Source organism: Artemia franciscana, chromosome 13 (assembly GCF_032884065.1).
Source record: "Artemia franciscana chromosome 13, ASM3288406v1, whole genome shotgun sequence".
Lineage (NCBI taxonomy): Eukaryota > Metazoa > Arthropoda > Branchiopoda > Anostraca > Artemiidae > Artemia > Artemia franciscana.
In genome coordinates, this window is record NC_088875.1 from 46,729,818 (window position 1) to 46,873,996 (window position 144,179).

The 144,179-nt window shown below is 34.9% G+C and overlaps 2 protein-coding genes across 6 annotated transcripts in view; both read right to left on the bottom strand.

Annotated features, from left to right (window-relative positions):
- Positions 1–62,497: 62,497 nt before the first annotated feature.
- On the bottom strand, positions 62,498–101,067 carry LOC136035011 (ubiquitin-conjugating enzyme E2 W-like). Of its 5 annotated transcripts, none has more exons than XM_065716589.1 (6): positions 100,990–101,067; positions 96,303–96,397; positions 87,942–88,044; positions 79,239–79,394; positions 73,737–73,812; positions 62,498–63,060 (listed from the first exon to the last, which is right to left on the bottom strand). In XM_065716589.1, exons 2-6 carry the CDS (start codon positions 96,365–96,367, stop codon positions 62,744–62,746), a joined length of 717 nt encoding a protein of 238 aa, XP_065572661.1. In that variant the 5' UTR covers positions 96,368–96,397; positions 100,990–101,067; the 3' UTR covers positions 62,498–62,743. The 5 variants fall into 5 exon arrangements, with proteins under 5 accessions (XP_065572661.1, XP_065572659.1, XP_065572658.1 ...); XM_065716587.1 differs by lacking the exon at positions 100,990–101,067 and adding an exon at positions 99,825–99,903; XM_065716586.1 differs by lacking the exon at positions 100,990–101,067 and adding an exon at positions 99,612–99,674.
- A 13,922-nt stretch (positions 101,068–114,989) lies between these two features.
- Positions 114,990–144,179, bottom strand: part of LOC136035017 (intermembrane lipid transfer protein VPS13C-like) — a 48,180-nt gene continuing 18,990 nt past the window's right edge. Inside the window, exons 5-11 of the mRNA XM_065716600.1 lie at positions 139,319–139,621; positions 132,242–132,359; positions 129,199–129,496; positions 127,308–127,419; positions 121,387–121,494; positions 118,828–118,950; positions 114,990–115,125 (exon numbers count right to left, since the gene is read on the bottom strand). Of these exons, the coding sequence (XP_065572672.1) occupies positions 115,090–115,125; positions 118,828–118,950; positions 121,387–121,494; positions 127,308–127,419; positions 129,199–129,496; positions 132,242–132,359; positions 139,319–139,621 (1,098 nt within the window). The 3' untranslated portion in view covers positions 114,990–115,089. The remainder of the gene's footprint in view (positions 115,126–118,827; positions 118,951–121,386; positions 121,495–127,307; positions 127,420–129,198; positions 129,497–132,241; positions 132,360–139,318; positions 139,622–144,179) is intronic.

The following is a 144,179-nucleotide window of genomic DNA, read 5'->3' on the forward strand; positions in this document are numbered from 1 at the left end:
ATAACCATTCTTTATTACCAAAGATGACAGAAGCCACTGGAAGAAGGCTTTTACGTATAATATGCTTCTATTTTTGGTAGTTGAAGCTATAAAATGTGTGAGTAGTACATTGAACAGTTCGTGATAACGAACTCTCTAAGTAGGGTTGGACAGGAGGCAGTAGTAACCAAAACTCAATCAAATTACTTTCGACAAAAAAAAACATGCAACGAAAGAATTCATTTTTTATGTTACAGCACCAAACCCAGCGTATTGGAGAACTCTTTTACAATTGTTTCAGCCTTGAGTATTCCTTCAGCTCTCAAGCAGTGAACTTAATAGAGGATTATTTTGTTGTGTCAGAATTAAATTTGTTGTGATCACTATTTTTCTTCATCTTTTGTATTAATTTAGTTTACTTTAATATAGTTTATTTAAAAAATTAGTCTCGTTTTTTTATATATATATACCTTTTTCAAACAGCTCGTGGTAACGAACTGTAGTAAGGAGCGACCCGACCCAATAGTAACTGAAACTCTACAAAACTGAATTTTAATACCCATAGTTACATCAAAAGAATCATATTTTAATGCTGGTTTTAAATATATAAGCTCCATCAAGTTTAGCCTTACCAATCAAAAGTTATGAGACTGAAAAAATTTGCCTTATTTAAAAAATAGGGGGAAACACTCCCTAAAAGCCATATAATCTTAACAAAAACCACACCATTAGATTCAGCATATCAGAAAACTCGACTGTAAAAATTTCAAGTTGCTATCTACAAAAATGTGGAATTTTGTATTTTTTGCCAGAAGATAGATCACGGATGCTTGTTCATTTTTTTTTTTTCAAGGGGTGATCATAAAGACCCAGTGGCTCTAGAATGTCGCAAGAGGGCTCGTTCTAACGGGAATTAACATTTCTAGTGCACGTTTTAAGTGACAAAAAGAATTGGAGGGCATCTATTCTGTTCAGGTTAGTCAAAACCTAAAAACTATGTCTTTGGGGATGACTTAATCCCCCAAAGCCTCCGAGGGAGAGGCCACAATTCATAAACTTTGACCATTGTTTTCATATAGTAATGGTTATTATGAAGTGTACAGATGTTTTCAGGAGGACATTATCGCGATGCGTTGGGGTGGTTCGAGGGGAGGGGGCTGCGTGGAAGGATCTTTCCATGGAAGAATTTATCGCAAGGGAAGAGAATTTCCATGAAGGGGGCATGATTTTTCAGTATTATTAAAAAAAAACGATGAGCAAATAAATATTTTTTTTCACCTAGAAGTAATGAGTAGCATTAGAACTCAAAGGAAACATGAAATATTACGTCTATAACGGGGTTCGTCTCCTCCACAATACCTTGCTCTTTACGTTAAAGTATTTTTATTGTTTTAAAAAGTAGAGTTGTGACAGAGTCAAACTTTAGCGTAAAGAGCGAGGCATTGCGGAAGGGACGACCCCTTTCATATACAGAGTAATTTCTTTTCTCTGTAAGTTTTAATGTCACTCTATACTTGCATTACAAATTTATATTTAATTTTTTTTTTTATTAGCACTGAGGACGGCTAAGTCTTTTTCAAAATATTTACTTTTTTTTCTCACTGGCTGAAAATCACCCTTGCATGGTTTCCTAATCAATTATTTTTTTGTTTTTACGGTGTACAACGCACATAACTTCTTTAAGTATCAAACTGTGTTTTCTAGAGTGAAAATGGAACACCAGAACAAGTTAAAATCGGAGATCATGATTTTTTCAAAGGATTGGAATCAGGTAAATTTCCCAAATTCTAAGAACAATTCCACTGTATTATTCAACTGTTCGTGAAAATGAAACAACTTCTTCTTAGTTTAGATTACTTGCTATTACTGAAAAAATGCAGCTATTACTGACCTTAATAACGTTCGAGTTGATCTTGATTCACTCCTAAGCCTGACAAACAGAGAATCAGTCATATTTCATAAGCTTTATAATTTATGAACGCCCCAATCTTAACGCTAAGGTTTGACTCTTTCGCTCAATTTTAATTTATAAAACAGCGAATAACTTTAGCGTAAAGAGCGAGGCGTTGAGGAGGGAACAGCCCCTTTCATACATAGAATAATTTCTGTTCGTTTTAAGTTTTACTGTCGCTCCTTACTTTCAGTAAAAAAAGAAATATTACTTACTTAGACTTAGGTCCTCCCACGCCTGAGGGCGCATAAGGCAGCAACAGTGGTTCGCCACGACGACCTGTCCTGAGCCTTTGACCAAAGCTCCTCCATCGGAGACCTCGCCAGCTTCGCCTCCTTCTCTAACATCCTGCCAACTGTCATTTTGGGTCTCCCTGACTTGCGGAGGCCGGGGGGTATCCAACACCATATGTCATGAGGTAGCCTTCCATCACCTATTCGCACCATGTGCCCCCAATACATCCATCGTCGCTTTCTAACTGTATCAAGGATGGGGGTATGATTTGTTATGGTATAAATCTCATCATTTCTTATTCTCTCAGTCCAATGTATATTCAAAATATATCTTAGGCAGTTATTATCGAATGCCCATAGTCGTTTTCCTAGTTGCGCAGTGATACTCTAAGTTTCACATCCATATGTAAGGACGGAGAGGACATTGCTATTATAAATTCTGAGTTTTAGCTTCTGGGAATATTTACTATTTCTCCAAACATTTCTGAGACAATTGAAGGCAGAGCCAGCCAATGCTATTCGGCACAAAATTTCTCTTTCAGGATTGGCATCTTGCGTAAGAATGCTGCCTAGATATTTGAACTCACTCACTACTTCAATTTCCTCATTGTTGACCAAAAGTCCCTCAGCTAAGTCAGGAATGACTGCATTTGACACTGATTTAGTCTTGTTAGCGTTTATGGAGAGTCCAACAGCATTTGCTACACGCTCAAGCTCATTTATATTGTGTTGTATATCTTCTGAATCGTCAGCGAAGAGTGCAATATCGTCCGCAAAACACCATCATGGAGGGTTCTTAGTGGGTTTAATTGTAGACCCCCACTGAAGCTACATCCACGAAGCACAAAATCTATGACTATGGCAAATAACAGTGGCGATAGAATGCAGCGCTGCCTTACAACCGACTGAACGGTAAACCAGTCCGTTAGGCCACCCTAGGTTTGTACTGCACACTTAATATCGAGGTAAAGCGCTTTAATTATATTTACAATTTTAATCGGGATCCCGTAATGTATTAAGATTTTCCACATGGTCTCGCGGTGTATCGAGCCGAAGGCCTTGAGAAAGTCAATAAATACTACGAGTAATTGAACCTGCCATTCGTTAGATTCTTCGAGCAGGATTCTCAGGCTAAATATTAGGTCACAACACGATCTGTTTTGGCGGAATCCATGTTGTTCATCTCTCAGAACTTTCTCCACTTTACTTTGAATTCTACTGAGAATAATTTGGCACAAAACCTTGCTGCCTACTGATTGTAAAGCGATGCCTCTCCAATTATCACATTTAGTCTTTTGTCCTTTTTTGAAGAGTTTTATAATTACTGCCTTTGACCATTCACTCGGGACTTTTTCATCTTCCCAAATACGTGACAAAAGTTCAAACATGGGCACTGCTAGGGCGCTTCTACCACATTTCAACAGTTCTGGGGGTACACCATTGTTACCGGCTGCCTTTCCGTTTTTCAAAGTCATTAGGGCATCTTTTACTTCACTCAGCAAGAGAGGTCCGGAATATATTCCAAGATCAAACAGTGTTTCTTCAGGGATATTTAAAAAGGTCGTGGGAGGCACCTGATTTAGTACCTCGGTGAAATGTTCCATCCAACGTCGGTTTATGTCATCCGTCTGGGTTAATAAGATGCCTTCTTTGTTTTCAACTTGGGTTGAAGAAGCCTTCGAAATACCCGCAAGCTCCTTCGTTATAGCGTACACAGTACGACTATCTCCTCGCCTGGCGGCTACTTCAGCCTGATCAGCCATAGTTTCGAGGAACACCCTCTTATCATTCCTTGTCCGTGTAAAATTTAATTTCTGAACGTTTTGAATTAATACAGGTTTGATTTGGCTCTCCGCAAATGAATAATTAAAACAAAATTTGCGTATTAATTTTTTTTTGCTAAATGGCTTTGTCTTAATTTTGGTCAGACGATTTTGAGAAAAAGTGTGGGGACGAGGCCTAGTTGCCCTCCAATTTTTCGGTTGCTTAAAAAGGCAACTAGAATTTATAACGAACGTTTTTATCAGTAAAAAAAATATAGGTCGCTTATGATTTAAATTATGCAACACACTTCAATATTCGTATATTCTTATATATATATATATATATATATATATATATATATATATATATATATATATATATATATATATATATATATATATATATATATATATATATATATATATATATATATATATATATATATATATATATATATATATATGAGGGGGTTCACCCCCTTTAATATCTCGCTCTTTACACTATTTAATTTTTCTAGTATTTTTTAAAAATAATGCTGGAAAATCCTGCACCCCCTTCATGGAATTTCTCTTCTCCTATGACAAATTACGCCGAGGGAAAATCTTCCAACAAAGCCCCCTCCCCTCAACCCCTCCCAACCAAGAAATCCCTCTGAATAGGTCTTTGTTTTTCGACTATGCTGAACAAAATGGCTATCTAAAAATTTTGATTCAATGACTTTACGAAAAAATGAACGCGGGAGGGGGCCTAGGTGACCACCAAATTTTTGGTCACTTAAAAAGAGCACTAGAAATTTCCGTTAGAATGAGCCCTCTCGCGACATTCTAGGGCCACTTGGTCGATAAAATCACCCCTGAAAAAAAAAAGCATGCACCCATGATCTGTCTTCTGGCGAAAAATACTAAGTTCCACATTTTTGTAATAGGACCTTGAAACTTCTTCAGTAGAGTTCTCTGATACGCTGAATGTGATAATGTGAATTTCGTTAAAATCCTATGACTTTTAGGGGGCGTTTCCCCCTATTTTCCAAAACAAGATAAATTTTTTTAAGCTCGTAATTTTTGATGAGTGGAACAAAATTTGATGAAACATATATATTTAAAATCAGCATAAAATCCAATTCTTCATGTATCTATTAGTATCAGAATTCCGTTTATAACAGTTTCGTTTAGCCTACTATTGAGCCGGATCACTCCTTACTACAGTTCGTTGACCCGAACTGTTTTATCATCATAAGACATAAAACATTTGATTTTTTTCTTTCGAATCTCAGGTTTTTTCTAGGAGCTGCTAACATTAAGATTACTTTAACTGAACTGGAAATTTATAGTGATTTTGCAATTCCAATTTTATTACAGAGGTACTTCCGATTGCAGTTCTAGGATATTTCAATACTTTATTCACAAGCCGGAACTTGGCATTATACGGAAAGTTTCTAAAATAAATAATCAAATATATATAACAAAATATATATTATAATTAAACAAAAGTATTCCTTAAATCACTCAAATTGCTTATGAAAGAGAGAAAAGTGATCATAAATACACACAACAAAGAAGTTTTTTTCGGGGGGTGGAAGGGGGTTGGGGGTGTAAGATGTTGCAAGAGAGTTTTGTCAAGGAAAGCACTGACTGGATAAAGAGAATCTGGCAACTATACGAGAAACAGTACAGAATGAAATGTACGAGATGGATACTGTCATCTATATTTTGCGATTGCAAAAACACATATCATTATACAGAGAAGTCCATAATAGATACCTCAGAATGGCGGTCAGATGTCTTAAGGGGTAACAAAAGGATTTGATATCAAAAACAGTTTTAGGACAGGGTCTGGTTGGTTTCCAACCACTCTCGGGTTACAAAAAAAAATGACTAGAACTTTTGTTTTCCAATCCAAAAGAGCATTCTCCAAAGTTGTTACTGCCATGAGGGAGAGGTTGCGGATGAGTAATGGGCAGCTCCCTTCTATACGGAACAAATCTTGCGAATTTTGGGGTTTAATGTCCCTCCTCACTTTCATAATAAGGGTAGAGGCCAGAAAAATTCCAAGAAATCAAGTGGAATTAAATATCAATTTCTACCTCCAAACCCTCCCCCCCTCCAACTTGGAACTAATTGTGTAGTCACTTGAATACTCAATGAGATATAAGACGTTTTGGCATTAAAATATACTCTTTGAGGTATCTATCCTATCCCTAACATCAGAAAAGAGCAAGGGATGGGGATGACTGCCCTAAACACTTTTGAATCTTAAAAACGGCACTGGAACTTTCAATTGTCAATTGAATGAGCCCTCTCCAAACTTTACACGACATTCCTTCTCATAAAAACCTCATATCTTAACAACGAGCAGCTTGTATAGCATGCAGCCCTTACCCAAAGGCATGGTTATTTGGCTTTTGGACTATTTTGAACAAAATGACGATCTCGAAATTTGATCCTATGAATTTTAGGAAAAAACGGTTTGGGTGATGGCTTGTTGCCCTCTAATCACTTTTGCCTCTTAAAAGAGGAACTAGAAATTTTGATTTTCAATTGAATAAGCCCCTTCCGAACGACCACCTCTTCCAACAAAATGTCTCTGGGAAAAAAAAATAATAATACATTGAACCCCTATGCCTCTTTACTATGGGATGCAAAATACGTTAGGCACACTTATCTGCATATTATAAAGTAAGAATTGTTTTCTAACTACAAACTGTCCAATAATTTTACCACCACTCCACCCCACCCCTATGACACAAATAAACAACCCGAAATATATATTTTACATCTAATCTGTCACTTGTCTCTGTCTTGTCGCTAAGTAGGAAGAAACTAACGAAGAGTTTTTATACAGCGTTAACTTGAATGAGCGGCGCATAATACACAAGTAAAAAAATATATTTATAAGGTTCTTAACAGTATCTTTCATAGGCCATAAAATCACTAAGTATATAACAAAACTCTAAAATACGGGATTTTGATAATAAAAATACTCAAAAGAATTTGTGGGGAAATTTTTGGGGGAAGGCTAAAGTGACGTATCAAATAAAACCTATAATGTCTAACATTTTCCAAAAATTTCTATTTATTTGACATGGGACAACATTGCATGAATTTGAAATCTTTCAAGGCTTTACACTTAAAAATTCACGTTCTAAATGAATTCTTAAGTTGGGAAAGGTGATCTGACATTTGTCTTTAACTAGAGGTCAGATGAAGAAATATATTAGAAATTATAGGACTAAAATGACCCTTACCAGTATCCTCTGTGTGGAAAGGAGGAAGATCTTATCCATTTTATGGGTACACGTAAGAAGTCAGTGGATTGGAAAGAGAGGGGGGGTTAGTTCATATTTTGGAGTTGATTTTTTTGAGAACACTTTGGAAGATAAAATTTTTGATGATTTTAAAAGATCGGGTAAATTCGTTAGGGTGGGCACCGGTATATAGATTATCTGTTCAATAAATTCTGACCCGTTTAAGGTTAATGAAGTAGTGAATTGTTAGTATTATTTGTTATTATTGTTATCATTGTAATTATTTTGTGTGCAAGAATTATGTGTTATTCTATTGTCTTATTATGTTATTATATGTCAATAACCTAACATTTTTTTTAAGGTTAAATTCATTTTTGTGAAAATTCATTTCCAGCCCCCCTGATAGTCCCCCATATATTGCCTAAGATTGTATAGGCAACAAAACTAAAAATCAAACTAACAAGCAGCAGAAATTCTTTCTTTATAGTATGGGCGGAAGCATATTTATATTAACCATAATATCATATTTCCTTCTATTATTATTCAAATTTTTAGTTGATTTAAAAAATTATTTTTATTCTTTATTCAGTATAACATCGCTCAGCTTAAACTGGATATCTCGGGTCTACATTAGAGTGTTCGTATCTTTTAGAAGGGGGGGGGGGTAATATTGGAATATTGTTCGCATGAACCCCACAAAACGATTCCCCTGTCCAGATGTTTAGATAGCTTTCATTTCAAAACGAATTTAACTTTTCAACGAACAATTCCACTGTATCATTCAACTTTTCGTGAAATTGAAACAACTTCTTGTTATTTTAGATTACTTGCTATTACTGAAAAAAAATGCACCTATTACTGACCCAAATGCCGCTCGAATTGATCTTGATTCGCTCCTAAACCTGACAAACAGAGAATCAGTCATATTTCATAAGCTTTATAATTTGTGATCGCCCCATTCTTTATAGTCCAGGACTTTTAGGGTTTGACCCGGACAAAATTGCAATATAAACGAAAATGGTACCAAAATGATCAGAAAAAAATTCTGTACAACATACTAAAAGTCCCCATAAATCCGAGTGGGGCGAGTACCCGAAAAACAGGGGAAAAGGGGGAAATGCGGGGGAAAATGGGAAAAATGCCGAACATGCCCAGAAAATAGTTTAAAGTGAGTTTTCAGGGGTTTTCACATACGCTGATTACGAAATTGACATCTAAAATTCAGTATAGAAAAAGAGTACTACGGAAAACGGGGGAACAGGGGAAAGAGGGGAGAAAAGAGAAGAATACAGGGTAGGGGTAGAAAGCGGTTTGAAAGATATTTTCTGGGGTATTCCTATCTGGTGATTATGAAATTGAGAAATAAAATGATATAAAAAAATCGATTAACATAAAACGGGGAAATGGGGGGGGGGGGAGGGGAAAAGGGAAATATACAGGGTAGGGGTAGAAAGCATGTGGAAATGTGTTTTCTGGGGTTTTTCTATCTGCTGATCACGAAACTGACCCCTAAAATGAAGGAAAGAAAACGAGAACCATGAAAACCGAACAAAACTGGAGGAAACAACGGAAAAGGGGAAGGGAGGCCTGACTCCTGAGCCAGCTGCTAATGGCTAATAAGTAGGCCTATGGACGAAATAACTCGCTTAAGTATCAAACTTGTACTTTCTTGAATCACAGACATTTCTTACAACCATTTGAATTACTAAACATAAAGAAAACAACCGCTTGGCAGTTATATATAAAATGGCTATTATATGTAAAATTTGCACTTTCGAAGGCAGTATAGTTGACTTGAAAAACACAGCATTGATATCACTAGTCGAGCTCCTCGTCTTCGACAATCTCGTTGTCCCTGTTCAAACAGTTGATACCCTGACATTCTCCGCACGCAAACGTACACGCTAATCCATTTTTCTTGCAGCTGCATCGCGAGTTCTCGCAGCCTGTCTTACAGTTGCATCTCACGACACTCAAAAGAGTCTGAGGTGCGGGCAACAAATGGGTCATCACAGGTGAGTATTTATGGTCTCTGAGGACCCATCCCCAGTCAGCCGGGTCGAGGTCAGCTGGTTCCCCTTTCCAACGGGATACCTGGAGGCGCACTCGCTGGGAGTGGAATGAAGCTGCAGCTTCGGTTGGCGGAAGCCTTTCAGGCTTAACAAACGCCGTAGTATTAGACGAAGAAACTTTTTCCAAGAAAATTCGATGTCGCAGCTTAGTGAGATCTTCGTTTGGTCGTGCTTTATACAAGCTGAGGAGAAGATATTCACCCGCTTTCACAATTTCATCTTTGGACGATGATTCATCCAGAAACACTTTGCATTTTTTTCTGAACACTTCGCTCTTCTTCAAAAGAGGTAGCACAGCTTGCTTTCCAAGTCCGAAAACTCGTGAGGTCGTGTCACATCCCAAGAGTGCGTGCCCTACCAGAAGCAGTCTGGATACTTCTCCCATTTTTTTTTTGCACTTCGTTGAGGCACCAGAACCGTGTTATCGCTTCTTTTGCGTTCGTTGACGATTCGAAGTAAAGTGTTTTTGCATTAGGCGGGAGGTGATACAAGAGTAAAATCAGAAGGTCAGTGTCGTTGCCAAGAACTATTGTTTCAGAGTTTTCTGCTTTCGTTACGGCAGTCTTCACGATTAGATAGTCAGCATCGTCCTTCGCATGGACGACTTCAAATCCTTTGGCTCTGAGTTTTTCCCCGATGTAGCTTATAATTCGCTGTTTGTTCTGAGAGTTGCTCAAAAACTCTTCCTTCTTTTTCTGGAGCTTCATCCCTAAACTGAAATCGATCACTTGATGCTGGCTTCCCTTACACCGTCGGTTGTGCGTAGCATCTTTCGTGGTTGGACCAGCGCTGTATCCATCGAAGACAACAGTAGGGGAGGTACAGCGTCGAGTAACGAAACTAACATAGCTGTCACAGGTTGAATCATAAGTATCACCAATCTTCCAAGGTACTTGCTAAAGCAGCCAACCTCCATCAACTACAGAGACACGATCTGACACTGGCAGGTGGTGAATCGAGTCCGTGTTCGCTTCTCTCCATATTGCTTTCGCTAGTGCAGGTTTGTCTGGCTGACGCATTATGCCAGGATTCTCAAACAAAGCGGGCGGATAACTGCACAGTTCGTAACGTAGAGTTTCTGCCATGTCATTTTCAGATGTATGGGCAGCAGTCGAAAGACGTTGAAAAAGCAGTGCAGGATCGATATGCAAAATCTCGCCATCTATCCTAATGTTCCCATCGGATGCCAGTGTAACGACTTTGTCTTTCTTCCTGAATGAAAAACTTTCGACGGATTGGCCATCCATGCGCTGGAGAATCAGCTCACCTACAGCTTTAGCATCCTCTGCATTGACGCCTTTATGGGCAATCAGCCCGGAACCTATACTTCTAAGCTCTGTGGAACTAGTGAAAGGAGAGTTCTCTAGAAGGAATTCAAGAAACTTCAGTAGATCCTTAGTATCTCTCTGTATTCGTGCTGCGGTTGCAGTAACGTGCTGTTCACTAGAACTGTACTCTAGACCCGTCAGTTTCTGCATTAGATCATTCACTGAAGCAAGTACTGGCATAGACATTGTCCATATGTTTCTCTGAAGCTCAGTCATCCCTTTTCCTCTTGTCAGCCCTCCATCTGTTTTTAAGCTCCTCATCAGGACTGTCTCGATGACGAGGTCTGGAGCCAATCCAGCCCAAAAACGATCACTTCGTCGGGCAATAAACTTGCCGCTTGCAAACTGTTCGAAGAGCTGTGGATTCGATGCTTCAAGTTCCTGCATCATCTGAAGAAAAAGACGAACTGACTTGGCATAAAGATTATGCCCCACAGCTGCGAGGTATGGGAGCATATCAGAAAGAGAGGATAAGTAGAGATCCCAGTCTCCAGTCCTTTCTGCTTTCAGAAACTTCCGAAAGATCGAAACCATCTCGGAATACTGCATGAATAGTTTCGCAGTTCTGCTGGATTTCAGAGACGATTTTAAGGCTTCGAGGCGTAGCGAAATCGCCTGAAGGGCTTCGTGGTTAGCCGCTTCTTCCACAGAAATCTTTCCATCCACCAAATCGTCATACACGCTGGAGACTCGTACAAGATCTTCGTGGTCGGAAGGTCTCTCGCCATACGGAATCGAATATGCCAGGCACAAAAGTGAAATATTCAGTGATGCGTCGACTAGCTCGTGAGCTCTTACTGCTCTTGCAACCGCTTTGCCGCTGAAAATGTGTTTCACTGTATTCTCCCCGTACACAAGTTCTAACATCTCTTTCAGGCCCGACCCTTTCATTATATAGCCTATGGCCCCTAAGAAGCTCATTCGTGTATGGAACCCTCCAAGCATTGTTACAATTTTCTTCAGGGGACTTGCTGGAGGCTCGTCATGAACAATCTTTGTCGCTTTCCAGAAGAGGGGCTGGTCAAACGTGACAACGAGAGTTACACCGAGTCTTCGCGCTTGGTCACTGATGAATATGAGTGTGGAGTAAATACACGACGGATCAGTAGGTTTGTAGTCTATCATAGGTAAAAACAAAACTGAGGATCGTCCGTCATGTTCTCCGACGTGCACTGCCTGCATAAGGCCACTCCAACAAGGTCTTTGGCTTCTAAAAAGCCAGCTGCTGTGCCAAAGGAGGTCCAAGTTACTTTCAGAGGTTGCATAGCCCTGGAGGGTTTTATACACCATGCCAGCGCCCTCTTTGTTCCTTCGATTGTAGAAGTGGAAGGTCATGCCTGCGATGTCTTTTAGGGTTTCTGCATTAATTTCCATTCGAGGAATACTGGGCATTGTCGTTTTCGTTTTGGGACTCACTATTGCAATAATCCCCATTCCGTGAAATGTGCCTTTACCGTCAATCGTGCAGACATCATGGTCTACGTTATCTGCTGCAAACTGCAAGAAACTGCCAGCGCTAAGCGTGAAAAGACCAGTCCCGTGACTTGCAGCTGCGTTTCGTTCAAATCTGAGTACTTCTTTATAGGATGAACAGAAGCCCAGCTTATGGACGTTGTCTATTAGAAACCGTGATCCGAAGTGGTGGTGGAGCTGAACTGCTACAAACACCTGAAGAGGTGCGAGGACTGTTCGAGGTAAACAGGTTTGTACTATTGCTTGACCAAGAGCTGCCACTGCAATATTCTCGTTTTCCCCTGGTATTAATTCGCAAAGAAGAAGACGCAAGGACTTGGGAAGGTAGCTTAAGCACGTTTCGACATTGTCAAGAGACTTGAAACTTGGATACTCTTCTGAAAAAGGAGGTAGGCTTTTAGCTCCATTTTTGATTATTCTAGCGACCGTTTTTATCATGTTCATGATCTCTACGTCCTCAGATTGGTCCTTAGGAAGCGTGCGATGCTCGTTCATAATGAAATGAGCCGTCTCTCTGAATGTCACAATGCTAGCTTTCCCAGGCAAATCCGTGATAAGCACACGATCCCCGTAGCTTTCAAGCAAAAGACGTTGGATGTGCTTCACACTGTAAGCTTCACCGACTCCAAGGAAAGAATTCATCTTTTCTGCGACATCAGTAAGAGTAAAGTGTTGGTCTTCTATACTTTTAAAGTGCTCTAGAGACTTTTCAAAAGCTTCTCGCTTCTTTGTTTCGGCTGGTCTTCCCACCTTGGCAGAATCGTTTTCTTTCTCCTCTTTGTACCGTTTTGGCATACTTTTGTTTGTCTTAAAGCTCACATAGCATGATTTATGGTAAACTGCATCTGCAGCATGGAGGTCAGAAAGCATGCAATTCATCCTTCCGAGAAAAGTCGTCGCCCAATTGTCTTTGCCTCTACTTTCGCATGCCCGCAACACTGAGTGTCTAAGTTCTGTCGTGGCTGCTTTCACGCACTCGCCGTTGGCCCCCTTTCTTATCGACTTCTCGAACCCCACTTCATAGTTGCAAAAAATGCAACAGACCTGCACGTTAAAGAAATCTTGAGATCTCATTTTTCTCGGAGTCTCGTTAGGGATAGGTTCTTCACTTGTCCGTTTCAAGGAATAAATGGTACTTTGGCGGCAATAATCTTTTCGGCATGCATTATGAACAATCTGACCTGGTTCTGCAGCAATCTGGTCGCCTCTGTCTTTGCTTGCTGTGCTCACCGATAGTGCTCCTTTCGCAGTCAGAACAACGGATGTGTCATCATCGCTTGATATGTCCTGCTGACAAAGAATGCAGAGTCTGTTGGAGCCACTCATCTTGCACTGAAAGAGAAGAGCAGCTTAGTTTCGGTAAAAATAAAACAGATACCTTGAATCTCACCTCTCCATGACATGAAAATTTTCTACTTCTGATACAGCAGCAGGGTTTCCAAAGAGCTTTATCTTTCATCAGCACCATTCGCACGGCGAACGTAACTCTCTAAATGAATTCTGAACCTTCCAAATGGCGCGCCATCTCGAAAGACCGTCTCTGAAAACAAGCTGAAAAACTAGATGTCGCTCTTGCTTAATCTTGACAAAACGCAACTAATAACCATTAATTCGGGCACCCAGGGAAAATAATGAATTAAACTTGGCTTAGTACTGAAAGAAGAGTTGCCGATACGCAAAATTATGCTTGACTTAAAAATAAATCTCGTCGTACCTTGATTTATCCTGCTACCATGTCACATGTGTAAGCATCCACGCAGACTGGGGACTATTGGATCCGCTAGATGTCATTCCGTCAGGATAGGTTTTGTCGTCGGCACTGGAACTCCGCGGTGACTAGTCTACCTTGCTTCTCTTACTGGATATCGAATTAGAACAGGATTATGTTGACGAACCCACGCGCTTGTCGATAACGGCGAGGAATACGGAATAATGTAATTTCAGTATTTTTCCGTATTTCTTTCTCGAATTTTTTTTTTGCTTTTTCCGAACCTATGGGGTAGCCGAACCTCTATAGATCTCCTGTATTTGTTCTCGAACTTTGTTTTAGATGTCAATTTTATAATCAGCAGATAGAAAAACCCTAGAAAACACATTTCCACATGCTTTCTACCCCTACCCTGTATATTTTCCTTTTTCCCCTCCCTCCCCCCCATTTCCCCGTTTTATGTTAATCGATTTTTGTATATCATTTTATATCTCAATTTCATAATCACCAGATAGGAATACCCCAGAAAATATCTTCCAAACCGCTTTCTACCCCTACCCTGTATTCTTCTCTTTTCTCCCCTCTTTCCCCTGTTCCCCCGTTTTCCGTAGTACTCTTTTTCTATACTGAATTTTAGATGTCAATTTTGTAATCAGCGTATGTGAAAACCCCAGAAAACTCACTTTAAACTATTTTCTGGGCATGTTCGGCATTTTTCCCATTTTCCCCCGCATTTCCCCCTTTTCCCCTGTTTTTCGGGTACTCGCCCCACTCGGATTTATGGGGACTTTTAGTATGTTGTACAGAATTTTTTTCTGATCATTTTGGTACCATTTTTGTTTATATTGCAATTTTGTCCGGGTTCGATCCTTTTTTGAGCTAAAAGTCCTGGACTATTATGCTAAGGTTTGACTCTTTCGCTCAATATTAATTTATAAAACAGTAAACAACTTTAGCGTAAAGAGCGGGGCGTTGAGGAGGGAACAGCCTCTTTCATACACGGAGTAATTTAAGTTCGTTTTAAGTTTTAATGTCGCTCCTTACTTTCAGTAAAAAAAAAAAAATTAAAATTTAATTTCTGAACGTTTTGAATTAATGCATGTTTGATTTGGCTCTCTGCAAATGAATAATTAAAACAAAATTTGCGTATTAATTTTCTTTTCTGAATGGCTTTGTCTTAGTTTTTTTCAGACGATTTTGAGAGAAAAGAGTGGGGACGAGACCTAGTTGCCCTCCAATTTTTTGGTCACTTAAAAAAGGCAACTAGAATGTTTTATTTTTAACGAACATTTTTATCAGTAAAAAATCTAGGTCGCTTATGATTTAAATTACGTAACGACTTTCTATATTCGTATATTTTTATTATATATATGAGGGGGTTCGCCCCCACCCCCAGTTAATATCTCGCTCTTTACACTAAAGCTTTAATTTTGTCCCAAAGGCTGTAGAATAAAAAGTTGAAATTACTATAAAAAACCTTTGGCGTAAAGCTCCACCTTTACAACATCTAAAAATACAAAGCATTAAATGAACTCAGGGCTTGAGGATTTTTCTTATATTGATTTATTTCATCATATACCTATTAAAAATCTAGTGTATACTAGCCGAAGTAGCTCAGTTGGTAGAGCACCGACAACAGAAGCTAACGGTTTCGACTGTTGGTGGGAGGGGGTCCAGGTTTGAATCCTGGCTTCGGCAATATTTTTTAATTGTGATTACTTTTTTCTTTTGTATATTGTATAAAAAAACTTTCTGAGAGAAAAAGACAAACACATATCATTGTTAAAAAAAATGACCTGAAACCCCCTAAAAAGAGTACTGCCAAATATTGTTGTGGAATTATTTTTTTTTGGTTCTTTTCTGTTTACAAATATAGCATTTAAGACTATGTTTTACAGTTTTGGTTCTAATTAGTACAACTCACTCTTTAGCTACCTTTTATTATGGCAAAATATTTAGCATGTAAAAAATAAACAAGTATATATATATAGATACATATATATATATATATATATAAATATATATATATATACTAGCTGTTGGGGTGGCGCTTCACGCGACCCCAACACCTAGTTGGTGGGGGCCCTTCGTGCCCCCCCAAGCCCCCCCGCGCGCGTAAGTCGTCACGCGCCATATTAGTTTCGCGCCATTGTAGTTGTGTCCCCATCGTCATTTATATATCCCCCTGTGCCCCCCGGCGTCCCCGTTGTAGTTGTGTCCCTGTGTCCCACCTGTGAATAAAGATATATATATATATATATATATATATATATATATATATATATATATATATATATATATATATATATATATATATATATATATATTTTTAACTACGTAAACCTTGCGAATATACAAGATTCTTGGCTGTCCCATTGTCTGTATATATAAATAGATTGTCAGGTTTACCGACTCTTGAACATGCAACATATAATTGTCCATGGGAAAAACAATCCGTATTCAGATCTATACCTCATTATTCTAATGATTGCCCTTGAGCTATGTTGATGGTGATTGCTAACCAAACATTCACTGTGTCCCCATCGTCATTCATATATCCCCCTGTGCCCCCTGGCGCCCCCGTTGTAGTTGTGTCCCAGTCGTCATTTATAGTCGACAAACATGACGTCAGTGAACACACACGTCGCAGTCGTCATTTGTGTCCCGCTCTCCCAGTCTGTAATTTCTCTTTGAGTGTCCCGGTCGTCATTTATATTCCCTGTGTCCCGGTCTGTAAATACATTCGTTTTTGAATTGGTATATGATGAAATAATTTTTTTGTTTTTTTCCAATATATTCTCTAAGGCCAACCTGACTTTCATACATAGTGATGATAGAAGGTAATAAGCTTACCTAAGCTATGGATGTCAGGTGATTGATTTTTCTTCTAACGATAATTTCGACAGGACCTGTGCCTGTCATCATCAGGTTAATTCAAATTTCTTGCCAGAAAGTAAAATCACTAAATAAATAAAACTAAATACACTGAACAACACTAATGATGTGCCGAACCTGGAGTTATTGTTGTGCCATGACCCGAATTTTGGTAGAGGCGTTGATGGCTGCTGTCCTAGTGGATCTTAAAGAGGTTGGGCCTTTAGGAAAGAGGTTGAGTTTTTTGTGAGTTTTCAATTTATGGGTGATTGGTTCCCAAATTTCGCTAATATGAAACTCACCATTGTCTTTATTGATGGCTGGTTTATTTTTTTAGCAATTTCCAAAGCTTCTTTGATTTTCTGCTTTAAGAGTTGTGTCACAATAGCAATATGTTGGGCTTGATTAAACTTAATGGAGTGGGAAGGGTTTTCAAAGATATGATGGGCCAATGCAGAGAAATTATCTTCCTCCTTTAGCTTTGTCTTTTTAAGGCAGGCATCAATGGAATCAGCATGTTCTTTTAATCGGTGATGTAGAGGTCTCATGGTACGACCTATATAGGTATCACCACAACTGCAAGGAATCTCATATACCCCTGGTGGATCTAAAGTGATCTTATCCTTGCCTTTGTTCAAGAAGGAGGAAATAGTCCTTCCGGAGGGAAAAAACACCTTAAAGCCAAGTTTAGTGAGTTTGGAGCTTAAAACGTCAGTAATGCCCTTGATATAAGGTAATGACAAGAAGGGTTTATCATCTTCAATCTTAGGAGCGAAATTCTTGGTAATTCCACTCATCTTTCTCCTGAAAATAACCTTGTCAATGACTTTTTGGGGGTATCCGTTACCTATCAGAACATCTCTTATATAATCAAGTTCAGCCTTCAGCTCAAAATCAGAGGAGCACACCAGAAATGCTCTATCAACCAATGAATAGACTACAGAATTTTTAACTATAGGGTGGTTATAGGAGTCATATCTCAGATATCTATCACTATGAGTTGGCTTTCTATACACACTCTAGTCCAACCTAGTTTCTCGTTTTGTAATGAGGACATCTAAGAAGGGTAAATTGCGATTATTTTCAAGTTAAGTGGTGAACCACCTCTTTCCTAAAGGCCCAACCTCTTTAAGATCCACTAGGACAGCAGCCATCAACGCCTCTACCAAAATTTGGGCCATGGCACAACAATAACTCCAGGTTCGGCACATCATTAGTGTTGTTCAGTGTATTTAGTTTTATTTATTTAGTGATTTTGCTTTCTGGCAAGAAATTTGAATTAACCTGATGATGACAGGCACAGGTCCAGTCGAAATTATCGTTAGAAGAAAAATCAATCACCTGACATCCATAGCTTAGGTAAGCTTATTACCTTCTATCATCATTATGTATGAAAGTCAGGTTGGCCTTAGAGAATATATTACAAATACCTATGGAGGGTATGTGGCCAAACAAGTCAAAGATCTATCTCACCTCTTTAAGATCCACTAGGACAGCAGCAATCAACGCCTCTACCAAAATTTGGGCTTCTGGCAAGAAATTTGAATTAACCTGATGATGACAGGCACAGGTCCTGTCAAAATTATCATTAGAAGAAAAATCAATCACCTGACATCCATAGCTTAGGTAAGCTTATTACCTTCTATCATCATTATGGTCCTGGTTTTGCTAGTTTGGGAACTTCCTGATAAGGTAGGACAATAAAAGTTGGCAGGCATATCAGGGACCAGACCAGATTAAATTAGAAATAGCCTAGTTTCTTCCCCAATTTTACCATCTGTAGGGATTAGAGAGATGGTTAATTTAGGAAAAATGAGGTATTTTTAACTTATAAATTAACCCTGTGTTTTAAATTTTAACTTACAGGACCCTGTGTCAGATCTGGTGACATTGGGGGAGTTGGAGACATTGATCTGGTGACATTGGGGGAGTTTCCGAGAAATAAACACGTTGACCATTCTGTAAATGTACCGCTAAGTGAACAACAGCTGGACTACGTTCATGTATCGGAAATGAAAGAATTCGCCAAACAGCTTCATTACTGCTTATGTATATTCCAGCCTGATATTGTACGATTTCGTCGATATCTTTGATTTCGGGCTGCAAGCCAAAAACTGCCATGTCACTGCCTTTGTTGACGTGTTTACATATGTATTTGATTGCCTTTACGGAGTTACAGTATTCAACGTTTATGTGTGCATTAAATGTTTTTGATAATAATGGGGAATATGGAACAACCCACTGGTTATCTACTTCGATGGTGGTACCGTTACGCTTCTTTATTATTGCTGTTTTACCGCTATCTTCAGTAGATCTTCTTCTATATTTTGGGTAACCATCATTGCCAGTAATTGTGTTGGATACTAAAAGTCGAGGATATTGCTTTGTGCACCTTCCTTTGGCCATGCATGGTGAATTTTCGTTCAGTACCGCAAGGTCCATGTATCATATTTTTTAAAATAATATCATGTAACCCCTTATCGACATTTTCATCAGGTATTTCAGCGGAAATCACATCATCAATTTCGTTCAAAGAAACTTTTTTTATGTAGCCATATTAGTATATGTGCGTGTGGCAAACCTCGTTTTTGCCATTCCACTGAGTACATCCAGCATCGCACTGACCCAAACACTTCAAGTTTTACTATGTGGTTTATCAGTGATTTCAACTTTTGCCGGAAGACACGGGCCGTAATGTCATGTCTATGAACCGCTGATTGTCCTTGAAGTAAAAGCTGCAGTATCTCGTCCCATATGACGCATATGAAGGGGACTGCCAGCATATGACGAAGGTAAAATTGTTAATCTTCCAACGTTTGTGGTATTACCGTCATTTATAACTGCATCTAGCAAATGAATGTATTGTTCAGAGCGGAGCTTGGTCTGATTCAGGCGGATATATAGCAAACGTTCTGATTCAATTTTAGCATACATATCAACGACAAATTGGTGAAACAATTCACGGCATTTTCAAATATAATTTTCTTCATCCTGCCGAATCATTAGTCTATAGGAATAATAATGCATTGCACTACGTTTCTTATTTATATCTTTGTTAGTGGCTGGATACATCAATTTAATATTAAAGTGATAGCCGTCGGCTCCATCCCAAAAAATGATAGGATATTGTAGGGCATCGTAGCATCGATGAGTTTCAGCAATTCTTAACAACTGAGCATTTCGCTTATGAAGAATAATATCTCGAGGTAAAAACTGATCACCGACCATAACGATTGCTACTTCGTCGATAGTTGGAGCATTGTATCTACGCACATATTGGCCAGGAGGCGTTTTGTCAGCGGATATCACAATTTTATGCGTATCAGTAGGCATCAAATCGATGGCTGTTTTGAACAGACGCACTAAATTATTATTTTCGTGGAAAAGATGTTGCAATTTGGAAACGATTGTCCTTTCAACGTTGGGAGAAATTTCGCAACTTGCATTCAATTCAGAATTTCTATCAGTGATGAAGTACAATTGTAAAATTTATGATTCTCGCCTGAGAATGGTAGAAAGGACCCTGCTCTATGATAAATTTGTCCTTTTACTTTGAAAGTAGACATAAATTGATCTGGATTTTCGATTTGGGCTCCAAACGACGTCATTTAGAAACATGAGTTATATTTTCTGATTCGTGACAAAAAACGCTTAGATTCTGACGTAGTTCCAGTAAGGGAAGTCTCCAATGGCTCTGGTGGTGCAGCCAATAGAGGAAGTTTAACTTTTCCTGAGGTGCAACACATTCCCATTGTTTCACCATTGAATTTCAAGGCCTTGCAATAGGGACAAATTTTAGACATAGTCCCGATTTGAACACATCTACTCAAGCTATATTCATCGACTGGGCTGTACCTGAATGCCAGGCGATAACTTTCAGGTTGCTCTGATTCCTCGGCACGCTTTCTTTTCTTACTTTCTCTATCAGCAGCAAGCCTGATTTCTTGCTGTTCTTGGGATTCCTCTGCACGCCTTCTTTTTTCACTTTCTCTTTTAGCAGCAAGTCTGGTTTCATGGTGCTCTGGTAGTTCCTCGGCACGCCTTCTTTTTTCACTTTCTCTTTTAGCAGTAAGTCTGCTTTCGCGTTGCACTGGTAGTTCCTCGGCACGCTTTCTGTTCTTTCTTTCTCTATCAGCCTCAAGCCTGTTTCCTTTCAAAAACATGACGTCAGTCAACACACAAACATGACGTCACCCGACAGACAAACACACAGACAACTTATTTTTATATATATAGACTAGCTGTTGGGGTGGCGCTTCGCGCCACCCCAACACCTAGTTGGTGGGGCGCTTCGCGCCCCCCAAGCCCCCCACGCGCGTAAGTCGTTACGCGCCATATTAGTTACGCGCCATTGTAGTTGTGTCCCTGTGTCCCGCCTGTGAATATAGATAGATTTATATATGTGTTTCAAACTACGTAAAAATTGCGAATATACAACATTCTTGGCTTTCCCACTACTGGGAGCTTTCCGTTGCCAATTGCCAGCAATTGATCTAAAAATGTTTGACCAGAGTCATCGTTTTGCAATCGGACACGCATATCTGTAGTTAATTTTAATATTTTTACGTGTGCCCATAAATTAGAATTTTTCAGGCAAGCATTCATTTCGTCTGCAGGAGTTAAACTACGTAAAAATTGCGAATATACAACATTCTTGGCTTTCCCATTGTCTGTGCATATACAAAGCCTTTTGTACTAATAATGACGTCATATGCAAACGCTCTTTTTACAAACAAACAAACATGCATACACACAACTCGTTTTTATATAGATAGATAGATAGATAGATACAATACAAATAAACTGCGTAAAACTTGCAAATATACAACATTCTTCGCTGTCCAATATGTCACTGCCTTTGTTGACGTATTTACATATGTATTTGATTGCCTTTACGGAGTTACAGTATTCAACGTTTATGTGTGCATTAAATGTTTTTGATAATAATGGGGAATATGGAACAACCCACTGGTTATCTACTTCGATGGTGGTACCGTTACGCTTCCTTATTATTGCTGTTTTACCGCCATCTTCAGTAGATCTTCTTCTATATAATGGGTAACCATCATTGCCAGTAATTGTGTTGGATACTAAAAGTCGAGGATATTGCTTTGTGTACCTTCCTTTGGCCATGCATGGTGAATTTTCGTTCAGTGTACCGCATGGTCCATGTATCATATTTTTTACAATAATATCATGTAACCCCTTATCGACATTTTTATCAGGTATTTCAGCGGAATTTTCTTCATCCTGCCGAATCATTAGTCTATAGGAATAATAACGCATTGCACTGCATTTCTTATTCATTTCTTTGTTAGTGGCTGGATTCATCAATTTAATATTAAAGTGATAGCCGTCGGCTCCATCCCAAAAAATGATAGGATATTGTAGGGCATCGTAGCATCGATGAGTTTCAGCAATTCTTAACAACTGAGCGTTTCGCTTATGAAGAATAATATCTCGAAGTAAAAACTGATCACCGACCATAACGATTGCCACTTTGTCGATAGTTGGAGCATTGTATCTACGCACATGTTGGTCAGGAGGCGTTTTGTCAGCGGACATAACAATTTTATGCGTATCAGTAGGCATCAAATCGATGGCTGTTTTGAACAGACGCACTAAATTATTATTTTCGTGGAAAAGATGTTGCAATTGGGAAACGATTGTCCTTTCAACGTTGGGAGAAATTTCGCAACGTGCATTCAATTCAGAATTTCTATCACTGATGAAGTACAATTGTAAAAATTTATGATTCTCGCCTGAGAATGGTAGAAGGGACCCTGCATTATGATAAATTTGCCCTTTTACTTTGAAAGTAGACATAAATTGATCTGGATTTTCGATTTGGGCTCCAAACGACGTCATTTGGAAACATGAGTTGTATTTTCTGATTTGTGACAAAAAACGCTTAGATTCTGACGTAGTTCCAGTAAGGAAAGTCTTCAATGGCTCTGGTGGTGCAGCCAATAGATTAAGTTTAACTTTTCCTGAGGCGCAACACATTCCCATTGTTTCACCATTGAATTTCAAGGCCTTGCAATAGGGACAAATTTTAGACATTGTCCCGATTTGAACACATCTACTCAAGCTATAATCATCGAATGGAATGTACCTGAATGCCAGGCAATAACTTTCAGGTTGCTCTGATTCCTCGGCACGCTTTCTTTTCTTACTTTCTCTATCAGCAACAAGCCTGATTTCTTGCTGTTCTTGTGATTCCTCGGCACGCTTTCTTTTCTTACTTTCTCTATCAGCAGCAAGCCTGATTTATTGCTGTTTTTGTGATTCCTCGGCACGCCTTCTTTTTTCACTTTCTCTTTTAGCAGTAAGTCTGCTTTCGCGTTGCTCTGGTAGTTCCTCGGCACGCTTTCTGTTCTTTCTTTCTCTATCAGCCTCAAGCCTGTTTCCTTGCTGTTCTTTTGATTCCTCGGCATGCTTTCTTTTCTGACTTTCTCTATCAGCAGCAAGTTTTTTGGCATAGACTCTTTGAGCATCTTCATCGGCTTTTGCCATTGTAAGTTCATCAGTCATTTTAAACATAAACATTAATAGATTTCTACGTGAACATATATGTCTTAAATATCTTTAATGACGTCACCGTCATAGCAAAAATGACGACAACTAACTTCATGACGTCAGTCAACACAGAAACATGACGTCACCTGACAGACACACAGACAGACAACTTATTTTTATATATATAGATAGATAATATGAGGGGGTTCGCCCCCTTTAATATCTCACTCTTTACAATATTTAATTTTTCTAGTATTTTTTAAAAATAATGCTGAAAAATCCTGCACCCCCTTCATGGAATTTCTATTCTCCTATGACAAATTCCTCCGATGGAAAATCCTCCCACAAAGCCCCCTCTCCTCAACCCCTCCCAACCAAGAAATCCCTCTGAATAGGTCTTTGTTTTTCGACTATGCTGAACAAAATGGCTATCTCAAAATTTTGATTTAATGACTTTACGAAAATGAGCGCGGAAGGGGGCCTAGGTAACCACCAATTTTTTGGTCACATAAAAAGAGCACTAGAACTTTTAATTTCCGTTAGAATGAGCCCTCTCGTGACATTCTAGGGCCACTTGGTCGATAAAATCACCCCTGAAAAAAAAACAACAAAAAAACATGCACCAGTGATCGGTCTTCTGGCGAAAAATACTAAGTTCCACATTTTTGTAATAGGACCTTGAAACTTCCACAGTAGATTTCTCTGATAGACTGAATGTGATAATGTGATTTTCGTTAAAATCCTATGACTTTTAGGGGGGTTTCCCCCTATTTTCAAAAACAAGGTAAATTTTTTTAAGCTCGTAACTTTTGATGAGTGGAACAAAATTTGATGAAACTTATATATTTAAAATCAGCATAAAATCCAATTCTTCTGATGTATCTATTAGTATCAGAATTCCGTTTTTTACAGTTTCGTTTACTATTGAGCCGGATCGCTCCTTACTTCACAGTTCATTACCTCGAACTGTTTTATCATCATAAGATTTAAAAAATTTGATTTTTTTCTTTCGAATCTCAGGTTTTTCTAGGAGCTGCTAACATTAAGATTGCTTTAACTGAATTGGAAAATTATAGTGGTTTTGCAATTCCAATTTTCTATTAGTTTATTTCCTATCTATTATTATCTATCTATCTATTATCAATTCCTATCTATTAGTATCAGAATTCCGTTTTTACAGTTTCGTTTACTATTGAGCCGGATCGCTCCGTCCGAAATAGCCGCAACATTGCTGCCTGGTGGAAGAACTGCACATTCCGCTTTGAAATTGCCTCTGAATTTGCATTCTACAGAAACTCCCACGTGCAATATTTCCAAATCATCTGGGATGGGTAAAGTATTGCAGCAATGCAAACTTATTATTTGGGATGAGTGCACAATAGCACACAAAAAATCGCTGGAGGCTCTGGATCAATGCTTGAAAGATTTGCGAGGGAAGTCGAAACCTTTTGGCAGCAAATTAATATTGCTTGCGGGAGATTTCAGGCAAACATCTATATATATAAAAATAAGTTGTTTGTCTGTCCGTTGACTGACGTCATGTTTGTGTGTCGACTGACGTCATGTTTGTCGACTGACGTCATTATAAGGATTGAGCTGTATGTCGTCATGAAGTTGTTTGTCGTCTGACGTCATGTTTGTCGACTAACGAAACTACAGACCGGGACACCGGGACACAAATGACGTGTTATGTCTGTTATAACGTAATAGAGGCAACAATCTTGACAGGGCCTTTTGAGGGTGAGGCTTTTCTTATTCCACGCATTCTCATGATTCCGATGGATCTGCCTTTTCAACCTAAAAGATTGCAATTCCCAATTGGATTAGCATATTTAGTTTTCAGTCCAGAACCACTAAAGCTATTATGTAAATATCAAAAATATTTATGTTGTCTGAGCAATAATTTTTAGTTTTTATTTCAAAATAGAAAATTACCTGACAATTTTAGAATTATATCTATCTATCTATATATATAAAAATAAGTTGTCTGTCTGTGGATCAGGTGACGTCATGTTTCTGTGTCGACTGGCGTCATGAAGTTAGTTGTCGTCATTTTTGCTATGACGGTGACGTCATTAAAGATATTTAAGACATATATGTTCACGTAGAAATCTATTAATGTTTAAGTTTAAAATGACTGATGAACTTACAATGGCAAAAGCCGATGAAGATGCTCAAAGAGTCTATGCCAAAAAACTTGCTGCTGATAGAGAAAGTCAGAAAAGAAAGCGTGCCGAGGAATCAAAAGAACAGCAAGGAAACAGGCTTGAGGCTAAAGAACGCAAAACCGCGCAGTTAGATGAAGATCCACCTGGACAGCGAGAGTCAAAACATATCAAAACTGAAAATGATAGCGATGATGATTGGGTTTGGGATCTTGACTTGGATAAGGTCATCAATGCCTACCAGATTTTAGTTAAAAAAACAAAGGTTCGGCGATATGTATTTCATAGTGAAGCTGAAAAATAAAGAAGAAAAAGAAAACTGAAAAAAGAAAAAATGTAAAAAACTAAAAAATACTAAAAAGAAAAAACACTCAAAGAGAAATTACAGACCGGGACACAAATGACGACCGGGACAGAGGGAATATAAATAACGAACGGGACACTCAAGGAGAAATTACAGACTGGGATACCGGGACACAAATGACGACCGGGACACAGGCAATATAAATGACGACCAGGACACAGGTATTTAAGAATATCGTTCAAAGACAAATTTTTAATTGTAAGAAGACCGTTGAAAGAGAAATTTCTAATTGTAAAATGACTGAAGAACCTACAATGGCAACACCCGAGGAAGCTGCTCAAAACGAATGTATTCACGCCGAAGTAGCTGAGTTGGTAAAGCGTTATGAATCAGGTTCTAGGTCCGAGAGGCTCCAGGTTTGAACCTTGGCTTTAGCATTAATACAAAAGAAGAAAAAAACTAAAAAAGGTAAAAACTACAAAAAAACTTAAATGAAAATATATATATATATATATTTATATATATCATCTTTTCCACAAAAATAATAATTTAGTGCTTCTGCTTAAAAACAGCAATCAAATTGATGCCTCCTGATACGTAACTATCAACAAAGTGGCAATCGTTGTGGTCGGTGATCAGTTCTTACCTCGAGATAATATTCTTTATAGGCGAAACAATCAGTTGACAAGAATTGCTTAAACTCATCGATGCTACGATGCCCTACAATATCCTGACGAATATAAATGACGCCCGGGACACTCAAATAGAAATCACAGACTGGGACACCGGGACACAAATGACGACGGGGACACAGGGAATATAAATGACGACCCGGACACAGGGACACAACTACAACGGGGACGCCGGGGGGCACGGGGGGATATATAAATGACGACGGCAACAAAGGAAATGGTTGATTAGCAATCACCATCAACAAAGCTCAAGGGCAATCAATAGAATCATGAGGTATAGATCTGAATACGGATTGTTTTCCCATGGACCATTATGCGTTGCATGTTCAAGAGTCGGTAAACCTGACAATCTATTTATATGCACAGATGATGGGACAGCAAAGAATGTTGTATATTCGCAAGTTTTACGCAGTTAAAAACATATATATATATATATATATATATATATATATATATATATATATATATATATATATATATATATATATATATACTAGCTGTTGGGGTGGCGCTTCGCGCCACCCCAACACCTAGTTGGTGGGGGCGCTTCGCGCCCCCCCCAAGCCCCCCCGCGCGCGTAAGTCGTTACGCGCCATAATAGTTACGCGCCATTGTAGTTGTGTCCCTATGTCCCACCTGTGAATATAGATATATATATATATATATGGTTTTAACTACGTAAAACTTGCGAATATACAACATTCTTTGCTGTCCCATTGTCTTTGCATATAAATAGATTGTCAGGTTATCCCCCTGTTTCCCCCGGTGTCCCCGTTGTAGTTGTGTCCCTGTGTCCCGGTCGTCATTTATATTCCCTGTGTCCCGCGTCCCGGTCATCATTTGTATCCCGGTGTCCCGGTCTGTATATACATTCGTTTTTTAGTTTTGTTTTTCTCCTTTATTTTTTTCCTTTTTTTTTCTTTTTTAGCTTATTTAGATTTTTAGATTTTTTAGTTTTTTTTATTAGTTTTTAGTTTTTATTTCTTTTTAGTTTTTTTGTCCCGGTCGTCATTTATATCCCCCTGTTTCCCCCGGTGTCCCCGTTGTAGTTGTGTCCCTGTGTCCCGGTCGTTATTTATATTCCCTGTGTCCCGGTCGTCATTTGTATCCCGGTGTACCGGTCTGTATATACATTCGTTTTTTAGTTTTGTTTTTCTCCTTTATTTTTTTCCTTTTTTTTTCTTTTTTAGTTTATTTAGATTTTTAGATTTTTTAGTTTTTTTATTAGTTTTTAGTTTTTTTTTCTTTTTAGTTTTTTTGTAGTTTTTACCTTCTTTTTAGTTTTGTTAATTTTTTTTTTTACTTGTGTCCTGGTCGTCATTTATACTCCCTGTGTCCCGGTGCTTTGTTGATTGCTAATCGAACATTCCTTTTGTCCTGGTCTATATATATAAAAATAAGTTGTCTGTCTGTGGATGTGTGGATGGATGTGTGGATGGATGTGTCAGGTGACGTCACCTGAAAAAACTGGATTAGGTGACGTCAAAACTGAAAAAACTAAAAAAAGGCAAAAACTACAAAAAAAACTAAAAACTAATAAAAAAAATAAAAAAGCTAAAAAACTAAAAAAACTATAAAGGTAAAAACCAATAAAAAACTAAAAAAAAAACTGAAAAAACTAAAAAAAGGCAAAAACTACAAAAAAAAACTAAAAACTAATAAAAAAAGTAAAAAAGCTAAAAAACTAAAAAAACTAAAAAAACTAAAAAAGGTAAAAAACTAAAAAAAATAAAAAATAAAAAAAAACTAAAAAAAAGGAAAAAACTGAAAAATAAGCTAAAATAAAGGTAAAAACCAATAAAAAACTAAAAAAAAAAAGGAAAAAACTAATAAATGACGACACTCAAAGAGAAAGCGACCAGGACAAAAAACTAAAAAAAAAGGCAAAAACTACAAAAAAACTAAAAACTAATAAAAAAAATAAAAAAGCTAAAAAACTAAAAAAACTAAAAAAAGGTAAAAAACTAAAAAAACTAAAAACTAAAAAAAACTAAAAAAGGTAAAAACTAAAAGAACTAAAAAAGAAAAAAATAAATGACGACACTCAAAGAGAAAGCGACCAGGACAAAAGGAATGTTCGATTAGCAATCAACAAAGCACCGGGACACAGGGAGTATAAATGACGACCAGGACACAAGTAAAAAAAAAAATTAACAAAACTAAAAAGAAGGTAAAAACTACAAAAAAACTAAAAAGAAAAAAAAACTAAAAACTAATAAAAAAACTAAAAAATCTAAAAATCTAAATAAACTAAAAAAGAAAAAAAAGGAAAAAAATAAAGGAGAAAAACAAAACTAAAAAACGAATGTATATACAGACCGGTACACCGGGATACAAATGACGACCGGGACACAGGGAATATAAATAACGACCGGGACACAGGGACACAACTACAACGGGGACACCGGGGGAAACAGGGGGATATAAATGACGACCGGGACAAAAAAACTAAAAAGAAATAAAAACTAAAAACTAATAAAAAAAACTAAAAAATCTAAAAATCTAAATAAGCTAAAAAAGAAAAAAAAAGGAAAAAAATAAAGGAGAAAAACAAAACTAAAAAACGAATGTATATACAGACCGGGACACCGGGATACAAATGATGACCGGGACCCGGGACACAGGGAATATAAATGACGACCGGGACACAGGGACACAACTACAACGGGGACACCGGGGGAAACAGGGGGATAACCTGACAATCTATTTATATGCAAAGACAATGGGACAGCAAAGAATGTTGTATATTCGCAAGTTTTACGTAGTTAAAACCATATATATATATATATATCTATATTCACAGGTGGGACATAGGGACACAACTACAATGGCGCGTAACTATTATGGCGCGTAACGACTTACGCGCGCGGGGGGGCTTGGGGGGGGCGCTGTTGTAGTTGTGTCCCTGTGTCCCGGTCGTTATTTATATTCCCTGTGTCCCGGTCGTCATTTGTATCCCGGTGTACCGGTCTGTATATACATTCGTTTTTTAGTTTTGTTTTTCTCCTTTATTTTTTTCCTTTTTTTTTCTTTTTTAGTTTATTTAGATTTTTAGATTTTTTAGTTTTTTTATTAGTTTTTAGTTTTTTTTTCTTTTTAGTTTTTTTGTAGTTTTTACCTTCTTTTTAGTTTTGTTAATTTTTTTTTTTACTTGTGTCCTGGTCGTCATTTATACTCCCTGTGTCCCGGTGCTTTGTTGATTGCTAATCGAACATTCCTTTTGTCCTGGTCGCTTTCTCTTTGAGTGTCGTCATTTATTTTTTTCTTTTTTAGTTCTTTTAGTTTTTACCTTTTTTAGTTTTTTTTTAGTTTTTAGTTTTTTTAGTTTTTTACCTTTTTTTAGTTTTTTTAGTTTTTTAGCTTTTTTATTTTTTTTATTAGTTTTTAGTTTTTTTGTAGTTTTTGCCTTTTTTTTTAGTTTTTTGTCCTGGTCGCTTTCTCTTTGAGTGTCGTCATTTATTAGTTTTTTCCTTTTTTTTTTTAGTTTTTTATTGGTTTTTACCTTTATTTTAGCTTATTTTTCAGTTTTTTCCTTTTTTTTAGTTTTTTTTTATTTTTTATTTTTTTTAGTTTTTTACCTTTTTTTAGTTTTTTTAGTTTTTTTAGTTTTTTAGCTTTTTTACTTTTTTTATTAGTTTTTAGTTTTTTTTTGTAGTTTTTGCCTTTTTTTAGTTTTTTCAGTTTTTTTTTTTAGTTTTTTATTGGTTTTTACCTTTATAGTTTTTTTAGTTTTTTAGCTTTTTTATTTTTTTTATTAGTTTTTAGTTTTTTTTGTAGTTTTTGCCTTTTTTTAGTTTTTTCAGTTTTGACGTCACCTAATCCAGTTTTTTCAGGTGACGTCACCTGACACATCCATCCACACATCCATCCATCCATCCATCCACAGACAACTTATTTTTATATAGATAGATATATATAAAAATAAGTTGTCTGTGGATGGATGTGTGGATGGATGTGTGGATGGATGTGTCAGGTGACGTCACCTGAAAAAACTGGATTAGGTGACGTCAAAACTGAAAAAACTAAAAAAAGGCAAAAACTACAAAAAAAACTAAAAACTAATAAAAAAAATAAAAAAGCTAAAAAACTAAAAAAACTAAAAAAAGGTAAAAAACTAAAAAAACTAAAAACTAAAAAAAAACTAAAAAAGGTAAAAACTAAAAGAACTAAAAAAGAAAAAAATAAATGACGACACTCAAAGAGAAAGCGACCAGGACAAAAGGAATGTTCGATTAGCAATCAACAAAGCACCGGGACACAGGGAGTATAAATGAACGACCAGGACACAAGTAAAAAAAAAAATTAACAAAACTAAAAAGAAGGTAAAAACTACAAAAAAACTAAAAAGAAAAAAAAACTAAAAACTAATAAAAAAACTAAAAAATCTAAAAATCTAAATAAACTAAAAAAGAAAAAAAAAGGAAAAAAATAAAGGAGAAAAACAAAACTAAAAAACGAATGTATATACAGACCGGTACACCGGGATACAAATGACGACCGGGACACAGGGAATATAAATAACGACCGGGACACAGGGACACAACTACAACGGGGACACCGGGGGAAACAGGGGGATATAAATGACGACCGGGACAAAAAAACTAAAAAGAAATAAAAACTAAAAACTAATAAAAAAAACTAAAAAATCTAAAAATCTAAATAAGCTAAAAAAGAAAAAAAAAGGAAAAAAATAAAGGAGAAAAACAAAACTAAAAAACGAATGTATATACAGACCGGGACACCGGGATACAAATGATGACCGGGACCCGGGACACAGGGAATATAAATGACGACCGGGACACAGGAACACAACTACAACGGGGACACCGGGGGAAACAGGGGGATAACCTGACAATCTATTTATATGCAAAGACAATGGGACAGCAAAGAATGTTGTATATTCGCAAGTTTTACGTAGTTAAAACCATATATATATATATATATATCTATATTCACAGGTGGGACATAGGGACACAACTACAATGGCGCGTAACTATTATGGCGCGTAACGACTTACGCGCGCGGGGGGGCTTGGGGGGGGCGCGAAGCGCCCCCACCAACTAGGTGTTGGGGTGGCGCGAAGCGCCACCCCAACAGCTAGTAGATATATATATATACTAGCTGTTGGGGTGGCGCTTCGCGCCACCCCAACACCTAGTTGGTGGGGGCGCTTCGCGCCCCCCCCAAGCCCCCCCGCGCGCGTAAGTCGTTACGCGCCATAATAGTTACGCGCCATTGTAGTTGTGTCCCTATGTCCCACCTGTGAATATAGATAGATATATATATATATATGGTTTTAACTACGTAAAACTTGCGAATATACAACATTCTTTGCTGTCCCATTGTCTTTGTAGATTTTTTAGTTTTTTTATTAGTTTTTAGTTTTTTTTTCTTTTTAGTTTTTTTGTCCCGGTCGTCATTTATATCCCCCTGTTTCCCCCGGTGTCCCCGTTGTAGTTGTGTCCCTGTGTCCCGGTCGTCATTTATATTCCCTCTGTCCCGGTCGTCATTTGTATCCCGGTGTACCGGTCTGTATATACATTCGTTTTTTAGTTTTGTTTTTCTCCTTTATTTTTTTCCTTTTTTTTTCTTTTTTAGTTTATTTAGATTTTTAGATTTTTTAGTTTTTTTATTAGTATTTAGTTTTTTTTTCTTTTTAGTTTTTTTGTAGTTTTTACCTTCTTTTTAGTTTTGTTAATTTTTTTTTTTACTTATGTCCTGGTCGTCATTTATACTCCCTATGTCCCGGTGCTTTGTTGATTGCTAATCGAACATTCCTTTTGTCCTGGTCGCTTTCTCTTTGAGTGTCGTCATTTATTTTTTTCTTTTTTAGTTCTTTTAGTTTTTACCTTTTTTAGTTTTTTTTAGTTTTTTAGATGAAAATTTTTTTTAGTTTTTTCCTTTTTTTCTTTTTAGTTTTTTATTGGTTTTTACCTTTATGTTAGCTTATTTTTCAGTTTTTTCCTTTTTTTATTAGTTTTTAGTTTTTTTGTAGTTTTTGCCTTTTTTTAGTTTTTTCAGTTTTTTTTTAGTTTTTTATTGGTTTTTACCTTTATTTTAGCTTATTTTTCAGTTTTTTCCTTTTTTTTTATTTTTTTTTAGTTTTTAGTTTTTTTAGTTTTTTACCTTTTTTTAGTTTTTTTAGTTTTTTTAGTTTTTTAGCTTTTTTATTTTTTTTATTAGTTTTTAGTTTTTTTTGTAGTTTTTGCCTTTTTTTAGTTTTTTTAGTTTTTTAGCTTTTTTATTAGTTTTTAGTTTTTTTTGTAGTTTTTGCCTTTTTTTAGTTTGACAACTTATTTTTATATATATAGATAGTTTTTTTTTTTTACTTATGTCCTGGTCGTCATTTATACTCCCTGTGTCCCGGTGCTTTGTTGATTGCTAATCGAACATTCCTTTTGTCCTGGTCGCTTTCTCTTTGAGTGTCGTCATTTATTAGTTTTTTCCTTTTTTTCTTTTTAGTTTTTTATTGGTTTTTACCTTTATTTTAGCTTATTTTTCAGTTTTTTCCTTTTTTTTAGTTTTTTTTTATTTTTTATTTTTTTTAGTTTTTTACCTTTTTTTAGTTTTTTTAGTTTTTTTAGTTTTTTAGCTTTTTTACTTTTTTTATTAGTTTTTAGTTTTTTTTTGTAGTTTTTGCCTTTTTTTAGTTTTTTCAGTTTTTTTTTAGTTTTTTATTGGTTTTTACCTTTATAGTTTTTTTAGTTTTTTAGCTTTTTTATTTTTTTTATTAGTTTTTAGTTTTTTTTGTAGTTTTTGCCTTTTTTTAGTTTTTTCAGTTTTGACGTCACCTGATCCAGTTTTTTCAGGTGACGTCACCTGACACATCCATCCACACATCCACAGACAGACAGACAACTTATTTTTATATATATAGATATGGTTTTAACTACGTAAAACTTGCGAATATACAACATTCTTTGCTGTCCCATTGTCTTTGCATATGGTCGTCATTTATATCCCCCTGTTTCCCCCGGTGTCCCCGTTGTAGTTGTGTCCCTGTGTCCCGGTCGTCATTTATATTCCCTGTGTCCCGGTCGTCATTTGTATCCCGGTGTACCGGTCTGTATATACATTCCTTTTTTAGTTTTGTTTTTCTCCTTTATTTTTTTCCTTTTTTTTTCTTTTTTAGTTTATTTAGATTTTTAGATTTTTTAGTTTTTTTATTAGTTTTTAGTTTTTTTTTCTTTTTAGTTTTTTTGTAGTTTTTAACTTCTTTTTAGTTTTGTTAATTTTTTTTTTTACTTATGTCCTGGTCGTCATTCATACTCCCTGTGTCCCGGTGCTTCCCGGTGCTTTGTTGATTGCTAATCGAACATTCCTTTTGTCCTGGTCGCTTTCTCTTTGAGTTTCGTCATTTATTTTTTTCTTTTTTAGTTCTTTTAGTTTTTACCTTTTTTAGTTTTTTTTAGTTTTTTAGATGAAAATTTTTTTTAGTTTTTTCCTTTTTTTCTTTTTAGTTTTTTATTGGTTTTTACCTTTATTTTAGCTTATTTTTCAGTTTTTTCCTTTTTTTTAGTTTTTTTTTATTTTTTATTTTTTTTAGTTTTTTACCTTTTTTTAGTTTTTTTAGTTTTTTTAGTTTTTTAGCTTTTTTACTTTTTTTATTAGTTTTTAGTTTTTTTTTGTAGTTTTTGCCTTTTTTTAGTTTTTTCAGTTTTTTTTTTTAGTTTTTTAGTTTTTTTTTGTAGTTTTTGCCTTTTTTTAGTTTTTTTAGTTTTTTAGCTTTTTTATTTTTTTTATTAGTTTTTAGTTTTTTTTGTAGTTTTTGCCTTTTTTAGTTTTTTCAGTTTTGACGTCACCTGATCCAGTTTTTTCAGGTGACGTCACCTGACACATCCATCCACACATCCATCCATCCATCCATCCACAGACAACTTATTTTTATATATATAGATATATCTATATATATAAAAATAAGTTGTCTGTCTGTGGATGTGTGGATGGATGTGTGGATGGATGTGTCAGGTGACGTCACCTGAAAAAACTGGATTAGGTGACGTCAAAACTGAAAAAACTAAAAAAAGGCAAAAACTACAAAAAAAACTAAAAACTAATAAAAAAAATAAAAAAGCTAAAAAACTAAAAAAACTATAAAGGTAAAAACCAATAAAAAACTAAAAAAAAACTGAAAAAACTAAAAAAAGGCAAAAACTACAAAAAAAATACAGACCGGGACACCGGGATACAAATGATGACCGGGACCCGGGACACAGGGAATATAAATGACGACCGGGACACAGGGACACAACTACAACGGGGACACCGGGGGAAACAGGGGGATAACCTGACAATCTATTTATATGCAAAGACAATGGGACAGCAAAGAATGTTGTATATTCGCAAGTTTTACGTAGTTAAAACCATATATATATATATATATCTATATTCACAGGTGGGACATAGGGACACAACTACAATGGCGCGTAACTATTATGGCGCGTAATGACTTACGCGCGCGGGGGGGCTTGGGGGGGGGCGCGAAGCGCCCCCACCAACTAGGTGTTGGGGTGGCGCGAAGCGCCACCCCAACAGCTAGTATATATATATATATATTCACAGGTGGGACATAGGGACAGAACTACAATGGCGCGTAACTAATATGGCGCATAACGACTTACGCGCGCGGGGGGGCTTGGGGGGGCGCGAAGCGCCCCCACCAACTAGGTGTTGGGGTGGCGCGAAGCGCCACCCCAACAGCTAGTTACCTATAATACCTAGAACAACTCCTGCAGACGAAATGAATGCTTGCCTGAAAAATTCTATTTTATGGGCACACGTAAAAACATTAAAATTAACTACAAATATGCGTGTCCGATTGCAAAACGATGACTCTGGTCAAACATTTTCAGATCAATCGCTGGCAATTGGAAACGGAAAGCTCCCAGTAGACTCAATTTCAGGACGTATACAACTACCTGGTGATTTCTGTAATTTAGTGACGTCCAAAAATGAATTGATTGAAAAAGTATTTCCGAATATTCTAAACAATTATAAAAATAATAAATGGCTAAGTAAAAGAGCGATTCTTGCACCCAAAAATATAGACGTCCAGGAAATCAACAATATTGTTTTGACCAAGATTCGAGACCAGGCAGTCCTTCACAAGTCAGTCGACACAGTTTTGGAACCAAATGAAGCGGTTAATTATCCATCTGAATTTTTAAATTCCGTGGATCTTTCAGGGTTTCCACCACACGTGCTACAACTAAAAATAGGCGTACCAATAATACTTTTAATAATACTTTTAAGAAATATCAACCCACCAAAGCTTTGCAATGGCACGCGACTTGCCGTAAAAAAAAAACAATGGAAAACCTAATAGAGGCCACAATCTTGACAGGGCCTTTAGAGGGTGAGGCTGTTCTTATTCCTCGCATTCCCATGATTCCAACGGATCTGCCTATTTCAATTTAAAATATTGCAATTCCCAATTCGATTAGCATTTGCAATCACCATTAACAAAGCTCAAGGTCAATCATTAGAAAAATGTGGTATAGATCTTAATACTGATTGTTTTTCCCATGGACAATTGTGTGTTGGGGTGGCGCGAAGCGCCACCCCAACAGCTAGTATATATATATATATATATATATATATATATATATATTTATATATATATATATATATATATATATATATATATATATATATATATATATATATATATATATATATATATATATATATATATATATATATATATATATATATACTAGCTGTTGGGGTGGCGCTTCACGTGACCCCAACATCTAGTTGGTGGGGGCCCTTCGCGCGCAACCCCCCCCCCCCCCCAAAGCCCCCTGCGCGCGTAAGTCGTTACGCGCCATATTAGTTACGCGCCATTGTAGTTGTGTCCCTGTGTCCCACCTGTGAATATAGATAGATATATATTTTTTTAACTACGTAAACCTTGCGAATATACAACATTCTTGGCTGTCCCATTGTCTGTGCATATAAATAGATTGTCAGGTTTACCGACTGTTGAACATGCAACATATAATTGTCAATTGGAAAAACAATCCGTATTCAGATCTATACCTCAATATTCTAATGATTCCCCTTGAGCTTTGTTGATGGTGATTGCTAATCAAACATTCCCTGTGTCCCCATCGTCATTTATATATCCCCCTGTGCCCCCCAGCGTCCCCAGTTGTAGTTGTGTCCCTATTTCCCAGTCGTCATTTATAGTCGACAAACATGACGTCAGTCGACACACAAACATGACATCAGTCAACACACACGTCGCAGTCGTCATTTGTGTCCCGGTGTCCCAGTTTGTAATTTCTCTTTGAGTGTCCCGGTCGTCATTTATATTCCCCGTGTCCCGGTCTGTAAATACATTCGTTTTTGAATTGGTATATGATGAAGTAAATTTTTTGTTTTTTTTCCTTTTTTTCTTTATTTTTTTTTAGTTTTTACCTTTTTTTTTGCTTTTTAGTTTTTTTTTTCTTTTTAGTTTTTTTGCTGTTTTTACCCTTTCTTAGTTTTTTTTAATTTTTTTCTTTTTTAGTTTTTAGTATTTTACCTTTTTTTAGTTTTTTTTTTAGTTTTTTAGCTTTTTTAGTTTTTTTAGTCGTTTTTACCTGTTTTTTAGTTTTTTTCTTTTTTAGTTTTTTCTTCTTTTGTATTAATATTAAAGCCAAGGTTCAAACCTGGAACCTCTCGGACCTAGAACCTGGAACATAACGCTTTACCAACTCAGCTACTTCGGCTTGAATACATTTAACTATTTTATTTTTTTTTATTTTTTTTTTTATTTTTTTAGTTTTCTTTTTCTCCTCTATTTGTCATTTTTTTTCCTTTTTTTTTTTTTCTTTTTCAGTTTTTAGTTTTTTTTAGTTTTTTTATTAGTTTTTAGTTTTTTTCTTTTTAGTTTTTTTGTAGTTTTTACCTTTTTTTAGTTAATTTTTAGTTTTTTACTTTTTTAGTTTTTAGTTTTTTACCCTTTTTTAGTTTTTTTAATATTTTCTTTTTAGTTTTTTTTGTAGCTTTTATCTTTTTTAGTTTTTTTTCTTCTTTTGTATTAATGCTAAAGCCAAGGTTCGAACCTGGAACCTCTCGGACCTAGAACCTGGAACATAACGCTTTACCAACTGAGCTACTGTATTTGTATTTGTATCGGATTAACGACGCTTCTTGACTACTAAGGTCCCTGCGTCGGCCTTGTAGTGCATTCCTGCAGCATGGTTCGATCTCTGGGTCTCGTATTACCACGCTAAGGTCAAACCCACTGTGCCAACACAGGTAGTTATATAACTGAGCTACTTCGGCTTGAATACATTCGTTTTTGAATTGGTATGTGATGAAATAATTCAGACGTCATATGCGGACAGTGGCGTCACTCGACAGACACACAGACAACTTATTTTTATATATATACTAGCTGTTGGGGTGGCGCTTCGCGCCACCCCAACACCTAGTTGGTGGGGGCGCTTCGCGCCCCCCCCAAGCCCCCCCGCGCGCGTAAGTCGTTACGCGCCATAATAGTTACGCGCCATTGTAGTTGTGTCCCTATGTCCCACCTGTGAATATAGATATATATATATATATATATATATATATATATATATATATATATATATATATATATATATATATATATATATATATACTAGCTGTTGGGGTGGCGCTTCGCGCCACCCCAACACACATATATATATATATATATATATATATATATATATATATATATATATATATATATATATATATATATATATATATATATATATATATATATATATATATATATATATATATATATATATGGTTTTAACTACGTAAAACTTGCGAATATACAACATTCTTTGCTGTCCCATTGTCTTTGCATATAAATAAATTGTCAGGTTTACCGACTCTTGAACATGCAACATATAATGGTCCATGGGAAAACAATCTGTATTCAGATCTATACCTCATGATTCTAATGATTGCCCTTGAGCTTTGTTGATGGTGATTGCTAATCGACCATTCCCTGTCCCGGTGTCCCGGTCGTCATTTATATCCCCCTGTTTCCCCCGGTGTCCCCGTTGTAGTTGTGTCCCTGTGTCCCGGTCGTCATTTATATTCCCTGTGTCCCGGTCGTCATTTGTATCCCGGTGTCCCGGTCTGTATATACATTCGTTTTTTAGTTTTGTTTTTCTCCTTTATTTTTTTCCTTTTTTTTCTTTTTTAGTTTATTTAGATTTTTAGATTTTTTAGTTTTTTATTAGTTTTAATTTTTTTTTCTTTTTAGTTTTTTTGTAGTTTTTACCTTCTTTTTAGTTTTGTTAGTTTTTTTTTTTTACTTATGTCCTGGTCGTCATTTATACTCCCTGTGTCCCGGTGCTTTGTTGATTGCTAATCGAACATTCCTTTTGTCCTGGTCGCTTTCTCTTTGAGTGTCGTCATTTATTTTTTTCTTTTTTAGTTCTTTTAGTTTTTACCTTTTTTAGTTTTTTTTAGTTTTTTAGATGAAATTTTTTTTTAGTTTTTTCCTTTTTTTCTTTTTAGTTTTTATTGGTTTTTACCTTTATTTTAGCTTATTTTTCAGTTTTTTCCTTTTTTTTATTTTTTTTTATTTTTTATTTTTTTTAGTTTTTTACCTTTTTTTAGTTTTTTTAGTTTTTTTAGTTTTTTAGCTTTTTTACTTTTTTTATTAGTTTTTAGTTTTTTTTGTAGTTTTTGCCTTTTTTTAGTTTTTTCAGTTTTTTTTTTTAGTTTTTTATTGGTTTTTACCTTTATTTTAGCTTATTTTTCAGTTTTTTCCTTTTTTTAGTTTTTTTTAGTTTTAGTTTTTTTAGTTTTTTACCTTTTTTTAGTTTTTTTAGTTTTTTAGCTTTTTTATTTTTTTTATTAGTTTTTAGTTTTTTTTGTAGTTTTTGCCTTTTTTAGTTTTTTAGCTTTTTTATTAGTTTTTAGTTTTTTTTTGTAGTTTTGCCTTTTTTTAGTTTTTTTCTTTTTAGTTTTTTTGTAGTTTTTACCTTCTTTTTAGTTTTGTTAGTTTTTTTTTTTACTTATGTCCTGGTCGTCATTTATACTCCCTGTGTCCCGGTGCTTTGTTGATTGCTAATCGAACATTCCTTTTGTCCTGGTCGCTTTCTCTTTGAGTGTCGTCATTTATTTTTTTATTTTTTAGTTCTTTATTTTTTTAGTTTTTTACCTTTTTTTAGTTTTTTTAGTTTTTTTAGTTTTTTAGCTTTTTTATTTTTTTTTATTAGTTTTTAGTTTTTTTTGTAGTTTTTGCCTTTTTTTTAGTTTTTTTAGTTTTTTAGCTTTTTTATTAGTTTTTAGTTTTTTTTGTAGTTTTTGCCTTTTTTTAGTTTTTTTCTTTTTAGTTTTTTTGTAGTTTTTACCTTCTTTTTAGTTTTGTTAGTTTTTTTTTTACTTATGTCCTGGTCGTCATTTATACTCCCTGTGTCCCGGTGCTTTGTTGATTGCTAATCGAACATTCCTTTTGTCCTGGTCGCTTTCTCTTTGAGTGTCGTCATTTATTTTTTTCTTTTTTAGTTCTTTTAGTTTTTACCTTTTTTAGTTTTTTTTAGTTTTTTAGATGAAAATTTTTTTTAGTTTTTTCCTTTTTTTCTTTTTAGTTTTTTATTGGTTTTTACCTTTATTTTAGCTTATTTTTCAGTTTTTTCCTTTTTTTTAGTTTTTTTTTATTTTTTATTTTTTTTAGTTTTTTACCTTTTTTTAGTTTTTTTAGTTTTTTTTAGTTTTTTAGCTTTTTTACTTTTTTTATTAGTTTTTAGTTTTTTTTGTAGTTTTTGCCTTTTTTAGTTTTTCAGTTTTTTTTTTAGTTTTTTATTGGTTTTTACCTTTATTTTAGCTTATTTTTCAGTTTTTTCCTTTTTTTAGTTTTTTTTAGTTTTTAGTTTTTTTAGTTTTTTACCTTTTTTTAGTTTTTTTAGTTTTTTAGCTTTTTTATTTTTTTTATTAGTTTTTAGTTTTTTTTGTAGTTTTTGCCTTTTTTTAGTTTTTTTAGTTTTTTAGCTTTTTTATTAGTTTTTAGTTTTTTTTGTAGTTTTTGCCTTTTTTTAGTTTTTTAGCTTTTTTATTTTTTTTATTAGTTTTTAGTTTTTTTTGTAGTTTTTGCCTTTTTTTAGTTTTTTTCAGTTTTGACGTCACCTGATCCAGTTTTTTCAGGTGACGTCACCTGATCCACGATCCACAGATCCACAGACAACTTATTTTTATATATATAGATAGATATATATGAGGGGGTTCGCCCCCCCCCGTTAATATCTCACTCTTTACACTAAAGCTTTAATTTTGTCCCAATTCTTTGAGAATGACCCCTGAATCACAAAGGCTGTAGAATAAAAAGTTGAAATTACTATAAAAAACTTTTGGCGTAAAGCTCCACCTTTACAACATCTAAAAATACAAAGCATTAAATGAACTCAGGGCTTGAGGATTTTTCTTATATCGATTTATTTCATCATATACCTATTAAAAATCTAGTCTATACAAGCCGAAGTAGCTCAGTTGGTAGAGCACCGACAATAGAAGCTAACGGTTTCGACTGTTGGTGGGAGGGGGTCCAGGTTCGAATCCTGGCTTCGGTAATATTTTCAATATGTTTTTAATATCTAATTGTGATTACTTTTTTCTTTTGTATATTGTATAAAAAACTTTCTGGGAGAAAAAGACAAACACATATCATTGTTGAAAAAATGACCTGAAATCCCCTAAAAAGAGTACTACCAAATATTGTTGTGGAATTTTTTTTTGGTTCTTTTCTGTTTACAAATATAGCATTAAAGACTATGTTTTACAGTTTTGGTTCTAATTAGTACAACTCACTCTTTAGCTACCTTTTATTATGGCAAAATATTTAGCATGTAAAAAATAAACAAGTTTATATATCTATATATATAAAAATAAGTTGTCTGTCCGTTACGCCAGATTATATTTTATCTATATATAAAAATGAAACTAAACTGAAACTAAAAATGTAGAAACTGAGAATTGCATAAGTATTTCTGTATATTTTGACAATAGATTAAATTAATTCGAAAATCTTATAACAGATATTTATAATGTTGGGGTTTATTATAAATTGTTGAGTGTTAGCATGCTTGGCACGTAAAATTTTTTCTAACAGTCAATGTTAGAATGAACACTGACGAATTGAAAAAAATTGAAAAAGATAGAATGTTACCAAATCCTACAACAGAAGAAACAGCCGAGGAAGCTGCTCAGAGAGTTAATGCCAAAAGGCTTGTGGCTAAAGAACGCAAAACCGCGCAATTAGAAGAAGATCAACCTGGACAGCGAGAGTCAAAACGTATCAAAACTGAAAATGATAGCGATGATGATTGGGTTTGGGATTACGCCAGATTATATCTTAAATATATATAAAAATGAAACTAAACTGAAAAGCAAACTGAAACTAAAAATGTAGAAACTGGGAATTGCATAAATATTTCTATATATTTTGACAATAGATTAAAGTAATTCGAAAACCTTATAACAGATATTTATAATTTTGAGTTTTATTATAAATTGTCGAGTGTTTGCATGCTTGGCACGTAAAATTTTTTTCTAACATCAATGTTAGAATGAACACTGAAAAATTGAAAAACATTGAAAAAGATAGAATGTTACCAAAAAGCAAAACCAGGCTTGCGGTTCAAAGAGAAAGGGCCAGATTAAGAATGTGCAATTTACGTCAACGAAGGCGTGTCGAGGAACTACCAGAGCAACGCGAAACCAGACTTGCTTCTGAAAGAGAAAGTAAAAAAAGAAGGCGTGCCGAGGAATCAAAAGAACAGCAGGGAAACAGGCTTGAGGCTGATAGAGAAAGTAAGAAAAGAAAGCGTGCCGAGGAATCAGAGCAATCTGAAAGTTATCGCCTGGCATTCAGGTACAACCCAGTCGATGATTATAGCTTGAGTAGATGTGTTCAAATCGGGACAATGTCTAAAATTTGTCCCTATTGCAAGGCCTTGAAATTCAATGGTGAAACAATGGGAATGTGTTGCGCCTCAGGAAAAGTTAAACTTCCTCTATTGGCTGCACCACCAGAGCCATTGAAGACTTTCCTTACTGGAACTACGTCAGAATCTAAGCGTTTTTTGTCAAAAATCAGACAATACAACTCATGTTTCCAAATGACGTCGTTTGGAGCCCAAATCGAAAATCCAGATCAATTTATGTCTACTTTCAAAGTAAAAGGGCAAATTTATCATAAAGCAGGGTCCCTTCTACCATTCTCAGCCGAGAATCATAAATTTTTACAATTGTACTTCATCAGTGATAGAAATTCTGAATTGAATGCACGTTGCGAAATTTCTCCCAACGTTGAAAGGACAATCGTTTCCCAATTGCAACATCTTTTCCACGAAAATAATAAGTTAGTGCGTCTGTTCAAAACAGCCATCGATTTGATGCCTACTGATACTCATAAAATTGTTATTTCCGCTGACAAAACGCCTCCTGGCCAACATGTGCGTAGATACAATGCTCCGACTATCGACGAAGTGGCAATCGTTATGGTCGGTGATCAGTTTTTACCTCGAGATATTATTCTACATAAGCGAAACGCTCAGTTGTTAAGAATTGCTGAAACTCATCGATGCTACGATGCCCTACAATATCCTATCATTTTTTGGGATGGAGCCGACGGCTATCACTTTAATATTAAATTGATGAATCCAGCCACTAACAAAGAAATGAATAAGAAATGCAGTGCAATGCATTATTATTCCTATAGACTAATGATTCGGCAGGATGAAGAAAATTATATTTTAAAATGCCGTGAATTGTTTCACCAATTTGTCGTGGATATGTATGCTAAAATTGAATCAGAACGTTTGCTATATATCCGCCTGAATCAGACCAAGCTCCGCTCTGAACAATACATTCATTTGCGAGATGCAGTTATAAATGACGGTAATACCACAAACGTTGGAAGATTAACAATTTTACCTTCGTCATATGTTGGCAGTCCCCGTCATATGCATGAATATGCTCAAGATGCTATTGCGTATGTTCGTCTCTATGGTCGTCCAGATTTATTTATTACATTTACATGTAATCAATCTTGGGACGAGATACTGCAGCTTTTACTTCAAGGACAATCGGCGGTTCATAGGCATGACATTACGGCACGTGTCTTCCGGCAAAAGTTGAAATCACTGATAAACTACCTTGTAAAACATGAAGTGTTTGGGTCAGTGCGATGCTGGATGTACTCAGTGGAATGGCAAAAACGAGGTTTGCCACACGCACATATACTAATCTGGCTACATAAAAAAATTACTTCAAACGAAATTGATGATGTGATTTCCGCTGAAATACCTGATAAAAATGTCGATAAGGGGTTACATGATATTATTGTAAAAAATATGATACATGGACCTTGCGGTGCACTGAACGAAAATTCACCATGCATGGCCAAAGGAAGGTGCACAAAGCAATATCCTCGACTTTTAGTATCCAAAACAATTACTGGCAATGATGGTTACCCACAATATAGAAGAAGATCTACTGAAGATGGCGGTAAAACAGCAATAATAAAGAAGCGTAATGGTACCACCATCGAAGTAGATAACCAGTGGGTTGTTCCATATTCCCCTTTATTATCAAAAACATTTAATGCACACATAAACGTTGAATACTGTAATTCCGTAAAGGCAATCAAATACATATGTAAATACGTCAACAAAGGCAGTGACATGGCAGTTTTTGGCTTGCAGTCCGAAATCAAAGATTTCGATGAAATCGTAGAATATCAGGCTGGAAGATACATAAGCAGTAATGAAGCTGTTTGGCGAATTCTTTCATTTCCGATACATGAACGTAGTCCAGCTGTTGTTCACTTAGCGGTATATTTACAGAATGGTCAACGTGTTTATTTCACGGAAACCAACGTGCAACAAAGAATGACGACCGGGACACAGGGAATATAAATGACGACCGGGACACAGGGACACAACTACAACGGGGACACCGGGGGAAACAGGGGGATATAAATGACGACCGGGACACCGGGACAGGGAATGGTCGATTAGCAATCACCATCAACAAAGCTCAAGGGCTTTGTTGATAAACAGTCGTTATTTATAGTCGACGAACATGACGTCAGTCGACACACAAACATGACGTCAGTCAACACACACGTCGCAGTCGTCATTTGTGTCCCGGTGTCCCAGTCTGTAATTTCTCTTTGAGTGTCCCGGTCGTCATTTATATTCCCTTTGTCCCGGTCTGTATATACATTCGTTTTTGAATTGGTATATGATGAAATAATTTTTTTTTCCTTTTTTTGTTTTTATTTTTTTTTGTTTTTGGTTTTTACCTTTTTTTTGCTTTTAGTTTTTTTTAGTTTTTAGTATTTTACCTTTTTTTTAGTTTTTTAGTTTTTTTAGTTTTTTTTTAGTAGTTTTTACCTGTTTTTTAGTTTTTTTCTTTTTCAGTTTTTAGTTTTTTTTATTAGTTTTTAGTTTTTTTTTCTTTTTAGTTTTTTTGCTGTTTTTACCCTTTTTTTTAGTTTTTTCAATTTTTTTCTTTTTTAGTTTTTAGTATTTTACCTTTTTTTTAGTTTTTTTCTAGTATTTAGCTTTTTTAGTTTTTTTAGTAGTTTTTACCTGTTTTTTAGCTTTTTTTTCTTTTTTAGTTTTTTTCTTCTTTTGTATTAATATTAAAGCCAAGGTTCAAACCTGGAACCTCTCGGACCTAGAACCTGGAACATAACGCTTTACCGACTCAGCTACTTCGGCTTGAATAAATTTACTTATTTTATTTTTTTTATTTTTTTTTTATTTTTTTTAGTTTTTTTTTCTCCTTTTTGTCAGTTTTTTTCCTTTTTTTAGTTTTTTTTTCTTTTTCAGTTTTAAGTTTTTTTTAGTTTTTTATTAGTTTTTAGTTTTTTTCTCTTTATTTTTTTTGTAGTTTTAACCTTTTTTTAGTTTATTTTTAGTTTTTTTACTTTTTTAGTTTTTAGTTTTTTCCTTTTTTAGTTTTTTTAATATTTTCTTTTTAGTTTTTTTCTTTTTTAGTTTTTTTTTTCTTTTGTATTAATGCTATAGCCAAGGTTCGAACCTGGAACCTCTCGGACCTAGAACCTGGAACATAACGCTTTACCAACTGAGCTACTGTATTTGTATTTGTATCGGATTAACGACGCTTCTTGACAGCTAAGGTCCCTGCGTCGGCCTTGTAGTGCATTCCCGCAGCATGGTTCATCTCTGGGTCTCGTATTACCACGCTAAGGTCAAACCCACTGTGCCAACACAGGTAGTTATATAACTGAGCTACTTCGGCTTGAATACATTCGTTTTTGAATTGGTATGTGATGAAATAATTCTATAAATCTATCTATATTCACAGGTGGGACACAGGGACACAACTACAATGGCGCGTAACTAATATGGCACTTAACGACTTACGCGCGCGGGGGGGCTTGGGGGGTTGCGAAGCGCCCCACCAACTAGGTGTTGGGGTGGCGCGAAAAATTGCGAATATACAACGGCGCGTAACATTAGTTACGCGCCATTGTAGTTGTGTCCCTGTGTCCCACCTGTGAATATAGATAGATTTATAGATGTGTTTCAAACTACGTAAAAATTGCGAATATACAACATTCTTGGCTTTCTCTTTGTCTGTGCATATACAAAGCCGTATGTACTAATAATGACGTCATATGCAAACGCTCTTTTTACAAACAAACAAACATGCATACACACAACTCGCTTTTATATAGATAGATAGATAGATACAATACAAATTAACTGCGTAAAACTTGCGAATATACAACATTCTTCGCTGTCCAATTGTCGCTGCATATAAATAGATTGTCAGGTTTACCGACCCTTGAACATGCAACGTACAACTGTCCATGAGAAAAACAATCAGTATTAAGATCTATACCACATTTTTCTAATGATTGACCTTGAGCTTTGTTAATGGTAATTGCAAATGCTAATCGAATTGGGAATTGCAATCTTTTAAATTGAAAAGGCAGATCCGTTGGAATCATGGGAATGCGAGGAATAAGAACAGCCTCACCCTCAAAAGGCCCTGTCGCATCCAAAAAGAAAATTTCTCCAACGTTGTTATCGACACAATGCATTTTCGTATCATAAATGTCTTTTTGTTCCGACGTTAACTTGGAAATGTTATTTTGTAAATACGACAATAGATCACTCGTACTGTAACTTTGTTCACGATCCAATTCTACACATGTCGAAACAGCAGCGATACTGTTAGGTGAAGGCATTCCCAAATCCTGAAGAGGTTTGTTTGTCATACGTACGCCCAAATCTTCTATAATAACTAAAGTGTAGTTATAAATTTCTGATGTAAAATCAAAAGTCATATCTGACGTCTCTAACTGTTTTCGATGGAGTATATCTTCGGACATTTTTGACTTATATTTTTCCCATAACTCTGTAGGAGCTGATGGAGAGCAAGTTGTTAAAATGATGCCAAACAATGCACGAATTTAGCAGCAAGTCTGCTTTCGCGTTGCTCTGGTAGTTCCTCGGCACGCTTTCTGTTCTTTCTTTCTCTATCAGCCTCAAGCCTGTTTCCTTGCTGTTCTTTTGATTCCTCGGCACGCTTTCTTTTCTGACTTTCTCTATCAGCAGCAAGTTTTTTGGCATAGACTCTTTGAGCATCTTCCTCGGCTGTTGCCATTTTAAGTTCAGTCATTTTAAAGTTAAACATTAATAGATTTCTACGTGAACGCATGTCTTATATATCTTTAATGACGTCACCGTCATAACAAAAATGACGACAACTAACTTCATGACGTCAATCAACACACAAACATGACGTCACCTGACAGACACATCCACAGACAACTTATTTTTATATATATAGATATATATGAGGGGGTTTGCCGCCCCTTAATATCTCACTCTTTACACTATTTAATTTTTCTAGTATTTTTAAAAAATAATGCTGGAAAATCCTGCACCCCCTTCATGGAATTTCTCTTCGCCTATGAAAAATTCCTCCGAAGGAAAATCCTCCCACAAAGCACCCTCCCCTCAACCCCTCCCAACCAAGAAATCCCTCTGAATAGGTCTTTGTTTATCGACTATGCTGAACAAAATGGCTATCTCAAAATTTTGATTTAATGACTTTACGAAAAAATGAGCGCGAGAGGGGGCCTAGGTGACCACCAGTTTTTTGGTCTCTTAAAAAAACACTAGAACTTTTAATTTCCGTTAGAATGAGCCCTCTCGTGACATTCTAGGGGCATTTGGTCGATAAAATCACTCCTGAAAAAAAAAAAATGCACCCGTGATCGGTCTTCTGGCGAAAAATACTAAGTTCCACATTTTTGTAATAGGACCTTGAAACTTCTACAGTAGAGTTCTCTGATAGGCTGAATGTGATAATGTGATTTTCATTAAAATCCTATGACTTTTAGGGGATGTTTCTCCCTATTTTCAAAAACAAGGTAAATTTTTTTAGGCTCGTAACTTTTGATGAGTGGAACAAAGTTTGATGAAACTTATATATTTAAAATCAGCATAAAATCCAATTCTTCTGATGTATCTATTAGTATCAGAATTCCGTTTTTTACAGTTTCGTTTACTATTGAGCCGGATCGCTCCTTACTTCACAGTTCATTACCTCGAACTGTTTTATCATCATAAGACTTAAAAAATTTGATTTTTTTCTTTCGAATCTCAGGTTTTTCTAGGAGCTGCTAACATTAAGATTGCTTTAACTGAATTGGAAAATTATAGTGGTTTTGCAATTCCAATTTTATTACAGAGGTACTTCCGATTGCAGTTCTAGGATATTTCAATACTTTATTCACAAGCCGGAACTTGGCATTATACGGAAAGTTTCTAAAATAAATAATCAAATATATATAACAAAATACATATTATAATCAAACAAAGGTATTCCTTTAATCACTCAAATTGCTTATGAAAGAGAGAAAAGTGATCATAAATACACACAACAAAGAAGTTTTTTTCGGGGGGTGGGAGGGGGTTGGGGGTGTAAGATGTTGCAAGAGAATTTTGTCAAGGAAAGCACTGACTGGATAAAGAGAATCTGGCAACTATACGAGAAACAGTACAGAATGAAATGTACGAGATGGATACTGTCATCTATATTTTTCGATTGCAAAAACACATATCATTATACAGAGAAGTCCATAATAGATACCTCAGAATGGCAGTCAGATGTCTTAAGGGGTAACAAAAGGATTTGATATCAAAAATGGTTTTAGGACAGGGTCTGGTTGGTTTCCAACCACTCTCGGGTTACAAAAAAAATGACTAGAACTCTTTTTTTCCAATCCAAAAGAGCATTCTCCAAAGTTTTTACGGCCATGAGGGAGAGGTTGCGGATGAGTAATGGGCAGCTCCCTTCTATACGGAACAAATCTTGCTAATTTTGGGGTTTAATGTTCCTCCTCACTTTCATAATAAGGGTAGAGACCAGAAATATTCCAAGAAATCAAGTGGAATTAAATATCAATTTCTACCTCCAAACCCTCCCCCCTCCAACTTGGAACTAATTGTGTAGTCACTTGAATACTCAATGAGATATAAGACGTTTTGGCATTAAAATGTACTCTTTGAGGTGTCTATCCTATCTCTAACATCAGAAAAGAGCAAGGGAGGGGGGTGACTGCCTTAAACACTTTTGAATCTTAAAAACGGCACTGGAACTTTCAATTGTCAATTAAATGAGCCCTCTCCAAACTTTACACAACATCCCTTCCCATAAAAACCTCATATCTTAACAACGAGCAGCTTGTATAGCATACAGTCCTTACCCAAAGGCATGGTTATTTGGCTTTTGGACTATTTTGAACAAAATGACGATCTCGAAATTTGATCCTATGAATTTTTGGAAAAAACGGTTTGGGTGATGGCTTGTTGCCCTCTAATCACTTTTGTCTCTTAAAAGAGGAACTAGAAATTTTGATTTTCAATTGAATAAACCCCTTCCGAACGACCACCTCTTCCAACAAAATGTCTCTGGGAAAAAAAATAATAATACATTGAACCCCTATGCCTCTTTACTATGGGCAACGCTACAGCATTCCCTCTGGCTTAAACAGGTGAGTATAGCTTTCCATTTCCCTTCTAATGAATATCCCAATTATCCTGAGAGAAAATAAGGGAGAATTTTTTGGGGGATACCTGGATCCCGAAGATATTGAGCCAAGTTCATAAGTATAAAAACATCAAATGAGCCACAAGGTAGTCCCAACGACTTGAAAATTTCTCAATGTTTGCATAGTTACACGACTTAATTTCTTCTGAAAACAAATAAAATGGCAACAGTTAGTTTAGATAAAAAAAATATTGTCTAATCCTGGGAAATAGACAGAACAGCCATGGTTATATTTCAAAAAGGTGTTAAATTCGATTCCAGAAAGAGGACTCCTACGACTGATTAGTTAAAAAGAAAAAGTTTTCCTGGTTTAAGCAAAGAGTGAAGATGAAATTCGAACAAAGCTATTCTTTAGCAGTTTATAAAACGCAAATCTGCAATATTGGTTCAAAATAAACTAACTTGCCTGAATCCGTAGAATTTGTTAGACTGAAAATAGAGAGTCAACGACACGAAACACAATCAGGAGCAAATAACAAAATCCTTAATTACCACATAGAAAATAAAAAACTAAGCTATTCGTTTAGTATACGTTACTCACTCAAATGCTTCATTTTTTCGGAATCTGTTTGTTCGACCCTCAATCCTAATAAATATTACATAATATGGTGAAAATATATTGCTTTAGAAACAAATTCGAGCTACATATTTGCACATTACGAAGGTGGGGATGGGGTAAATTATAGCGGGCCTGCATACAAAATACGTTAGACACACTTGTCTGCATATTATGAAGTAAGAATTGTTTTCTAACTACAAACTGTCCAATAATTTTACCACCACTCCACCCCACCCCTATTGCACAAATATACAACCCGAAATATATATTTTCCATCTATTCTGTCACTTGTCTCTGTCTTGTCGCTAAGCAGAAAGAAACTAACGAAGAGTTTTTATTCAGCGTTAACTTGAATGAGTGGCGTATAATACACAAGTAAAAAACATATTTATAAGGTTCTTAACAGTATCTTTCATTGGCCATAAAATCACTATGTATATAACAAAATTCTAAAAACGGGATTTTGATAACAAAAATACTCAAAAGAATTTGTGGGGAAATTTTTGTGGGAAAGCTAAAGTGACGTATTAAGTAGAACCTATAATGTCTAACAGTTTCCAAAAATTTCTATTTATTTGACACGGGACAACATTGCATGAATTTTAGATCTTTCAAGGAAATTCACGTTCTAAATGAATTCTTTAGTTGAGAAAGGTGATCTGACATTTGTCTTGAACTAGAGGTCAGATGAGGAAATATATTGGAAATTATAGGACTAAAATGACCCTTATCAGTACCCTCTGTGTGGAAAGGAGGAAGATCTTATCCATTTTATGGGTACACGTAAGAAGTCGGTGGATTGGAAACGGAGGGGGGGGGGGTGAATTCATATTTTGGAGTTGATTGTTTTGAGAACACTTTGGAAGGTAAAATTTTTGATGATTTTAAAAGATCGGGTAAAGTCGATAGGGTTGGCACCGGTATAAAGATTATCTGTTCAATAAATTCTGACCCGTTTAAGGTTAATGAAGTAGTGAATCGTTAGTATTATTTGTTATTATTGTAATTATTTTGTGTGCAAGAATTATGTGTTATTTTATTGTCTTATTATGGTATTATATGTCAATAACCTAACATTTTTTCTTTAAGGTTAAATTCATGTTTGTGAAAATTCATTTCCAGCCCCCCATATATTGCCTAAGATTGTATAAGCAACCAAACTAAAAATCAAACTAACAAGCAGCAGAAATTCTTTCTTTATAGTATTGGCGGAAGCATATTTATATTAACCATAATATCATATTTCCTTCTATTATTATTCAAATTTGTAGTTGATTTAAAAAATTATTTTTATTCTTTATTCAGAACAACATCGCTCAGTTTAAACTGGAATTCTCGGGTCTACATTAGGGTGTTCGTATCTTTTAGAGGGGGGGAGGAATACTGGAATATTGTTCGAATGAACCCCACAAAACGATTCCCCTGTCCAAATATTGAAATAGCTTTCATTTCGAAACGAATTGACCTTTTCAACGAACAATTCTAAGTACAATTCACATTCAACTTTTCGTGAAATTGAAACAACTTCTTGTTATTTTAGATTACTTGCTATTACTGAAAAAAATGCACCTATTACTGACCCAAATGCCGTTCGAATTGATCTTGATTCGCTCCTATGCCTGACAAACAGAGAATTAGTCATATTTCATAAGCTTTATAATTTGTGAACGCCCCACTCTTTACGCTAAGGTTTGACTCTTTCGCTCAATTTTAATTATAAAACAGTAAATAACCTTAGCGTAAAGAGCGGGGCGTTGAGGAGGGAACAGCCCCTTTCATACACGGAGTAATTTAAGTTCGTTTAAAGTTCTAATGTTGCTTCTTACTTTCAGTAAAAAATAAATAAATTAAAATTTGATTTCGGAACGTTTTGAATTGATGTATGTTTGATTTGGCTCTCCACAAATGAATAATTAAAACGAAATTTTCGTATTAATTTTCTTTTCTAAATGGCTTTGTCTTAGTTTTGTTCAGACGATTTTGAGAAAAAGGGTGGGGACGAGACCTAGTTGCCCTCCAATTTTTCGGTTACTTAAAAAAGGCAACTAGAATTTTTTCTTTTTAACGAACATTTTTATCAGTAAAAAATACAGGTCGCTTATGATTTAAATTACGTAACGAACTTCTATATTCGTATATTTTTATTATATATATGAGAGGGTTCGCCCCCCCCCCCGTTAATATATCGCTCTTTACTCTAAAGCTTTAATTTTGTCCCAATTCTTTAAAAATGACCCCTGAATCACAAAGGCGGTAGAATAAAAAGTTGAAATTACTATAAAAAACCTTTGGCGTAGAGCTCCACCTTTTCAACTTCTAAAAATACAAACATTAAATGAACTCAGGGCTTGAGGATTTTTCTTATATTAATTTATTTCATCATATACCTATTCAAAAACTACCATATACAAGCCAAAGTAGCTCAGTTGGTAGAGCACGGACAAATAGATTGCAACGGTTTCGACTATCGGTTGTAGGGGGTTCCAGGTTCGAATCCGTGCTTCGGCAATATTTCTTAAATGTGATTAACTTTCTGAGAGAAAAAAAGTCCTTTTGTTACCCCTTCAGACATCAGACCGCCATTCTGAGGTATCCATTTTGGACTTCTCTGTGTAATGATATGTGTTTTATGTTGATATAAAACATTATAATCATATGTGTTGATATGTAATGATACATGATATGTGTTTTGGTTGAATATGTAATAACTACCCTCTTATTTCAGAAGAATGTTTTTTTTTTGTAACATTGAAGAACATATTCACTTGTTTATTTTTTACATGCTAAATATTTTGCCATGACAAAAGGTAGCTAAAGAGTGAGTTGTACTAATTAGAACCAAAACTGTAAAAGATAGTCTTAAATGCTATATTTGTAAACAGAAAAGAACCAAAAAAATAAATTCACAACGATATTTGGCAGCAGTTCTGTCACTTACTTGAAGAACTTTTACTTGAAGTACTACTTAAGTAAAATTCTCCATTACTTGTACTTGTACTTAAGTAAAAACTCTAGGGTGTACTTATTACTTGATATTTAAGTAAGATTACGAAATGCTTATTACTTAAGATACTTTTAATGTACTTGTTTTTCAAATACTTTTCAAATACTTTTGTGTGCGTGTGCTTTGGCAATGTACAAAAAAACATTGCGTAATAGAGACATCTATTATCAAAAATCGTAACAAGTTGCTGAGAACACATGGTCGTGAATAAACCGAATTCCCGATAGCATGTTTGAAGAAGAAGCAGGACCTTTCATGTCATAACCGTCTTTAATCTCAAACTAACTGAAAAGTCAGCATGGCCAAACAACTTCCATTTATACTCCAAGGGAGGTACTTTACTGTGAAGGGGGAAATTGACCAAGAGGGGTCTGTGAATGCATCCTGCAAGTTTTGCCCCAACAAAACTATAAAGGGACACATACATGCAACGACCAACTTCCACAGGCATTTGAAGGTAAATAACTCCTATTTGCTGCCTATTTGTATTTATGTCATGTGTCTTTTTTCTTTAGTGTCATAGTTAGCCTTATTCCATCGATTAATGGGCCACTCCATCACTCCAGGGACTGATGGCCCATTGGTAAATGTCAACTTTCGTTCCAAGTGCTCTAAAGTGTGTATTACTGCATATAGCAAGATTCTCATTTTGTTTCTTTGTCATTATTACAGAAGCGCATCCGTTTTTTTGCTTTCTAAAATCCCCCTCCAACGAAACTAAAAATACGTAAAGTAGGCTTGCGGTAAATTTATGGCAGTTCATATAGGGTAAGATGACCAGTATTGGGACACTTAAATCACTCTGCCAATTCTGGGACAGAATCTTTGGTTGGATTGCAACATGTCCAATACTGGGACAAAAGACAACAGGTTTTTTGGAAGCAACCCAGAAAAATGTATACATTGGGTGTCCAAGATTAATTCTTTTGTCCAAGTAATGGACATGTTGTAATCCAATCAAAGCTTCTGTCCCAGAATAGGCAGAGTGATCAAAGTGTCCCAGTACCAGTTGTCTTACCCTATTTGACTTACCAATAAAGTGAACATACCACTCTATGCCTTTTTTATGCTCTTTACGAATATAATAATTGCTTCTACCATACATTCAAACAGAAGCACTTTTTGAGCTCTTAAAAATGACAAATTTTCAAAAAATATATGAAACTTCATGTAAATGACTTACCAATAAAATGAACATACCACTCGATGCCTTTTTTTCTGGCACTTGGTATTAACCAAGTGACATATAGCAATTGCAGAGTTGGTCTGTCTGTCTGTCGGTCCTGGTTTTGCTACTTTAGGCACTTCCAGGTAAGCTAGGACAATGAAATTTGGCAGGCGTATCAGGGACCGGACCAGATTAAATTAGAAATAGTATTTTTCCGGTATTGACCATCTGGGGGGGGAGTAGGGGGCCTGTTAATTCAGAAAAAGTAGAAAAATAGAGGTATTTTTAACTTACGAACGGTTGATCAAATCTTAATGAAAGTTGATGTTTGGAAGGATATCATGTCTCGGAGCTGTTGTTTTAAATCCCGACCGGATCTGGTGACATTGGAAGGGGGGGGGTTGGGAGGGGGAATCTAAAATCTTGGAAAACACTTAGAGTGGAGGGATTGGGATGAAAATTCGTGGGAAAAATAAGCACAAGTCCTAGATACATGATTGACATAACCAGAACGGATCCGCTCTTTTTGGGGTAGTTGGGGGGGGGGGGGGGGGTAATTCTGAAAAATTAGAAAAAATGAGGTATTTTTAACTTACAAACGGGTGATCAGATATCAATGAAATTTGATATTTAGAATGATGTTTTGTCTCAGAGCTCTAATTTTAAATCAAGACCGGATTTGGTGATATTGGGGGGAGTTTGGGGTGGGGGAACCTAAAATCATGGACAACGCTTAGATTGAAGATATCAGGATGAAACTTGGCGATAAAAATAAGCAGAAGTTTTAGATACGTGATTTACATAATTGGAATGGATCCGCTCTATTGGGGGGTGGGTTAATTCTGAAAAATTAAAAAATGATATATTTTTAGCTTACGAAGGAGTGATCGGATCTTCATGAAACTTCATACTTAGAAGAACGTCGTAACTTAGATGTCTTATCTTAAATCTCAACCTGATCCAGCGTCATAGGGATGGGGCAGTTGGGGGGGGGGGGCAGAAATCTTAGAGAATACTTAAAGCCGAGAGATCCGGAGGAAACTGGATGGGAAGAATAAAATCCTGTCTAAGATACGTGACTGACATAACCGGACCAGATCTGCTCTCTTTGGTGGAATTTTTTTTTTTTTTGGGGGGGGGGGGTAATTTTGAAAATTGAGGTATATATAACTTACGAAAGGGTGACCAGATCTTAATGAAATTTGATATTTAGAAGGATCTTAAGCTTTAAAGCTCAAATTTCAAATTCCGCCCAGATTCTGTGACATTGGGGGGAGTTGGAGGGGGAAACAGGAATTATTGGAAAACATGAAAATTGGGGTATTTTTATCTTACGAAAAGGTGATCGAATAGGTGATTTCGAAGGAATTCATGTCTCAGAGCTCTTATTTCAAATCCGAACAGATCTTTTTACATTGGGGGGAGTTGGAGGGGGAAATCTTGGAAAACACTTGGAGTGGAGGAATCGGGATGAAGCTTGGTGGTTAGAATAAGCAAATGTCCTTGATATGCGATTGACGTAACCATACCAGATTTGCTCTCTTTGGGGGAGTTGGGGGGGAGGGGTTCAGTGATTTGGCGAGTTTGGTGCTTCTGGACGTGCTAGGACGATGAAAATTGGTAGGCGTGTCAGGGAGCTGCACAAATTGACTTGATAAGGTCTTTTTGCCATATTCGACTATCTGGGGGGCTAAAGGGAGAGGAAAAATTAGAAAAAATTAGGTATTTATAACTTATGAGTGGGTAATCGGATCTTAATGAATTTGATATTTAGAAGTACACCGTGACCCAGAGCTCTTATTTTAAATCCTGACCGGCATTAAGCCTCTTATTTTCCTTTTAAATCAATCTATTGATTCTTAGAATTTTGCTGGAGCTCATACTATATGAGCTCTTGGCTCTTAGCTCTTCTCGCCTCGTCACAAGTGCCATATGAGCTATTAGCTCCTTTTATGAGTAAAAACTTATCAAATTGCACCTACAGTTTATGCAGATTTCCTGAAGATTCAGACTGAAAATATTGGATTCAGACAGATGGTATTTGTGTCATAAAACATTTTTTTCACACTCTTCTTCATGATACAGTGTCTATTTAAAAGTTATATAATATTTTTTTTTTATTATTATTTCACAGTTCACTGGTCGTCAGTGAGCTAAAATCCCTTGTTTTGTGCTAAATGTTTCCTAAATACTGTAGTCCATTAGTTTAATTTTTGTCATCTTGTCAACTTTTGGATGGTAGAAAAAATCCATCAAGAAAGGTTTTTGGGATCCGTCTGTCCGTCCGTCCGTCTGGGCAATTGATTATAGCGAAATCAAGAGAACCGCCAGTTGGATTTGGATTAAAATTGAACTATAGGTGCCCAAGACCATAAGACACGTTAAGTTTGAAGATGAAGACCCTAGCTCAAATAGGAGAAGGGGGAGAGGGCTTTAAGTGGTAAAAAAGTTATTTTTCGTTTAACTCAGTTTAACTTGCGAATGAAGTAATGGATCTCAATGAAAGATAAGCCAAAGATGCCAAATACCATAAGACACATGATACTTGGAGATGAAGACCCTAGCTCAATTAGGGTGACGGGTAGGGGGCTTTAAGTGCTAAAAAAAGTTGAGTTTTTCATTTAATTCAATGCAACTTGCGAATGGAATGATGGATATCAATGAAAATTGAACCAAAGATGCCCAAAACCATAAGACGCATCAAGTTTTGAGATGATAACCCTAGCGCAAATAAAACGAGGGTGAGTGGTTTTTAAGTTCTGAAAAATTGAGGTTTTTGTTTAATTTAGTATAACTTGCAAACGGAGCAACGGATCCAAATGAAAGCTAGACCAAAGATGCCTAAGATTAGGAATTATACCGAATTTTGATATCACAAACCCTATTTCAAACAGGGCGAGGGCGGCGGTCTCAAGTTTTAAGAAAGTTGACTTTGCCTTCAATTTAGTAGGGCCTATATAACTTATGGATGGAGTGACGAATCTGAAATCAGATTCGTCTGAATACTTGAATTTGCAGGAATGAATTTGACACAATACCACCGCATTGGATCCCGCTAGAATTCACCAGACCTGTTGTTCTTGCTCTATAGAATCATTTGTTTTCAGGCAGGTCATCCCACCGCATACACTGAGTTTATAGCTACAAATTCAAGAAAATCAGGGAAGCGAAAACAAAGTGAAATTCGGGAAAATGTATCAGATGAAACTGAAAATGAAACTGTAAAAGGGGAATTCTTTGGAAAGAAGCTAAGATGCACGAAAGAACAAGCTAACCAGTTGATCATGGACTATGTTGTGACGGATATGCGACCATTAAGCACTGTGAATAGTGAAGCTTTCAAAAGCATGATTTTAGGCCTCAATCCGTATGTTGGCCCAATAATGTCTAGAGAGACGCTAGCAAAAAAGATCGACCAATCGCTGTTCGATACAAAGAAAAGAATTACTGAGATTTTGGAGAAAACCGATTACGTCACAATGACTTGCGATATCTGGTCTAGCAGCAACCGGAGTTTCATGGGTGTTACTGCTCATGTCTTAGATGGTAACAATCATTTTTTGCCAATGATTCTTGCTGTTAGAAGATTTACAGGTTCACATACGTTTGACAGAATAACTGAAATGATCTTCAGCATTTTTCGAGAGTACGGTTTGGACACCAATTTAGAAAAAGTGAGAGCTATTGTGACGGACAATGCATCAAATTTTGTAAAAGCATTCAAACAAAATGCAAAGCTTACCATTGAGCCACAGATTGAAGAAGGTGACTCGGATACAGACATTGATTTTCAATAGGGAGAGCCAGATAATATCGAGACAACTGATTTGCACGAAATTTTTAATACTTATGGACGTGCTGGTTTAGTGTCACCATCCGTCAACATAAGTGAATCTGCTACCACAACTTTTTCCCTTGTATGTGAAGATAGTGGCAGTGTGAATCACGCTTTAGCTTCTGACAATAAACCAGGAACGGAAACTATGAGTGACAACAGTGACCATGTTCATAAGTTTCCAGGTGAAGGGTCTGAGTACGAGCTGGAAATGCATTTGCCACAGCATTTCCGTTGTTGCAGCCACACGCTGAATCTGTTGGCAACAACTGATGCAAAGCACGTCTTAGAAAAAGACCTTAACTTCAGGAGAGCACTGTTAAACGTTAGAGCAAAGTGTCAGTCAGTGTGGAATTCATTAAGCAACGGCTCAAAGAATAACGATCTTGTCATGGATGTTTTTAAGAAAAAGTTGATTCGCCCTAATGCTACAAGATGGAACTCTGAATATGATGAACTGAAAAGAATTCTTGAATGCCAACAAGCTGGAAAGCTGACCACAGTTTGCGACGTACTAAAGAAACCAAGATTTATACAAAATGAGATAGACTTTCTAATCGAATATGTCTCTGTACTGCAACCTATAGCAATAGCCCTTGACATGCTCCAGGTAGAAGACAAAGCTTTCTTCGGGATAATTTTTCCTACTGTTCGGTCACTGGAAAGAAAGCTGCAAAAGCTCCAGCTATCTGTCAAGTATACAAAGGCACTGGTTGGGACCCTGTTAGAAGGACTTAAGCAAAGGTTTCCATTCCTCTGTGGACCTCCATCTCTTTATGCTGACTACCACCTGGCCACCAGTTCTCATCCCTATTTCAAAGATAAATTTCTAAGAGATGAAGACAAGGAGACTATTGTGAGAATGCTTGTGAACGAGGCAAAGGCATTAGGAAGTAAACAGAGTACCAGCAAAGACATAGTTGGATTTTAGTTACTGAGATCTCCACAGAATTTCTTTGAAATGTCTGACGAAGAGGAAGCCACCATTCAGTCGGATGAAATGAAAACAACAAGAGTTGAAGTCTTGCGTTATCTAAGTGACTCTAGACAGGATGTGTCAGTTTTGAGACACTATCCTATGGTGGAGTTGGTTTTTCGGAAGTTCAACTGCATACCACCTACATCAGCGCCAGTGGAGCGTCTTTTTTCGAAGGGGGGCGTGATTCTCTGTCCAAAGCGTAGCTCTGTCCAAAGCGAAGGTTCGAAAGCCTGGTTCTTCTCAAAGCTAATAGGAGCCTTAAAATGTGAATGTTATGTGCCAACTTTTTATTCCTTCTGCATTAAAAATTTTTCAGTGTTAAAGATTTCTCAGTTGACAGAGGGGCTATTGTGGTATTGGCCTCTTACGTTCGTTTATACAAATAGGTGGGGTTAAACGTGAAGAAGAGCTCCTGATTCGCTCGGCTCAAGTATTAACCACGGGGCTGTGTGTAGTTTCTGAAAAACATATAAATGTACTAAAGAAATACTTGCATGCCGGCTTTCAATAAAGACCTGGCACTACTAGAAAACAGGGGATTACCTGGGATGTGTCAATAAAATTAGACTGTCTTAGTCAGAAAAGATTCAGTCAGTAGATTCCCAATTTCTAGAATAAGGCTTATTATCTTGCATACAGTTTCCCCCTAATCTGGAAAATCAGAAGCAAAAAATATCCCTTTTTCAGCATTGAAAAGCCATAGTGAAGCTGTAAGATTTTTTAGTCTGGGTGTCATAATTTCATGATTTTTAATTCTACCCATGGCTTGCCCAAAGCCTAGAAATAATCCTTTTCCAAAATGAACCATACTGAAGCCAACCTTCAACCGAATATTCCATCCCCAGAGAAAGACTACTTTTTTATTCTTTTTTTCTTGGGAGATTTTCGATTTAATTTCATGGTTTTTGCCACTTCGTGGTGTGAAAACTACTCCTAGAAATAGATAAGTTGCAACTTCTGCAGTTTGACCAACCGTATGGAATGCGTCTGAATCAGCGGGCTTGCTGCAGGCCAGTGATTTACCAATATACGTTTGTAGAGAGTTTTACTGACCATCTGAATTGACTACGCAGCGTGCGGCTTGCTTGATTGAAAACCCGACATGTAGGAAGTAGATGCCATACATTTTCATTGCGCGTCTGAAATGTAACTTGAAAACTTGAGGCAGTTTCCTTGCAAAGGCGCCTAGGGTGATAAATGTCACCGAAATAGTAGTAGTAGTAGGCAGGTTCAATAGCAAAACTTGACAGCTACCGATGATTTGCGTTTCTTTAAAACATATTCAAAATTAAGCTACACTTGTAAATATAAATCAAACTATAAACATTGACTCTTATTGTACATATCGACGAAAACCGGGACGAAAGAATTATCATATCAGTTTCTTCTTGCTTTTACGGGAGCTAACTTATTTGCTTTCTCGTTCTTGATGGTAGAGGTTGATCAAGTAGAATATCACGGTTCTAAGATTTAGAAAGCAAGAACTTTCCAAAACTCATTATCAGTGTTTCATACCGATTTTAGAGTGACGACAGTCCAAGCACTTTCAGAACCTTTTCGTAGGGGATGTCACGGCGGCCCAAGATGATCGATACCACTCACTTCTGAACCAATTTAAGCTCCTGACAAAGATACACTGTTCTAAGCGCTTAGGGCGCCCAAACAGGGCAAGTATATTCCAGAATGGGGCGGACGTACTTTATGTATGCATACTTGATACTCTCTGTGTTCGCACTGAACCTAAGCATACCGTTTAAAGTCAGTAGACTAGCATTTGCACTTTTAATCACGTTTTCGATATGTGCAGCAAAGCTGAAGTCATATGAATCAAGACTTCATTTTCGTACTGTTCTTTTCTTTCAGCACGCTGACAGCCAGTGACCTTCAGCTAGCTGCCGAAAGTGTGAATTTTTGCTGTTCTTTTTTATTGAGCTTTGATTTTTCTAATTAAAAAAGTCTGCAACTGATTCAATTGACTCCTTACTTTTAAATTTGTGTTTTTTTTTGCTAAGGTTTTTGCTTATTGAAGAATGGACTACGTTATTACCTTTTATCTGTTTTAAAGCCAATCCTAAGTTTGTTTTTCTATTTTCTCGATTTTTCAACCACTCCCAAACGTTTCAAAATAACCCTGTATTTCTTCAAACGCGCCAGATTTGACTGAACACTAATCACCAGAAGTTTTTTTTGGCTGCACTTAATTGTTTTGAAAGTCTTTTGCATTTCAAGCCGTTGTGTTGAAAATCAGTTCAGATTATTTTTGGACTTTGTTGGGTGTGTTGCCAAACGAAGAAAATGGTTAAAAACGATAAAATTGAAAGTCTGGTTCTTGATTAAGATTTTCAGGAGAGGGATAGCGGGAGGTGACATGTTATAGTCAAGGGAAAGGGCTAAGAAGCCTTCAGAATGGCTTTAACAAAAAGGTAGCATGGGCTTGATGGGCTTGATATATATAAATATATATATATATATATATATATATATATATATATATATATATATATATATATATATATATATATATATATATATATATATATATATATATATATATATATATATATAGCTATGACAAAATACATAGAGTAAGTACTTGAAGTACTACTTAAGCAAAATTTTGGCATGTACTAGATGCTTGATACTTAAGTAAGAATTGGGAGAGTACTTACTTGATACTTAAGTAAAAAACAATGAGTACTTAATACTTGATACTTAAGTAAAAATTTGGAGTACTTGTTGCAGCACTGTTTGGCAGTACTCTTTTTAGGGGGTTTCAGGTCATTTTTTAACCATGAATATGTGTTTGTCTTTTTCTCTCAGAAAGTTTTTTATACAAAATACAAAAGAAAAAAGTAATCACAATTAAAAAATATTGCCAAAGTCAGCATTCGAACCTGAAACCTCCTACGACCAACTGTCGGAACCGTTGGAAGTAATTATCGGCGCTCTACCGACTGACCTACTTCCGGTTGTATATACGAGTTTTTAAATAGGTATATGATGGAATAAATTAATATAAGAAAAATTCTCAAGTACTGAGTTCATTTAATGTTTTGTATTTTTAAATGTTGTAAAGGTGGAGCTCTACGCCAAAGGTTTTTTATAGTAATTTCAACTTTTCATTCTACAGCCTTTGTGATTCAGGGGTCATTCTTAAAGAATTGGGACAAAATTAAAGCTTTACGGGGGGGGGCGAGCCCCCTCATATCTATATATATATATATATAGATTAATAAGTTGTTTGTGTACTGACGTCATGTTTGTCGAGTCGACTGACGTCATGTTTGTCGACTGACGTCACTATAAGGATTGAGCATTATGCCGTCATGAAGTTGTTTGTCGACTGACGTCATGATTGTCGACTGACGAAATTACAAACCGGGACACCGGGACACAAATGACGACCGGGAGACAGGGAATATAAATCACGACCGGGGCAGTCAAAGAGAAATTACAGACTGGGACACCGGGACACAAATAACGACTGGGACACAGGGAATATAAATGACGACCGGAACACAGGGACACAACTACAACAGGGAAGCGGGGGGGGGGGGGCACAGGGGGATATATAAATGACGACCGGGACACAGGGAATGTTCGATTAGCAATCACCATCAACAAAGCTCAAGGGCAATCATTAGAATAATGAGGTATAGATCTGAATAAGGATTGTTTTTCCCATGGACAATTATATGTTGCATGTTCATGAGTCGGTAAACCTGACAATCTATTTATATGCACAGACAATGGGACAGCGAAGAATGTTGTATATTCGCAAGTTTTACGTATTAAAAACATATCTATCTATATTCAATTTAAGACCAATTTAAGACTTCTTAAATTGGCTTGACCTTTTTGCAACGTAACAAGTTGTGACATAATATCTGTATGAATTTCACTAAACTGATCTTGGGGAATCTCTTTTTTCAATACTTCTTTAACCCGTTTAACTTCATGAGAATCAGTCAAAGGATCGTGAACCAGATCTGGTTGTTCTGCAGTTGAAGAACTTGTTCTATCATTAACTGACATATCAGGAAGATTGAGATGGAACTTAGAATATTCTTCTCTGTCCAGTGTGTCTTCAGCCACAGATGTCATATATTCGTAGTCGCCATAATCTGTTTCTGTAAGAGGGATATCATCCAAATCTTTCAGGGAAAACTTTCTTTTTGAATGGTCTGCACCTTTGACTGTGTAATATGGCGCGAAAAAAGCTAAAAAGAAAAAAAAGCTGCAAAACTAAAAAAGAAACTATATCTATATATATAAAAATGAGTTGTTTGTCTGTGTACTGGCGTCATGTTTGTGTGTCGACTGACGTCATTATAAGGATTGGGCTGTATGTCGTCATGAAGTTGTTTGTCGACTGACGTCATGTTTGTCGACTGATGAAATTACAGACCGGGACACCGAGACACAAATGACGACCAGGACACAAATGACGACCGGGACACTCCAAGAGAAATTACAGACTAGGACACCGGGACACAAATAACGACCGGGACACAGGAAATATAAATGACGACCGGGACACAGGGACACAACTACAACGGGGACGCCAGGGGGCACAGGGGGATATATAAATGACAACGGGGACACAGGGAATGTTCGATTAGCAATCACCATTTATAGATCTGAATACAGATTGTTTTTCCCATGGACAATTATATATTGCACGTTTTCAAGAGTCGGTAAACCCGACAATCTATTTATATGCACAGACAATGGGACAGCGAAGAATTTTGTATATTCGCAAGTTTTACTTAGTTAAAACATATGTATATATATATATATATTCTATATTCACAGGTGGGACACAGGGACACGACTACAATGGCGCGTAGCGACTTATGCGCGCGGGGAGGGGGGCTTGGGGGGGGGGCGCGAAGCGCCCCCACCAACTAGGTGTTGGGGGACACAGGGAATATAAGTGACGACCGGGACAGTAAAAGAGAAATTACAGACTGGGACACCGGGACACAGGGAATATAAATGGCGACTGGGACACAGGGACAAAACTACAACGGGGACACCGGGGGCACAGGGGGAATATATAAATGACGACGGGGACACGGGGAATTTTCGATTAGCAACCACCATCAACAAAGCTCATGGGCAATCATTAGAATAATGAGGCATAGATCTGAATACGGATTGTTTTTCTCATGGACAATTATATGTTGCATGTTCAAGAGTCGGTAAACCTGACAATCTATTTATACGCACAGACAATGGGACAGTGAAGAATGTTGTATATTTGCAAGTTTTACGTAGTTAAAAACATATATACATATCTATCTATATTCACAGGTGGGACACAGGGACCATAAATACACACAACATGTCTAAAATTTGTCCCTATTGCAAAAGGATTGAGCATTATGACGTCATGTATGTATTTTGAATTTTTGTATATGAGGTCATTATAGGAATCAAACAGGCTTGCGGCTCAAAGAGATAATGCCAAACAAGAGCAGCGTAAAAACAGGGCTGCGGCTAAAAGAGAAAGTAACAAAAGAAAGCGTATCGAGGAATCACAAGAGCAACGTGAAAACAGGCTTGCAGCTCAGAGAGGTGAGATAATGCCAAAAAAAAGCGTACCGAGGAATCACAAGAACAATGTGAAAACAGGCTTGCGGCTCAAAGAGAAATTACCAAAAACATCGTGCCGAGGAAAAAATTGTTTAAAATGTAAAAAACTGGTAATTGCACAAATATTTCAATATATTTTGACAATGGATTAAAGTAATTCGAAAACCTTAAAGCAGAAACCCAAAATTTTGAGGTTTATTAGAGATTGTTGAGTTTTAGAATGAATTTACGTCAATGTATTAATATATTTATATATAATGTCAATCTATACTTGCAGTTAAAATTTTTTTTTTTTTTTTACTAGCACTGAGGACGGCTTAGTCTTTTCAAAATATTTGTTTTTTTTTCTCACTGGCTGAAAATCACCCTTGTATGGTTTCCTAATCAATTATTTTTTTGTATTTATTTTTTTTTACGGTGTACAACGCACAGAACTTCTTTAAGTATCAAACTGTGTTTTCTAGAGTAGGTGAAAATGGTACACCAGAACAGGTTGAAATCGGAAATCACGATTTTTTCAAAGGATTGGAATCAGGTAAATTTCCCAAATTCTAAGAACAATTCCACTGTATCATTCAACTGTTCGTGAAAATGAAACAACTTCTTCTTGATTTAGATTACTTGCTATTACTGAAAAAAATGCAGCTATTACTGACCCAAATGCCGTTCGAATTGATCTTGATTCACTCCTAAGCCTGACAAACAGAGAATCAGTCATATTTCATAAGCTTTATAATTTGTGAACGCCCCACTCTTTACGCTAAGGTTTGACTCTTTCACTCAAATATAATGTATAAAACAGTAAATAACTTTAGCGTAAAAAGCGGGGCTTTGAAGAGGGAACAGCCCCTTTCATACACGGATTAATTTCTGTTCGTTTTAAGTTTTAACGTCGCTACTTACTTTCAATAAAAAAAAAAAATATTTTTTTAAAATTTACCAATAGGGATTTGTTACAACTTTTGATTACCGTACAAATGACAAAACCCGACATTATACTAGATATTCACAGCGACTTCTCCAAACTCTGAAACCAGGACGACAAGCCAGTTGCTCCGCTTTCCATATGGATCTCCTCAGATATCTTTTTATCTTTCTTGATCTTAATCTATAAAGGTACAGGAATTGTAAAAACACACAAGTAACTGCTTTGGCTAATTGCCAGAAAACCATCGCAAGCCCTCGACATTTCAATATCACTTGTTTGTTGCTCTTCTTTAATGTTTGTTCGACTTTAGCTTCCTGTAGACTTCAACTTTGCTGGCTTTAACTTCAGAAGGGCAGTTATCAACAGCTAAGTCTTTTTGGGAGGGGGCGGCGCTATAAATCTTCAATGAAGGGTTTTAGAATATGCTAATTTTAGTGGAATTTCCATGGGACATTATTTTCAAGGGGTTACAAGCTTTTTTTCGAAATTCTAAACGCAAATTTCGAAAATAGAAATTATAGTTGAGTTAAAAGTGGATAACAATCATCATTCCTGGATTTCTTTTAGTTGAGTGTTTTTAGCATTAATTTTTCTTTTAATTTTCAGTTACTATGGATTGAAGATCCTTCTTTAGTAGGTTGCACCTGCTGCTACAATAATCATATAAGAATTAGAGACAAACATCAATGGCTGCTTTGGCAAAATTATTAATGCAATAAAAGCAAGCTGAGTAATTATATCGAGGCTCCTGCACTACATATTTAAAACAACAAAAACCTAAAAGTCTCAAAAAAGACAAATTTTTCGGTCAATCATTATCATGAAGACTTGGACGGCAAATACCATTATACAGGGTTTTTTTGGAAGTCCTGCAGGCTTTAGGATACTAAAAATCGCTTACCTTACCTTAGACCATAGATCCTCCAGAGCCAGCGGTGGCGCATATTGCGTCTACGAAACCTCATCAGACATCTCGGAGCTGAGCTGTAGCCGTAAGGTCCTCCAACTGGGGTTGAAGAGACATCGCCGCATTACTCAGGTCTCGGTCGTACTGTCGTCGTAATATTACCTTTAAATTTCGCTAAGATTTTTACTTTTCATATCTTTTCTTGTAAATTTCATTTGGGTATAACAGTTAAACTGAGCTAAAAAGTTGATGATGAAGTATATTATGACGTTCTTCCGACTGCATGCGATCTAAACTTACGAACGTTTAGTGGAGATTAGCATGAAAACTAAATACAAAACGTCATCTTTAAAAAGTGAATCGTAATAGTTAAGTATTTTTCTGTACATGAATGATCTATGTTTCTTTACAAGTTGGTTCCTATTGGAATTCAAAAAACAGCCTAGATTCGATTTAGGTTCTGACATTAGTAAATTTTTATATCCAATTTTTTCATTTATAAGTTCATTTAAAAGTATACCATTTTCTACGTTTTTTTTAAGAACTGTTGCAGGCTTTAGGATACCAAAGTTCACTAACACACTAAAACACTTCTTGGCTAAAGAATCGACATGGCTTATTCAAGCCAAGAGGAACTTAGGGACTTGAGAGCTATTTTAGGGACTTGTATGAACCTTCGCCAGTTTTAGGGACTTTAGGGATCCAGTGGAAGCCCTGTTATATTTATACTATTCAAAGTATTATAGAAAAACAAGCCCTTATGTTTAGAGCCGCAAAACAAATCCTGACATTAAGAAGGGATTTGGAACTTCAATTTGGAAAATTGATATTTGATATTGATATTTGGAAATATCAGATATACCATTATAGTCGTAAATAAGAGAAGCCAAATCAATTGAGTCTACCTAAAAGATTCTTCGTTGACAATGGTACTGGAATAATCAGTAAGAAATATCAAAACTAAACTAAAAAACTTTATACAAAGATTTTAATAATGAACTTTATAAACATACACTTTTTTCTACTAAAATAAAATACAGGACGCTTGGGACAGATATTGCTAGCATGTGTAAGAATTGTTACATTTGAATGTATAGGAAACAATGTAAATTAATAGGATAAAAATAAAATTTCCAAATTTATAGAAATTTGTTTCTATACATTTAATTTCCACTGAAATGCACAGTAACTTTAGGAAGGCTAACTAAGTCTTTTCAGCTTTAATACTGTTATATGCATTATAATATAGCGGTTTTAGGGGGGGGGGTTAATTCACAAGAAACAATGCTATTATTAACAACTTACCACAGCACTAAGCCGTGGTCCTTGGTGCTGACCAACCAATGAGCTATTCTAAGCATGAAACCAAAAAGCAACTTGTGATTTAAGAGTCTACGATATGCAGTTATAAGTTTATGTTACAACATTCAAATCCTTTGGCTCCCCTTTTAAGGTTTTTTTTTCGTTCTAGTATTTTTTAGCGTCCAATCACTTACAAAAACCCTCAATTTTTTCCTTTTATATATACATTTTCTAGGAACAAGTAAAGATACTATATGAAGACAATATTATTATGTATAGGTGCATTTATATATATATATATATATATATATATATATATATATATATATATATATATATATATATATATATATATATATATATATATATATATATATACAATATTTAAACTAAAGCATACCAATCTGCAACAATCTTACACATTAAAAAAGATAAAATTATTAAAAGTCACGTTAAAAGTCTTTAACTTTGTTCCTGTTATAAAGACGCTTTCCAAAAGCAAGAAATGATACAACATATAAATAACAACTTATTTTGGGCATAAAACTGATTAGAAACATCTAGGATCAAACATACCAAATATATTAAATACACACACACACACACACATATATATATATATATATATATATATATATATATATATATATATATATATATATATACTAGCTGTTGGGGTGGCGCTTCGCGCCACCCCAACACCTAGTTGGTGGGGGCGCTTCGCGCCCCCCCCAAGCCCCCCCGCGCGCGTAAGTCGTTACGCGCCATAATAGTTACGCGCCATTGTAGTTGTGTCCCTATGTCCCACCTGTGAATATAGATATATATATATATATATGGTTTTAACTACGTAAAACTTGCGAATATACAACATTCTTTGCTGTCCCATTGTCTTTGCATATAAATAGATTGTCAGGTTATCCCCCTGTTTCCCCCGGTGTCCCCGTTGTAGTTGTGTCCCTGTGTCCCGGTCGTCATTTATATTCCCTGTGTCCCGGGTCCCGGTCATCATTTGTATCCCGGTGTCCCGGTCTGTATATACATTCGTTTTTTAGTTTTGTTTTTCTCCTTTATTTTTTTCCTTTTTTTTTCTTTTTTAGCTTATTTAGATTTTTAGATTTTTTAGTTTTTTTTATTAGTTTTTAGTTTTTATTTCTTTTTAGTTTTTTTGTCCCGGTCGTCATTTATATCCCCCTGTTTCCCCCGGTGTCCCCGTTGTAGTTGTGTCCCTGTGTCCCGGTCGTTATTTATATTCCCTGTGTCCCGGTCGTCATTTGTATCCCGGTGTACCGGTCTGTATATACATTCGTTTTTTAGTTTTGTTTTTCTCCTTTATTTTTTTCCTTTTTTTTTCTTTTTTAGTTTATTTAGATTTTTAGATTTTTTAGTTTTTTTATTAGTTTTTAGTTTTTTTTTCTTTTTAGTTTTTTTGTAGTTTTTACCTTCTTTTTAGTTTTGTTAATTTTTTTTTTTACTTGTGTCCTGGTCGTCATTTATACTCCCTGTGTCCCGGTGCTTTGTTGATTGCTAATCGAACATTCCTTTTGTCCTGGTCGCTTTCTCTTTGAGTGTCGTCATTTATTTTTTTCTTTTTTAGTTCTTTTAGTTTTTACCTTTTTTAGTTTTTTTTTAGTTTTTAGTTTTTTTAGTTTTTTACCTTTTTTTAGTTTTTTTAGTTTTTTAGCTTTTTTATTTTTTTTATTAGTTTTTAGTTTTTTTGTAGTTTTTGCCTTTTTTTTTAGTTTTTTGTCCTGGTCGCTTTCTCTTTGAGTGTCGTCATTTATTAGTTTTTTCCTTTTTTTTTTAGTTTTTTATTGGTTTTTACCTTTATTTTAGCTTATTTTTCAGTTTTTTCCTTTTTTTTAGTTTTTTTTTATTTTTTATTTTTTTTAGTTTTTTTCCTTTTTTTAGTTTTTTTAGTTTTTTTAGTTTTTTAGCTTTTTTACTTTTTTTATTAGTTTTTAGTTTTTTTTTGTAGTTTTTGCCTTTTTTTAGTTTTTTCAGTTTTTTTTTTAGTTTTTTATTGGTTTTTACCTTTATAGTTTTTTTAGTTTTTTAGCTTTTTTATTTTTTTTATTAGTTTTTAGTTTTTTTTGTAGTTTTTGCCTTTTTTTAGTTTTTTCAGTTTTGACGTCACCTAATCCAGTTTTTTCAGGTGACGTCACCTGACACATCCATCCACACATCCATCCACACATCCACAGACAGACAACTTATTTTTATATATATAGATATATATATATATATATATATATATATATATATATATATATATATATATAGTTTATATACCATATATAAACTTAAGCATACCAAACCGCCGCAATCTTTCAGGTTAAAAAAGTACAGTCACATCAAAACTTGCTATGCTTATTTCATCTTGTATTCTATTTTTTTATAGTCCATTATAAAATTTATTTTTAAATGTACTGACATTAATATTTTTAACTGTGGGTAACAAAGAAAACTTCGAAACAAAGGTTACAAAGAGAAAGGTTCTCTAGCAAAGTAAAACCCCAAACTTAACCATACAATTTTAAATTGGATTCTTGCAATTCTTATTAAGCAGAGGAGAGGTGCATCTCAAGAAATATACTTTAAGTGATGTGTTTTTACAAGCCCTTGGACACAGGGGAGAGGGAGTTTCCCCGAGACTAGTTTAAAAGCTTTCTTTAAGACAGAATTATGTGACGGGAAACGAGCACAACAAGAATAAGGCAGCTTTGTGTAGGCTACTTTATATTGAAAGTTCTATTATACCATTTAACAACAAAAACCCATATTTTTTCACAAGGAACAACGACAGAGCTGCAAAAAAAAAGCTAAATTTTTTCTTAAGGAACAGTGGCAGAGCTGCACAAAAAACCTAAATTTTTTCTTTAGGAACAGTGGCAGGGCTGCACAAAAAACCTAAATTTTTCACGAGGAACAGCGGCAGAGCTGCACAAAAAAGCTAATTTTTTTCTTAAAGAACAGCGGCAGAGCTGCAAAAAAAACCTAAATTTTCTCTTAAGGAACAGTGGCAGGGCTGCACAAAAAAACTAAATTTTTCACGAGGAACAGCGGCAGAGCTGCACAAAAAACCTAAATTTTTTCTTAAAGAACAGCGGCAGAGCTGCACAAAAAACCTAAATTTTTTCTCAAGGAACAGCCACAGAGCTGCAAAAAATTTTACCTTAAAACCACTAAAAGTAATCAACTGTAAAAGAGTCAAAATAAATGAAAGTTTTCTATGAAAGTTCCGAAACCGTTAGTCAGTTTGTATCAACAGTACAAAATTTGATGACATTATCTCATTGTTGTCGTTTGAGCCTGAACAATATTTTTGACTCCTTGTGCGAATGTTTGCTTATGCTTGCTTGCGAATATCGTCTGAGTTCAGTTACAACTAAATAAACGGTATATGGGATATCAACTAAATAAATAATATTTACATGGAATGCTTCATTTCATTCACTCTGGAAAACTTCAAGTAGAGTTGGGCTACTCTTCTGCAAGCAATATTACACACAAGTAACACCAAATTGAAAATATTTACATCAATAGTATTTAGAAACTGATTCAAACACATTCCTTTCTTTACATAGCGTCATCTAAAAAAAAGTGATATATGTAAATACATTTATAAATAAAATGAATGAACCCAGAGCCGCATTGGTAAAATTAATTCAGTTCATTAGTTAATAATAAAAGAATCCATACAAGTTTCACATACAAGTATCAATACATTCTTGTAAACACCAGCATGCCATCATCTAGTGGTTTTAGTTTTATACAAGGTAGAAAGATATTTTCCAAAAATAAAAATAAAACACAATCTTGGGTCATAATTGTGCCGAGGCAGCAATTCCAAAGAATATGTGATTCAGGTGCTAAAGCGTCTTTATAATCGAATTTACTGGTTCGAAAATAATTTACTTTCGGAATATACGTTGAATCTTTTCTGGTGAAATTCGCTCGAATAGTAACTAGCCACGTCAAGTCACTGATAATGCAGTGGTACCAAGTAAAGAAAAATCAAAGCAAGCTGAAATTTAGATCATTCGGGTTTCAATTAAAAGACTCTTTGGTTTTGAAACCTTTTTAGATTGACTATAGAACCGTCAGGGCTATAACAGATAGTTATGGCAAGATGCCAAAACGCACTGTTCAACTGCCCTTAAATTTTTCAGGTTTTTGGCCGTAAAATTTGGTTTTGTACAAAACGAATTATCCAAAAATAAACAATAGCGAAATTAAGAATTTTAAATATCGTTTTTTAAGTTTTCTTTTTTGCGAACGTTAGCTTTTGGGAAGATTTTTGAAAACCAATTTTATTTTCGAGAAAATTCTGAAAAATTTGGTATGGTTGCACTAATGTAGCAAATATATTAAAAAACATTGAAATTTTTCCAGCTTCACTATAATGGCCCTTCTTTCAAGTAGATTCTAATTTTTGCGTTTTTGACAAATTTCAGTTATTAGGGAGATTGATTTTAATTTATCGGGTAATACTCTGTTTTATAATTCAAGAGTTAATCATACTAAGACTTTTCAGACACTTCCTTGTTAATCCTAAGTCCTACTTCCTGTTTAAACACCTCAAACTCTATATTTAATTTAAATTAAATAAAAAAAGAAATTTTTTCAATTGAAAGTATGGATCACCATTGAAACTTTAAAAAACAGAAACTATTACGTATATGAAGGGGGTTGCCGCCTCCTGAATACCCCGCTCTTTACGCTAAAGTTTTTTCGTACTTTTAAAAAAGCTTCTTATTATTGAAATTAAACAGCCGTTGAGTTTCAAGAATCATTCCTGAAGAAGTGGGACAATATTCAAAAATAAGCGTAAAGAGATAGGTATTGAGGAGGGGGAAATCCCCATGATATACGTAATAGCTTCTGTTCTTTTTAAGTTTCAATGCTTTGTTTTTTTGTTTAATGCTCTGTTTTAAGTTTATGTTTGTTTTAAGTTTTAATGTAACACGCATCCATGATCTTTCGTCCGGCAAAAAATAGGAAATTCCATATTTTTTCAGATAAGGATGAAGCCTCGGAAATAATGTTCTCTGATACCCTGAATCTGACGGTGGGATTTACATTAACATTCTTCTACTTTTAGGAGATATTTTTCACCCTTTTTTGGAGAATCAGGCAATTTTCTCAAATTTTCAAAGGCTTGTAACCTTTGATATGTAACACTAAACTTAATGAAACTTATATATTTGGAATCAGGATAATAAGCAAATTCTTTTGATATATCTATTGGTATCAAAATTTAATTTTTGGAGTTTCGGTTACTATTGAGCCGTGTTGCTCCATATTTTTGAAAAAGGAAAAAATATTTTGTTGTTCCAGATAAGGAAACGTAATATTTTTTTTATGTTTGGTAGATTATGGCTAATTCAGAGAAGGTTTTATCCATACTTTTCGGTTCTTCAATTAAAAACACGTTTCATTTCATTTATTCATTTCTATTTGAAAATATTATTTTTTAATATTATTTTTGCTAGCGTAAATTTGTGGACTTAGCTTTTGGTTTGCTACTGATTTTTTTTTTTTTTTTTTTTTTTTTTTTGAAGTTTGATAAATTATTCTACCACTGCAAAATAAATCTAGTTTAGAAGTATGAAAGTCAATTTAAAAAAAAATGTAACTCAGTTATTCTTTAAGAAAGGCGGGATCAAAAAGAAAAACAAATTTTCTTGATAGTCTGAATAAAAAGTACCCAAATAATCTGGAACAATCCGAATTGTGAGAAGGGGGGCAGGTTCAAAGGTGCTTCCTCTCCGCGTGTCCCTACTCCTAACTGAAAATGTAACTGATCATAAATAGGAAAAAAACTGAATACAAGTAATAATAGAATAGAAACTGAATAAAACTTTGAATAGAAACTGAAAAAATAGGGAAAAAACTGAATACAAGTAATAATAGAATAGAAACTGAATAAAACTTTGAATAGAAACTGAAAAAATAGGGAAAAAACTGAATACAAGTAATAATAGAATAGAAACTGAATAAAACTTTGAATAGAAACTGAAAAAATAGGAAAAAAACTGAACACAAGTAATAATAGAATAGAAACTTACCATGATAAACCCATCCTGTTTTACTAGGCTCTTTTGGGGCAGTAGCCACATATAGACTATCACCAGGAGGTAGTGCCTAGAAGCAAATCACTTTCATCAATTAATTCAAAGCTGTAATAAACCTTTCTTTAATTCTTTTGTAATTAATCTTTTATCCTTTTTAGCCCTTAGCTAATATATTAAGGTTACAAAACAAGACGCCTTTAATTACGTCAATAGGTATTACACGATTGTCGCCATCCTTCTTTGAACTCGCCTAGCAGCCTAGTTATTAGCCTAGTGAAATAATGAATTCTTAGAAATTGGAGGCTAAGCAATTAGGAGACAAACAATTTTCATTTAATAGATTGATTGATACATTAATATAACATAACTTATAACAAATGCACGACTATAAACGAAGTTTCTTTTTGTTATAAACCACCAAAAGCATTGTTATATTGATATGTCAATTTTTTGGTGGTTTTCAATTGACACCATCACATTTTGTCATGAATTTATGGTTTCCATCAAACAGTTCGTGGTAACGAACTGTAGTAAGGAGCGACCCGGCTCAATAGTAACCAAAACTCTAAAAAATTGAATTTTGATATCAATAGCTACATCAAAAGAATCGCATTTTAATGCTGATTTTAAATATATAAGTTTCATCAAGTTTAGTCTTACCCATCAAAAGTTACGAGCCTGAGAAAATTTGTCCTATTAAGGAAAATAGGGGGGAACACCCCCTAAAAGTCGTAGGATCTTAGCGAAAATGACACCATAAGATTCAGCGTATCAGAGAACCCTATTGTAGAAGTTTCAAGCTCCTATCTACAAAAATGTGGAATTTTGTATTTTTTGCCAGAAGACAAATCACGGGTGCGTGTTTATTTGTTTGTTTGTTTTTTTTTTGTTTGTTTTTTTTTTTTTTTTTTTTCCCCAGGGGTCATCGTATCGACCAAGTGGTCCTAGAAAGTCGCAAGAGGGCTCATTCTAACGGAAATGAAAAGTTCTAGTGCCCTTTTTAAGTGACCCAAAAAATTGGAGGGCATCTAGGCCCCCTCCCACGCTCATTTTTTTCCCAAAGTCAACAGATCAAAATTTTGAGATAGCAATTTTGTTCAGCATAGTCGAAAATCATAATAACTATGTCTTTGGGGATGACTTACTCCCCCACAATCCCTGGGGGAGGGGCTGCAAGTTACAAACTTTGACCAGTGTTTACATATAGTAATGGTTATTGGGAAGTGTACAGACGTTTTCAGGGGGATTTTATTTTGTTTGGGGGTGGGGCTGAGGAGAGGGGGCTATGTTGGAGGATTTTTCCTTGGAGGAATCTGTCAAGGGGGAACAGAAATTCAATGAAAAGGGCGCAGGATTCTCTAGCATTACTATAAGAAAACAATGAAAAATAAACATGAAAACGTTTTTTCAAATGAAAGGAAGAGAGATTATTACGCATATGAGGGGTTCTAAAAATACTTTAGCATAAAGAGCGAGGTATTTAGGAGGAGATAAATACCTCGCTCTTCATGCTAAAGTATTTTTAGTAATTTCAACTATTTATTCTACGGCCTTTCTGATTCAGGGGTCATTCTTAAAGAATTGGGACAAAACTTACGATTTAGTGTAAAGAACGAGGTATTAACGAGGGTACAAACCCCCTCATATACATAATAATAATTAAAGAATATAAAAGTTTGTTACGTAAGTTAATTCTAAAGTTACGTATATTTTTTGCTAATAAAAAAAAATCGTTAAAATTAAAATTAATAGTTGCCTTTTTCTGTAACCGAAAAATTGCATGGCAACTAGGCCTCCTTCCCCATCCCATATTTCTCAAAATCGTATGATCAAAACTAAGAGAAAGCCATTTAGCCAAAAAAGGAATTAATATGCAAATTTCATTTGAATAGTTTACGTGTGGAGAGTCAAAATCAAACATGCATTAATTCAAAAACGTTCAGAAATTACATAAAAAAAAACTAGTTTTTTTAACTGAAAGTAAGGAGCGACATTAAAACTTAAAACGAACAGAAATTACTCCGTATATGAAATAGATTGTTCCCTCCGCAATCCCTCGCTCTTTACGCTAAAGTTCGACTCTTTGCCACAATTCTGCTTTTTAAAACAATTAAAAGCTTTAGCGTAAAGAGCGAGGGATTGCGGAGGGAACAATCTATTTCATATACGGAGTAATTTCTGTTCGTTTTAAGTTTTAATGTCGCTCCTTACTTTCAGTTAAAAAAACTAGTTTTTTTTTTATGTAATATTAAGTAAAGCTGTACATATCCAAGCTTATACATACATTTGTTTGTTGTTTTTTATTGGAAGGGGGTAATGGGTACAACAGGCATTTTTTTATAAATTATCAAAAGCATTGTTATAGAGATATAGCAATCTTCAAGGTGGCTTTCCAATAACCCGATGGCGTTTTTTCCACTGCTTTGGCTGCTATCATAGACCTGCGTAAAGACATACGTTTTTCTGTGGTGGAAGGGGGGGGGGGGTAAGTGATAGGTACACCATAAGGAAATTTTTTTTTACATCAGGTACTAGACACAACCGATTATTCAGCTTAAACGGCAACTATCAGGCAACTTCTTGTAAGGAGATTCTAGAGAAATTGATGTATATACATATTTATTATATGTATATATATATATATATATATATATATATATATATATATATATATATATATATATATATATATATATATATATATATATATATATATATATATATATATATATATATATATCATATTTACCGAAATTTATTTATTTACATTTAATTATAGATATTTATTCATTTTGATTTCTTTTACCAAAATTTTACCATATATCACTAAACGTTACCCAGTATTTACTAATATTAATCAAACAATTCGTGGTAACGAATTGTAGTAAGGAGTGATCCGGCTCAATAGTAACCGAAACTCTAAAAAATGGAATTTTGATACCAATAGTTACATCAAAAGAATCGCGGTTTGATGCTGATTTTAAATATATAAGTTTCATCAAGATCAGTTATACCCATCGAAAGTTACGAGCCTGAGAAAAATTTGCCTCATTTTAGAAAATTGGGGGAAACACCCCCTAAAAGTCATACGATCTTAACGAAAATCACACCATCAGATTCAGCGTATCAGCGAACCTTATTGCAGAAATTTCAAGCTCCTACCTACAAAAATGTGGAATTTCGCTTTTTTTTGCCAGAAGACAGATCACGGATGCGTGTTTATTTGTTTTTCTGTTTTTTGTTGTTTTTTATTCCCAGGGGTGATCGTATCGACTTAGTGGTCCTAGAATGTCACGAGAAGGCTCATTCTAACGGAAATGAAAAGTTCTAGTGCCCTTTTTAAGTGACCAAAAAAATTGCAGGGCACCTAGGCCCCCTCCCACACTCATTTTTTCCCAAAAGTCACCGGATCAAAATTGTGATATAGCCATTTTATTCACCATAGTCGAAAAACCTAATAGCTACGTCTTTAGGGACGACTTAATCCCCCGCAGTCCCCGTGGGAGGGGCTGCAAGTTACAAACTTTGACCTGTGTTTACATATAGTAATGGTTACTGGGAAGTGTACAGACGTTTTCGTTTTCAGGTGGTTGATTTTTTTGGTTTAGGGGGGAGAGTTGAGGGGTGGGGGGTACGCGGGAAGATATTTCCATGGAGGAACTTTTCATGGGGGAAGAGAATTTCAATAAAGGGGGCGCGGGATTTTCTAGTATTATTTGAAAAAAAACAATGAAAAAATAAATATGAAAAGTTTTTTTCTACTGAAAGTAAGGAGCAGCATTAAAACTTAAAACGAAAAAAATTTATTACGCACATGAGGGGTTTACCTCCTCGTAATACCTCACTCTTTATGCTAAATTTATTTTTAGTAATTTGAACTATTTATTCTACGGCCTTTGTGATTCAGAGTGTGATTTAAGTTCTAAAGCTTAAAGCTCAAAATCACTATAGCTTAAATGGGATATTTAAACTTTAGTGTAAAGAGCGAGGTATCGACGAGGGTTGAACCCCCTCATATACGCAATAAAAACATACAAATATAGAAGCTCTTCACGTAAGTTAATTCGTAAGTTACGTATAATTTTTACCAATGAAAACATTTGTAAAAAATTAAAAGTTCTACTTGCCTTTTTAAGTAATCAAAAAATTGGAGGGGGACTTTGGCCTCCTCCTTCACTCCTTTTTTCTCTAAGTCTTCCGATAATTGCAATTAATTAAAATGCAAATTTTATTTTAATTATTTATGTGCGGAGAGCCAAGATCAAAACATGCATTAATTCAAAAACGTCCAGAAATTAAATAGAAAAAAACAAGTTTTTTTAAATGAAAGTAAGGAGCAACATTAAAACTTAAAACGAACAGAAATTACTCCGTATATGAAAGGGGCTTTTCCTCCTCAACGCCCCGCTCTTTACGCTAAAGTTTCTTACTGTTTTAAAAGGTAGAGTTAAGAGAAAGAGTCAAACTTTGGCGTAAAGAGCGGGGCATTGAGGAGGAAAAGCCCCTCTCATATACGGAGTAATTTCTGTTCGTTTTAAGTTTTAATGTTGCTCCTTACTTTCATTTAAAAAAACTTGTTCTTTTCTATTTAATTATTTTTAAAATACTGATCAACCTTAGAAATCACGTAATGCAATTATCACTTAAAAAGCAATTAGACAAAGCAGATCCTAAAACAAAGAGGTCAACAAGAATCCACCTCACTCAAAAACTCTTTGCTAGGATGATGAGCTAAAAACCAAGAAAAATCATTGAAACAAACTTTTTCTAATGACATGGTAGAGTAAGGCATCAAATGGAATTAATAGTATCACATTTTTAGCAATCAAAATCGTTTTATATGTCCTGTCTGAAAATTTGAGTTTAATGAAATTAAGGATCTTTCCGAAAAGTGTTTTTATGGTTTTACTATTATTTTTATTTGTTTGAAAATATTGCTATGGTAAAATTCATTAAAAATGTAATATTAAAAAGTAATGATTGGTAAAATAGGAAGCCAGTTTATTCCCTGATTCAAAAAAAGCAGATAAAAAACAGAATAATCCAAAGGAACAGATGCGACCTGGAATAACTGGAATAAATAATATTGTATCACTAAAAAGAAACTATGTGTAAATAGAAAGTATATTCATTGACTTTTTTTTTTTCAATAAAGAAGTAGAAATTCCGGATATTTCACTGGAATTGCACGAAAAGTATTAAGAAGGCTTTTCAGCACGAAAGATATTTGGGCTTTGAAGGCTTTTTTTTCGGAGGGGGGGGGGGTAGAATTTACACCTAAAACTTTCGCAAGAGTGTAGGCTACTCAGCAGCTCCTTGGCGATCCAATCAACAGTCTAGTTGTGCATACACGACAGATTTATACTTGTATTTATTTTAACAAAGATTAATGCAGGAAACATATTGCCTGATTCACTATTTAATCCTTGCAACCTGAGACAGACTAAAAAATAATTTATCGCATAAATGCAATTTTACTACTGAAATTGGAATTACCTTTTCCTTGCAACTGCTAAGCATAGATAAAATACTAATACAAACAGATTCAACGGAATATGACGGCGTCCACTCGTCATTCAAGATGGATAAGCAAATGTGACCGTTGCTGTAGACGTGTGGATGAATTGGCAGGTACGGAGGAACGAAAACAACCTGAAAATAAAATAAGAATCCAAATGTGAAATCCCTTTTGAATATAAATTCCTGATTTGAGTTGACGAAGTAGAATTTTAATTTGGTTAACATAAGCTTTTAAATATTGGCCAGACCAAAACTAAACCTTAAAAAAGGTCCAACCAGAAAGGCTGCATCTCTGCTTTTCTGCAAGCGTCCTTTGCTGCTAAATAGTCAAACTTTTTTAATTTGTAAGCAAACCTGACCTGAACGCAGAAACAAACGAGAACAATTGACGAAACTTGGCCGTCACCGAGACGGTTGTTGCTGTAGTGCAGTTTTCGGATAAGTTTCCATACTTTTCTTTTGGCAATTACCAATGATATTGTATAATTCTTAATAAATTCACTCTTATACTTAGCTTGAAATTTATGTCACAATTGTCATACTCATGTGACCAATCAAAATTATGTTTTGGAGCAGCACCAGATTTTTTATTTCGTTGTCGCCATCAGTAGTTTCGACTCGGTAACGATAAGAAACGGAAATTACAGAATCTTGTCCGGCACAAGTATTGCAAAATGGATAGTCATTTGAGAAATATTGTCGCTGAAACCACATCCTCTGACTCTATTTAATTCGTAATTTATTTAATTCTATTTATTTCGTATATTAAACAGACTAGTACTATATCAGATTCTAAGTTCTTAGCACCCTTGCGCCCTGAATTCGGTCACAAGAAGTTAAACTTCATTTCAGTAAATGGATTTCGTGGCATCAGATAGGGAATTTTTTTCTTTCTTACTGGATCAGAATTGCAACATCCGTTTATTCAGCCATAAAATTAAGACTTAAAATAGACCAGTCCTTTCTATTTATGCAAAGATAAAAACTAAAACCTAAATAACTTTCAAAATGTAGAATCTGACTTGAATTAGTCAAGTAGACTTTAACTCAGTCAACGTCACTTTTTAACTATCCAATAGACCAAATCCGAAACTAACAACAGATCCTGACAAAAATCGGCTTTGTAAGATACTGCGCCGCCATTTGGAATGATCTTTCGAGAGATATTGTACCTGAAAACTATCAGTTGATACAACTTGCAGAAAATTCAACAGACACCACTGTAGAGGGAAACCCTGGGTAAATAGTAGACTAGTGTTATATCAGGCCCTGAGCTCTTAGCACACTGAATTTTGTGATAAAAAGTCTACATTTCTGAAACTGGATCCCATGGTACACGATAGAAAAAAGATCGTTATTCCAGGATCAGAATCGCAACATTTGTTTTTCCAGCCGAAAAATTACTTTTAAAATAAACAAAACCTTTCTGCTTGATGAAAATCTAAAACTCACATTCTTCTTTAGACAGGTATTTTTTTTTCTCTTGAGAAATTTTCTAAGGAAACTTCAGAAAATTTAGTTTTCCAGCACATGTATCAGCCAAAATACATGCATTGACGCAATAATAGCATTACTGCTTGATAGAATTTACAGTCTGTTTTGGTTGTATTGACTAAATGGTACTTTAACCTAAATAAGTCTGTTACTGTCTTGATCAAGATTGATTTCTTTTACTTACTTGAAACTCAACATCCGTATGAAACCAAGAGAAGTGTTAACAAATTTGTAAACCCCAGTTTGAAGGTCTTTATTAGGATATGTGCTCTTAGCAGTTGGGAATATAAAATCAAAAGTACCCTTGAAGTTCAACCAGACCTACTAGAAAAACCCCAGCACGTTTATAGACATTTTTAATATTTTACTTCAACAAAAAATAGTAAATATACTTTTAAAGCTTAAAATTCTGTGACATCCTTCGGTGGACATCAAGAATCTTTTTAACGTTTTTCTATTTTTGAGTATCGTGCAATTTTTGGTATAACGAGAGATTTAAGTCTGTTCTATGACTAGGCTAGAGTCTTTTCTTCGATGTATACGTCTTGGGTTCATACTGATTTTTAAGGATTAGAACAAAAATCGCCAGTCAGGAGATGAGATTGTAGAAGCATGCCTGTCGCCAGGCCTTCTTCCAATAGAGTTTGGAAATCTTTGAAGAAAATAACACGGCATTGCCCAGCCCTGAATTGTAAAGAGTAATCTTAGTAGTCAGTATAACTGCAGAAGAGTAAAGAAGTAGTTTTAAAACTGTGGTAAGGGAGCTAGAATTCATTGTTTGCGAACCTAAAATTACCTTTCTCAAATATTTGGATTTTACAAATGCACATGCTTGATGTCACTGTTGCCAGTTTCCAGCTTATAAAGAAGAGGAAATTATGTACGGGCATGCTTAAACCCAAATTGAGGAGCTCTTTCAGGAAGATGAACCTGGTTTAAATTTTATTTGTGCTTTTAATTTTCATACAGAGCCATGGTTGAGGAAGAGGGAGCCATCCACCTCGTATAAACAATTATTTTTGCTCGTTTTAAGTTTTAGTGTTGGTCCTTATTTTCAGTTGAAACAAATTGTTTTTATCCAATATAATTTGTATAATAACACTTGCTACGCACAACGATAAGAGGAAACGTAGTAAAACGAGGAGATTTACGACCAGTGAACGCAAATCACCTCCTTTCACTACTTTTTCGCATTTCTTTTTTTTTACCAACATTGAGGCATATCATTTTCACATTTAATCAAAAATAGTCTTTAGAGTAGTGGATAACCAGATTTCTACTAATTAATACTAACTCACTGCAACACAGCATCAAATCATCTGAGGCCACTACAACTATGCATGTTTCTTCTCAGCCCAATCTGTTCAAAGCTTCACTTTTTATCTCCTCATATAAAGGACTGATTCCATGAAATTCTTTCAGGTTGACGTTCTACCCCATTCAGGAACGATCAGCTTTTGGTCTGGCCCTAGAGGGCAGGCCAAAAAACACTCTTTGGCAATCTATCATCCTTCACCCATAAGACAAGGCCTAGTCATCTTACCTTCCTTTCACTATAGCCCTAGAAAATTGGATCAATCCTTTTGTACAGCCTACTGTTTGACATGTGGTAAATTAAAGGAGCATCCAAAAGTATTCTAAGCCAATTCCTTTCTAAAACATTTGACTTAAACCATCTTCATCCAATTCTACTCGAGAACATTTAACAGACCTTCCTCAGACTTTTGAAGCACCCACGTTGCAGAGCCATGCTTATTACCCTAGCTTCCAGGTTACTCAGAGCCACTTATTACCCTGGCTTCCAATATTCTAGTCTTAGTTTGGCAATTCATTTTAGGTCAACTACCTCTTGCTCCAGACTATTCTCAAATACGAAAAACACCCTTCTTCTATGCTATTCTATTTAATAAATCTTCACTGCGTCTGCCATCTTTACGAATAATACTACCAAGGTAAGTGAAACAACTGACTAGATCGATTTTCTCGATCTATCTCGTTGGTGGGGGCGCCTCGCCCCCCCAAGCCCCCCAGCTCGCGTATGTCGTTACGCGCCATATTAGTTACGCGCCATTGTAGTTGTGTTCCACCTGTGAATATAGATATATATATATATATATATATATATATATATATATATATATATATATATATATATATATATATATGTTTTTAACTACGTAAAACTTGCAAATATACAACATTCTTCGCTGTCCCATTGTCTGTGCATATAAATAGATTGTCAGGTTTACCCACTCTTGAACATGAAACATATAATTGTCCATGGGAAAAACAATCCGTATTCAGATCTATACCTCATTATTCTGATGATTATCCTTGAGCTTTATTGATGATGATTGCTAATCGAACATTCCCTGTGTCCCGGTCGTCATTTATATATCCCTCCTGTGTCCCCGTTGTAGTTGTGTCCCTGTGTCCCGGTCATCATTTATATTCCCTGTGTCCCGGTCGTTATTTGTGTCCTGGTGTCCCATTCTGTAATTTCTCTTTGAGTGTCCCGGTCGTCATTTATATTCCCTGTGTACCGGTGTCCCGGTCGTCATTTGTGTCCCGGTGTCCCGGTCTGTAAATTCGTCAGTCGACAAACATGACGTCAGTCGACAAACAACTTCATGACGGAATAATGCTCAATCCTTATAATGACGTCAGTCGACACACAAACATGACGTCAGTCAACAGACAAACAAACAACTTATTTTTATATATAGAGATATTATTTTATTCAAAAAGACAATTTCTTTGTTTTTCTTTAGCTTGCCATAGTTGTTTATAAATAAACTATAATCTTGTCTCTTCTTACCAATAATACCGATATGTTAAATATAAAAAAGGGTCATATCCACAGGATTTTCGGTGATTCTTGGTGGGGTGCCAATATCACTTGTAATTAAAAAGAATTCTACATGTTATATTTCAAGGTTTAAGGAAGTATGTCAGATATTTTCAAAAGTAAATGTGTCAGAACAGTTTAAAGTATTCGCCTCAGCTACTGATTGCCTGCCAGCAGTTTCAATCCCACTCCAAATGTTAGTCTGAAAACAAATTTATGGAATTCCGAAAATTATTCCGAAATCTCTAAAGATTGGCGTCGGATCGAATTTAAAAGAACATTATCGGAGTTATCATGACCGAAAAATGTATGCAAAAGAAAAAACTTGGTCTCTCGACTTGAACAACATGCACCTGTGGCACTAGTGTGAACAAGTTACATAACTTGTAGCACTAGTGTGTTTTCTTTTTGTCTCTTTTTATTCTCTGCTGCTAGCTGGGCACCGGATCATCATAGAGAGTTGTTTATGGGTTCATTTTAAATCAAATTGCAACATCTGCTCGCTTTTTGAATTAACAAATGCAATATTTAATATAAAATTTAACTGATATTTTTTACGCCTTTGACTCTACTGAACACAGCTTGAACATCAAAATGTATTTCTTACAAAAATTCAAATCCATAGAACTTTTAAGACTAACTGAAAATATTCTTAGCTTATATTAATCAAGTAATTGTGATAGTTGTGATACATAATAGTTGTGATGCACACCAACAATTTTGATACATAAAACCAGGAATTTCAGCTAACTGAGACTGGAAGTACAATAGGCAAATAATTAATTGCAACAGGTTTTAATAACTGCTTTTGAACCCCAGTCAATATTTAGAATTGGCAATGGAAAGCCACAGGTTAAAAAAATTGATTCCAATAGGCTTATTGAATGCGTAGGTTATCTTATATAAATTCAGTAAATTCAAAAATGCTTCCTTACTCAGATAAATGTAGTTTAACATATAAAGATATATGTGCTCAAATGCATCCTGTCTATTCCACTAATTTCCATTTTAGCTGATGTTTTGAAAAATAAACTAATAGCACTTAAACGCAAAAGACAAACTCAGTAAATTGAAACAGAGGGGAACGGAGTATTCCTCCTCTTTGCAGCACTCTCATTGTAAAAGTTTTGTTAAATAAAATACTCTTTTCTTTGTTTTTTAACGTGCCTTTTTTAATATAAGTTTTTTTTTGTTTTTTATTGTTTTTATTTTAATGTGTATTATTTCAATATAATAGTTAAATCATTTGCAACTACAATTCAACGATAATTCCCAACATCACAAATCTCCGCTAATTTCAATTTTTTAAAAATAAGCTAATAGTATTAAAACACAAAAGACAAATTCAGTAAACTAAAACAGAGGAGAATGGATTATTCCTCCTCTTTGCAGCACTCTCATCGTAAAAGTTTTGTTAAATAAAATACGTTTTTCTTTGTTTTTTATCATGCCTTTTTCTATATAAGTTTTTTTTGTTGTATTGTTGTTTTTTTTAATGTGTTCAATATAATAGTTAAATAATTTCACAACTACAATTCCACGATAATTTCCAACATCACAAATCTCCGCTAATTTCAATTTTTTTAAATAAGCTAATAGCATTTAAACACAAAAGACAAATTCAGTAAACTAAAACAGAGGGGAATGGATTGTTCCTCCTCTTTGCAGCACTCTTATCGTAAAATTTTTGTTAAATAAAATACGTTTTCCCTTGTTTTTCATCGCGCCTTTTTCAATATAAGTTTTTTTTGTTGCATTATTTTAATGTTTTCAATATGATAGTTCAATAATTTCACAACTACAATTCCACGATAATTCCCAACATCACAGATTTCCATTTTTTAAAAATGGAATTTCCGTTTTTTATCGTGCCTTTTTCAATATACGTTTTTCTGTTGTTATTGTTTTTATTTTAATGTGTATTGTTTCAATATAATAGTTAAATAATTTCACAACTACAATTCCACGACAATTCCCAACATCACAAATCCCCACTAATTACTATTTTTGAAAAACAAACCAATAGCATTTAAACACAAAAGACAAATTCAGTAAAGTAAAACAGAGGAGATCGGATTATTCCTCCTCTTTGCAGCACTCTCATTGCAAAATTTTTTTTTAAATAAAACACGTTTTTCTTTGATTTTTATCATGCCTTTTTCTATATACTTTTTGTTGTTGTATTGTTTTTATTTTAATGTGTTCAATATAATAGTTAAATGATTTCACAACTACAATTCCACGATCATTCCCAACATCACAAATCCCCACTAATTTCTATCTTTGAAAAACAAACTATATTTCTCCTCTTTGCAGCACTCTCATTGTAAAAGTTTTGTTAAATAAAATACGTTTTTCTTTGTTTTTTATCATGCCTTTTTCTATATAAGTTTTTTTGTTGTATTGTTTTTATTTTAATGTGTTCAATATAATAGTTAAATAATTTCACAACTACAATTCCACGATAATTCCCAACATCACAAATCTCCACTAATTTCTATTTTTGAAAAACAAACTAATAGCATATAAACGCAAAAGAAAAATTCAGTAAAGTAAAACAGAGGGGAACGGATTATTCCTCCTCTTTGCAGCACTCTCATTGTAAAAGTTTTGTTAAATAAAATACGTTTTTCTTTGTTTTTTATCATGCCTTTTTCTATATAAGTTTTTGTTGTTGTATTGTTTTTATTTTAATGTATTCAATATAATAGTTAAATGATTTCACAACTACAATTCCACGATAATTCCCAACATCACAAATCCCCACTAATTTCTATTTTTGAAAAACAAACTAATAGCATTTAAACGCTAAAGACAAATTCAGTAACGTAAAACAGAGGGGAACGGATTATTCCTCCTCTTTGCAGCACTCACATTGTAAAAGTTTTGTTAAATAAAATACGTTTTTCTTTGTTTTTTATCATGCCTTTTTCTATATAAGTTTTTTTGTTGTATTGTTTTTATTTTAATGTGTTCCATATAATAGTTAAATAATTTCACAACTACAGTTCCACGATAATTCCCAACATCACAAATCCCCACTAATTTCTATTTTTGAAAAACAAACTAATAGCATTTAAACACAAAATACAAATTCAGTAAAGTAAAACAGAGGAGAACGGATTATTCCTCCTCTTTGCAGCACTCTCATCGCAAAAGTTTTGTTAAATAAAATACGTTTTTCTTTGTTTTTTTATCATGCCTTTTTCTATATAAGTTTTGTTGTTGTATTGTTTTTATTTTAATGTGTATTGTTTCAATATAATAGTTAAATAATTTCACAACTACAATTCCACGATAATTCCCAACATCACAAATCTCCACTAATTTCAATTTTTAAAAAATAAACTAATAGCAATTAAACAAAAAAGACAAATTCATTAAATTAAAACAGAGGGGAACGGATTATTCCTCCTCTTTGCAGCACTCTCATTGTAAAAGTTTTGTTAAATAAAATACGTTTTTCTTTGTTTTTTTTATCATGCCTTTTTCTATATAAGTTTTGTTGTTGTATTGTTTTTATTTTAATGTGTTCAATATAATAGTTAAATAATTTCACAACTACAATTCCACGATAATTCCCAACATCACAAATCCCCACTAATTTCTATTTTTGAAAAACAAACTAATAGCATTTAAACGCAAAAGACAAATACAGTAAAGTAAAACAGAGGGGAATGGATTATTCCTCCTCTTTGCAGCACTCTCATCCTTTGTTTCTTATTGTGCCTTTTTCAATATAAGTTTTTTTGTTTTTATTTTAATGTGTATTGTTTCAATATAATAGTTAAATAATTTCACAACTACAATTCCAAGATAATTCCCAACATCACAAATCTCCACTAATTTCAATTTTTAAAAAATAAACTAATAGCAATTAAACAAAAAAGACAAATTCAGTAAATTAAAACAGAGGGGAACGGATTATTCCTCCTCTTTGCAGCACTCTCATTGTAAAAGTTTTGTTAAATAAAATACGTTTTTCTTTGGTTTTTATCGTGCCTTTTTCAATACAAGCTTTTTTTTTTGTTTTATTGTTTTTATTTTAATGTGTATTGTTTCAATATAATAGTTAAACAATTTCACAACTACAATTCCACGATAATTCCCAACTTCACAAAAATTTAATTGCTTCTTCTAAAAATCAGTGTCGGCTTCAGAAACAAATAATAAAATTTGGAAACATCTATTGTGTCTTCCTTGAATAACATTAGCTGAATATCTCTGCTTAATTCATTACTTAAGACACACTAATAACAGCCTTTTTACAATCCTGAAATAAAGCTACAGGACATCTCTTTCAAGAGATTTCAAATCGGACCAAAACGTATACTTACAATTGGAGCCTCAAATGGATATTTCTTGCTAAACTTAAATCTTAATAAGAATCGCTCATTCTCATATATGGTGCTAGGTGCCCCAACAATAAAGAATTCCCACCTGGAAGTAGAAAAAACAAGAATTATTTTTTTAAATATTCATCAAACCTTTCTTTATGCCATTAGTTCGTGTCAGTAATGCCTAGCCAATCACAGGAGGTAATACAATGGGTAATTGAAGCCAGTATCTCCCGAGAGAACTTGTTACAGTGAAAATCAGTTGGTTTTCAATAACCACAAGATGCTATACCCTGTTTTAGCTTATGGCTGAGATTGGGGCGAAATGTTTTTTTTTCTAGTTTATGCTGTCTGAGAGACTCCTTGGGTAGTTGTGTCTTCAAATACAAACTTTAAGAATTGTGCTATTGATTTGTGTAGATTGGCCACGACTGTTCATTTCCCACCTGATAATCCCAGGATAACCCTGATAATCCTGGTATCCCAGGATAAATAAAAAGAAGATAAAATCAAAGCTGCATGAAGCTTTCCGATGCTTGAAAATTAAAGGATGCTTCCAAGGGAGACAGAAGCCAAAATATAAAAAAGATGCACGGGGGCTAGTCAAAAAACCATCCGCAAAGTCAACATAACTCTTCTCCCATTCTTATTACTGACTTCTGTCCTCATTTATTTTATTGTTATGTTGTTGTGGTTTTCCCATGAAAATTTCAACCCTTTGTCCCAAATTCTTTAAAGTACCAATAGCAGTAAAAATGAAATCAGATTCTTCTGATTAAGTGTAAACTTGTACAATCATACACAATTAATGAAAAAGACATCCATATGCAGTTATAGTATTTAGTTGGCGTCAAGTTTGAAAATAAGGAACCTATTGGAAAATCAGCAGAAAATGAGCAAAACAACATATCATCATTGAGCTCTAAAAAGTCAAGCCTTCCTGATTGCTGTAGCAAGAGACAAACACTACCATTAATTGGCAGTAAACTGGGTAAAAGCCAGGTCGAGAACTGGGCAAAAAGTGATTGGATGAGTAAAATAATGAAAAAATATTGGCTAGCCCTAGCATCTTGTTATCAAATACAAATGGAGAAGTATATTATTGAATAACTAAATGTGTAAGCTATGCATTAACACGTTTATTATTAAAATTACATAAAAAAACAAGTTTTTTTAACTGAAAGTAAGGAGCGACATTAACACTTAAAACGAACAGAAATTACTCCGTGTATGAAAGGGGCTGTTCCTTCCCCAACGCACCGCTCTTTACGCTAAAGTTTGACTTTTTCTCTCAATTCCACTTTATAAAACGGTAAATAACTTTAGCGTAAAGAGCGGGACGTTGAGGAAGGAACAGCCCCTTTCATACATGGAGTAATTTCTGTTTAACTTTTAACGTCGCTCCTTACTTTCAGTTAAAAAAAACTTTTTTTCTGAACGTTTTTCAATTAATGCATGTTTGATTTTGGCTCTCCGCAAATGAATAATTAAAACGAAATTTGCGTATTAAGTTTTTTTTGCTAAATGGCTTTCTCTTAGTTTTGATCAGACGATTTTGAAAAAAAGGGTGGGGGAGGAGGCGTAGTTGCCCTTCAATTTTTCGGTTAGTTAAAAGCCAACTAGAATTTTTAATTTTTAACGAACGTTTTTTTTAGCAAAAAATATATGTAATTTACAAATTAACTTACGTAACGAACTTCTATATCTGTATATTTTTAATATGTATATGAGGGGGTTTGCCCCCTCGTTAATACCTCGCTCTTTACATTAAAGCTTTAATTTTGCCCTTGACACCTGAACCATGAAGGCTGTAGAATAAGTAGTTGAAATTACTAAAAATACTTTAGCGTAAAGAGCGAGGTATTGAGAAAGATATGAACTATTATTAACTATTATATATTATGATTATTATATGCGTAATAATCTCTGTTCGTTTAAGTTTTAATGCTGGTCCTTACCTTCAGTGGAAACAACTTTTTCATATTTATTTTTTCATTATTTTTTTTTAATAATGCTAGAAAATCTTGCGCCCTCTTAATGGAATTTCTCTTCTCCCATGACAAATTCCTCCAAGGTAATATCCTCCCACGTAGCCCACTCCCCTCAACCCCACCACAACCAAAAAACCCCCCTGAAAAGGTCTGTACACTTCCAAATAACCATTAATGTGTGTAAACGCTGATCAAAGTTTGTAACTTGCAGCCCCTCCCCTGGGGACTATGGGGGAGTAAGTCAGCCCCAAAGACATTGTTATTATATTTTTCGACTATGGTGAACGAAATGGCTATCTCAAAATTTTGATTCGTTGACTTTGGGAAAAATGAGCAAGGGAGGGGGCCTAGGTGCCCTCCAATTTTTTGGTCACTTAATAAGGGCACTAGAACTTTTAATTTCCGTTAAAATGAGCCCTCTCGCGACATTCTAGGACCCCTTGGTCGATATGATCACCCCTTTGAAAAAAAAAACAAACAAGCAAATAAACACGCACCCGTGATAGGTCTTCTGGCAAAAAATACTAAGTTCCACATTTTTGTAGATTAGAGCTTGAAACTTCTACAATAAGGTTCTCTGATACACTGAATGCGATGGTGTGATTTTCGTTAAGATCGTATGAGTTTTATGGGTTGTTTTCTCCTATTTTCCAAAACAAGGCAAATTTTCTCAGACCCGTAACTTTTGATGAGTAAGACTAAATTTGATGGAACTTATATATTTAAAACAGCATAAAAATCCGATTCTTTTGATGCATCCATTAGTATCAAAATTCTATTTTTTAGAGTTTTGGTTACTATTGAGCCGGGTCGCTCCTTACTACAGTTCGTTACCATGAACTGTTTGATTATTCGCCATTTTTAATTATGAGCTAAAGACTTACTTACAAGAAAAATATTTTGAAAAGACTATTAGGCCTATATTTGTCCCTTTAGCATTTCAGTTTCGTTCTTGTGTCAATTGAATCCATATTTTCTTCAGATTCCAAAAGTATTACTTTTGTTATTTAATTTGTATTAAGTCAAATACAAATACTAAATATATTGTTGCTCTTCAAAGAACAAGAAAAGAGACCAAGAGATACCACATTTAACTGTAACAAAACCACTTATTTTGCAACATTATCCTATCTGTTTGGCTTGATACATAAAAAGCGTAAAAGCCAAAAGAATCGCGAAAAATTCTTGTTGTCAGTTTCAAGTAGACCTAACACGGAGCCATATGGGAAATATTTTTATATTTCAATGTCCTTGGCACTTTAATTTGTCCTTCTCATATTGCAGATAAATCACGCCCGCACCGTTAGAATTTTGCACGAATGGTGCAAAATTCACAACGAGCGATGATCCAGTTTTTGTGGTCAGAGGCTGCTTCGGGAACCACCATTCATCAGGTGTCTTGCCTAAGCCTGGTGTCAACGAATGCATAAATAAAAATATAAATAGCCGACTGAATGATACGCATAAGGAAAAAGCCGGAAAAGCATCTAGGGCAACAAATCATGAAAACACTGAACGCACACGTGACAGTTTTGCTAGACAGACGAGTGACTATTGATGGAGTGGTACATCATCAACAAATTAGTCTTGATTCTCCATGTGAAATCACGCACAACAGACTTGGATTTCATCAAGTCTGTGCATGTGGGTCCCAAAACAACTCACTGTGTTGTGTAAACAAACACGCTTTGAGACTTGCCAAACGCCTTTGGTTCGCTGTGCTAACGCAAGTGACGGCTTCTGAGACAGAATCATCACTGGTGGCAGAACCTGGATCCACCATTAAGAGTCAAAAAGTAAATAGCGGAGTTTATGGCCCCAGATACACCTTCCAATGATAAAAACCGGATCACCGGTTGTTGTTTCTCATTGATGCAAACTCCTAATGGAACTCCCATTATCTCTCTGCAATATCAGAAAGACAAGTTAAGGAATTAGGGTTGAAATCAAACAGTTCATGGTTATGAACCGTAGTAAGGAGCAACCCGGCTAAATAGTAAACGAAACTCTAAAAAACGGAATTTTGATACTAAGAGATGCATTAAAAGAATCGGATTTTAATGCTGATTAAATATACTAGTTTCACCAAATTTAGTCATACTCATCAAAAGTTACGAGCCTGAGAAAATTTGCCTTATTTTGAAAAATAGGAGGAAACGTCCCCTAAAAGTCATAGAATCTTAACGAAAATTATACACCATCGCATTCAGCGTATCAGAGAAATCAATTGTAAAAGTTTCAAGCTCCTATCTACAAAAATGTGGAACTTCATATTTTTTGCCAGAAGACCGATCACAGGTGCGTGTTTATTTGTTGTTTTTTTTCAGAGGTCATCGTATTGACCAAGTGCTCCTAGAATGTCGAAAAAGTGTTCCTAGAATGTCGCAAGATGGCTCATTCTGATGGAAATCAAAAATTCTAGTGCCCTTTTTAAGTGACCAAAAAAATTAGAGGGCACCTAGGCCCCCTCCCATGCTCATGTTTTCCCAAGATCAACTGATCGAAATTTTGAGATAGCCATTTTGCTCAGCATAGTTGAAAAACATAATAACTATGTCTTCGGGGATGACTTACTCCTTCAGAGTTCCCGGGGGAGGGGCTGTAAGTTACAAACTTTGACCTGTGTTTACATAGTAATAATTATTGGGAAGTTCATAGACGTTTTCAGAGGGATTTCTTTGGTTGGGGGGATTGAGGGGAGGGGGCAACGAGGGAGGATCTTTCCTCGGAGGAATTTGTTATGGGGGAAGAGAAATTGAATAAGGAGGCTCAGGATTTTCTAGCATTATTATTAAAAAACAATGAAAAAATAAATATGAAAAAGTTTTTTCAACTAAAAGTAAAGAGCAGCATTAAAACTTAAAATGAACAGAGATTATTACGCATATGAGGGGTTCTTCTCCTCCTAAATACCTCGCTCTTTACGCTGAAGTATTTTTAGTAATTTCAACTAATTTTTCTACGGCCTTTCTGGTTCAGGGGTCGTTCTTAAAGAATTGGGACAAAATTTAAGCTTTAGTGTAAAGAGTGTATTAACGAGGGGATAAACCCCCTCATATACATAATAAAATTATACGAATATAGAAGTTCGTTACGCAAGTTAATTCTTAAGTTACAAACATGTATTAATTTAATAACGCTCAGAAATTAAATAAAAAAAAAAAAAAAATCAAAACGTAAAACAAACAGAAATTACTCCGTGTATAAAAGGGGCTGTTCCCTTCTCAACGCCCCGCTCTTTACGCTAAAGTTTTTCACTGTTTAATAAAGTAGAATTGATAGAAAGAGTCAAACTTTAGCGTAAAGAGAGGGGCGTTGAGAAGGGAACAACCCCTTTTATACACAGAGTAATTTCTGTTCGTTTTAAGTTTTAATGTTGCTCCTTACTTTCAGTTAAAAAAAATATTTTTTTTATTTAATTTTCCAGCAGGGCCACAACAATAAAATAAATAAAAACAAAGGTCAATAGAAAACAATGTAAGAAGATTTATGTCAACGTTGAAGATAATTTTTATTTGGCTTCGTAATTTTGAACCAAAATTTATCTGAGAGTGTAATCCTTTAATAAAAGCGCAAGGAGGAGAACATCCTCCCTACCCCTCCTCCTTCCATTTGTACTGGTATTTATTCATTTTATTTGTGTATGTGAGAATATGTGTAAAATCAAACAGTTCATGGTAACAAACTGCAGTAAGGAGCGACCCGGTTCAATAGTAAACGAAACTCTAAAAAACGGAATTTTGATACTAAAAGATAGATCAAAAGAATCAGATTTATATGCTGATTTTAAATTTACAATTTTTATCAAATTTAATCTTACTCATCAAAAGTTACGAGCCTGAGAAAATTTGCCTTAATTTGAAAAATAGGGGAAAACACCCCCTAAGAGTCGTATAATCCTAACAAAAATCACAACATCGCATTCAGCGTATCAGAAAACCCTAATGAAAAAGTTTCAAGCTCCTATCTACAAAAATGTGGAACTTCGTATTTTTTTGCCAGAAGACCAATCATGGGTGCATGTTTATTTGTTTTTTTCCCCCAGGGGTCATCGTATCGACCAAGTGGTCCTAGAATGTCGCAAAAGGGCTCATTCTAACGGAAATGAAAAGTTCTAGTGCCCTTTTTAAGTGACCATAAAAACTGGAGGGCACCTAGGCCCCCTCCCACGCTCATTTATTCCCAAAGTCAATGGATCAAAATTTTGAAATAGCCATTTTGTTTAAAATAGTCGAAAAACATGATAACTATGTCTTTGGAGATGACTTACTCCCCCACAGTCCCCAGGGGAGGAGCTGCAAGTTACAAACTTTGACCAATGTTTACATACAGTGATGGTTATTGGAAATGTACAAACGTTTTCAGGGAGATTGTTTGGGTTGGGGGGGGGGTTGAGGGGAGGTTGCTATGTGAGAGGATCTTCCCTTGGAGGAATATGCTATGGAGAAAGAAAAACTCAATGAAGGGGGCGCAGGATTTTCTAGCATTATTATAAAAAAAAAAACTATGAAAATATAAATATGAAAAGTTTTTTAACTAATAGTAAGGAGCAGTATTAAAACTTAAAACAAACAGAGATTATTACGCATATAAGGGGTTCTTCTCCTTCTAAATACCTTGCTCTTTACGCTAAAGTATTTTTAGTAATTTCAACTATTTATTCTATGGCCTTTCTGATTCAGGGGTCATTCTTAAAGAATTGAGACAAAATTTAAGCTTTAGTGTAAAGATCGAGGTATTAACGAGGGGACAAACCCCCTCATATACATAATAAAAATATAAAAATATAGAAGTTCGTTATGTAAGTTAATTCTTAAGTTATGTATATTTTTTACTAATAAAAACGTTCGTTAAAATTAAAAGTTCTAGTTGTCTTTTTAAGTAACCGAAAAATTGGAGGGCAACTAGGCCTCCCCCTCCACCCCTTTTTTCTCAGAATCGTCTGATCAAGACTAAGAGAAAGCCATTTATCCCAAAAAAAGAATAAATATGCAAATTTCATTTTAATAATTGATGTGTGGAGAGCCAAAATCAAACTTGCATTAATCCAAAAACTTTCAGAAATTAAATTAAAAAAAACTAGCTTTTTTAACTGAAAATAAGGAGCGACATTAAAACTTAAAACCAACAGAAATTACTCCGTGTATGAAAGGGGTGTTCCCTTCTCAATGCCCAGAAATTACTCTGTGTAAGGAAGGGGATGTTCCCTTCTCAACGCTCCACTCTTTACGCTAAAGTTTTTTACTGTTTAATGAAGTAGAATTGAGAGAAAGAGTCAATCTTTAGCGTAAAGAGTGGAGCGTTGAGGAGGGAACAGCCCCTTTCATACGCGGAGTAATTTCTGGGTGTTGAGAAGGGAACATCCCCTTTCATACACGAAGTAATTTCTGTTGGTTTTAAGTTTTAATGTTGCTCCTTACTTTCAGTTAAAAAAGCTAGTTCTTTTTTATTTAATAATGTAAAAAGAATGGATCAATAAATAAAAAACAAAGAATCACACTGGTACTATTTATTGATTGAAGCTAGTCAGATTATTAATTTTTTTTTTTAATATAGTTTTTTCTACAAAAAGTAATGAGCAGCATTAAAACTTAAAACAAAAAAAAATATTCTGTTTAGTAGGGGGGCTGCCTCATCCTCAAAGTTGTTTAAATATGAATCTTTTTCAAATTTATTTACTCTTTTGTTTCAGGGGTCTTTCGTAAAAGATTGAGACAAAATTTCAAACTTTTGCTTAAAGAGCAACAGAAACATGTATCAGCAGAACAATATATCAGCTAAAGCTCATATACAAAATGTAAGAAAAAACGAGAAATCACACAAACACTGCACAAAAAAAAAAAAAAAAAAAAACTTACATAAACAAATCCAACACTGTACTTCAATGAAAATTGTGCTATTTGGAACATCATAATAAAATAATTATTAATTCGAAAAATGCCAAACAAACTTTTTCCTCTTTAAAACTGAGTAGCTGTTAACTTTTTCATTAGAATAGCTGACTTCAGCAATGAAAATATTAAAAACATCAGAAAGATCATTTGTATTCAAAGATAGGATGGTCATTTGTATTAATAAATAAATATACCAAAGTCATACACATACCCATGTAGGAAGTCAAGTGGGACAGCAACCTCTATTCCTGGAGAGATAAAAACCAATATAGAGTGAAAAATAGTGTATGCTTCAAAATAGATAGCATATTTCTTTCAAATTATGCTTCCGTTTGCCCTTTCCTCCTGCAATCTTTTTTGCTACAAAAGCAAATTTACTGTCGGAAAATTATTCACATAAAACTATGATGTTTTTTTCCAACAACTTACACAAAACAAAACGTGCTTGAAAATAACAATATAAGATCTAAGCTTACTCAAATATATTCTCTGCAATTTTATCTGCATCAATTTCAATCCAAGGACGCTGAGGACATGACATAAGTCTATCCAAATCCTTCAATATTCTTTTCTAAAAATAAAACGTTATTGTGTAATTAAACAGTACAATGTTACCATTTGATATGCAGTACAACAAATACCAGTATATTTAATTTGCCAATATATGCTTATTAGCAAATTAAAACATTGGGAAAAAACGAGGATGAGTTCCTTTATGACCCCCCCCCCATTTTTTTTACTTGTATTATTTTTTTACAAAATTAAGAATATTTTTTAATTGGAAATGTAGTTCATATTATATTTGGAAGGAGAATTGAACAATAAAATCATATATTTCATATTATCCCTCTAATTTCTATGTTACATAATAATTTTGGTCTACCTACAACAACAAAGTCTCTTTGTTTTTCTGTTGTTTTTTTTTTCAAATTTGTTTTAAGAGCCAGTTGTTGATGCAAAATGGGTAATAAAGAACCATGCAAAATAATGAATTATTCTTGTCTTACTTTTGTTATTTAGATTCTGTGTGACACCAGAATTTTATCAAAAGTCTTGTTTTGTTTGGTGAAATTGGCCTTATGAACCAGCTTTTTTTAAAAATAAGTACAAAAAATAACAAAAGCCAATAAAATCATCAAATTTTTTTATATACCCTAGGGCTATATACAGGCATTATATGATCAGGGGGGAGGGGTACAATTGCAGATAGTTTTGAGTAAAGAATTGAGTGATAGATTTTTTGGCTATGTGGTTCCTATAGTATATTAAAACATTATCCACCTATTAGAGGAAGGAAGGTGGACAGCCGGGGTTTAATTGCAACAGCAGCAATTACCATTCCTAAAAAGAGAACAAAATTCTAGTATTCTTTTTTTGTTTGATGACTTCTGTGTTACACTGAAAATTTATCAAATACCTTGTATATTGAATTCTTTTGTTTATTTGGTTTACTATTTTAACAACAGACCATGTGGAAAAAAAGTGAGAAATGTAAATAATTTATCAAAAACTAATTGAGTTATTGTTTTTTTTTTTTTTTTAGTTACTTTTTTTTATTAGTTGTCATTAAGAGTTCTGACTTTTCTAAGATTATGAAAAAGCAGAACTGAAGCACATGAAACTCAAGTTTAGAACTTAGAATGTGTTTTTGTTCCAAGATGGTAAAGAAAGGGACAATGGTACCTGTAGTAACTTTATAATAATTGTGTGGATCCTAGAAAACAAGTAAATTGTAAGTATGGAAACAAAAATCTGTTGTGTATATGGTCCCATTGTTAGTTCTCAGTTTCATTTGAATAGAGCCCATCTTGCAAGAATTTACAAGGGTGTTGTCCTGCCAGATATTCTGTATTTAGTACCATTTTACCCTATATTTAGCGTATCTGACCATCTTAGGATGAAATGTATTTTCTTCAAATTTGCTAAGTTTCTGTTGCAAGTTCCTCCGTGGACCCACAACTCTTGTTTGATGAAAAAATATAGCTTGTCTAAACTGTGTGCTAAGTTAGCTGAGCTGAATGTACACATGTGCAATAAGCAAAGCAGCCATGAATGGCAGAATGTTGTTTTTTTATGTGGAATTATTTTTGTTTGTATTTTAGAATGTAATTACAATATGTTGTTTCTTTCTTCTTGATTTCCTTTTTTTCAATGTACTCCATCACTTCATTATTTTGTATGATGGGTTATAAATCAATACATACATACAGTACATACATTACTGGAAAAAGTTAATTAGTGATAATTTTTCTGCAAAGAGACAATTAACTTATTGGTATGAAGCATCAACTTTGCTATGAGCAGTTCTACTCTCAACCAACAACTATTAGAACATCACATAATTGAACAGTCCTAAAAAGTAAAAAATTCTCATAGATAGGGGATATCATGCTTAACACATCTTTATCAACTCTCTTATCTAGGAAGGGACTGATAATGTCATAAGTTTTGATGATTCTAGTTTAGCTACTTTTCACTATCTTGGAAAGAGGTTAAGGTTAGGAAAATGAAACTTTCAGTAATGAATCCAGTGTCAAAAACATACTCTGGGATGGTATTGCAAAGCTACTATATTAACCCTCTTCTGATTTCTATGTCTTAGAAATTTGCCTGCTTTACTTGATCTAATAAAATTTTGACAAAACAGCATTTTACCTTAATTTTTAGTTATTAATTTCTTTTCCTCTGGTTTTAGTTCTGAAAATAAAATTTCTTCTATTTGGGTAGAGTTTTATACCATACCAATGGTTTTTTTTCTAAATTTAGGAAATGTATTTGTAGATTTTTTAATCCTCATAAATTAGGATTAAGCAAGGTTGTGAGGCTGAAATCAATTTTCTTGTGCTTCATATAAGCAGAAGATTTATTTTGCAAGGTTTCACTTTCAATAACACAAAGATTTTCAAGATCATCAAAGGTTGCTGCCCTCTATAGGGAGAAGGAGTGGAGATAGGTACTTCAAAATACCTTCTTAGGACTTACTTTAGTGTGCAGACCCATCCCTGAAAGTTTCTTTTTCATATCCTAACCTCTTTCAAAGACAGTGAAAAGTAGCTAAACTAGAACTTCAACTATGTTTTTCCTAGATTCGTGGCTAGGCTAAAAGACCAAGCGATTCAACATTAGTGGTGCTGGCACAAGTGCTTTAACTAGGCTAGTTTATTTTCTAATAGAAGCAATAAAGAGTTTTGGTGATAAATATTATTTAAAGATAAATTTACTACTTGAATATATTACAACTTGGATTCAGATAAAAGCTACCTGTTTATTACCTTTGTGAAACTGGAGGGATCTTAATTACAAGTTTGCCCACTAGCCTAGGCTATTGGTATTTTGGGGATGGATTGGAACATTTTGTTTTAGGTGTGAAACTGCAAGGATTTTGAAAATCTAATGGGAGGTATTGAATTTGAAAAGAACATTGCAAATGCATCAAGTGATGTATTCACTTTCTTCCAAGCTGAATTATATCAATGTGAAGTCTATAAATTTACTATTTGGGCATCATGAAAAATTAAAAAAAAATATGAAAAAAATGTAAGCCAAAACTAATTAAAACATTGTTAGGTAGCACCAATAGGCTATATAAACACATAAAAGATTTCCAATTTATATAGGACAAATTATTTTATTGAGCTCTGAAGAATAACAGCCAGACAATCAATTGCACTATGTGTCAATAGATAATTTTGAACATGGTTAAAAAATTGTAGATTCTTATTGAAGGCAAAAATAAACAATTTTATAGTAAACTTATTGAACACAAGGACAGTGCATATCAATGCCTTAGAAAATTCCATGCTGGAAATATTTTGAAATCTACGCCCATTTCGCGCTATCTATTTATTATTCAAAGTAGCTTTATATATATACATATATATGTATAACGAAAAGAGAAATCATCAATGCAACAGCACAAACACATTAAAAAAAAAAAAAAAATAGAGATAGAAGGAGAAAGGGAAAACTGTTTTCATAAATTAGTGATTAATACAGACCAGCACTTGAATGAGGCCTTAAACCTACTCATCCATGCAACCACATAGGTCAAACAGCATAGCCATACACAATTAACCAAAAGAATAAACCATGGACAGGCAGTCATGTCATCAATAAGTATAAGTCGTCATTTATCAAACAATAGAAACAATAAAGACAAATAATTCAGAGGCAACAACCCAACACAAGGGCTAATCAGGAGAATACACTTGCCTATAGGGTTTCGGCACTTAAAATTCTCAATATATATATATATATATATATATATATATATATATATATATATATATATATATATATATATATATATATATATATATATATATATATATATATATATATATATATATATATATATATATATATATATATATAACAAAATAATTATATAATAAAATAATATTATTATAAAAAAATAATAAAATACAAAATAAATATATATATATATATATATATATAAGCTAAATTACACATTTCTCTCAGGCAACAAAATTAACCCACAACTTGAAAATTTAGACTGGTGCGCTGCAAGATCGGAAATTTTTAATTGGTGGATTTAATAATAATTCTTTTTAGGATTTATATTTCATTTTCCTGCATTTTGATTTCGAGTAATAAAATGGCCAAACTCTAGTAGTCTAAATTTTTCTTTTAGTACGCCAATGCAGTTTCTATAATACCAAAATTTTTGGTATTTTTGGAAAGGATTCAATATGCCTTTTCACTGTATCAGTGTCTTCTGTATTTGTTTTATTACAGGAAATCTTAATTACATTTCATTGATGCCTGCCTGCACCAGTTATCTTACTATCCCTCTGAAAAAAGTATTTTCGTTGGTCAGAAATATTGTGAATTAACGGATAAATGTTTTTACAAGTTCTTCTTGTAAAGTCATTTCCTGTTAAATAGTATCTTCCGGAAACTATTCTTCGAGTTTCAATCTCTGTTATTCTGCTTCTTTCATACTTCACAGTTTTCAGGTAATATATTTTCTTCTGTTGCATATTGAGTTCAGTATATAACTGGACCTTTTTTTTTATCTTGAATGATGAACTCTGAATACTGTCCGTCTTTTACTTCCTTCTTTAAACCAAAATAGCGAGAAATCCCCTATATTTCAAAACCTCAGTTTACAAAAGTCAAGATTGAACGTCAATTACTAACCTCAAAGAGCGAGAACAACTGTGATCGTCAACAAATGCTACCCTTTTCTTGACGTATTCTTTTTATTATCCATGTTCATGTTCCAATATTTTTTTCTTCTTCTTTCCCCATGACTGTGATGGAGGCTACACAGTTACGACAGAATATTTCAGGCTAATCCTCCGGTCAGTTATGACAATTTTCGCTTTCGCAAAAAGGGCATGCACTTACGATAAAGTTGATGTCAACTGGGAGGTATTTTACAACAAAACAAATTGCAACGCTTTAAAGTTCTTTAAAAATAACGCTGATAGGGTCTCTAATTCAATTTGACCAGTGGTGTCAGTTAAGACACATTTGCTTTCACAAGGCGAGGTCTAATTTTCAACTACCTGTGATTGCCACCACCATTCTTATTAGATATATGGTAGCTGTTTTATCTGCTCGCAAATTGCAATGCTTTTTGTATATTCTTTATTTATAACACCTTTTCCACAAAGGATGTTTTTCAAAGAAAAGTAAAGAGCTACATTAAGCCAAAGATGAGCAGAAATAAAGTAAAAAAATGTTTCTAGTTTAAAACTACGATACTTACTTACTTGTACTTGTTTCAGGATACAAGCTCTTCAGCTCTCCCTGGCGCTATGATCTGGCAGACGGTTGAGTGCCAAGCCGCTCGGTCGTGTGTGTGTGGTGCACATATTTCAAGCCACTGCTTGTCCCATCTTCGGCCGTGTCGTCGGAAACCACCAATCGGCTCTAGGTCCGCCTTGAGTGTGTTAAGCCAGGTCCTGACTTGTCCACCTCGCTTCTTCTTCCAGTGTGCGAGGGGTTTGCAGTATAGCGCCTTTTTAGTGAGGGTGTCATCTGACCTCCGACAAACATGGCCAAACCAAGTTAGGCGGCGTTTTTTTTATTAGGGCTTCAATGTCATGCTTCTGGTGGCATCGTCTACGAATTTCGACGTTGCTAATTCTGTCTCGGAGGGAGACACCGAGGATTTGTCTCAGGCAGGAGTGGTCGAATACTTTGAGAGCATGAACATCCACTGCTTTCAGGGGCCATGTCTCGCATCCGTAAAGGAGTACGGAGCGGACGGTTGCTTCAAAGATCTGGATTTTTGTTTTTAGTAGGACGTCTCTTTGTCTCCACAGGTTCTTCCTAAATTGAGCAAAGACTATCGATGCTGATGATATTCTGCTCTGGACTTCCGTACTGCAGCCGCCGGAAATGTCGATGAGGGATCCCAGGTACTTGAACTGGTCAACGACCTCTAAACGGGAGTTGTCGATAGAGATGCCCCTTGTGAGTACATCCTCAGAATTTGTCAGAATTTTGGTTTTATCCTTACTGATCTTCAGCCCAACCAAATCTGCAGTAGCAGCAACATTACACAGCATGGCTTGCGCATGATCTATATCGTTTTCTAGCAAGGCAATGTCATCCGCGTAGTCAAGGTCTTTGATGGAGAAGTCAGGGCTTACTTCAACGCCTCTGGCAGATTGCATGGCGCGCTTTATGATCCAATCGATAACAAAGTTGAAGAGGATGGGGGACAGGATGCAGCCCTGTCTCACCCCGAAATCGATGTCGAAGAGGGAGGACAGCTCTCCATCAGCTTGTATACAGGCACGAACGTGTTGGTAGTATGCCTGAATAAGGCGTATCAGCTTATCAGGGACGCCGTCCTCTTGCATCGCAGCCCATATGCCATCTCTAACGATCGAGTCAAAGGCCGTTATAAAATCTATGAAGACGGCTATAGTAATCTGATTGTGTTTCATGCGGTGTTCGAGAATTTGCCGGAGTGTAAAGAGCTGATCAATGCAGCCCATTCCTGGCCGAAAGCCCGCCTGGTTTGGGCGTGTGGTCGTGTTTCTGATTGAGCTGAAGCGGTTGAGTAAAATCATGGCAAATATTTTGGCAGCGATGCTTATGAGCGATATCCCCCGGTAATTCTTGCATTCAGCTTTATCCCCTTTTTTATACAGGGGGATGATAATTGAAACTTTCCAATCGTCTGGGAGAACCTCCTGTACCCAAATTTTCTTGAGCAGTTTTTCTAGGTTCTGTGCAAGAAGCCTGGGGCTTGCCTTGTAGATTTCTGCTGGTATGGCGTCAATTCCCGGCGCTTTATGATTCTTCAGCTTCTTTATTGCTGCCAGGATTTCCTCTTCGTCAGGGGGCTCTATTTTGACTCCTGCGTATTGGTTAATGAGCGTTGATGAAGGAGGTGGGGGAGGTTGGATCACTTGAAGATTTGGAGCAGGTGATGAAGGGTCGACTTGGGGATTTAGGAGTTTCTGGAAATGGCGCTTCCAACGGTCAACGACTTCGTCACGACTCGTTAGGATGTTACCGTGTTCGTCTCTTACAGAGGCCGAGTTCTTCGACCTCTTCCCAGTGGACTCTTTAAGCAGCTGATACAGTTTCCTAGTATCAGACAGGCTAGCTGCTTTTTGCATCTCCACCGCCATATTCTCCCAGTACTTCCTTCTGTCTTTTCTGCCCGACTGGTGACATAGCTTGCGTAGCTGTTTGAATTCAGCTGAGTGGCGTGATGGTAACAGACTTTTCTTCGTTGCAAGTCGGATGGTCTCTTCGGACATCCACCGTCTTCGCTTTCGCTTCACTCTTCCAAGAGTTTCGAGAGCTACCTCCTGTAGTGTATTTCGGAACTTCTGCCAATCTTCGTTAACCGACGAGCCACTCGAGTTCCCGTCCTCAGGAGACTCATTTGAGTGTTCATGCTCGAGGGCGGTGAAACGATTTGAAAGTTGAACACGGAATTGTTCTACTACTGTCGGGTCCTTAAGACGGGCAACGTCAAATCTTTTTGGGGGTTCCTTCCGTTTACGAGCCACTAGCCTGATCTTCACAGACATTTTGACCAAGGTATGATCCGACCCGCCCTTGAAACCTGTGTCAGGTCCTCTGTAGGCTCTGCAGTTCTGGATCGAGCTTCTCCAACGTGACGACACGAGTAGGTAGTCCAGCTGGGAAGATGTCCTTCCATCTCTGGATCTCCAGGTTATGACGTGTGAGGGCTTGTGTCTGAAAAGGGTGTTTGCTATTACGAGGTTGTTTGCTTGGGCGAATTGGACCAATCTGGTTCCTCGTTCGCATCTTTCGCCGTACCCGTGAATTCCAAGGCTCCTGTCGCCGTTTGCCTGTCTGCTGCCGACGTGTGCGTTGAGGTCGCCACCGATAATGAGGAGGTCACGTTTGGGGGTCTTTTTTACAGCTTCGTTGAGTTCGGCGTAAAACGTATCTATTGCTTGTTCAGAGCTGACCCTTGTGGGTGCGTAGACCGCAAACACTGTAACATTAAACAGTTTGCTTCGGAATCTAGCTTTTGCAAGGCGAGATGATACGGGCTCCCATTCTATTAGAGCTTTTTGTGCTTGGATGTTAAGGAGAAATCCAACCCCTGCACTGCCACTACCATCTTTGGGTCCTGAGTTATAAAAGAAGAAAGAGTTCTCTGAATCTGGTGTTGCTATCTCATGGTTTTCTAGTGTGTCATTTATTCTTGTCTCTGATACACAGAGGATGTCGAGGCCTAGGCGATGTATTTCACCAGCTATGAAAGTCTGGGTCGTCAAACATTTCATCGAACAGACGTTCCAGCACCCTATTGCAAGGGATTGTCTTCGTTTCAACAGGTGTCCAGCTCGCCAATTTTTCGAAGGAGACGCCGGTAGATCATCCAACGCATCGCTTGTCGGGAATGCCGTAGCTTGTTTTAACACTCTTTGATCTGCTTTTTTCATAACGTTTCGTGGGAATATTATTGACCGACAGGTCCCCAGTCCGTCGGCGCCTCCACACTTTAGCCATTCTTTCGCTAGGCATGTAGCTACGGAATGTTGCCACCGCTTCACCACTTTGAGGTAGTGTGGTCGACTTCCCAAGGATACACTAGAGACGGAGATACAGCTTCGGCGACCCAAACCGCACCATAGCCGTGCTAAGAGAGGGCCTCGGCTGTCATCTTGATTCCCATCTAGGTAACCCCAGGCAGAACTACGATACATCACCATCAATAAATAAATGGAACTCAAAACCAAAAGAAACTACAATAAATAACCAAGTCAAACTCAAAACAATCTTTATTTTGAGCTATGCCTTTTTATTTCTCGTAATATGCTTTACGAGCCGGTTTTTTTTTTACATACAACTAGCGCCCCTGTCGCCCAACCTTGTGGCAGTGTGGATATATGTCTGGGCCACATATCGTCAAGCAGAGCACTGATCCACTATACTACCACAGGTTTTATTCGAACTATATATTACTCATTTATAATAGATTCTGACGTTATCAATGGTTCCTGCAAAAGATTCTGTGTAGATGCTTGAAGCCCTTGATGAACTAGACAACATTGGTTGGATCTACTTTTTAATAACCCACCATTGTTGTTAGATGTGGGGTGGCTATTTTATCTGCTCACCAGTTGTAATACTTTTTATTAATTTTTATAATTCACATATTTGCACATCAGTGTAATTTATTTATTTTAAAATTAGTATAATTCCTTAAAATTTTTTAAATATTTTATTTCTACATATTATTAATTAATCTGGTGTCTATTGGTATTAATTGATAGGTGACAAATTTATAATTTTAGCAAACTAAACCTTGGGATATAGCACAGATTTGGTTCCTACATTGAGAGAAGATATCAATCGATTTGAAAAGGAAGTCTTTAACTTGTGAGGTGTTTAACTCTGAGGTTACTGATTGAAGCAGAAAGAGTAATTTCAAGATAAGAATAATAACTTAGTTTTACTGCTGATGACGAACATTGTATATGTGTTCGAAATATCCAGTTAAATAATTTTATATCTATTCACTGTCAATAAAGGTATCATCCCTATTTTGAACTGTTTTACTTTCCCTTCATTAGAAAATACAAATTTGTTGGGATTAGACGGAAAGATAATTAACTTGCCGAATTTTGTAGAGGTCAACCCCGTCCTGGAAAAAAAAGAAGGTCAAAGTTAATTTTTTTTATTCGACTCCAGAAAATTTCTATTTGTAGCTTAACAAAAAAGCAAAATATTTAGATGGCTCAAAATTGTGTGTTACTAATTAATTAAAAAATGAATTTTCTGAAAAGTTATTATTTAAAAAAAAAGTAGAGCCACATTAAAACCTTAAAACAGAAAATAAATCGTATGATAATGCTAATCGTAAAAGCAAAAAACAAACAGAAATCAATATGTAAGTAAAACCTAAAATGAATACAAATTAAAATGAATAACCATATCAAACAGTTCGTGGTTAAGAACGTCAGCAGTGAGCGACTCTGCCTAATGAGACTCTGCTCTGTCGAATTGAATCTAAAAACAAAGGAGCATACATAAAATAATGGGCTTTTGATGGTCATCCCAAATATATAAAACTTATCAATTTTAAAGTTACCCATCAAGAGCTAAGACCCTGTGAAAAATTACCAGATTTTCGAAAAAGGGGAAAAAATCCTCAAAAGGACAAGTGATTTTGGTAATATTTACACGATCAAATTCAGCTTGTTAGCGGACAATCATCGCAGAGGTTTTCAGCCTTTACTACAAGATGTGGAATTTTGATTTTTTTCGAGGAGGACGATAACGGACACGTTCTTATTTGTTTGTTTCTTTTTCCTAAGTGGGATAATGTCGAACTGACAGTCCTTGAAAATTAGGAGGAGGCTTGTTCGAACAGAAATAAAAAGCTCTCCTGCTCCTGGCAACTAAAGTTGCCAAAACGATTGTGACACAGTAAGGTTGCGTTTTTGCCATTTGTTTTGCACAAAACTACAATTTTTCCCCAAAGAAGGCCGAGCTGCGGTCGACTGAAAATTACAAGATAGCCTACTGATATAAAACCATATAAAATTGCACATTCAACTTCTTGGTCTCTAGACAGCAATACTAGGGGGTGGTGCACTTATTCCTGAAACGTCACGTGCTCCATTACAAAATAAACGGTTAATTTTAAAGCTTTTTTTCGATACCTTGTTTCACTATATGTTAGTTGGCATTGTGTGCAGTGGAGTATTATAGTGCATTAGTTATTATGGTGGAAGACAGGTGAGTCAATTTTTTAGATCGGGGGAGTGTGCCTGAAGCCTCATGGAGTGCATTTTTATGCCCAAGTTTCAAAGGTCTCGGAAAACTACATAGGGCAGCGTCAGAGGGTGGGAGGGGTTAAATTAATCTTTAACCTTCTTTCTCTTGGTCTAATCATAAAAACGGATACTGCAGGTGGGTAACTCCACTATTGTTGAAACATTAAAGATCATATTCATACGCCTGCTATGATTGAATGATTATTGAATGATGATTATTGCCAGAATTGGCTCAAAACTTTACTTTGAATTAATTTTATTCAGAAATAATTAAAAATTCAAAGAATTACTTGAAAAGATTACACAAAATAAACTCCTGAAATGTTAAAAAAGAGATTATGTCAAACCAAGCCTTTTGCAGACACTTACGCTACCAGCGATTTTATGAGGGATTAAAATTTTATACTAGATGTGTCCAAGGACGTTAATGATCAGAGAATGAAGTTGGAATGAACAATTTGTCACAAAAAGCAGTGCAGGGCTACCACCGCACCCATAAACTCTCTAACGATGCTAGTCCTAACCACAAAGAGGCAAGAAATAGGTCCCTAAAAAGGGAATTGTCTATTCTTCTTTCGGGGAGTCTTTTTTTTATTTACTGCTACTAATAGCAACTAACCTCAGCGCCAAGCCACCTAAGGTCAACACAGCTACGGAAACTTCTCTGTCCCAATCTATTCACAGACTCCCTCCTTACACCCTCCCAGGAAGTTCACATTTCCTTTAGATCTTTCTTTATGGCATCCTCCCACCCCAGACGAGGACCTGCTTTTCGTTTAGCCCTAGACGGTTGGTTGAATAGGACATTCTTCGGCAATCCCTCATCCTTCATCCGCAGAACATGCCTTAGCCATCTCAATCTTTCTTTCATTACAGCCCTAGAAAGCAAGATTGAACAACGTTTTTTTTACACAGCCTACTGTTTGAAATAAGGTCAGTCGGCCGGGTACCCAGAACAATCTGTAAGCAATTTCTCTGGAAAAAATCAAGTGAATTTTCATCCGCTTTTTGGAGCGCCCATGCTTCAGAGCCATATTTGACACTGTCTTCACTATACCTTCCAATATTCTGATCTTAGTTTGCAGACTTGTTTTCCTATTCTTCCAAACTTTTTTTAACAATGAAAAAACACCCTGAGCCTTGGCTATTCTATTTTTAACATCTTCACTGCTCCCACCGTCTTTACTATTAATACTACTAAGGTAAGTGAAGCTACCCACCTGATCAATCTTTTCGTTACCTAACGTCACTTTTCCATTTTCACTTATTCCTAGCCTTAGTGACTTAGTCTTCTTAACATTAATTTTTGAACCTATTTTAGCACCCTGAACTCGCAAAACCTCTGAAAGTTCATTTATTTTGCTTACACTTTCATTTAGGATGCTTAAATCATCAGCATTAGCTAAGTCCAGGAACGTTTTTCCTCCCCATTTGATTCCGTGGTCTCCCATATTCTTTCCTTTGCTCCTTAAGACAAAGTCCATGAAAATGATCCATATAAAGAGGGATAGAACACAACCCTACTCAACTCCCGATTTAATACAAAACTAGTTGCTAACCTCATTTCCCAACTTGACGGCAGCAGTGTTATTCTCGTACATAGCATCAATCAATTTAATCTATTTGTCTTGTATACCATACACTTGACTTTTTTGACTTGACTTTATTTATTGACAATATAAAAAGCAATAAATACACTTATTCCCGTATTGCCAACATGCCAGAGACTATAAACGACCAATACAAGGATTTGAGGAACCAATCATTTAATAAAAATATCACAAAAAAATCTGACATAAAACAAAAATATCCTTTTTTAATATCATTAAGCACAAGAACTAAACGATCAAACAAAAATTAAATAACAGAAAATGTAAGCATTTTTTCATCTACTCAATTAGATATATTTAAGCATTTTTTTTCCAGAATGATATTGGCGAAATCAATTCTTCTGTATAATTGGGCAATATAAGAACAATTCCACTTTTGAAAGGAAATAAATCACTTCACAAGATTATCATATACACCTTATTCACTAAACATTAAACGGAAAAAAGTAAACAAACAACTTCTGTCTATTCAATAAGATATTTTATTTTTAATGTTTCGGAACAAACTTAGCGAAATTGATTTTTTATATACTTGGGCAACATGTTCCATACCTCTACACCAACATGTCGTAATGACAGTGCACCTCAATTTCTGTGGCGCTTTTCTGATATGAGTAAATTATTTTCAGATGAGGTTGTTGGGTTCTGAAGCCGTTTGAAACATATTAAGTTGTCTTAGTCTAAGTGGTGCCAAAGAATTAATCAACGAATAAACCAAACTTGAAACTTGGAGCATAGATATTTTAGAAACATTCAGAACTTCTGACACGCGAAATGGATAACTTGTAGAGTATTTGTATGAAAATATAGTTTTTAATTGCCCGATTTTGTATTACTTGGATTTTACGTGTATCATAATTAAACGACTTACACCAAAGAGCGCATCCATACACTAAATATGAAGAAATAAGAGTATAATACAAAATTTTAAGTGCTTCATGAGGAATAGAGTGCTTTAGTCTATTTTGAATATCTATCCCTCAAAAATTTTTAATGGAAAGTGCCCAACACATGATCTTTCCATGTAATCATTTCATCAATAAATCATTCCTAGAAAATTGAAATGGCCTACCCTTCCAATCAGTACATTTCCAAATGAAAGTATCTTAATTGTTTCAAAATGTTTTATGTTTAAAAATATCACCTAATTTGTTTTTGAAATATTTAATGATATATGATTCATTCGCATATAACTAGACAATTCAGCAAAAGTGATCTCCATAATAGCAAACAAACCATCTACCGTATATGGCTTAAACAACATTATTGTGTCAGCAGCATATGTTATTAGCATGCAATTAGTTATAAATTCTTTCATGTTCGAAACACATATTAAGAAAAGTAGCGGCCCTAGAGCCGAATCTTGGGAAACCCCGCATTTTATTTTTCTTTCTAATAATGTTGATGTTCTGACAACTAAAGTTTGCTTTCTATCTTCCAAATACGATTTTATCCATTTTACCATCCAGACCGGAAAATACATTTGATTCATTTTTGTTATTAGTCTCGTGATTAACAGTATCGAAAGCTTTGTGGATCTTTCGATCCACAAAAATTGCCGACGTCATGGATCTAAAATTTAAAAATTCCTTAATCTTTATAATAAAATAATATACAGCATTTATAGTGGAAAGAACTTTACGAAAACCATATTGGCTAGACGTTAAAATTCCTTTTTCATTTACAAATTTTCTAATTCTTTCATTGATTACCTTTGCAAATAGTTTAGAGAATACTGGTAAAATTGAAACTGGTCTCTAGGTATTAATTTGGCATTTATCTCTATTCGTATGTATATGTATTATCTGACTTTTTTTCAGTTGTTTGGAAACAACTTCTTTTTTCAATGAACGTTTTAGCAAAAAATGAAAAATATGACAAATAGCCCGAAAAATTGATTTTAATACCTTTTTTGGTATTCTATCAACTCCCGGGGATCCGTAGGGGACCAAGGGATGTAAATGCTTTTCTTCAAGGATTATGGCTGGTTGCCCTTATACTGCAGCCATTATCAAATTCTTGCTTGAGTAGACTTAATGCAACATAATTTAAAAAATGATCTGAGCCTGGAGAAACAAGCACTCCCGAAAATTTCAATCGCTCATACCATATTTGAGGCAAAAATATATTATCAATTAAGTTAGCACTAAACGAAGTTACATGGGTTGAGGCAGTAATCGAAGGTAAAAAATCAGCCAGTAACATAGCAGTTAGAAATTCTAAATTCCCAACATTATTCAATTCAGGTAAACTAAAGTTGAAATCTCCAACTACAACAGATGACATCCTAAAGGATCCCAATCTTTTACATAAATTTTTATAGATGCTAATGACTCTGCTACTGTGGAACTCGGAGGTCTATATACAACCGTAAGTAATATCTTTCTACCATCTTTGCACAATCGTATGACAAGGGATTCAAGTAGCCCTTCACGCCATCTAATATCAACACAGAAAAAAAACACTTTGTACATAATTACTAAAGCCACCTTTTCGCATGCTATTACGATTAAGAGAATGGAATGAATACCCTTGAATTAAAAACAAGACATAGGACATACATCAGTTATAAGCGTCTCTCGCAGGCCTATTATGTCAAAAGAAAAATTTGACTCGATTAGCGTTGTACACAGACTGTCCATAGCTGTTTATAACCCCTAAACATTGCAATTGGCAATTGTTAGCGTATTGGGCAATTTTGCAACGAGGATATCACTGGATTTCTAGTACTTGGTTTCTTGAAAATTAACGCTCAAGTATAAATATCCGTTTTCATCGTGCACCTCATTGCAAAGACTGGGAATGTTCAAACTCAATAGGTCAACAAACTGTGAAGAGACTCTAGTTGTTCGAGTCTACCCATTTTTAATTTTAAGCCAGCATTATGATCAGCACATTTATCCTGTTATGTTGCCGCCAGGAACCACAAATGACCGGGGTAGCGATAGTAATTGGGCCAAATTTTGAAATAGCATAACATTTTCACCTATCTTCAAGAAAACACGTCCTTGGCTAGGCCAAGCGTTTCTGGTTTCAAAAACATCTTTTGAGGCCTGTAGAATTGCTTGAAGTCGCTTTGTTAAACTTCCTGTTATGAGAGTACGCGTGCCGCGAAGTTTTGACCGTTTTTCTATTATTTCCCTGGGAAGTAAGTGGCTTCTGAAGGTTACTTCGATCGGAGGAATATGATCACCATTCGGTTTCACAAGTATTTCAACATCGGCGACATCATAATTTCCTATTTGAACCCCAAGCTGCCATCGTAGCAAGACTTAAAACACACCCAGTTTGAGTTTGGTTTGAAGTTTGGTTGGTGACTTCTAGCCCAGTAGGTAAGTTATAGACGATTACAGACGAAGATATATTATTTTGTTCGATGAGATCCATTTCCTCCTGTACTTTTTGCAATTCCTCTTTGTAGGAATCTATTTTCTTTTTCTCGAGAGCACCAATACGACAAATGATTTTATCCAGAACTACCTTAACTTTGTGCATAACCGATGAGTAAACAGTCTGAGTAATATTTTCAAGTTCAGTCGGAGTTAACTTTACTTTCGAAAGTTCTTTTGCGATGTTACTTTCGACTAAAGCCCAGATTGAGTTGCTCGTAGATTGTATTTCGCTTCTAAGAGCTTCCATTTCAACTGTTATTTCAATTGTAAACCGAGAGTTCCCGCAGTCGGTTTAAAACAATCCGGATTGTTATTAGATCTGTCATAACACATTTCATAGGCTGATGTTTATTTGCAACACAAGCCGTTTTATTGGTTTCGAAATCCATTATATTCTCTGTCAAAACAGCGATTTTTCTATCGCGTCTCGTGACAATAACACTTGACTGCGTTTAAAAAAGCCCCTTTCTTGAATTGTTTTGATTGCGTATGGTCTTTGCTAAACTCTCATACAGAGATTTCAAAATATTAACATCCAAGAAATACATCCGAAAGGGAAACCTCAACGAAATCATAAAATAACTAAAAATTTTCAATATGAGATGTTTTACTTGAGCAATTGCTTACTTGTGTTATTATTGATCACTTAGCATGAAGATTTCCGAACAGCCCCTCCAATACTCTCCTTAGGCTTCTGAACATACCCTATAATAGACATGTCAGCTATTTCGAACTAATTTTCAGCGAATTGGCAATATACATACCAGAGAAAATCTACAATATAGTAGGGTTTTCATATCTGTACTTGATCAAACAGTTCGTGGTAATGAACTGTAAGTAAGGAGTGACTGGCTCCATAGCAACCAAAACTCTAAAAAGCGGAATTTTGACACCAATAGACACATTAAAAGAATCAGATTTTTATGCTGAATTCAAAGATATGAGTTTAAATGAAAATCATACCATCAGATTCAGCTTATCAGAGAACCCTACTGTAGGGGTTTCGAGCTCCTATACACAAATATGTGGAATTTTGTATTTTTTGCCAGAAGAAAGATCAGGAAAAGATGCGTGGTTATTTGTTTGTTTTTTTTTCTTCCCCGGGGTGATCGTATTGACCCAGTGGTCTTACCATATCACGAGAGGGTTCATTCGAAAGAAAATAAAAAGACTTAGTGCCATTTTTATAGTTATAAAAAAAAATTGGAGGGCAACTAGGCCACCTCCCACGTTCCTTTTTCTCCAAAGTCACCCGAACGAAATTTTGAGATTTGTTTCAGCATATTCGAAAAATCTTATAGCCATTTTTTGAGGAGAACTTAATCACCCAAAGTCCCCGGGGAAGGGATGTAAATTGTGAACATAGACCATTGTTTTTATATAGTATTGGTTATTGGAAAGTATACAGACGTTTTCGGGGGGATTTTTTCTTTGGGGGAGGGGGGGAAGGAGGAGAAGGTTACACGGGAGGATCTTTCCATGGAGGAATTTTTGATGGCGGAAGGGAGTTTTTCGTGAAGATTTTTTTTTGAAGATTTTTGAAGATCATGAAGATTTTTCATGCCAGATTTTTCAACACTATTTAAAAAATGATCAGAAATTAAATGAAAAAAACATAATGAAAATTAAATAAAAAAATTGAATAAAAAGATGTTTTTAATACTTTCACAGGAGCTATTTATTCTAATTAAACCCTTTGTGATTCAGGCGTCATTCTTAAAGAATTGGAACAAAATTCGAACTTTAGCTTAGACAGCGAAGTGTTGACGAGGGAGCGAACCCCCTCATATACGTAATAATTTCTGTTCGTTTTAAGTTTTGATGTTGCTCCTTAGTTTCAGCTGAAAAAACTTGTCATTTAGTTTATGAAGGATTGGCATGATATTAAGCTGGTTGAGGCCCTAACGGAGGCTAACCTGGTGTGGTGAGTGTTCACTCAACGACAACGAGGCTAATCAACTAAATACCTGGATGCAGATAATGTCTTTTGATTTAATTCAGCTCCCTTTCAACATATCCTGAAAGTTTCTATTTTGATCCTCAGCCGTTCCTGAAGTATTGCAGGTACACCCTTTTGACAATCAACATGAAAATATGTTTATTTCAACAGACCATTAGAAATTAGATTTAATACTGTTAACCTTTTCGGATGCCTAGCATCAAATATACCCCCTCCCAAATACTACAACCTACATGTAAATAAGTAGTAACCTGAATAAGTTACAACCCTTGCCCAGGGGCTGAGGGTGTGTCGTGTAACCCCTGAACACAGTTATTAGATCAGTCAGGAGAGGGAGCTTATTGACCTCCATTCACTTTTGACTCTTGAAAATAGCACTAGAACTTTCAATTTCCAATCGAATGAGCCGTATCCAGAGCTTTTACGACAACCTCTTCCATAGCAAGCAACTTTGGGGAAAAAATTAAAAAGTGATACGAGACCACATCGCTCTCTACTCTGGCAGTGCTATTGTGCAACCTATAAAATTCTTGGCGTTTTAGCAGAACTGTGGTTAGGTAGCTATGGAGTCACGAATATGCATTTTTTTTTTTAGAATTAATAAAACAAAACACTAGAGCCCTAAAGTATCAATAACGTAATAGATAACGATATATATAATAAAGATTTAGAAAGAAATAGCAAAGATCATGTAGAAATATTTGTTTGAAGTTTTTCAAGATGAGGCAAACTGGAGGCCTGATGCGACCTCATATCTTATCTGAAAATTCATGGGGGTTTAAGAGGATTCTGGGCATTTTAACAACCCAGACTGCATGCCTTGGATCATCAAATTCAACTTCACGTTGCATGTGTGCCCCTCCTCCTCAGATATAATAGGCTAGCTTCAAAGCTACATGTCTGCCCCAGTCCTGGGGAAAATTATTAGTGAAATAAATCTGACAAATAAAGAAGGCTGTATAATTTTCATTCTTAAAACGAATAATATAAAATCAAAGAAAACCAAAACGGTGCGTCAAAATTCTAGGTCAATGTTTCATAAGCGATCACTGCATAACTTCGTTTATCTTTTCTTCAATCCACTGAAAGAAAATTATAGGCTTTAGATATGTTAATCTAGATTAGAATAGAGGAAGCTTGAATTAAGAAATATTACTCAAGGACAGTTTTCGAGAAAAATTTACCAACGAGGTGCCAAAAGGCACTCTGGTAATTGTTAGTTAAATGAAATACACTCAAGAATTACGCTTAGGTTAGTTCAGAGAAAACCGGTTTCATAGCCACAAAGACAAGCGACAGAATAGATGAGAAATATGTAATTTTATCTATATGTGTGCACATTAGGGGGGGTGGATTCATTAAAGCGGGTCTTCATGCAAAATGTGTTGGTTACAATTCCTCTTCCTCAGATGCGATAGCCTAACTCCGAAGCCACATCCATTCTGCATATTATGAAGTAAAAATTGTTTTCTAACTCGACACTGTCCAAATATTTTACAGCCCCCCCCCATGTGCAAATATATAGCTTAAATTATATATTTTCCATTTATTTTATCACCCGTCACTTGTCTTTGTGGCTTTGAAACCGATTTTCTCAGATCTAACCTAAGCGTAATTCCTGAGTGTGTTTAGTTTAACTAACAAGTACCGGTACATTTTACGTGCGAAGTTTTATGATTATTCGTCTTGATTCATTCAATTATTCATTGATGAATCATCTCATTGTGCATAGCAAATCTGTAGCATATATATATATATATATATATATATATATATATATATATATATATATATATATATATATATATATATATATATATATATATATATATATATATATATATATATATATATATATATATATATAATGAAAAGAGAAATCACCAATGCAACAGCACAAACAAATAAAAAAAGGAAAGACAGAAGGAGAAAAGGAAGACTGTTTTCCTACATTAGTGACTAATATAGATCAGCACTTGAATGAGGCCTTAACCCTACTCATCCATACAATCACATAGGTCAAACAGCATAGCCATACACAATCAACCATAAAGAATAATCCATGGACAGACAGTCGTGTCGTCAATAAGTATAAGTCGTCATTTACCAAACAATAAAAACAGTAAAGACAAATAATTCAGAGATAAATAATTTAAGATATATATATATAATATATATATATATATATATATATATATATAATATATATATATATATATATATATATATATATATATATATATATATATATATATATATATATATATATGTATATATATATAATATATATATATATATATATATATATATATATATATATATATATATATATATATATATATATATATATATATATATATATAATATATATATATATATATATATATATATATATATATATATATATATATATATATATATATATATATATATATATATATATATATATATATATATATAATGAAAAGAGAAATCACCAATGCAACAGCACAAACACATAAAAAAAGGAAAGACAGAAGGAGAAAAGGAAGACTGTTTTCCTACATTAGTGACTAATATAGATCAGCACTTGAATGAGGCCTTAACCTTACTCATCCATACATTCACATAGGTCAAACAGCATAGCCATACACAATCAACCATAAAGAATAATCCATGGACAGACAGTCGTGTCGTCAATAAGTATAAGTCGTCATTTACCAAACAATAAAAATAGTAAAGACAAATAATTCAGAGATAAATAATTTAAGATATATATATATATATATATATATATATATATATATATATATATATATATATATATATATATATATATATATATATTTAATTTAATATTTAAGATATATATATATATATATATATATATATATATATATATATATATACATATATAGATATATATAGATATATATATATATATATATATATATATATATATATATATATATATATATATATTTAATTTAATATTTAAGATATATATATATATATATATATATATATATATATATATATATATATATATATATATATATATATATATATATATATATATATATATATATATATATATATATATATATATATATATAACAAATCAAATAGCATAGGTTTCGTTCAATAGGTCCATAGAAAAAGAGCCGCTTAAATAGCTGGGAGTTATTCTGACGATACGCAAAGGCGATATCCTTAAAACTGTTTTAGTCCTATGACCAGCAAGGGGGAGGAGGGGAATACCATTCTGAACGAAATACGTTCTAAATTAGACTGAGATAATATTATGAGAAACTATGGAAATCGTTGACAATTCTAACGAGTGAGGTAGCTGATAAGACTAGGGTAGCAGATAAACTTGGCGCTAGTGTAAAAAAAAACATTAACACCAACTAGCGTATGACGATTCTCTGCATTTCTTCAGTGTATTAAGAAGAAAATCAATTTAATTGGTGTGACTTGTAAAATAGGTGTAGCAATAAGTGTCTGATCTCGAAACACAAGTGTCTGAATCCGAACTGATCCATGATTTTATAATATATACATGTGGCACGCACTGTAGAGGCCAAGAAATACTTTAGTCAACGTACCCATATGACAGCTCTATTTGAAAAATTCTACCTCTTTAGCATCGGTGCATCGATATCATCTATAATACTACTGATTTGAACTGTCAGCTCCTATTAATAACCACAAAACTCCCGAATTCGATCATACAGGTCACAAATGCAGGATAAGATGACGGCCAGAGGAATGGCCAGCAAACATTTTTTGGTCAACATTAAGGAGGTAGTTATATCCCTCTCCCCCGATTGGCATTACTCCAAAAAAACGTATAGATATCAATTAAGATAGTGTCAACACTGTTCCAAAGTTTTTGGATTTACTAAGTCAAACAACTTGTGACGTAAAGCCCTGGGACATTTTCTCAAGGGTAGTTTTTACTGCGAACAATTTGCATTATCAATCACGCAAACTCTTTGCAATATGGAGCTATGTAGTTAATAAGATAATCATTACAAATAATTAAGTAAAAACGTACAAATTCATCAATAATGTATAGCTTTTTAAGCGAGGGGGGGGTGTATTGTATACCGACAGCATAATTCCCATTATCTGGATGTACAACTAGCCAAGTAAGAAATAATATGCCGCAACAAATTCAAATTGATTACGCATTTAATATTACTCAAAGACTAATGAGAAGATAAATATAGAAAAATTAAGACGTATACTTCGACTTGCAAGGTATAGCAACTTGTTGTCTTTTCTATATTTTCCCTTGGGATTTTATGACACTAAAACATGACATTCTAAGCAGCTAACCAGCCTTTATGGAAGAACTGGTCTTATTTTTCTTCATCTAAAGTTTAAACAAGTTTGTTATCTATTTTTTGTGGAGGATTTTTTAGCACTTGGTACCATTCCTAATCTAGCCCCTGAATATCCATACTTAATCAATAAAAAATTGTCGCCAAAATAGCGAAAAAACAAAAAGCACACGACCTATGAAATAAGCAAAACTATAAACAAATGCAAAACTATAACCTAGTACAGGTACTATTTACTAGCTACATTTTTTTTTATTTATTAGAGCGCCACACTCCTTTGTCTTGTATGATTAAATCAATTTCTGCTGTGTGTCACTCAAAAATAAGAATCAGGTCTCTGCCTATTTTGAAATCCGCCCAACTGTATAGTAAACTGTAATGGCCGAAAAGAGAGAGAAAGAGAAAGAGAAAGAGAGAGAGAGAGAGGGGGAGAGAGAGAGATTAAATCAAACTTACAATAGACATCTGTTCATTTCCAAAGAAGAACTCTTCTTGCGACCGGTCGTCAAAGTTCAAAACCAGTTGGATTCCTATAGTAGTAACTTTCTTAAGATTGCTCACATCTTTGAACCAAAGAATCTAAACAATAAAGAGAAGACACATAATAGCGATAGCTAATAATATCATACACAGGTGCACTTAACCACAAATTTAGGTGGAACCAATTTTTTTTCGAAGGGAGGGGGTTTGACACCAGAAATGTGCAATTTGGACATAACTATCTGAGCATGTGCATATTTTTACATATTTTCTAAAAAATTCCACTGCAGTCCGTAATCATGGGGAGTAAAGGTAGTATAAAGTCCCCCTTCGTGATCTCTTTTGTGGTAGTAATGTAGAGCTACAGAAAGTTGAATTTTCAGTTTAAATGGGTTCCAATTATAGAGACCTCTAAAATTTAATCGTGTAATTTGCAGAAGAAGCTTTTAGCCTAAAGTTAGAGCCAAATCATAACCTCCCGGGACCCTAAGATAATCTTATAATGATTACGGCAAAAATCAAACCCCTTCATGCCAAATTCAAGCATTGTTCTCACAATAGAATAAAAGCACTTGAACCACTCAAGTCAGAAGGACTCAATCCGACTCCCCTTAACCTAAACCATAGGCTTTAGACATATATTTTTTTTACCAGGGAATGGATCTGGACCATGAGCCGATTTTTCTTCCAATTATTTCTCTAACTTATGAGTTTCCTTTAAAAAAAAGAAAAAAAGGAGAAAAATCCCACAAAATACACTACTTAACTTCTTATTCTTTTTCTTTACAGTTAAAATTAAACGAGTTGAACATCAAGAAAAAAAAAAGACGCCAGGCTGCAGCCTGTAGTACTTACTGTGATAATCCAACCCCACAACTCCCCAAATGTCACCAGATCTGGTCGGGATTTAAAATAAGAGCTCTGAGACATGAATTCCCTCTAAATATCAAATTTCATTAAGATACAGTCACCCGTTCTTAGTTTAGAAAAACCTCAATTTTCCCGAATTAACACGCCCCCCAACTCCCCCAAAGAGAGTGAATCCGTTCCAATTATGTCAATAACGTATCTAGAACTTTTGCTTATTCTTTCCATCAAATTTAAACCGATCTCTCCACTCTACACGTTTCCAAGATTTCCAGTTTCCAAGATTTCCAGTTTCCAAGATTTCTGTTTACCCCTCCAACCCCCTATGTCCCAGGATCCGATTCTAATTGAAAATGGAGCATCTGAGACATAATATCTTTCTATATATCAAGTTTCATTAAGATCTTATCACCCATTCGTAAGATAAAGATACCTCAATTTTCATGTTTTCCAAGATTTCCGGTTTCCCCCTCCAACTCTCCCCAATGTCACCAGATCTGGTCGGGATTTAAAATAAGAGCTCTGAAGCACAAGATCCTTCTAAATATCAAAATTCATTAAGGCATGATCCCCGGTTCGTAAATTACAAATACCTCATTTTTTCTATTTTTCTTCCGAATTACCCGCCCGCCCAACTCTCCCAAGGAGAGCGGATCCATTCCGGCTATGTCAGTCACGTGTCTTGGACTCGTGCTTATTTTTCCCACAAAGTTTCATCCCAATCCCTCCACTCTAAGCGTTTTCCAAGATTTTAGGTGTGTCCCTCCAACTCCCCCCAATGTCACCGGATCCGTTCGGGATTTAAAATAAGAGCTCCGAGACACGATATACTTCTAAATATCAAATTTCATTAAGATCCGATAACCCGTTCGTAAGTTAAAAATACCTCATTTTTTTCTAATTTTTCGAATTAAAAGTCCCCCCACTCCTCCCCCCAGATGGTCGAATCGGGGAAACGAATATTTCTATATTTCTGGTCTGCTCCCTGATACGCTTGCCACATTTCATCACCTTACCACATCTGGAAGTGCATAAACTAGCAAAACCGGGACCGACAGACCAACAGAATTTGCGATCGCTATATATCACTTGGTAACCACCTAGTGCCATAAAAAGCGGTAGATTAACCCCCCTCTCCGCAGAATACCAATATAGATCCATTCCTCAATTTTGGAAATAATTGAAAATGAAGCAATTGAAAAAATCTTTGTTCAAACAAATGGTAATTAGTATCAAAGAAAACAGTTCTTTCATTTTCAGTAGCCCCCCCCCCCCTAAAAAAATACAGATGTAGAACATTTAATCGCTTGCAGAAATAGTTGAAAAGTAAGGCAACTGATACTCATATATTGTAAAGACTCGAGAAAAAAAAAAATTCTTGTTGAAACAAGTGACGATTGCTAACAGTGAAAATACCTTTTTAATTTTTAAGTTTCCGCAACGTCTTGTAACATAGCACCTTTCGAATTACCACAAATAAATTCATTATTATCGTCATCAAGATGTAAAATATATTGAATAGAAAAAAAAAAATTATTAAGACGATATCTGCTAACTAATGTCAGTTTTTCAGATTTTTTTTTTTTTTTTTTGTTCTAAAAAAAACCCATAGGCTTCGTATTTTAAATTTATTCTTCTATAAAAATAACAAACGATTAAGAAACTTACCTGTTTATTTCTTAGGTACAAAATCCTAGAGCTGGTAATCATTAACATATTGTTTTGACTGTCAATTGCATGTCCCTTGTAATCTTCATTTTCGAGTGCCCCCACATTCTATAAAAGAGAGAAACTACTCTTCTAAACAATTCTAGAAAACACGAATGCTAATAATGGTCGCTTATAGTAAACAGCTTTTGGTCGCTTATAGCTTTGGTCGCTAGGTCGCTTATAGCCAGAACAGCTCTAGCAGCTTAGACCTGTTCTCTACCATATAACACATCTCAAGACTATTTTTGAACGGCAATTCGAGTAACTGACGTAATTCAGCATTTCAATTAATTCAGTTTGAGTGAAAAAAAAATTCAGGAATATAAATTGAGGTATGTCGACTATATAGTCTAGAGTAACGATGATATCCTTTTCTGACTCGCAAATTTATGATCCGCAAATTAGGTAAATTAGTTTTGTATTTATGCCAAAAAAATACACACTTTTTCAAATACACGCTCTTCAATGGAGAAGAGAAGCCTAAATTTCCGTAATATTTAAAAACACTTATGTATAGTAGCAAGACATCGTAATCTGGGGTCCAGTTTTCTGCGGAGGGGGTGGGGTCACAATGGATATGCTTCAGACTTTTTATTTATTAATCTTTTAAAACAAGGGTTAAATTTTGCAACCCTAAAGATTTTATTTGTGTTGAAAGATCCAAGTAACCTGTTTCAGGGATTAATATCTTTCAATCTTTTTTGAAGTTTTCCAATCTCAGCTGCGCTCAAGTTCATCTTTTCTTCATTTAAGTAAATTTTGTTAAATTAAAAAAAAAATAATTTGACTTATAACAAGAGCTAAGAGCTCATATTGCACTTGTGACGAGCTCATATGGCACGAGCTCTAGAAAAATTCTAAGCATCAATAGATTTATTTAAAAGGAAAATCAAAGGCTTAATACCGGTCGGGATTTAAAATAAGAGCTCTGAGACACGAGGTCCTTCTAAATATCAAAATTCATTAATATACGATCATCCACTCGTAAGTTAAAAATTCCGGCTTTATTGCATAAAAAGTTTCAAACAGTAAATGCTACAATATTTCGTTGTTTTTAATGAAGAGTTTGAAAAAAAAACTATATAATTATTTTCTGTTGATAATTTATAAGATTCATTTAAAATTAAATTAACTACGAGAAGGCGACGTACTACAGAATTTCAAACTAACGTCTTGCCACACTTTCAATTTTTGGTTTCTTTAAGATAGATAGATAGATACATGTTTATTTACAACAAGAATTAAACCATTTAAACAAACAGCGCAAATGCCTAATGGCATACTTAAGCGCGTGGTATATCACAAAAAAAAAAAAAATACAAACAAAAGAAAAAATCGTCATTACTTCGGCTTAAACTAATTTGCACTTCTTTCGGAAATCAAACTTCAACACCTTCAACAGTCTCCCATATTATGGGAGACTAGCAATATGATTTCGTAACAACTTCAGAAATTTATTTCTATCATTACAATTTCTCACAGCTATTGGGATTAAATTCCAAATTTTTGGAACAATATGACGCAAACTAAATCCCGAGCGCAAAGTTGGCCTAGTTTCAAAAGAGAAATCAGAACTATGAGATGTTGGGTAATTGTGGAATTGTGAATTTGTCGGGAATAATCTTGGAAAATTTAGTGAAAGTTGTCCAAAAACATAACTGTGGCAAATATTAGAAATGGCAATAAAATGATGTTGATGAACAGAGAAGAAACCAGAAGATCCATAAAGAAGGCTAACTGAGGATGTATTATTAACATTAAACATTAATGTAAGGGCTTTATTTTCTAGAGTTTGAAGAGGTATAAACGTTGAAGGAAAAGTAGATGCCCAAACAGAAACACAATAAAGAAAATATGGATTAACAAAAGAAAAATATATTGTCTTTAAAATATTCCTTGGGAAAAAATGGGGTAAACGAGAAAGAATCCCGATATTTCGCGAGATTTTTAGAGACATTGTTTTCACGTGTTCACGGAAAGACAGATTGTCATCCAAAATAATTCCAAGATATTTAAATTTATCAACACGTTTTAGTACCCTATCATTTAGATAAAGAGAAAACTGTTCAGTTTTCTGAGAACCAGATCGAGAGAACAGCATATATTGACATTTCTTCTCATTTAATGAAAGTAAATTTCTGGCATACCAATCCCCTGCAGATAAAAGTGTGTTATTAAGATTATGAAAGAGTATGGATAAATCAGCATGGGATGCAAAAATAACAACATCTGCAAACATTGCAATTTTACAAAGTGGTATTACCTCAGGCAAATCATTTATAAATAGAAGGAATAAGGTCGGTCCCAGGACAGACCCTTGAGGGACCCCACAACTTGTCAAAAAACTTTCCGAACGGATACCATGAATTCTATCATGACATTCAAGTTTTCTATCCGCAAGATAAGTTTTTAAAAAATTTAAAGATTTTGAAGCAAAACCATATTTTTGGAGTTTCATTAATAACAGACGATGGTCGACTGTGTCAAAGGTCTTGGCGACATCAAGAAATACCGCCAACGCATGCTGATCACTGTCAATTGCATCATTTATCTGAAGCAGAAGTTGATGAATTGCCAACTCCGTTGATTTTCCTTTAGTGAAACCAAACTGAGAAGGATGAAAAATATTTTTGCCAATTAAATAATTATGGAGCTGATAGTTCGCTATCTTTTCCAAAAGTTTACTAAGCACTGATAAAAGTGATATACCTCTATAATTTGAAGGATCACTAGTAATTGTACGGTACGGACGTTTAATAATGGAGAAAAAAAAATCCGATGTAAGCTTTTTTCCTACTGAACTAAAATAGTCTCCCAATATATTCAAAATTTCTTTACGGTCAGTTACCTTCCTTCCATCAACTTCTAGGCAATCAACGCTAGATTTAGATTTATGGCTAGGTCGAATTCTTTCATTAATCAATTGCCAAATTTTTTTCATATCTGACTTATACTGAATAAACTTATCTTTATAATATGTTCTCTTTGCATATCTAACAATCGAATTTAACTTATTTCTATATGCTCTATATTCTTCAAAAGAGGCATCACTTGGATTTTTTAAATACCTCTTAAATTTCATATTCTTATTCTTAATTGAAATCAGAATTCCTTCGATAATCCAAGGATCAAATTTTTTGAATATTTCCCATGTATAAACTTAGTTGCAGTAGCCTCCTCTCTAAGCCGTATCATATCAGAAATAAATTTAGAAAATGCAGCATTAACATCATTTGAACCATAAACTAGACTCCAATCGTTACTATTAATTAGTTCACGTAGTAGCTTCAAATCAATCCACCCAAATCCTTTATGTGAAGTATCATCTCTAGCGTCCCAAGAACGAGTATAAACTCTCCCTAAATCTAGAAGAACACTCACCGGGAAATGGTCTGACATATGAGACAAAATTACAGAGGATTTCAATGCGTTAACTGAATTAACAGAAAAAATATGTTATCAATCAGTGTAGCTGTAGTATTTGTAACCCTAGTTGGGAGAGAAACGCTGGGAAGAAAACCAACACACAGCATAATATTCAAAAATTCCTTACGAGTACTTAGATCTAAAATCAGAAAATCAAAATTAAAGTCCCCCGATACAAAAACTGGTTTCTTTGACTCGCTGAGTTTTAAAAGAACCGACTCCAAAACCTCAAAAATTTTTTTTGGGTTACTCGATGGAGGTCTATATACTGAACCAAATATAAACGAATCACCACTCGTGGGGTTAATTTCCACAAATAACGTTTCACATTAACCCTCTTCCCAAATTGATATATCCTCTATTACACTAAAAGACCAATCCTGGCGAATACAGATCCTCTGTCCACCTCGTGCATTCAATTTCCTACTGCGAGATACACTTTTCATCATAGGAACTTCGAACATAGACATAGGTGAAGAACTAGACGAAAACGTTTCACATATGGCCATAATATCTTTTGGACTAGATGATAGCAAAAACTTGAGCTCATTATACGCACTTTGTAAACCTTGAACATTAACATGAAGCACAGTGACCGGGAATTTACATCTGTCGGGCTCACACTCTAAAGTGCCTTCTGAAGAAAAATCACAGTCGGGTAAATTTTTAGCATACGGCACATCTTTATCACCACCAATAGACGTATTCAAAATCGCATCCAATTTTAAACGAGAATCCAAAAAAGTCTGGAAGCGGTTCATATTACACAGTCACAAGGAAAACAAGAAACCACCATTTATTTATGCTATCGACGGCTCATTAGCGAAATCATGGATTTCAACTACATCACTAATCGATTTACACGGAATATTTTTCGGGCCGCTTTTCACATAAATAACTCCTCTCATGGTCCACACGTTCTTCTTGTCGAATTTGTTGCACGCTAGTTTGAAAACTTCCTGCCTTTCTTTGGTGAGGGCCTCGTTGACAAAAATAAGCAAACCTTTGAGCTTTTTTCGATTACACAGGATTTCGACAGATGTCACTTCAGATACAAAGGTAAGCTCAATTGGCACCTGAGACTGGTCAAAAGAACCTAAACGCCTTACAGTCTTGACCATAGTATTTTTAAGATGGAGTCCCATATGTGCATTCAGACGATCTAAGACTTTTTCGCCTAGAGTAGGTAGGTCCCGAGCGGTCGTTTCAATTCCAGAAACAATGATCTTGTTAAGAAGAGAAGTCTGGATAATATCATCAAGTTTAGTTTCTAATTTTTGAATTTTAGCACCATTCTGGGCAATTTTGCACTTCAAATCATTAAGACATTTCTCAGTTTCATCGAATTTAGACTGGAACTGCAGCTCTATGGCTTTATACACAGCCTGTGTTATAGTGTCCAAAAATTCATTTCTAAACTGCTTTGGAGACACGGTGTCTAACTTCGCAAACTCATTATCTACCTGTTTTCTGATCTCATCTTCTATTCCTTCTAGCAAAGTCAACAGATCGCTTTGCAGTGACAAAACTGAGTTCAATAGATCATCAGGTAGACCATCCGAATCCTCCATGCACAGCTTCATAGCCCTTTGAACATTTTTTCGCCCATCCTTTAAAACGTCAGCATGCATTGTTAAGTAACGCCAAATATTCTCCGACGTCACGATCTTAACTTCATCACTGCCATAACAGGTAACCTCATAATTACAGCCACCGTCCTGACACGTATCACTCGCGTACTTTACACGGCCAAAGTTTGTAGTATCGAAACTGAGCATACGCTCTATCTCCCGCTTGCATAGCTCCGAAGGCAAACAAAGTGAACTAGCAGGAAAACACTTAAATATCGCAAGGGGGACTTCTTCTCGTATTCCTACGCCTCTCCCAACTTCAAACAGCTGCTCTAGATATATGACTATCAAAAATAATTGATTATTTTATATAATCATATAATATATAATTATATAATTATAATTATATAATATATATATATATATATATATATATATATATATATATATATATATATATATATATATATATATATATATATATATATATATATATATATATATATATATATATATATATATATATATAATATATGTCATATAATTATATAATATATATAGTAAATAATTTATATAATTATATTATACAATTATATATTTTATATAATTATTTTATTATTTTATATATATATAAATATTGATTTATTTATATAATTTATGAATATTTGATTATTTAATCAATTCACCACCTTAAAGTGGAATCCTTTCACAAAATTGAAAGGGTTAAAAAATTGAGGGTTAAAAGCAGAATGTTCAAAACGAAAAAGAAAATTCGTAGAAAAAAAAGGGTCAAGACAGAAGTAACATTTTGGCAAAAAAAAGTAATAAGAGATAAATCCAAATTGAGTTAAGTTGGCTTAGATTTCAATGAGTACAACATACCTTAAGAATTCCTGCTCCTTCGGCTTTCCATTGTACGTAAGGTTCGGGTCCCTGGACTGGTATATAACGGGTGAGGCGTCGTCTTTTCATTTTGACAGTGCTTCCAGTGGCACTTAAAGAAAAAAGAAGTACATTTTAAAGAAAATTAAAACCTGGACAATAATGATCATACTACAATTCCATCAAAAAAAGTTATTTTTATCAACAAAAATGCATATAAATTCAGAAAGCCGTTGCCATCCCCCCCCCCTAAATAAAAAATCCGGATTTTCAAATAAATGAAAAAGTGGGAGTAAAAACAAAATTATTATTAAGAAAAATTCATTCATGGTAACAAAAGCTCGGTTAGCCTAATCAGGAGGCATAAATTCCTTTATCAGCGATAAATAAAAAAAAAAAAAAAAATTAAAAATAACTGGGGAACTAAAGGAACTAAAAATGTAGAACAAACAACAAAAACCCTTTCGATTACATCTTCTTCTATTTGGCAAAATTTTCCCAAAAGCTACATTTAGGCTCTTGACTATAATTTATCAGGTTCAAACATATAGAACATATAGAAGATAGAGAATAACCAAACGAAATTCCCAGCAAATTCTTCGAAGTGGAGCAAGGAAGAGAAACATTATACAGATCCTAAGCAACCACTTGGTAAAGCTATTAAAACAAATAAACTCGTATTTATAAGGGTTAAATAACATACCGACTGAACTCAGATGCGACTTAAGCATTGAGAGTATTTAAAATGTATTGCACCAACTTTACCATGAAACACCAAAGCTTGAAAAGGTAACAGCCATTAAACTTAAATACACCGAAAGGCAAAATAGCACCTTGCAGAACTCCTTCCCAAACAAGAATGAGGTTCAAAAACTCCGCTATCTACTTATCCGAACTTAAGAACCGAAATACTAAGACCTCAAAGCTGTCAGGAGTGATTTATTAACTCGGGTGAAGCAAGACAATATTGGACATTTTAATAAACAACATTACCAAATGTCCTAGAGATATCTCATGTTAAATAATAAGTGGATCTTTGGTTTTGATTGAATCTTTCTTATAGCTCGAGAGAATACGGTGAGCCTGTGAACAGCTAAAACCACCGATTTTCCCAACTTTTAAAGACGTACAGCTATGTTAATTCCCACTAGGCCACCTTCCTTGGTACCATATTATCAATATCCTTGGTGCTTGAGGGAATATAATGCTAGATAAAAAAAAACAAACTAGAAACCAAGTTTCCAATTTCAAACATTCTGGAAAAGCATTTCTTAATCGTCGAGTACTGATTGCACATTGTGAAATTTACGCAGGCATGAACAGTTATTGATGCCCACGGGGATGAGTTGAAGGGCTAAATCAAGGCTGAATAAACCCAGGTTGAGTTAAATGCCTCTGAAAGCAGCATTAAATAATGAACAATTATACAATAATCTATAATAATAAATGAACACTTTGGTTTAAGTCAAACCTATTTCGATAAAACAAAAGATTTATTGCTCAATATTTTCATGAGTTAATTGGGATTGATTAAAATGAAAGTTGAGTTACATCAGTCAGGGATGAGTTGAATTGTAAATGATGATCTATAAAGAATTGATTTTAATGCGGTTGAGCTAAATGGGTTGGAGCTGAACAAGGTTGAATGGTATTGAGTTGAATGGGATTGAAATAAACTGGTTTGAATTTTCGGAATGTGGGTAGACTTGACAGAGATTAGGATACACCACGATTGAGTTAGAATGGGTAAAGTTAAATGGCGCTGGATCTTTTGATGTTGAGTTAAAATGGTACCCAGACAAATTCTATGAATCGCTTATATATGAAATATTCAAGCTTCGATTTATCGCTTTTTTACATTAAAAAAACAATTTATTTCTTTTCTACTTACGTTTCTACAGTTTTCAAAGTGTCTGCAGCTAAATCCGCCACTGCCGCAATAGGTCGTGCCACAAGACCAGCCATACCTTTTCCAACCCCTTTGAAAAACCCTAGTGCACCTTCTTTTCTTGCACCGGTCACAGGTTGAGTCACGACTCCAGTTATACCTCCTGACACACTTTCAAAAAAATTGCCAAAATTACCAGCCATAGCGGGCAAGCCTGTTTGTCCAGCGTTTCTTGATAATTTTTGCTCTCGTCTTTCCTGTTGACGACGGCGATCCAATGTCATGGCAGTTGCACCACTGCCTGCAACACAAAAGCGTGAGAAAAGGGCGTAAAAGCGTGAGAAATCCGTAAAAGCTACCATAAGTAGATGGTAAATACAAACAGACATTTCTTGGGCAGAGCCAATACGTAAAAAAATTGGCCAGTGTTTTTCTTTAAAATCTCGCAGCGTTCGTATAATTTCGTAATTTCTGAAAAAAATTATAATTTTTACCATATAATTCGTCTGTTTTTGGTGTCTCTTGAAGTTTGGACACCCCCATAACGCATTTCCTTCTGTGAAAACCAGTGCATATAATAGATTTTTAAGGGGGGACCACCTATCTAAAGCCATTGCGTTTTTAACCCCAAATATATTCCAAATTAATTATTCGACATTTTTTATGTTCAACAAAATATTATTGAAAGGTGAACCCTCAAGAAGTACTCATTCTTAAGTACTCTTCATTTTTACTTATCAAAAAGGCAAGTTACTGCCGTTTTAAGGATGCAAGTTTTCAAATATCTTCCCTTCAGAAACCAGTGTACAAAGTAGATTTTTAAGGGGGGACTACCTATCTGAAGCCAGTGCGTTTTTAACCCCAAATATATTCTAAATTAATTATTCGACATTTTTCATGTTCCACAAAATATTATTGAAAGGTGAACCCTCAAGAAGTACTCATTCTTAAGTACTCTTTATTTTTACTTATCAAAAAGGCAAGTTACTGCCGTTTTAAGGATGCAAGTTTTCAAATATCTTCCCTTCAGAAACCAGTGTACAAAGTAGATTTTTAAGGGGGGACCACCTATCTAAAGCCATTGCGTTTTTAACCCCAAATATATTCCAAATTAATTATTCGACATTTTTTATGTTCAACAAAATATTATTGAAAGGTGAACCCTCAAGAAGTACTCATTCTTAAGTACTCTTCATTTTTACTTATCAAAAAGGCAAGTTACTGCCGTTTTAAGGATGCAAGTTTTCAAATATCTTCCCTTCAGAAACCAGTGTACAAAGTAGATTTTTAAGGGGGGACTACCTATCTGAAGCCAGTGCGTTTTTAACCCCAAATATATTCTAAATTAATTATTCGACATTTTTCATGTTCCACAAAATATTATTGAAAGGTGAACCCTCAAGAAGTACTCATTCTTAAGTACTCTTTATTTTTACTTATCAAAAAGGCAAGTTACTGCCGTTTTAAGGATGCAAGTTTTCAAATATCTTCCCTTCAGAAACCAGTGTACAAAGTAGATTTTTAAGGGGGGACCACCTATCTAAAGCCATTGCGTTTTTAACCCCAAATATATTCCAAATTAATTATTCGACATTTTTTATGTTCAACAAAATATTATTGAAAGGTGAACCCTCAAGAAGTACTCATTCTTAAGTACTCTTCATTTTTACTTATCAAAAAGGCAAGTTACTGCCGTTTTAAGGATGCAAGTTTTCAAATATCTTCCCTTCAGAAACCAGTGTACAAAGTAGATTTTTAAGGGGAAACTACCCATCTGAAGCCAGTGCGTTTTTAACCCCAAATATATTCTAAATTAATTATTCGACATTTTTCATGTTCCACAAAATATTATTGAAAGGTGAACCCTCAAGAAGTACTCATTCTTAAGTACTCTTTATTTTTACTTATCAAAAAGGCAAGTTACTGCCGTTTTAAGGATGCAAGTTTTCAAATATCTTCCCTTCAGAAACCAGTGTACAAAGTAGATTTTTAAGGGGGGACCACCTATCTAAAGCCATTGCGTTTTTAACCCCAAATATATTCCAAATTAATTATTCGACACTTATCAAAGGGCACTTTTTACTTATCAAAAGGGCAAAATACTGCCGTTTTAAGGATGCAAGTTTTAAAATATCTTCCCTTCAGAAAAAAAAATATAAGAACAAAAACACAAGGACTAATTTTAAGCCAATGAGAACCAAGAACCAAAATATAATGTATATTTCGACCAAAATTTCTATTCAACCATTCATAGTGCAAAAGAAAAAAGAAATAGAAGATAGCATGGAATACAATCTACATAATTTACATAATAATCTACATAATAGAATACAATAAACATATCTCCTGTGTATATAAATTTTCTATTTTTGTGTAATTTATTTTTCTAATATAGAATAGACTGTAAAGTAAAAAGACAAGCCTAAAAAAAAAACAAAAAATCAATAAATTCTTTCTGCGTTTACTTTTCTTACATAATGTTTAGCTAATGTGGTGTTAGAAGAACTTATGATAATATATTGTTTGCTATTTCCATGTTGAATTTAAAGTTTTTTGACAAAAAACTTTAGCATGAAGAGCAAGGCGTTGAAGAGGGGGTAACCCCCTTCATAGACCTAATAATTTCTGTTCGTTTTAAGTTTTAATACTGGTCCTTCCTTTCAGTTGAAAAAACTTTTTTTTATTTAATAGAGAGGAAGAATATGGCACTATAAGTCGGACTGCAAGCATTTTAGTACAAACTCTACGTTACGTTTATGTTGTCCCATTTTCAAGACAGTCAAATAAAGCTAGTTAGGACCATCTTCATAAGTATTAAAGGTAGAACCAAGAAAATTTTTTAGAGCTACTTTTTACTGTCCTTAATTTTAGATGTCTGATTCTTGGTGAGAGATTGAAAGAGAATATAACAAGTGTGTTCAAGTGAGGGTAGAGCATAAGAAAAATAAATACGAGGCATATCGATATAGATTAATGAGCTGCAGCGTTGGAAAAAAGTGATCGATCATGTCTCGATTGGAAACATGATTGATTATTGACGTCTTACCTATGACACCAGCTACTTTTCCGACAGCCGATGCAACCCCTCCAACCGTCCCTCGGAAAAGACTTCTAGTACCGGTAATGATTCCTTCAGCGAATTCGTCAGAACCTTTAAAAGCACCCTAGGAAAAAAAATTATTAAAACATGTCGTTTGATTCTTCTACTACATAAATATTCATCAGAGATGGTGGCTGTAGTGGGTGACCCCTCCCCCCCAAAAAAATACACGTACTTTCGATGCATCTTATTTTATCCTGATACAAAACTAAATGCGATTTCAATTATAAAGAGTTTATAACAATTAAACGACTAAATTGAGATTTTAGAATTGCACAGTTTTCTTCTTCATTCTTCAGATTGTACTATATTACCCTAATTTAGCCCCATATATTTTTAAAGCATTGCACAAGTCATCAATGTTTTCCTTTAAAATTGAATGAGTATAAATATGGTCTATTCTATAATGGCTTCCTTGAGTCTACCAAGTGTTTTCAGAAACTGTGGAGACATTGTTAGATTTTTTTTTTAAAAGAAAATATTATATATATATATATATATATATATATATATATATATATATATATATATATATATATATATATATATATATATATATATATATATATATATAGCAATCCAAAGAGCAATCTAAATGGGTCAGAATGTTTTTGCAGGCTGCATTTAGGATCTAAAGTCTCATACACTCCCACAGTTCTCTGCGCACTCTTTTCTTTTACTTTTGAGGGGGTCTCGAGTGTTCAGACCGATCCATGAAATTATCCTTGATTATTTCCAGTAGTGACCAATGTTATAGTTTTTACCCTGACCCACAAAAATAGGGTGGTTAGTGACTAAACAGAGACGATGTTTACAACAAGCTGAAGACCAACTTTTTGCGGATAAACTGTTTATGGACACAAACAAGGATATACTTCCAAGTTGCTTATATTTTTGTCAGATACAAAACATTGCATCTTTAGAGTCTTCATACATATATCTTTATAGATTGTGAATTTTTACAAATTCATTTACTCAACCTGGACGTTGTTGATACAGTGTTTAATGATTTTTGCAGATTTGCTGATTTGTTTTACCTGTTCATACTTTGAATTAGTTATCTTCAGTAAAAATAAGTCATACCGAAAGGAGAGAGTAGCTATTTCTTTCTTATATTTATTCGTTTTTCTTATTTCTTTTTTTTATGCTATGAATGGTTTCAAATAAAGGCTAATATAGAGTTGCTGCTATATCTACGATGTAAACTATACAAATTTTGTCAAATTACACTCCTGTTCTTAAACTAAACTGCCCCCTTAATTCAACAATCTGTCTTGGCTATTTTCTACAATTGGCCATGACTTTGACTTTTCCCACAACTATTCCCTTTTTTTAAATTAAAAAATCAACGGATCTCGGAGACCCAGATTAACAGTCCGCAGTTTAGCAATTCAGAAATCAGTAATGTTTATAACTTCCATCTTGCACTGACTTATGGGCTGGGTTGTATCTGTGATTGGATGATTCGCAACCCATCCAGTCACAATTTTTTTTAAATTAAGAAAACAACTGATAAAAGTTGAGTGGTCTAGAAGACACACAAAATCCAAAATAATAGAATTAGTTCGGAAGAATTTCATATACTGTTCATAATCCTTCACAAAAGGTATACACAATACAGAGGAGAGTGCACTAGCAGCCAATGAGGGAGGCTTGAACCACAGGCTCAGTACGGACAGGCTCAGGCGCAGTGCCCAGTGCGGAGGATATAATACAAGTGAACAGAGTTTGAGCCTTGCAAAATGGACGAAGATTCGAAAAGGTGGCTAATGGCTCAAAAAGTTTGGATTGATGATAGAGGAGGAGGAGGATGGTTTATTCCAGCCTTTGCTCAGTCAATATTAACATTGTTATTACAGAAAGAAAAGTTAACAACTACTCTTAAAGAAAAGGGAGAAATATCCTCGCCATCACACCTAAATGTCCTAAATGACCTTTTCATACTTGTGAGAAAGTAAGCAGTTCTCAAAGGGAGCATCAACAGGTCAACATGGGTTTAGCAAATATTATTTTCGTGGTCTAAATTACCATGCCTTCCCCCACTTAAAAGGATAACCTACAAAACATTATTGACAATTATCTTAGAAGTATGAAAATGTCAGGTTTAGTCTTTAGGCACGACAGCAACAATAAGTAGTGTTGTCTATTTGATATTGACAATTGTAACAATTGTAGTATTGTCAAGAAAAAATATTATAACCAAATAGGGCCTTCCAGATCGATGCAGCATTGACTCAAAAAACCTTTTCAGGAGGCCAAAATGTGTTTTTTATGATTGAAGGATATTCTATCAATCAGTCATTTTATTAATATTAAAACACTATCACAAACGTAAAACGGTATTAATTCCAATGTCCTTCTCAACTCTATTTGAACGTAAAAAATCTGGGTATTAGCAGCCTAAAATTCAAATAATGTAGGGTTTACACAACTAAAGCAACAGGGCGTCAGCAAGTCCTTATGCAAATATGTAACTTTTGAAATACCTTGCATTGCAATGATATAAGAGAGTGCTTCGCATGCGTTATAGAATATACCCCAAGGGTAGTTATTTAAAACAAAAAATACCAAGCTGTTGATACTGGTAACCAGAGCTCATATGGCACTTGTGATGAGGTCGGAAGAGCCAAGAGCTAAGAGCTAATATCGTATGAGCTCTAGCAAAATTCTAAGAATCAATGGATTGATTTAAGAGGAAAATCAGAGGCTTAATGCCGGTTGGGATTTAAAATAAGAGCTCTGAGACACGAGCTCCTTCTAAATATGAAATTTCATTAAGATTCGATCACCTATTCGTAAGTTAAAAATACCTCATTTTTTCAATTTTTCCCCTCCCTCCAGCCCCCAGATGGTCGAATCGGGGAAACGACTGTTATAAAGCCAATTTGTGCAGGTCCCTGACATGTCTACCAATTTTAATCGTCCTAGCACGTACAAAAGCACCGAACTCGCTAAAGCACTGGAAATCCCCCCCCCCCCAGCTCCCCCAAAGAAAGCGGATCCGTTCCAATTACCTCAATCACGTATCTAAAACTTGTGCTTATTCTTCCCATCGAGTTTTATCCCGATGTCTCCACTCTAAGCGTTCTCCAAGTTTTCCGGTTTCCAAGATTTCTGTTTCCCCCCTCCAACCCCCTATCTCCTCGGATCCGATTCGAATTGAAAATGGAGCATTTGCGACATGAGATCTTTCTATATATCAAGTTTCATTAAGATCTGATCACCCATTCGTAAGATAAAGATACCTCAATTTTCACGTTTTCCAAGATTTTCGGTTTCCTCATACAACTCCCCCCAATGTCACCGGATCTGGTCGAGATTCAAAATAAGAGCTCTGAAGGACAAGATCCTACTAAATATCAAATTTAATTAATATCTGGTCTCCCGTTCGTAAGTTAAAAATACCTCATTTTTTCTGATTTTTCCGAACTAACAACCCCCCACCCAAATTCCCTCAAAGAGCACAGATCCGGTCGAGTTATGTCAGTCACGTATCTTGTATTTATGCTTATTCTTCCCACCAAATTTTATCCTGATCCCTCCACTCTAAGCGTTTTCCAAGATTTTCGCCCCCCAACTCCCCCCAATGACACTGGATCCGGTCGGGATTAAAAAAAAGACGTTTGAGTTACGAGATCCTTCTAAATATGCAATTTTATCAAGATCCAATCACTCCTTCGTAATTTAAAAAATACCTCATTTTTACTAATTTTTCAGAATTAACTCTCCCCCAACTCCCCCAAAGAGAACGGATCCGTTCCAGTTATTTCAATCACGTATCTAGGATTTGTGCTAATTTTTTCCACCAAGTTTCATCCCGATCCCTCCACTTTAAGCGTTTTCTGATATTTTAGGTTTCCCCCTCCAACTCCCCCCAATGTCACCGGATCCGGTCGGGATTTAAAATAAGAACTCTGAGGCACAATATTCTTCTAAATATCAAATTTCATTAAGATCCGATCACCCGTTCGTAAGTTAAAGATACCTCATTTTTTCCTAATTTTTCGAATTAACCGTCCCCCCACTCACCCCCAGATGGTCGAATCGGAGAAACGACTATTTCTAATTTAATCTGATCTGGTCCCTGATACGCCTGCCAAATTTCATCACCCTAGCTTATCTGGAAGTGCCTAAGCTAGCAAAACCAGGACAGACAGACCGACAGACTGACATACCAACAGAACTTGCGATCGCTGTATATCACTTGGTAAATACCAAGTGCCATAAAAAAACCATTACCATGACCGATATTACAGTCCTTTTTCTCTTGACGTAGAAATAGGCGACTATGTCTCTTGACATAGGCGACATGAGAAAACTCTACTTTAGAAGTACCTAAAGATCATTAAAAGTTTGGACTGCCCTGTTGTATTTGTCTGAGTTTTTGGACACGAAACAGAAGCCTGTATAAGAGGATGTAAGTCAAAGTAAAAAACAAACATAGAAATTTGTCATTCATGGGCCCCAACTTCGATAAATTGGTTAGATGCTGAACAAGTTCAAGAGGAGCTGTTGCAAAGTCGCATTGTAACCATAAGTTCTGAATTCTTTATATGTGAAATAAGCATGTAAAATAGCTAATATACATTTGAAATAATCAGAAACGTTATTTGACAGGATCAGTAAAAATCTAGTCTTCTTTATCTCTTCTGAAATCTTTTTGGAAATCTCCCCTTTTAAGGCAAAAAGAACCAAAAATATACTCTGAGTCTAAAATTATGTTGTTGTCGATTTGATTGTCGGATTATCAAAATATCGAAACACGCTTTTTGCATTTGCTAATCATTGGGGCAAGGAAATCGGAGATCAAAGACAACAATCATAATTGACAAAAATATCTAATAAAACCTCAAAAAATTGCATTAGTATTGGGGTGGGGGGGATCTCTGTCGTCTACAATTATATTGTGGCCGATTTGATTGTCGGATCATCAAATTGTTGAAGAACGCTTCTTGCATTTGCTAATCACTGGGGCAAGGAAATCGGAGATCGAAAGGCAACCACCATATTTGACAAAAAAATCGAATGAAACCTCAAAAAAAAACGCATAAGTATTATTGGAAGATTTCCAAGAAGAACTCTTGTCACATAGCTGTATAAGTGATGGTAAGAGTAAGCATAAGCAGCATTATTGAGAGCTGAAAGAAGGAAGGAAAAACCATATAATCGGGTTACATTTTTGGCCTACCACGACGATACCAGAATCAAAACATCTTGAGAAACAGTTGGTGTGTGTGAAGAAAAGAAGAATAATCAAACAAATATGTATAGAATAAGGAGTCTTCGGCTTTTAGAAAGAAAGATTACATAAAAAAAAACTAGTTTTTCTAACTGAAAGTAAGGAGCGACATTAAAACTTAAAACGAACAGAAATTACTCCGTATATGAAATGGGTTGTCCCCTCCGCAATCCCTCGCTCTTTATGCTAAAGCTTTTAATTGTTTTAAAAAGCAGAATTGTGGTAAAGAGTCAAACTTTAGCGTAAAGAGCGAAGGATTGCGGAGGGGACAACCCATTTCATATACGGAGTAATTTCTGTTCGTTTTAAGTTTTAATGTCGCTCCTTACTTTCAGTTAGAAAAACTAGTTTTTTTTATGTAATTTCTGAACATTTTTGAATTAATGCATGTTTGATTTTGGCTCTCCACACATGGGTTGTCACATGTGATCTTTATGCTAAAGTATTTTTAGAATCCCTCATATGCGTAATAATCTCTGTTCGTTTTAAGTTTCAATGCTACTCCTTACTTTCAATTGAAAAAACTTTTCCATGTTTATTTTTTCATTGTTTTTTTTATAGCAATTTTAGAAAATCCTGCGCCCTTTTCATTGAATTTCTGTTCCCCCATGACATATTTCTCCAAGGAAAAATCCTCCCACATAGCCCCCTCCCCTCAACCCCACCCCCAAAACCAAAAAAAATCCCGTGAAAACGACAGTACACTTCCCAATAACCATTATTATATGTAAACACTGGTCGAAGTTTGTAACTTGCATTTGTAACTCCCCCAGGGACTGTGGGGGAGTAAGTCATTCCCAAAGACATAGTTATTATGGTTTTTGACTATGCGGAACAAAATGGCAATCTCAAAATTTTTATCTGTTGACTTTGGAGAAAAAATGAGCGTGGGAGGGGGCCTAGGTGCCCTCCAATTTTTTTGGTCACTTAAAAAGGGCACTAGAACTTTTCATTTCCATTAGAATAAGCCCTCTTGCAACATTCTAGGACCACTCGATACGATGACCCTTGGGAAAAAAAAAACAAAAACAAACAAATAAACACGCACCCGTGATTTGTCTTCTGGGAAAAAATACGAAATTCCACATTTTTATAGATAGGAGCTTGAAAATTTTTCTATAGAGTTCTCTGATACGCTGAATGCGATGGTGTGATTTTCGTTAAGATTCTGTGACTTTTAGGGGGTGTTTTCCCCTATTTTCTAAAACAAGACAAATTTTCTCAGGCTCGTAACTTTTGATGACAAAGACCAAATTTGATGAAACCTATATATTTAAAATCAGCATGAAAATCCAATTCTTTTGATGTATATTTTAGCATCAAAATTCCGTTATTTAGAGTTTCGTTTACTATTGAGCCGGGTCGCTCCTTACTACAGTTCGTTACCACGAACTGTTTGAAAATAAACCATAGGTCGACAGAAGTGTGTTATAGAAGTATCTTCTTGCATTATAACATGGGTTCTACTTCCGTGTTTTCTTTATGGAATAGCTATTGTATATTGGTTTGTTTTTTTTAATCCTTTTTTTATTTTAGATTGCTTCCTCCTTCTTTTTAAGTTCTTATGTTCTTAACATATTATATTATATAACATTATTTTATGTTCTTGTTTTTTTGTAAATTCTCTATTTCTCACCACCAGTAAAGCATTGCTGTACAAAAGCGGAGTTTTCACTTCATTTTTCTTCTTTTTCCTTCTAACTGATCAAAGACTTGTTCTTTTTCAATTTATTCTTTTTTTGAAAAGAAGAAAAAACCCACAATCCACAATGCATAGGGCTTACCATCAGGGGTTCAGACATGAATGAGATGACTCCTGTTGAAAACTCTGAAACAAGCTTTAACGGGTTTCCTAGGATGTCTAGACCCAAGGCAACTTTATAGACCTGTTGGAGACCCTCAATCGTATAATGGCTTTGCAGGGCGTTCATAATCTGTTGCGATGATTCGGCCGTATTTTCAATTTCAAAGCTGCTGAATGAAAAGTTTGCTTCACTAAAAGAAGCTACGTTGACCGTTCTTAGGAAGAAGGCAATGAATTCTGGAATTTCACCCTGAACATTACTCAAAGAGAAACTGATTTGAACCTATAAACAGAAAACAGATTTATGAAAACATATAAAAGACCCAACCGAACAAAAGACAATTTTTTAAACATGTAGACAATTCATAAAGGTAAAGAGATGCTTCGAACTCAGGATAGGTTTCTGATATCAGAACAGCGGACCGTAGCGTTAGTAGTTCATGCTATTTTGAAGATGGCGATAAAGAATATCATGACATTCTGAAGCAATGAAAATAAGACTCTTGATAGATACGCTATTTCCAATGTTACTATTTCAATAACGATTACTTTTATCATTTATTGTCTTTTTTAACGTGCGATACATTGATGCCAGAAAACTCTCTGCCTTCTTCAATATCTATTCAGACTCATATAGAAATACAAAAGAAGCGTTAAAAACATTACATACCCAGAGAAATAAGGTCGCCAATATTCCCTTATTTACCACTATTTTCACCTTTATAACAAATTACACCTCTGTTTGATTTGATAACGTTTTGAAAAATAAGTATCATCCCCTTCGAAGTAAAATAGTACAATTTCCTGAAGTGTGGTTGCCAGATTTCAACGAAATCTGCATCTAAACCAATTTTAGCCACAATTCGAAGTAATCATACTCACGTCTGGAATTATGTAACGCCCAGAATGGGTTACTTACACTATTAACGTGAATTAAGTCAAGAAACTTAACTTCCAAGAAACTGGTGCAAAACGTTGTTTTATCGGGGCTTTAATTTTATATCCTTGATGAAATTTTCTCAGCCAATCACCCTGTTATTTGATTTCTACCATTCCTGAAGAGAAAACCTGATTCATCTTTTTTATGATATTTCCCAACATAGTTAAATAAAGTTCTCCCAGATTGGTTCTTCAGTATGGAATATAAGGCTAGTAAAAAAAAAAGAGGTAAATTCACTCTAATTTCAAGCCAGTAAAAAGACCAAAACTTTTAAGTCACAAGATTTTTTTAATAGTAGTTTCTCTGTTTTTCCGTGCTAACAACTCATAACAGCAAAAAGCTAGCTGAGACCAAACACCAGTTTTTTTGGCCTAATTTGAATTAGTTTTCAGCCAGTTTCATTTGAGCCAGTTAATTTGCCAGTTTATTTTGAGCTAGTTTTGGCTTAAATTGTATCATTTAAAATTCAACATTCCCTTAGGGAGAAGGAATGTGTAAAAGGCAGGTTTGAACAAGGCCTGGAAACATATTTATCAACATTTCTGCTTGTCATTAAGTTGGGAAGACTACAAGTTAAGTAAGACAAACGAATACTATTACGTGAATGGAATATAATAGCCTTCAGTTTGGGAAGCATACGGTTAACTAAATTCCTAGGAAACATCTGAATTTCAAATACCAGGTGAGCCATGGAACACCTGCCCTGATGCATGCACAAGTAAGTAAGTAGATCAGAAAAAAAATAGTCTCGACACATTTTTGTAGCATTTGTGATGATGTTCCTAATAAAAAAAAACTAATAAATTATCTATTTAATTTAAGTTATTAATAATTAATAAATAAATTATAATCTTAATATCCGTTGTATATAAAATATTCCGTTGGATAAGTTATCTTTATACACTGCTGCCTGTACATTGAGTAGATCCTCAATTCTCCAGTTGGATATGTAGCTGGAGAATTGTATTCTCCAAAAAGTATTGGGAAGTATAGGGTTAACCAAATTCCTAGGAAACATCTGAATTTAAAATACCCGGTTAGCCATGGAACATCTGCCCTGATGCATGCACATGTAAGTAAGTAGATCAGAAATAAAAAAAAATAGTCTTGACACATTTTTGTAACATTTGTGATGATATTCCCCAAACAAAATTTAATAAATTATCTACTTAATTTAAATTATCAATAATTAATAAATAAATTATTATCTTATTATCGGTTGTTTATATAAAATTCCATTGAATAAATTATCTTTATACACTGTTGCCTGTATATTGAGAAGATCCTCAATTCTCCAGCTGGATATGTAGCATGGGCTGGGATGGCAGCACGCCAAAACTTTTTGGGGGTAATTTATTTTCCTTTTTGTTAAATTGTTGAATTTTAATTTCACTTTTCAAGATAAGCATTTCTGCGTTTTAAAAAAAAGTAAGATAATCGAATATCTGGTCATCTGAACTCCCATTCTATTGAATCTTAATCTTGGCCAACAGAAATTCACTGCTTGATGTCAATTTTAGACTTTGAAATTGAATTTTTAGACAATTTGAAGTTCGATTTTTTAAGATTTTCTCAGGGAATCTAGAGAAAATTTTTATTTGAAAATAATTGTGAGCATACTTCTCTACGGACAAACATTCTTCAATACATCAAAGAAAATAATGTAGTTTGGTCGATAAAACTTCCAGACATTTTTAAAAGTTGAAATTTAGCTGATTCCTGAAAGTTTTATTCGCCTGGTTCTGCTGCTTTGTTCAGAATATCAAAGAAAGCTTGTCTGGAAAAGGATGTTTACTCCAAGTGCAAATGACGAGCCACTGCTAGTACTAACAACACACTGAAGAGCCAAGCCGCCAGAGTCCAATGCAGCTGCGCATGCTCCTGTTGAGCGTTGTCAATTGAAACCAAGTAAAGCTAGGTTCTTGACACATTTATTTTGGCTGCTGGCAAAATCTAGTTTAAAGAGCTCCATATTTATGCTAAGATAACGTGTACTATTGATATTCTTTTTTTTAGACGGGGATTCAAAGACATTCCTTTTTAAATAAGATTATGAGAAATTGAGAGATTTTTCGCCTTTAATCAGAAATACCTGAAAAATTAATATAATAACTCTACCTGAAAAATTTACAAATTGCATTCTCCTGTCAGAACTTACCTTACCAAAATAACTGTGATTATTACCATCCTACTGCCCAACACCTGCATTATTTTTGCGCCAAAAAAACTGCCGCAAAGGAAATTGCTTCTATCTTTAAATAACAATTTAATAAATAAAAAAAACTAAGTTTTTAACTGATAGCAAGGAGCGATATTAAAACTTAAAACGAACAGAAATTACTCCATATATAAAAGAGACTGTTCCCTCCTCAATGCCCAGCTCTTTACGCTAAAGTTTGACTCTTTCTCTCAACTCTACTTTTTAAAACAGTAAAAAACTTTGGCGTAAAGAGCGGGGCGTTGAGGATGGAACAGCCCCTTTTATATACGGAGTAATTTCTGTTCGTTTTAAGTTTTAATATCGCTCCTTATTATCAGTTAAAAAAACTTGTTTTTTTTTAAAATTTAATTTCTGAACGTTTTAAAATTAAGGCAAGTTTTGATTTTGGCTCTCCGCATATTAATAATTAAAACGAAATTTGCAAATTAATTTATTTTTATGGCTATATGGCTTTCTCATTGTTTCGATTGGACGTTTTTGAGAAAAAAAAGCGGGGTAATAGGCATAGTTACCCTCCAATTTTTTGGTTATTTAAAAAAGCAACTAGAACTTTTAATTTTTTACGAACGTTTTATTAGTAAAAATATACGTAACATACGAATTATCTTACGTAACGAACTTCTATATTCGTATGTTTTTATTACATATATGAGGGGGTTCAATACGTCGTCAATACCTCATTCTTTAAACTAAAGCTTAAATTTTGCCCCAATTCATTAAGAATGACTCCTGAATCACAAAGGCCGCAGAATAAATATTTGAAATTAATAAAGCTACTTTAGCGTAAAAGCGAGGTATTAGGAGGAGGTGAACCCCGTATATACGTAATAATTTCTGTTCCATTTAAGCTTTAATGCTGCTCTTACTTTCAGTTGAAAAAACTTTTTCATTTTTTTTCATTGTTCTTTTAAATAAAATGCTAAACAATCCTGCGCCCCCTTCATGAAAATTTTCTTCCCCCATGACAAATTCCTCCATGGAAAGATCCCCCCGTATAACCCCCTCCCCTCACCCCCTCCCCCTAACCAAAAAATCCCCCTGAAAGCGTCTGTACACTTCCCAATAACCATTACTATGTGTAAAAACTGGTCAAAGTTTGTAACCTGCAGCCCCTCCCACGGGGACTGCTATTACATAGTTAATAGGTTTTTTGACTATGCTGAATAAAATGGCTATCTCAGAATTTTGATCCCGTGACTTTGGGGGAAAATTAGCGTAGGAGGGGGCCTAAGTGTCCTCTAATTTCTTTGATCACTTAAAAAGGGCACTACAACTTTTAATTTCCTTTAGAATGAGCCCTCAGACGACATTCTGGGGCCAATGGGTCGATACGATCACCCCTGGAAAAAAAACATAAAAAAAACAGACAAATAAACACGCATCCTTGATCTGTCTTGTGGCAAAAAATGCAAAATTCCACATTTTTGTAGATAGATACTTGAAACTTCTACTGTAGGGTTCTCTGATATGCTGAATTCGATGGTGTGATCTTTGTTAAGATTCTATGACTTTTAAGGGGTTCCCCCCTATTTTCTAAAATAAGGCAAATTTTCTCAGGCTCATGGCTTTTGATGGGTAAATCTAACCTAACTTAAAGTTAACGAAACTTGTATATTTAAAATCAGCATCAAAATGCGATTCTTTTGATGTAGCTATTGTCATAAAAATTTCGTTTTTTAG

Bases quoted from the DNA above. Each gene is read 5' to 3' on its own strand.
- LOC136035011 (XM_065716586.1), bottom strand. The intron at 73,813-79,238 runs GTAATTCCAATT...ATTTGCTTCTAG, and splicing joins TTAGCAGTTGCAAGGAAAAG to GCACTACCTCCTGGTGATAG. The intron at 63,061-73,736 runs GTAAGTTTCTAT...TCCCTCTTACAG, and splicing joins AACAGGATGGGTTTATCATG to AAACAGATTATGGCGACTAC.